Genomic DNA, 106670 nt, shown 5'->3' on the forward strand with positions numbered 1-106670 from the left:
TAACCCATGTATAGTTCCTGTTTGTGCATGTGTGTGTATTTTGTGCTGAAAAGAATTGAATTTCACCTCAGGGATAAATAAAGTGTATCATCTTCTTCAGCTTGAGGCTACATTAGCCACTAGTAGTATAACACACCTACCATACATCACATACCAAATAGTCGGCAGCCAAAATGTATTGTGGGAGGAAAATGAAACTAGAATTACCACCTGGCAGCTGTATGCCTCTGCCAACCAGTCAAGCTGCAGTCTACATCCATGTCTGTCCAGACTCATATAACAGGCTACATGTAGTGAAGACTTTGAAGGAATTTAATAAAAGGTATTGAATGTATATTAAGTGCAGACACCGAAAATTAGTGTCACCACTTCAACATCTGACCAAATGTTTCCCCTTTTGTTCCCCAGTTATGATGTTGGGAAATTGTCAGAGGTGTTTCTGCAGATCATCATGATGTCACAGTGTAGCTGACCTTTGACCTTTTAGACATTTATGTGACCTTTTATCATAACTAGAGTATGAGTCCAAGTGGACGTTTGTGCCAAATTAGAAAATTCCTTCAAGGCGTTCCTGAGATATCACATTTACAAAATGGGGGATGGAAAACCCAAAGACATAATGCCTCTTGTGTGTGTGTGTGTGTGTGTGTGTGTGTGTGTGTGTGTGGTTGTATGTCAATAGTTAGCAAAGTTTCAACACCGGCTTTCAACATCTGCAAATTATAAATTAGTCAGACCAACCCCTGAAGTTTGTCACAAGGCCATTAATGCTTTACCGGTGACCTTTATACAAACTTGTCAACACTTCATCAATCAATCATTTTGCAACGTGTGAAGCAGGAAACATGAACACGTCTTCAGAGAATGAGAAGCACACCAGGTTTATTGAAGCTGTAGCCGATGACAAGACAATGTGCAAACGGTTACACGTGACCTATTGAGAGTACGTAAACAGAAATTACATATGAATTTTACTATGCAGGTGTAGTAGTGTAAACAATAATGTCTGTTACATATGAAACAATGACCGAGACAGTGTCAGTAATGTGTGTGAAGCAGTGGTTATTAAAAAGACAAAACAAGTACACATTGCAGTGCAGATTCTGTGTAGTGCTGCAAAGAAAATCACTTATATTTAATTTTTAACCGCACAGTTTAAAGGTATACCACGCAGCCCCCCCCTCACCTGCACTCTTTGCCCAGAAATGTCCCGCACACAGCAAAAAAAGCAGATAAACACATTGCCACACACTTCTCGTGGGGTCACAAGTGATGATTGAAAGGGATTACTTTTACATGAGTCTATACATTGCTTTTTTTCTGTGAAAACCCTGCATAGTGTACCTTTAAATAAAGACACAATAAACTCATTAAAAGCTGTTTAAAAGTGGGATTTGTAACCATAAAAATCATGAACAATTCCTAGTGGTTGAAAGGAAAAAAAAAAACAATTTTCTATTTGACAAAACATCTATCAGTAGTGTCACCAGCATGAAGCCATCCACACACTGATTTCTGCCGAATATCAGTGTATAATTCAAAATTACACATTCATGGTGACAAATTGGGATCGGGGGAAAGAAAACATTGCACATTGCTTCACACCATCATGGGGCAAGACATCGTACCACGCACCAGGCAAAACCCTTCCCTTTATTCTGCGACTGTTGAAGTAATACTATTTGGATGTAAATCCACATTATACTGTTTGCATATAATGTAGATTACTGGATTTCCACTGGAGGTTACAACAGAGTACATGGTTTTAAAAGGAAGATGAGCTCACTATAGATTTGACATAAAGAATAATCATGCCAGCAGTCGTTTCACGCAGCTTGACTTGGTTATTTACTTGGCTTATGCTTGGAAACGATACAAAAATGTGAAATATTGACTTTTTTCTTGCACTAAAACAGCTTTATAAACATTCTTCTTACTAATGCCTCAACAATCTCACCAGACCATGCTGAAAACTGATGACTGGGCCATTTTTTAAAAAACACACAGACAGTGTTATGGACACACACATACACACACACACATTCATACACTCACACACTCAAAAAAGCAGCGATTTCACACAAAAACATGGGCTATGCTCAAATAACGGCACGATACATTTTCACTTCAATTCCTGGAGGTCTGATTACTTCAGAGCTGACCTCCTCAAATCATATTTGGTGGGAGATTCAATTTATGTAGTTTCAATTCAAAATCCCATATTAAGAAAGTAAAAAAGAAAAATATTCAAGATTTCAGATTTAATTAAAAAAAATATGTCTTTCAGCATTATTAAAACTGACGTGTGCGTAAGACGATAGCCCCAGCCCTATAACAAACTCTTCACCTTTGATCCTAAAGCCATTAGATTTAAAATAAAAGCTGATTAAAAGGTGGGATTCTGGTTATTAATGGAAACTATTAACTTGAGGGTTAATGGTAAAAACTGCAGATCCATTGAACCCATGAAATGTGTAATTATACTGCAGATGGGCAGTCCTCCTTCTTTCTACATACTGTTCGGTGCTATGATGAGAGCAGGGGCTGTCGTTCAGCTGCAGTGCTCTGAAACAGAAAACCAGACACAAAAACATTACATTAGGTTACTGTTGAAAAACATGCCTATTAATTGACATAGTATGTACAAAAATATCTAAAAAATTGAATGTACAATACTACATATTTAACGTTGGCTTTATTAATTTGCCACTGTAAAGTTATCTCTGAATATTCCAATGTTTTGACAGAATATTAATAATCAATTGATAACGATTCTGAAAATCAGTTAATCATTACAGTAGTTTAGTCAGTATCTGGTCCAGTTTCTCTAACGTTTAGATGTTCTGTCTGTGTTTGATGTGATTTTACTTTGAATATTTTTGGGTTTTGGACTGTTATGTCAGACAAAACAATTAATTTTAATATTCCACAGGCTAAACCACAAACTGATTAAATAAAAACAGAACCAACTGTTTCAACTGATAATGAAAATAATCTTCAGTTGCAACCATAGAAACAGAAAAAGGGTAGAACAGACATACAGGTGGACGCACGGTAAGGTCCTTACAGAAATCCCCAAATGGGTGGATCAGCAGAGGGTCAAAGCAAACAACAACCCAGCATCACCATCCAAAGCTGTCACTTTCCTAAGTGAAGGCAATAAGAATCCTACGGCAAGAGCAATGGCCAAGAACCAGCCTCCCATTTTGCAGCGTGCTGCCAACTGGGCAATACAAGTGGATCTAAAGTGAAAACTTGTCTTCCCGCAGGACGTGGCAGTGACCTCCTTCCAGCCAGACATGCCTCTATTATCCAGGAGCACAAAAACCACGTAGTAGTCAAACTTACTGTGCCCTGGGAGGACAGGCTAGCCACTTCTTCACTCAAGAAAGCCAAGTACAAAGGATTTGATTGATAAAGCTCTCATCGGAGTCAGCCACTGTGGGTTCCCAGCAACATCAGTGCACTATTTCCTCCAGTTGGTCAGCCTGGAGCCCAAACATCTGAAGAGAGCCACCAAGGACACAGCCTTGGCAGCCAAGACCAGCTCAAGATGGCTGTAGCTGATAAGAGCCCACAGTTAGAACCTTTCTGCAGGTAAGGCTAATCAGTCTTTGCTGCCCCACTCAGGTGAGGCATACAGGCTACGCCTGGCTCCGTTCGCAGATTGTGCGCGCACCTCAACAGAGTGCAAAGGCATTTATACTTGCCGCATTCACCGTTGCAGTATTTGCTGCAAAGACAGGGGGCGGTAGAGAGAAAATACTATAGGAAGAAGTAGAAGCAGGCAAAAAAACAGTAGAAATAGAAGCAAGTGGAAAACAATGTAAACAGCAATGATGGCACAACGAAAAGTATGGATTGCAGAGGAGGAGGAATTGTTATGTTTATGGCTTTTGACCAGACAAAAGCATTGCAGAAGAAAATGGTCTGTCCACCCGTAGATGAAGAGATGCACTTCAGCTAGTCTTCTAGCTAATCCTGGTGGTGTGCGACCTTGCGAAGCGCCAGTGCGCTTGGCTGTCATCAGGTGCGCGATTACATCATTTGTGGCGCGCAACCCTCGCACACTCGTGACTGCATCGAGCATAAACCTGGCTTAAGGGGCGAAACGCCTGTGACCCTGAGATACCTGCTGATGATACAGAAAGGTTTCCAGTAATGTGGATGCTCCAAACACCAAAGAATACCACCGCAGAAGAAACTTGCATCACCATATCTTGTGTAGCTCCTGCAGGTCCTGCTTGTAGCAAAGCATCTTAGATGTTTAATTTACCCCCAATTAGATTAACATAGCAGGACGGTCAGAGTGGCAACCATTTTTATGTAAACCATTGCCACTGCAAAGAACTGTCAAGGTTTTAGCAGGGTAACTTCCATTAAAGTTCCATATAAACTGACTTGCAGCAAATCAAGGACTCTCTGAGGGTTTGCAGTAACAACCAGATAAGCAGTGGAGTCATACAAAGCCTGGAGAGGCGTCTCTCTCTGTTGCCTTACTGCCAGAGAGGAACTGAGGATTGCTGGATTTGATTGGTTTAAATTTCTTTATTGGTAAGTAATCAAATTCTTTTCATGAGTTTTCCAAACTTGTGCTGTCACTGCAACTAATCTCCATTTTCTTATGAACCAGTCAAATGACCACAGAAAACAGTTTAATGTCTGTTCTGCTCTCATTCTGTTGCCATGGTTGCAACTCTAATAATCACGCAAACTTATTTATGTTCATCTCATACACTCACCTCAGGGACCTTCTGTCGACACATCAGGAACATGAAGATTCCTCCCAGAATTATGCCTAGACCAATCAGCATGAAGGGAATGTTCACCACCACGTTCCGCTCAACCATGATCATGTGCAGCTTCGTGGCCGAGGCGTCGTCAATGACAACGCTCTGAGGAGATGGTGAGGGGGTGACATTAGAGGTTCAGTACAGCAAAAAGAAAAGAAATTGCCAGAGCTAGATTATCTGTTCAAGTAAACACACTTTGTTTTGTCTGCCATCTCATGTCTCATGACTAAATGAGGAAACAGTGTGTGTGCATGTGTGTGTTTGTACCTCATTGAGATAAACCACAGGAAAGACCACAGTCCTCACGTTTCCTGTTTGACTAAAGAAAAAAAATGTACTGTTCACATATAGAGTACATTTCGTCCATGTACATACAGTTTGACAACATGTACATCTGTCTAGACTTATATCAAGATTGTTCATTCCTGCGGGTGCCAGGCAGATGCACAACAAGTGTCCAAAAGTCCACTCCTAATGATGATGGTGGCATAATTGCTTTACAGATATCTTCCTGGCAGCCCTTCCTAGGCTTACATCTATTACAGCTTCATTAAAGCCAACATGGTGACAGCTGGATTTATGACAACACGTAGGCCGGGCAGTAATAAGAGACTAATGGAGGCAATGAACTGATTACCTGAAGGTGGCAATTTTCTCGACATACACGTTGACCTGCAACCGCTTTGCTGCCTGCAGGATGATTCCTGTGAGCTGTAAAACAGAATCACACATACATCTTTACTGTAAGTGGCCCAAATGAAAATTCTCCCTGAAGCTGGCAGCAGGGGGCGTTTGCCCTACCCATGAGAGGGCACCGCAACCCAGTATTTATGACAGAAGTCACAGGACTTTGACCACTCTCAGTAATCTCATGCAGTGGCACAGTGTAAGAAGGAGGATAAACAGCCGAAACAGTAGCTTGTTTACTGGGTTCAAAGACTGCTTTCATCTTATGTCACCACCACCTTACACGTTGGTGTTAATGAAGCATTAAGGATTTGGTGTGAAATGAAAGTGTGTGTGCCACAGTTAGATAAATGACTAAATTTCAATAGACTACATGTTCTTGTCTACATATTATTTACATTAACTTTTTCCTGAGATATTTCATCACAATCAAATGACATTTTCAATCATGTACCCCCTTCAAGACTACCCCATGACCAGGGCAGAATATTTCAAGTAGGAAAAATATATAATAGATAATAGCCTTAAAAGATGTACAATACATCGCTACACCATCAGTGTCGGATTTACTGAACAACCTTGCTACTGAAAAACTTTTAAAAGCTACATTTCAAATGTTTAGAATCCAACACTAAATTCTTGGACGGCATTGTAGTTGCATTGAACTGCGCCTTTTCGAAGTTGCACACAGTTTAGTGATATAATTACTCCAGGAATTATGCATGAGTGATATTTGTTAAATTATCGTTTTAAACACCTGTGGCTCTGGAGCCACATGTAGCTCTTAAAACCCTCTTCACAGGTTCCCTGTTGCTTTAAATAGAAATGAAGTACAGTTATTTTTTTAATATTCAGATGTTAATTTATCAATGTTGTAGATCTAAACTGATTATTGCATTCTACAACTGTAAAAATGTGTAGCCGATACATCCAATTAAAAAATGTTTAAGCGTTTCATCAACCACAATGTGCATTATACTGTACATCGACGACCTGGTGCCTTTTCCTCTAAATATTGTTGAACTTCAGTAGTGGTGGCATGGACTCTCTCTAGCAAGGCTAGCTATGGATTCTAAATCTAAAATCCTAACCTAAAATCTAAAAAAGGAAAAGTTTTGGAGGAAATGGAGGATTTAATAGTGTGTGTGGACAGATTAATTTGCTTTCACCACCAACACTGCAAAGTTAAAGAACTAATCATAAACAGCCCACTGCAGAGGAGCCACGTTTAAGTAAATCATATTAATGAATGCTCATTTAGACCTATTTGGAATATTGATGGGCTAATTCAGATTTAATAGGCTGTTAGCTTGTTTTGCGGCTCCAGACAGATTTTCTTTTCTGTTTTTGGCCCAATAAAGGCTCTTTTCATAGTAAAGGTTGCCGATCCCTGCCCTAGGGGCACATGTACCCCATTTTAGAAACACTGAGATAATACACAGCAATTATATCAATGTAGTTATCTACAAATAAACGGCAACACACAAAAAAAAGTTGAATAACACAATAATGCAAAATAAACACTGCGTGGCTGCCCAAGACAGATAATCTTTAGAAAGACTTATAATTACACCATTACTTATTCATCTCAACTGTTTGATTCTTTACAGTGTGTCTGCTTACTTGCAGTGATCCAATTAGTGTCATAACCAGGAAAAGGAAATATAAAGTTATACATTTTGTAATAAGGGTTAATCATAATGAGCAATTTATTAGCTCCTATTTTTATGACTGTCAGAAAACATCCTCTGATATGTGGACTATTGTATTACAGCATCATTTACAGGATATATTTCCTTGTCTGCATCTTTGATTGCATCTGTCAAATACTGTTAGCAATATCTCTTATGGATTTCAAGATTTTTTTTTAAGTAATTAGGTGCTAAATATCACCACTGATACAATATCTTGCACTAAGGTACAGTACGTGACGCATCACAGAACACAGCTCTTTATTTCTTCCTCAAATTTACTCCATTGTGACAGGCAGTTTATATCTGCAGGGTTTCTCCTTACATGGTAACCTCACTTCCACATATTCACAGAATTAAAATCTGACTAATTCTAAGTATCAGGATAAACAGCTGTCCCGCAACACATTGTGTTGCTCCTGGGTGTGTTTTTGTCACTTTGCTTCCCTTTATGACGGATTTACCACATTTACTCAACCAAGTTATGACAGTATTACACATGATAAGAGCAGACAGAGCTTATCTTTGGTGACAGCTCCGTCCCATGCACCTCTGCTTTAATCTTTAACTAATGTTTAAAAAAAAAACACAAGCTGTGCTTTGTGGTTAATTACAGGCTGTTACAAAGCTAAGAAAGTTCACCATCTAGTGGTAAACATGAATGTCACTGTCTTTGTGCACTTTTTATATCAGATTTCTATACTGCAAATTTTTTACATGGAGTCATATTAAAGGGACAGTTCACCTCAAAATCAAAAATACATATTATTTTCCTCTTACCTGTAGTGTTACTTATTAATCTAGATTGTTCGGTTTGAGTTGCCAAGTGTTGGAGATATCGGAACTAGATGGCACTTGTGGTGCTCAAAATACAAAAAAAAAAAAAAAATACATTTGCATAACTCAACAGCAATGTCTCTTTCCAGAAATCATGACCTGCTTACTAAAGATAACCCACGGGCCTTGTTGTGAGCAGTTTCATGTCGGGACTATTTTCTTTCTACCAAACTACACCCACCAAACAAATCACTGCGCAGAAGGAAGCGGGCATCTACTGCTAGCTCACCTAGCATCACTAAGCTATCTGGAGCTCAGTTCAGACCAATGATTCGTGATGAGACGAAACCATTTTAGAACGTTGCAGAGAAAAGTTGCAGCAGTGTGAACTTGCTGTCTGAGCTTGAGTCAAACCAGCTGATGCTGTCACCTGCAACTCTGCTGGTTTTAGGACGTAACACATGTCACCTGTTTGTACAGTCAGTCGGCTTGTCGTGAAGTCCGCTAGTCAAGTCAAAATGTTCTGTCTTCACTGAGCCCTCTGTTTCCGTCCTCACGGTGTGCCGGTTATTATTGTGGCATATATATTATGAATACAGTCCATCTGATGCTCGTTTTAATTCTTTTTTTTGACGTTTCATCACTACTACAAATGCAACTGTAGCCAGTATGTCACTACCACTATCCTCATTCATATTTTAAGAAGTTATAAAAGCTACTCAACCACACAATAAGCCTCAAATGGTGCAAATCAGAACAGAAGTACAGAGAGATGTTGCATAGAGATGATACACCGTCTCATTTAGTTACACTGATGTGAAGCAGCAGGTTTTTGGAATGTTGCAGAACAACCACTTGCAAAGTTGTTTGCTTCTTTGGTCTGAACTGGGCTTAACATTATAGCTCAGCCAAGGAGGACGCCATTAATGTTTACATCTTGTGCTGTCATGAGCACGAGCCTCTCATCCATGAGCAGGTGCACGCTTCCTTGTGCGCAATAACCTCTCAGCAAGGGGAAATTGACTGAGTGAACTGGTTATCAAACTGTCTTAAATCCTGTCTGGAGAGGATCTTTAAGAAACAGAGTTCAAGTTCCTACCGGATTAATATCAATTGCAGTCTGGTGCTGCTCCTTCTTGGGCTTCATGCCAAATATATCCTGAACAAATTTCTCATCTGCCTGGTAGAAGTGTGGTGAAGACATTATGATGGGAGCTCCTAAACACACAAAGGATTCAGTTAGTATGACACCATGAAAGATATCAGCTGAGCAGATTCAGGAAAACAACAGTTCATGATGGAACAGCTTTCTAGATGTGACACAAACAATCTTCTGGTTTTTCATACAGAACATTTGCTTAGTGCACCTCCTACCTTGTTTACATAGGCTGACATTCAGCACACCAGAGCCCAGGCAGTTTCCAGCAGGGACACAGAAGCCTGCGTTGGCTGGGTTCACGGTCTGATTGGCAAACACCTGGCTAGGGGGACTGAAGCGATACCCAGGGATCCCCTTCACTTGCACATCCTCCTCATACTGAGCGTACAGAGACCTTTGAAACAGAGACAAAAAGCTGGTTAATCTTTGCAGGCACAAATAATTTCTGCAAAGCTGTGAGTGCATGAGCTTTCATACGAGCTTTGTGATAAGCTGATTTACTGAAAACCTGCACTGCACAAGCAGGTTTTACCAAAAGTGTTTTAAAGGTTGTGCTGGTCGTTGACATGTTACTGCCTCATAAACCGTGGCTGTCTTTTCACAGCCTCAGTCAGCAGTTAGCTGACCTGTATATGCTGCACTCTCAGTTCTAATGTAAGAACAGCCAAAGTGGGCTGATATTAGTTGTTTTAAGCAGCGCTAAATAGGTGGTAATCTAATTGTAACCTCATTCAAGAGGCCAACACTGGCCAGGCAGGCTAAATTAGCATCCATAATCCCATATCAGACACAAATAACACAGAGGGAAAGGCTTAGGGAGACATTCTTAGGATGACTGAGGGCAGAGCTGTTTCACTTGCCTACTCAAGCCAGGCAGACAAGACCAGAGAAAGAATGACTCACCACTGAAACATGAAGAAGCCGCACTGGTCTGGTCGCCCTAACAATCGCTAAAAAGACAATTTTACTGAACTGGAAAACCAGAAACAACCTCTCCAGATCTCAATAGCAAAACAAATAGCTCTAACTACCCCTGTAACATACACATGCACACTCTTACTCCGGTGAATACCTTCTCTTTTTGCTGGTGACTCCGATGCACCCACCAACACACACCTACACACATTTCAACTATAAAGTAACCAGCCTTCAACATCTGCTTCTTCTCCATTGGTTACTAACTATAAACTTGCTTCTAAAGCTTGTCAAGTCATCCCATTGGACGATGAGAAAAAGGATGATGTGGGCCGCTTTTTCAACTCTAGGAATTCAGAGCGCTCTGGCAAAAACGGCAGGTGTCTAGAGCACAGAAACACAAGGAACCACGCGACGTAAAAACTGCAAGCAAAAAGCTTCATTCTCATTGAAAACAATTACAAAAAACCGCCTCTAGCTGCTAAAACGCTTTCTGTGTAACCAGGGCCTACTCTGCCTCTGATTGGCTTCTCCCAGAGCATGTGAGCGGAGTGGAGCTGGAGCGGAGCTGAGCGGGGAGCGGAAGGATTTTGTGTTGAGCGAGGAGTGGCTATTTTTTTTAAAAGGTGGAGCGGAGCCTTATTTCTCGCTCCAATTTCGCTCCGGTCACTCATGCCCCACCGAGAATGTATCTTTGCATCTGTGCACACCCACACTATTTTCTTTCAAAACTATGGAGTTTACTGTGTACTTCAGAAAAGAAACTGAGAAGAGAAGCAGTGGTACCTTGGAGAATGGTCCCTAACTGCGGGGAGAGGCGAGAGGGCTTCCCTGGAGGTCAGCCGCTTAACCCGGTCCATCTCCTCCACACTTTGACTTATTTCCACCCTGCTGACAGCGGTACCGTGGACAATGGTCCCTAACTGCGGGGAGAGGGGAGAGGGCTTCCCCGGAGAATCTACCAAGCTCATGTTTTATTTGTGAATAGAAGATTACAGGTTAGGGTAGTACGACGCAGTTTTTTTGAGCAGAGTGGTGAGCGAGTGGAGCGGGATAAAATTTATGATGGAGTGGACTGGAGCGGAGCGAAGAAGGCGCAGAACCAACCGGAGCGGACGAGCGGCGCAAAGTGACAGGTCTGCGAGCGAGGAGTGGAAATTTTCACCCAGTCCGCTCGACTCACATGCTCTGGCTCCCCCTGACATTCTTACCCTAACCCTAACCAATCCCACTTCTCTTGCCTAAACTTAGCCATACCAACCAATAAAGGCAATGAATGGGAGAGTAAGGCAGGTCATTCTTTCGCTATCTTAGGATTTGCAGACTGAAATTTACAGACTTGTTGGTAAATTTCTCAGACCGTATTTGGCATCTGAACTAACGTGTCCTACTTACACATGGTTATTTTCCCTTAAAACATTGAATAATATAATTTAAAGGGCGAGTGTGTAAAATGGGTTGAAAACAGTGACATCAGTGGCCAAATTCTAGATTGCAGGGCTCACTTGCTCACCCCTCCCGTCGGGTAAATGACGGCGGCCTCGTAGGGACAAAAAGCCTTGCGCACGAGTTTTTCAGGAGTAGGTCTATCTAGCGACGAGGTGAATATATATTTAGAAATCTAAACCATGTTACAATATTGTAATGAATCCCTCACAAGCAGGAGACCAGAGGAGCGTTCGGGAAAAAGGCCCGTTTATTTGAGCACTCCAAAAACTCCGGTAACACTCCAGGGGGTAAAAGACTCCGTCCCAAACTCTGACTCTTGTAGCGTAACAGACACACTTCATACACACATACTCGTTTACCATACCGAGTGGGGACCCCCCTCCACTCTCTGCTCCACCAATCTCCAGCCCGCATACTGACTGACAGCGTAGCCGGTAAACAGAGCTCAGCTGTTTATTTAGCCTAGCAATATCTCCGGACTATAGTAGCTGCAATGGACGACTTTGAACGCGATTTTGTTCTTGTAGCGAACACAGACCCAGAGCCATACCTGTTTGAGCCGGAGCATACAGATGAGGAACTCCATGTGTTTGATGCTGAGCGGGTGAGAAGAGAGGCTGAATGCACAGAATGGGATTTGGTGCTACTGCTACCACTGCTGGGGAGATATATCACCAGGAGGAAAAGCGCCGCAGAGAGTGCATCACAAGGAGTGAAGTTGCATCTTCTTTTCCTCGCAGATGATGGTTCGGGTTCATTCTCTCCTGTTGTGTGGTAAGTGTGATCCATTCGCAAACTTTATAACTAAAAAAACTTTTCACTACTCTCCATCGACAAACTACTAACACTCTCTGCTGTTTCCTCCTCCTTCCTCCTTCCTTCCGCTGTCTTCATTGGTTCATTTATACACGCGAAACGCGTTCTCTGGCTGGCTGGATTGTCTGCTCAGTCTGCCGTACATACATGGCGACCTCTCTAAAGCAAGGCCCTTGCTATATATATATATATATATATATATATATATATATATATATAAGCATAATTATAAGGCTACGAAAACCAAACAAATTTTATTTTATAGCGATTATACACTTATATAAACATATTAATGGGTAGAATATTCAGATTCAGATTCAGATCGACAATAAACCATGCCAAATATTACACACTGGCCCTTTAAGTGTTCCACCCATATTTTTTGTCTTGTTCATAAATAAGCAAACCACACATGATTTGAGAAAGGTTTAATAAATTAATTTTCATGGCGTGTGTGCAGCCTTGTTTAGTCACTGTGTCCATGGAAACGACTATGAATGCAGACATAAAGGTTCAATTAACCAGAATAGCAACTTTTCTGATAACTACATCACTGCATAACTCATAAATGTTCATACAAGCTTTATATTTTTTCATTTGTGATGGTATGTACATATGAAATTTAAGATATTGCTGCATTGTCTTTTAAACTAATTTGGTTGCAGATGTACAAATTTGGTTCTGTTAGAAGGCACTTCGGGCAAAGTTGCGCTGACTTTCAGGCCTAGAAGCAGCTCTACACAGGACTGTGCCTTCAGTAGCTCGCTACACTTGTTGTCTTGCTTTTGACCACATCAAACTCGCTCTGGCCTGCACTCTAAAAAAACACCCTGCTGATAGGGGCAAAACAGAAAACAGAATAGGGGCAATAATCTGGAAACACATTTTTTCTATACTCTCTTTTCTTGTTTCCATAGTTATCCAGACCTGGAAGTTACTAAAATCCAATCCCATACTTTTCCATACTGCGTAGGAACCTTGTAAAACACTTTGCAGTCGACTCACCTGCACAGGTCAGAGGAGAACATGTAGAGCGTCTCATCCTTGGTGACGACTGGATGGAAAGATGCTCCGTTGGTTCCATTGATCATATTGCATTCATCAGACGTCCACCAATTCAGCGTGCTGCACACATACACACATAGAAAATATATTAAGACAATTTTTGTGTTTTAACAGTTTGTCATGTCAAGTTTCTGGGTGTTTAGAATGACAAGCACCCAACCATCTTATCAGTTTTCTTTGTCAGCTTAATTGAAGGACTACTAACCAATTTGTCAGATTAAAATCAAGATCAGGATTTACTTTATTGTCCCAAACAGAGTGGGAAATTTGTCTTGGGCCCTACACTCATACTGCAGACACAGAAATACAACATAATAGTACATGGTCAAATCAATATTATACCCAATGTAGAAATAAGAAACACAAGAAGATAAATAAATAAATAACATCATACGCTAAAAATACCTCTACAAAAATGCTAATCAGCAAATCATCATAACCCAATGCCAGTTCTGGCTTTATCTGCCATTATTTCAAAGCTTTACAGACATAGGAATGAATGGATTCTTAAATCTGTTCAGTCCGCAACAAGGCACTCTAAATCTCCGGCCAGAGGGCAGCAGCTCCTATTCTGTATGCAGAACATGAGAGGAGTCATTGATGACCTCATTGGCTTGACTCACTGTAGCCTGTTCAAAAATAGTCTGCATGGAAATGTGCTCTTTGACACCAATTGTAACCCATGCAGTGTGAATCAATAAAAAAAGTTTAACTGCACAGAAAGGTTACTGAACCAAGCTGTGATACTGTATCTGATCAGGCTGATCAAGACTGCCTGATAAAACATTAGGCATTTTAAAAAGTGTGGGCTCGCAGCAGATCACATCAGGTCAGGTCAGAAAAAGCTTGGCTAAAGCTGCTGCTCCTTTTCCAGAACAGCAGTCCTTTGTGTGTTTCAGGAACAGTTTGACATTTCGGTCTTTGTGCTAACGGACAGTATGAGAGTGACATCAATCTTCATCCAACTCTCCGCAAAAAAGCATATTACTGTATTTTCCAAAACGTGAAACTACAACTACAATGCCAGCTAGCTAGCAAATCCAGTATGGAAGGTCAATATTATACCTTACTGACTGACACAACAAAAGAGTCCGAAACAACTGCTGTAGGTTTTTACAAGACAAAGATGAAATAAACTCTTCAAGTGCAACAAAGAGGATTAACATTGGTGTGGCTTTCTGACATGATTACAGACACACATTAACTGTAATGGCAGGGAAACTCATCAGGACACTCGCTTTGTGATCCCATAATGTTATCAAATGGGGTGAAACAAGCTTTAATCATCTATCTGCCTGATACAATCCCTTTTTACCTCTCATCCATTCAAACTGCACATATCAATGATTCTCACTGATTGGATGCAGATAGCAAAAGATAATTCTCATTCATTCATTGCCCTTTTTTCCTAGAGGTGAGTGACCGTTACCTTTCACCCTTCCATGTATCCACCCTGGCAAAGTCCTTATAGTTTTGCTGACCAGTGAAGAAGACATATTCACCATCATTGGAAGCATTGCTCTGTAAAAAGAAAGTTATATGTTCAACAAACTTTTCTGTGTTATTATCTTGTAGCTTTTTATGACTGAACACACTCAAGTCTGTACAAAGTGTACAGTAATGTATTCATATGCTTGGAGACCTTGTAGAAGAGCCCGAAAACATCATCCAGGTCAGGTTTCATAACACTGAGGGCTTTGAGCAGGGCGTCTTCATAACCCCACAGCAGCTCTCCCACTGTGCGCGTGATGAACAGGCCTTCACCACTGGACTTCATATAGGCGGAGATCAGATTGGCCATAATAGTCGAGTCCTTGAACTGCTCCATCACTGTCTACCAAGAGAAAGATGGGAAGACAAAATGTTGTGTAAAGCACTCAATTGCACAAGTTCCACAAAAAACTTAACAGAATGAATCATTTACTTTAATAACATTTTAAAATATCCTTTATGAGAGTTCAAATAGCTATTCACCACACACAAAAATATTAGGAAATACTGAAAACTCATAAAATATTAAAAAAACACAATTTCCTCATTTGTATGTTGCTGCCCAGCAAAATAAATAGATCTAAAAATAAAACGACTGCAACTCATTGATGTAATGCAACACTTGTAGGTCATGGGTTTCTATGGCTCACCATTGCAGGGATGTTAACCGTCCTGATGAGGTCACTCTCTGGACCTCGGGACATGTTACGCTGGAATATGTAGGTCTTTGTGTTGACAGCTGCGACTTTAGTGCCATTATCCTGGAAGTCCACTTGTTCCATGGGCCGGTACTCTCTGTGGAGGAAATATAACAGCTGGGTTAAGGTTGACAGAAGTTAAATGTTGGTAGCTCTTTGTTAAGGTGTTGCAGCCAAATATAATACCTGCATCTCAGACTGCAGAGAAAAGGGTATTCTTAAACAATTATAAAGATGTGTATTCATATAAAGTCATATATTTGGTTTAAAGATGGGGTTGGTAGTTTTCAGGAAAAGGCAAGACTGCTTCGCTGGGAGGGGAGTGGGCAGCAGCACCAGAGACGGACCGTCAGTCAGCGGCTGGAGTCTACGCTGCCTTAATGCCAGTTGCCACAGTTGCTGACTGAAGGTTTGTGCCTGTAAAGCACTTTTAAGCGGGATTTATACTTGTGCATCAGCTCTATGCAGAGCCTATGTTGTATCCTATGCATTTGGCCTATGCTGTTGTGAGCATTTTTACTTGTGCTGAGGTGTGTCTGTGTCACTCTGCAGTTACACCATCAAAACACTAGTCAGTGGCGGGGTTTCTGTAAAGTGCTGTAAAATGTAGTTGATTCAAAACATACCTAGAACACACATTAAACACACATTAAACATGGCTTAATAGCAACAATTTCAATTACAAATACCCTAATCAGCTTCACTATAACTCACAGCATTCACAGACAAAGCACTTGTCTTTATCTGGACACATTTTCCCCACAAATACAACATGCTAATATTATTAGCACAAGCCTATAGCATTTTACATTGTATAAGTTAGGCTAGTGGCTAGCAGACTTTTCCTTTACTCATATGAAGCCAGGGACAACAGCAACATTTAACAAAGGTAACGTTACAAAATTTGCTTCCATTACAACTCACAAGGTTCACTGACAAAACAACTGTCTTATACTAAACACTTTTTCCAAACTAATACAACATGCTAATGTTAATAGCACAAGCCTATGGCATTTTACATTGTATAAAGTAGCTTAGCAAGTGGAGATTTCCTCTGCTCATATGAAGCCAGGATAAATTACACACAAGACTTAAAATGCTATTTTGTGGAGGCTTTATTGTCTTCACAATTAATTGTTTCTTATCAGTGAAGTTCAAGTCAATAAAAGCTTTGTTTCCACTGAGGGAAATGGTTTCAGCTTACAACAACAGACAGGAGGTCTGCGTCGCAGCAACATGTAATTACATTACATACATGGTGTCGAATCGACACAGAAGTATAAATCCTGTTTAAGATGATACACTGATTCCAGGCTCTAGTTAGCTACATAAAAACCAAGCTGCAGCTGTAAGCCTATAGCTCCAGTTAAGTTAAGGCTTTACTATTAGCAGCATTTTCTCTCCATCTCTAAAATGCTTCACCATTATAGACATGTGTTTAATTTTCTTTATTGTCAGGCTCTCTTTGAGACTTTTTCAATAAGCCTGTTTTTCTGTTTTGGGTTGCTTTGCAGAGGAGGCAGTTGTTGCAAATGCTAGATAGCATCTTTCTCCGCAGGACTCTCTGCCATTGAATCAGGCTTTCACCATCTAAAAGGAACCTACATGTGCATCCACATCTGTAGAACAGGCAACCCTCTATCACAGGCTAGATCTTCTAAAGACTGAAAGCAGAGCCCGAGAGAGGGTGCAGAAGTTGAGCTTTCTCTCTGTCTACCTGCACTACATTATGCTGAAAAGTTACTGTGGGATTTTTGCCTAATGATACCAAAATAAAACTGCCTACCCCAGCTTTAATTATACCATCATGTGGGAAGAGGAGGTTTCCTTTAAAGTCATTTCCTTTCCTGACTCAATTCCATGTGACTGTCAAAAAACAAAACGCATGTTTGCAGTTGTTGGGCAAAGGTGAAAAGCTACTGTGAGGCACTTAGTGACTTCCCAGAAAAATGAAACTCGTCTCCACAGAAAGTGAATCTAAACTGCTCTGAATAAATTATCATCTCAGAGCATGAGGCACGTTGATGTGATCATTTCCGTCAGGAAGTGAGTAATAACTGCCTTTTCTCGGGTCCCTCAATCAGAGATTTAGCTGAACATCTTTACAGAAAGATCTGAACAATAAATGAAATTATAGAAGTGAATGGGTCAGACGGTTGTGTCAGATAATGGACCGGCAAATAAAACTGCTGCGGTACCATCAAAGTAAGGAACCGCCTTTTGGCACAGTAAAATGTTTTTGGCAGACAAGAAAGAAGGAAAATAAAAATATCTCAGCTAAACAAATAGGCTGCTGTGCAAAGCTACTGTGTCTGTCCTTGCTGAGAGGCAAACAAGCAGCCTCAAGCTCATCAGACACAGGACTGCACTACAGTAAGATCTCTGCTTCTGTCTCTGCAAGCCATCACTACTATTGCAAAAGATTAACATGTTTTATATGTTGTCCACATATCACTGGGTCTTTATTTCCCATTTGTGTTTCTGCTGATCTAATCATCAGCTCATTAGCACCTTCCTTTGTTTCCACTGCATGAGCTGTAATCAGTGTTGATTGCTTTTTACTGACTTGACAATTTGGCTTCATCAATTTATTTCTTTTCAATCCCTATTGCAATGGCTTCTCCGTCCCCCTGCTTTAGATCCATGTGGCCGTTTTTTTTACTCTAACATTTGCACTTCTGTTTTATAAAATAGAGAAATAAAACTTAAGTCTTTGTCCTCTTCCTCTCTCACCTGTAAGTATACGGTCCGATCTCCACCACAGCAGGCCTATCCCCCCCCAGCACCTCCTCCGGGTTGGTCAGGTTAAAGAAGTAAAACTGCATGTAGATTGGGGCCGGTGGATCCGCCCAGGCCTCGAATGCCTCCGTGCCATTCTTCAACACCACTTCCTATGGGGACAAAGGGCAGTGGGTTACTTAGGAAAAATACGTGACTTCAGACGAATTCTTTGCTGCTGACTAAGCTGTCCTCACATCATATGACAAACGCTGCTGCTGCTGCTGCATAAATCTGCTGTAAGATATGTCACAATATGCCATTTATTGCATGTTAAAGTAAGCCAATGAGGTGAGGGTATCACAAAGCAGAATAGATTACAATAACATAACCAGGTGACAATGATTTTCACATGTAAGCTATACAAAACAAGTGTATGATAATGCTGCTGACATAGAAAATGTCTCAGATATTTCATTTTTAAGGTCAAACTGAAAATCACATTCCCACATGTGCATTTTTGGTAACATGTTTAACTTTGTAAGTCAGCTAAAGACCTAAAGCAGTCCAGCAAACATGATCATCATGAAACTCAGCAGACGCTGAAACACAGCAGATTATGGCAGGCCTTCAAACATGTAATAACTAGCCTGGATATAAAGCCTGTTGCAGATATCTGTAATTCAATTCTTCCTAGTCAACAAGAACATTTCAGACACCAGCTATGACGTTCTTCCTGTCCATGATTATCATTTCAGATATCAACACCGTCCTTCTCCCTGGAGAAAATTGATGCCACTTTCATTTTCACATATGCACAATTGCATTTATCTACAACAGAATTTTTACAGGAAGGACTTGCAAATCAAATATCTACAAATATCTTAATTTTCATATCAGAAATCTAAAATGATCTAGATATCCATTATGTAATTTCAACAGATATCCACAAAAGCATTTCATCTTAGTCATTACTTTAATTGTAGATATCTTAAATTGCATATTTACTCGACATGATGCCAATTATTTGTACCTGTGATGACATTTTTACTAGTAAAAATACATTTCTGGATGTTCATAATGTAATTATGGATATCTTAAATGTTTTATTTCTATATGTTACATTAAAATCATTGTGTAAATATTATCTCAGATTAGTTTGGACTATATAATCGAAGTTTTAGACATCTTAAAACACTATTTCTGGTAAAATAAAATAAAAAATTGGAATGTGGAAATCTTAAATTGACGAGGATAAATGCTGTTATGTCTCTGATACCTATGGGAGTGTGTATCTACAAATGTCAACGGCTTTCCATAACACACTGTATTTGCTGTTCAGTCAAATTAAAGACATGAAGCTAACTGACATTAACTGTACCCACAGTGTCTACCGTTAGCTTATAACGTGATAACGACTACCTACCTGACGTTAACGCCTGTTATAGAACGTTAGCCTGAAAAAGATTTTTACCTTTTCAACCATGGACTGTAGAAAATGTGGAAACACGGAGGATAAGACCAGAGCAATGCCGCAGATCAACAGTAGTATAGACAAAACTCCGGTGCTGTAAATGCAGCATGATTTCAGTAGCATGGTGACACAGCAGTTTGCTATTTAACTAACGGCAGCAGCTATAACTGACATTAGCCTCCCTGTGTGAGGGGTGTTTGTGTTTTCATCGGCCAGGAACTTTCTCGGGCAGTCACAGGCAAACATCCGGAGCGAAATACTTCCCTATTACCACTTCCGCTTTCTTCGACAGCCGTCGGCTTCCTGGAGCACGGAGCCGTGACAGATATATTTCAAGGATTTTAAATTTAGAAAAGCACATTTTGTGGAAGTTGTGATTTATAACGCGGAAATGTGATAGTGCTCTAGTATTTATTAGATAGCAACAAATTACGTTTATACACACTGGATGGTTGTCGAAGGCCAAATGTAGGGAAAATATCTGTCTTGTAGATAAACACTCTTTGGGTTTAATCTCATGACAATAACGTCATTTATTAAACCTTAGTCTTTTTAAAGATATTTTTGAGGCCTTTTTTGCCTTTATTTGATAGGACAATGTTGTGTGAACCATTGTGTTTAAAACGCGCGCGCGCGCACACACACACACACACACACACACGTTTCTTGATGCAGTAAAGTGAACACATGGCAAGGCAAGTTTTACATTTAGGCATACACACACACACACACACACACACATATATATATATATATATACCTTTATCATTTTTTGTTTTACATTTCTTTGCATCAGATAATTATGTAGGTCACGCAGTATACATAAAGTAAAGCTGTATACATAAAGAGTGTAATGTCTAAATTTGGTTCTTGATGCACTAAAGTGAACACATGACAAGACAACTCCAAGTGCATTACAGGGGCATAGAAATACATAAGATATAATACATTAAGAAATGTTCAAATTGCATCAAAAGATGAATAAAAAAAGAACGCCAAACATAAAACACCATAAAAACGGCAAATGGAAGCAAATACATAGATGCAGATTAAAGACAAAGCCACAATAAACAAAATTTTTTAAACCCGGATTTTTAAAAAGTTTTAGCAGAGCTCAGGTAGGCCTTTATTAAGGGAGCTTATGCCACAGGTGGGGAGCACAGAAACTAAAGCAAAAGCAAAAGACGAACAGAAGTTAAACACACACAAAAATACGTAAAATACCTGCAGGTTTTACATCAATCAATTTCTACAATTGTGTTATTGGGAAGTCTGTTGAGTTACTTAATGTGAGGCAACAAACACTGGACATTAAGAATCAGGTAAAAGATGTATTTCAATAAAATTACATCAAATCTGAGCTTTCATACAGTCCAACAGCTGGAAAGTTAACATAACCATGCTGAAACTCAGGGTAAATCTGGGTGTCTGAGTGTTATCTGAGTGTAAACAAAACCACGAAATTCCATTGCATCATTGTTTCTGTCTTTACGTACATTTTAAAAGACCAGATTGTGAGGTGTAGGTTCAAGGCTGGATATGGTAACCATCAATACACTGATAAAAAACACTGGGCTTGAACTACTTAAAAGAAGTAAGGTAACTTTTTGCTTCAGGTTATTATGTAGATCAACCCAGACTGGTCTTTGTGAAAATTACTTAATGATTTTGTACAAAACAAATAATTTTCCAAGTAAAGTCAACTCATTTTGGCAAATAAAATCAACTTTTTTCATACAAAAAATTAAGCAATTTATACAAGGACTAACCTTGCTTGATCTACATAATTATCTGATGCAGAAAGTTGCCTTAAATTTCTTAAGTAGATTAAACACAATATATTTTTGTGCTTTTTTGTCTACTTAAACAAATTAAGCATATATTACCTGGTCAATCTGCCCAACACATTAAAATGTGACATTTGGGGCTTGTGACATTTGACCAGCTGTACACACAAGACATCACTAAATTAAGAGGGTTCATTTCCTGGGAATCATGAGTACACCCAGCAGATTGTATGAGGGTGGCACTAAAGATATAGGCCTATTCATTTTGTGACAGCTGGTAAGTAAAGAGTATATACTGAAAGGCCTTCCAGGTGGGTCCTGAATTATTATCTGGCTTGTTTATGTCTTGTGTAGGGACACACAACAGTGTTTAGAAATGACCACAAACAGAGGTTAATACTGGGTCAGAAGTATTTTTTAACCTGTAACAGATAAATCCAATAACAAGTGGGCCTGCTTTTTTCTTTACATAAATGTATCCTTGTTTTTCCCAGTTTTGTTCAACCTCTCTGTACCAACAATAAATCACATTTTCTTGAGCAAGGAACTTAACTGCCTTGAATCATTTCTTGACCTACTAAAAGACAGTTGGTATATATATATATATATACACACACACAAATATCACACATTTGGACTGGTTTATCCTTGTCTAAAATAGGTTTTTGTATGCTATGTAGTTGGTGATTACTATTATATACATGTACATGGGTTATTTTTGTGTTACAACGTTACATGGTAATAACAATGTTATATTTAGAAAAGTCTTAGGTGTAAGTTTATCTACATCTGTTTCACTTCACTCAATGGCTTGTAGAGGGGTGTGATTTAATAAGGTCATACTTCCTCCCATTCTTTTTCAAATGTGTAAATCAAAGTAACTATACACTGACAACTGCTTTTCATTATTTGCAAATACTACTTTCTTTCTGTCTGTCTGCTTTTTGTATGTGCATGTCTTTTTTTTACATGTTCAAAATAAATATCAAATACTATTAATAATAGTAGTAAAACTAATTTCTTGTTACCCACTGTATCATTCAGGTAATTCCAGTGTTACATGTATCCTTACCTGAAGGGTGCAGACTGGATCAGGATCTAGAAGAAAATGCAGACCCATCAGTTTTACTAAGGGTTCCTAATAACATAGAAACCACGCACCTAGAATTTTATGTTTTGTTCTGTCACTTGTATTATCATGGGTGGAAAGTCAAGTTGCTGATATGGGTCAGATATTTTCTCACATGTGGGAATAGGCCACATTTCAGCTACTTTTATTAAGACACTTACCAACTATGTACTCTTAAATACACTATTCATAACACAGAACAATGTAGTAAGTAGTTTCTCCACTAGGTGTCACTGTCTGGACATTTACTAAGACTTCATGCCACTGCCTACATTCTTTGTTGGCCATATAAACTGGAGTCATAATAGGTGTTGAGTCAAAGTTTCATATAAAAGGGGCCACACCTTGGCTAAGCAGAGTAAGCTATGAGCATGCATCTCTGTCTCTTTGTCACATGATCCCATTTTTTTCTCTAATTGTTTAGATTTCACAATTGCATAATTTCAAAGACACTGCTCATATTCATTCAGAAAATATGTCCAGATATGCCAAGACAATGTGGTTAAAGCACATTGTGTATGGTAATGGTATGTACTGGAACAGACACTGGCTGTAAATCATAACATTGGAACATTTACATTAATAGTTTTGGTTTATTATGACAGACACACAAACAAAGCCAAGTAGCTCAAGTTGCATTATCTCATCTTACCAAATAGCATCAACATGACAAGCTTACACCTCAGACACGTTCTTACCTGCTTTACAAAGTTTCATTGCAGAGGTGTTGCGACACAGGACCGTATCATCAACATGACTTGTTTGACTGGCAGAGTGTCTCAATCTCTCATGGAGATGATAAACACTGATTTCACACAAGACAAGCTGGTTTACACATTATGAGTGGGCTACTCCAGCCTCTGAAAACAGCTGTATTGAGTCTTTATGAAGTCTGAGATGCATTGTGGGAAATGTATAATGCAAATTTTTGGAGGCTGAATCACTGGGAGTGGAAGTTAAAATATCCTGGCCCCTGTTGCATTAATTTTGATTACACTTATTAAAGCTTGTCTCTTGTAAGTACTTGTTTTGGAGGTGCACAGTATGCTGGGATACCTGCTTAAGCAAATACACATAATTGGTCTTAACAGAAAATACATTGTGTAGTTATAGTGCAGCTCCATTTACACATAAGTTTTTTTGTATGAAACATGGCAGGTGGTCGTTTTTGGGGGGTCATGGGAGTTCAGGGGGTCCAGTCAAAAATCCCAAACATACTGTGTTTATTATATTATAATTTATTCTGCTGTGGCTGTGTGAGTGTGGTTTTGTGGAAAACACCCCTCTAACCAGAACATGAATGGGGCACAATAGAGAACAGAAGAGGGCTCGCTCGCCGCGGTCACGAGAGCACAGGGGGAGTGACGTCACTTTCCTAAACCGGGCAACAGCCGTTGAGTAGAGAGTCCCGAGCAGAGAGACACACAGGCAAAGAGTCCGTGAACAACTTTTAATGTATGCGGGCCAGTGTGTCGGGGCGCACTGTTTCCTCCCTCCTTTATGCATCCTCCTGCTCGACTTAGCTCAACCACGGTTCGCTGTTTCCTCACCGGCTCCGTAGCTCGTCCGTTTTTGGCTCAAAAAGCGGTTGTGTGTCAGTTTCTTTTATGTGTCCAGCCCTCTCCTGCGACTCCAGCACAGAACCGGGTAAGTGCGTCCGGTAATTTCATATCATGTTAGCTGTTGTCGGCTGAAATAATGGGTGGTTATTGTCACAAAAGCCTCACAACTAGGTATTTTTAAGTGTCAGTGTTAAGTTAAACGCGTTCAGCTCCTGTTACAAAGAGTCCAGGCTGACTGTTTGTGTATTATGATGCACGGCGCGCGCGTTTGATAGCCTACTTTGTGCTAAACGAGCTGCAGCCGTGTTTGAGCATGTATTCAACTTCCATTGTTTGAGGGGCAGTGTCCAAATACTCAGGTAGCTACTTTCTAAAATGTGAACTCAACTGCTTGTTGGCATCAATTCGTGCTACAATGGAAACTTTGACAATGGGTTCAGTGGTTAAGTTTGCTGCCCAACAGTGGGACCACAACTGTGTTTGATTGCTCACTTTCAAACTGGCGTCCAATACCTTTAGAGGTGTTCACAATCCATTACCACTTATTGTCGTTTTCAACACATTTGCCATTGATAAGCTGCTGATATATTACAGAAAAATTGCCTTATGGATTTAGGCAAATGAATGTTAATCTGGTTGGCTTGAAAGCTGCCAGAGGAGCCCAGACATGGCTTTCCTTGATGCACCCACCTACAGCACACCCCTCTAATACATCAGTATCCACCCACCTAAAGAGTCTTTGAACTTAAAATTACTTTGTGTGCTCACATTTAGATATCCATTTAGGACCTTGTTTGTGCATGTATTCATTCATAACTTCCACTGTTTAAGGGGCAGTTTGCAAATACCCAGATAGCTACTTTATAAAATGTGGTCTGAACTGATTGTTGGTAGCAGGTGATTTAATCCGTGCTCCTATAGAAACTTTGACAATGGGCTCACTGGTTAAGTTTGCTGCCCAACAGTGAGACCACAGCTGTGCTTGATTGCTCTGCTCATTTTTTTTTTAAATTAGCTTCGATAACTCTGTGTTCACAATCCACTACCACTTATTAATTGTTGCCATTCATGGGCTGCTGATATCTTACGGAAAAACTGCCAAATGAATGTGTCAGGCAAATGTATATTAATCTTGTTGGCTTACATGCTGCCAGAGGAGCCCAGACATGGCTGTCCTTGATGCACCCACCTACAGTACACCTCTAATACATCAGTATCCACCCACGTAAAGACTCTTTAAACTTAAAATGACTCCTTCTAACTTGTGCATTGTGTCTTCAAATCCTTATGAGCGCTTACATTTTAAATATTATCCCTTCATTGCAAAGAGGCTCAAATAGCTTACGTGGTTCTCTGTGTTGAAACACAAGCAGACACAGGGGAACCTGGGTATAATGATGATGAAGTCATACTAATTTCACTGGAATGCTCCCGGTGATACTTTGGGAGTAAATCACTGACGGTCATTTCAGGCATGAAAAACTGGAAATTGCCAGAGGTGGTTAAGGCACAAAAATGCTGTCACCAGACATCCCCCAAGGGCTCTGCGGTGATTTAAAACATCCTTACAGGAAACAATACAAAGCTAGATACTATTTCCAGCAACAGGTTTAAATTAGAATTGCATGTGGTAAAGTCCGTTCCTCAAAGTACCCATTGATTTGAGAGGATTCGTTGAATGTACAAGTGATTTGGGTTTGTTACAGCTGGAGTACAGAGTGCTGTGATCAAACTCATTATCATCATTACTCATTGTTTTTGTCGCCTACTGTAGTACTAGAAGTCGTGCTGCTGGTGAGGCTTTCATAAACGGTGTATTTTAGTCTTTATAAGGAAAATTAATTAAGGCTGTGGATTGTTCTTACCATAAATCGCTGCTTCTGCACAGCACAGTCTCATACCGACTGCAGCCTGGGTGGATAAAGTGTCACCAATCAGGAAGTTTGTCTTATAGAAACACTAAATCACATTTGAAATGGAGGCAAACATCACCGAGGCTGAGTTTAAACATCTGCGCCTTTTTTCCTTCACAGCCTTGACTGAGTGATTGAGTGAGTGACTGCATGGACCGGACTGAACATGAAGAGCCTCAAAGCGAAGTTTAGGAAAACCGATGTAAGTACTGTAGCATGTGTTCATGGCTGTGTGAAGCTTGTGTACATACAACCATGTGTGCACATGTGTATGTCTGCATGGCTGAGTCAGCGTCTGTGTATGCATGGCTTGAGCAGTTGCGGATAATTAATGGTGGAGTTTCTCAGTCCTGGGGTCCCTAGCAGCCCACTGCTTGTTGATATTTTGCTATTTCAGAAAAAATAAATAAGACTAGAAAAATAACTAAATAGATTTTAATCATGTCTGGGTAATCCATTTAGAGCTTCCTCCAGGCTCTTATAAACAGAAAAAGTATGCCATGCTCAATTTCACATGACAACTTGTCAGCTGTAATTGTAGGTGTCATGAGACTCTAAGGACCTAAAAACAGGGTCATGAGCTTGAGAAACCATGATTTATGGAGTTAGCGATACGACGCAGACTATTAAACAGACATGTTGAGTCACTGTGAGAGGAGTCTGTGAATGTGATGCAAGTTTTTTTGAGTAATCCTACAAACACCACAAACATCCACAGATACTCTGCACTGCTCCAGATAAGGATTTGATCCCGCTGACTATGAATCAGTCTTTAGGGAGTAATTTCTACGTGTTGGTTCAGTCATTCATTCGATCACAGTCTGAGATACACTCACAGGAAGTGAGGCGTCTCCACAGCGTCTGACTCATCTGTTGTCACGGTGACCGTAATGACACAGAGCCAAACGCCAGACAGGAAAAAGCTGGAGGGTTGCTGGATGAATAGGATAAGTTTTAGGGGATGGAGGGAGTGTCAGAAGTAGGCGACTGGAGAAAAGAATGCCTACCAAATGAGATACATAGTTTATGTAGAGTTTCCATGAGATTAGGAGTGTGTGGCAGGGCAGGAGGGTGAGCTCTGGTTAAATGGCATGTTCTGGTGAGAGACAGACTGTCCTACAGAGGAGGAATTAGGTGGAGTACATCCCTGCTTTTACTCAATTATAGACACAGTCACTACATGGCATGACTAGCGCATGGATTTGTGGAGAGCAAGATCTCTGTTGAGTTAAACGTCTGTAAAAGGAGCACAGATACAAACATATGTAAACAGAAAATGGGGAAAAACAATTTAACCCGAGGGTCTGATTTAAATCTTTAACAGCCTGCAATTTTACATGCCTAATATTTGTAAATTATTGCAAATTCAGTCAGCTATGTGGGGGAGTACAATAGTGTCCATTGTTCTCGCAAATGTTGAGCCCAGCATTGGGGAGCAAGGTCACAGTAGTTCCTCCTTAGTGTGTAAAACGGATAGTGGCTGTCTCACCTTTACTGGGTGTTTTCCAGTCAAAACCCGTATCGTTACAGTAAGAGTTGTTCACTGTTTGAGATGGATGCTTTTGGAGTGGAATGCTTGTCCTCACTGAAATAGCCAGTCGTAGGCGGCATGAGAGAAGAAAGGGAAGAGCAGTGGATGTGAATGTTGCTTAGAAACACGACTGAAGCCATTTGCAGTCATGCATGCCTTTGCAGACCTCACACCCACCCACATTGTTGCACTTTGATGGCTGATGATTTTTAGGTTTTTCTGTCTTTAATTGTAATGCATCTTGGTTTTTGTACCTGTGCATGGATATGATACTGGAAACAGGTGAACTGTTGGTACACAAACACTTTTGATTGATGATTGAAGTGTCAGTAATGAGGCATTATTATTTTGCCGAAGACAATTGCATTATTTAATAACTGATCTGACTACAAAAACATGTTTATTTCTCTTTTAAAGCACATCTAACCAACTATATTCTAAGTTTGGAATATTTTTCTCTGGAGCAGTTTTGTGTTTGTGTCTTTTACTTAAAAAAAATCCATTGATATACTTAAAAAAACAAGCAACTTTCAGTACATTTATTTTTTATGCAAAGGAATTCTGGGTAAAGCAGTGCCAGCACTGTAGTGCATTGGTGATTAAAATTAATGGTCATGGTTAAGATATGCAGAGAAATGTTTCACAAGCCAGCATGTTTATCCTCAGAGCCAATAGTCATTCCTTTACTTTTTATAGAAACCCTGAACACCCTTAATAGAAAGAAAATATCTCCTTGGTGCTATTTTGGGCCGTGTGTGTCAGTGACAGATTTCTCAGGAATGTTCCCCCCCCCAAAATCCAAAACCAGACCCTCATCTTTTTTTTTTTTTTTTTCAACAAAATAACAGAAACATAATGCCTTCATAAATAGCTTTACTATGAAGTAAAGACATTTCCAGATAGTGTGTAATGGAATCTGTGTTTCAGTGTCAAATCTGTACTAACTGCTCCACTTTGGGGATCTACCCCCAGCCCGGAGACGTGAGTGCATCAGGCAGCCAAACCTTTACTCACACACCTCTCCGGCATGAGGCCTAAATAAGGTAGAAAGATTGAAAGCGGGACTGAAAGAGAGAATAAGATGTGTTATCACTGTAATGTGATACAGGCAGTATAAGGGCTAAATGTTAAGCTGCATGATATGACCTGATGATAAACCTTGATTGTGGATAATTCAAATTCATGGATGGTTCACAGTTTCAATAGATTTTTATGCCTCTGCGCCTGCAACAGCTGTAGCCAGAGGTGCTGTGTTTTCAGCTTGTTCATCCATCTGTCTGTACCATTCTGGTAAATGTTTTATCTCAGGAACTCTTGGCATTAACGTCCACTTGTACTCAAGGATGAACTGATAGGATTTTTGCGGTCAAAGGTCAAGGTCATTAATGACCTCATATAACATGTTTTTGGCCAGAACTCATGAATTCATATGCTTATAATGACAGAATTCCGTCCAACTGTCAAATAGGATAAATAGGTGACACTTAATATCCAAAAGGACAAAGGTCAACTTGATGTTTTCTGGCCATTATTTAACGCCATAACTCACAGAAGGGGAGACATTTGGTCAAATACTAAACTGTAGACGCTAATCCTGGGTGCTTACCTTGAAACTTTGGTGATTGTATAGATCTTCTGTACTGCCAGGGTTGAAGGTGTGTGTGAATCATCCACGTTTGCCCAAAAAATGCACTTAGGCTTCTAACTTTTTATTCAATTCCTTCAAAGTCTTCACTATATTAACATATATGAGTCTGGACAGATGTCTGTGTAAATTGCTGTTTCAGAGAAGTTTGCTTAGAGGGCTTTCTGCCATAAAAGAATTTCTTTGTTAAAGTCAGCAAAAAAATCGTGGTTTGGGTTAAAATGTATACATTTTTTGCCAGAAAGCGCTTTCTCAAACTTTTCCCATGTGCAAGTAAACTGCAGCTTGACTAGTTGACGGAGGCATACAACAGCGAGGCGGTAAATTCTAGTTTTGAAACACCACGATATAATTAAAACACATGCATAAAATAGACTCTATTATTCATCAACCACACCTACCATTTTAATTCACACCTTGCATTTGAATATAAAGTTTAAAATCCACTTCACACTTACTTTGCACTTTCCCTCACATATGGGGCTTAAAGGTATAGTGTGTACGGTTTAGTGGCATCTGCTGTTGTGGTTGCATACCTGAAACTTCTCCCATCTGCCAAGTATGTAGGAGAAAAACAGTGATCAACACGAAAACGCCAGTGGTATGTATCTAGAGCCGGTGTTTGCTTTGTCCGATCGGGGCTACTGTAGAACACTATGGCGGACTCCTTGGAAAAGGTCCCACCCCATATGTGATGTAAATGGCTCATTTTAAGGTAGACTCAGGTGATTGTAAACTAATGAAAACATAGCTTTGAATATTATATACCATTTCTGCCAAGAGATGCCTCTAAATCCTACACACTGGACCTTTAGTCCCTCATTTTTCAAGAATTCAGATGGTGGGAGTTTTGTCTGTCAGTTTCACTTTGGTTCTCTTTGTTCCATCTATATGTTAATATTTATGACTGTTTGATAGGTTACTGTTATATATCTTCTTTATTATTGTATGTGAGTAAGCTTTTGTGCCTTATTTCCTCCAGGATAAAAGTGGAAAGTTTATGTATGTGACATAATGGTATGCTGTGTAAAAATCTAACTTTATAGGTACTTAGAGAATATTGAGTGTAAGGTAAATTTATCACCTTGCCCAGTGCTACACTTTGTCGTGGGGTGCTGTATTATTGATTAGGCTGCTGTACCAGATTGTGTAAGCCACAGAACGAAAGGCGATTATTAGCGATAGGAGTACGTGCAGGTCAGGTTGTGTGAAGATTATCAGTGTGGATTTCTAAGACTATACACACACTCATACAGAGAAAAAGCACCCATTGTACTGTCCTGGTGGGGGTAGTTTTTGTACTGGGATAATTGAGGCAGTGGGCTGCAGAGTGCAAACTTCATTGTCAGACTGTCTTTGATATGCATTGAAATGAAACTGGTATTTAAAATAGTGCATGGATAACTTTAACTTCCTTACATTTGTTGCTCTTTGAGAAGCTTAAAATGCATCATCTTCTTTTAGATATGGCATAAACAGACTTTTCTTACCACACTTGAGGTATGCTTGTAATTATTTTTCAATCTTCCTGCATATTTTATTGTCATGTGAAACCATGTTCGGCTTCAGAAATACCATGCAAACTATCTTAAAACTGTACAGACAGCAGACTCAGCAGAATGTGTCACCAGGTTAAGTAGATCGGCTTTCTCAAATACTGCCCTGTGAATGCACTGTAAGGCTAAGTAGTGTGAAAACTGCGCCTACGCTTAAGGTGCTCGTGCATTTCTAACCTTGATATGAAACAGCTTTATTGCTGCACAAAAAAGATTAGTAGAGAACTGAATGTGTGATTTTTCTCACAGACTGTACTGTGGAGGTAATAAGTGTTTTTTCTGCACTGGGACCATCATGGCTGTGTTGGTTCCTGATTTTTTTTTTTTTCCACATTCAACTTGTCCATCAAAATTCTGTGCATGCCAGTACCTAACAGGGAGTCACACCAGTGTTGGTTTATCAGCAGGTGTGTAGTTATGCAAAGTCAAAGTGAATCAGAGGAATTCTTTCAAGTGTGTATATATGTGTGTGTGTGTGTGTGTGTGTGTGTGTGTGTGTGTCTCCATGTATGTGGGTGTTCTGAAATGTTTGAATGTCTGTCTACCAGACTTGGTGTCTACATTTGAGTGTTGTCTCTGTTTGTCTGTGTCTGCCTGAGTGTGTCCCTTGAATATATCATTGATTCGTTTGTGGATCATCTCAGCTAAGCCTATTTTGGCCAAACATTCAGTATAATGAGGGAGGTTCTGTGTGTGTGTGTGTGTGTGTGTGTGTGTGTGTGTGTGTGTGAGCAGTGTTCAAGACAAGCAGACGCTGTAATCTGGTTTCTGGGAATAGGGCTGGCAATCAGCCACAGGGAGACTTAAAGGCATTTTGCTCCAGCCATGTCTGAACAATCGGCTGTCAGAGATGGTTTTGTTGTGACCTGTGATGATAATGTCAGTAAGAATGTTTATCTTTGTTGTGTTAAGTGTAACAACCCTTATGTATTTAATGTTATATCAGAATACAAGAAGATCTAGCTTGGTTAAGTATTACTAGGGCTGAATGTTAGGCTTGAGCCATAACTATCTTTTTTATACATTTCGCTAGGGTATACAATATAAGATTGTTTTTCTGTTTATAAAAAAAAAAAGTAAAAGCTGAGCTACTGTTGATTGAAGTCATTGTAGCATGTGTGTCACTGTCAAAGCTACAATGCTGTGTTTCCAAGCAATTACCCTACAGATAGAAATGTATGTCCTTCCTGCTGGAGGGCCCAAAGACACTAGTTGCCACGGCAGATACTGACATATCAGTGGGCTAAATGATGTGATGATGTGTTGGATAAAATCATGTGGCTAAAAAACTGCTTTTGAAGTTGAATAAGTCATTTCAAATAAAAATAAAGTTATATGTGGCAATACTCCCAGACAGGGGCAGAGGCATTTTTCGCTTTTACTAGTCCTGTAACGTTATCCCCACTACTCACCGTCACCATCTTTCTTAGCTCAACTGCTTGTTCCACCAGTAGACACTGACCTCTGGTGGCTCATCCTGTGTACTACAGTACAATACATCTCTTCAATACAGCATTTCTGTATTAGTTTAGTAGAAGCATTTTTTAAGATATTGAAAATCATACCTTTCTAAATAATCTGGCATACCATAATACCTTGATACTGCCCAAGCCCTACTGGGTATTGCTTGAAACTTTTCAATACTATTGCAAATAGCATGTCTGAGTTTCAGTACTAATGCCAAAATGTTTACTTTACTTTACTTTGTGAAATATAAACTTCTCAAATAATCAGGTGTACAAGAACGTTGCTGGTCTAAAGCTGACAAAATTTTGACTTTGAAGATACAGTTGGTAACTTTTCTGAAATAACTTTTTGTCATATTTGCTGAAACTGTCACTACGGTCTGAAAAAAAGTACATGAGCCTGTGGAAAAAAATCACGTCCCTCCTCCCTCCTACCTTCTGAAGGCATTGGCTTGAATCAGCTGCGACGCATAGAAAACAACCGATCAGAGCCGAGGACTTTCTGACGCAGCCGTCAGTTACTACTGGTGAACTGCGGTCAAACTGTCAAACTAGGCAGCACTGATCAGACATGAATCGAGATTTTGTAACTGCATTGCCTATTTCTTGTTTTCAGAAGAACATTTTAGTGTACTGTTTAGCTGTAAAATTAGAAAGTTTGTGACTCAGCCGCCATGTGTGAAACAGTCGAGAAACGCGTTAAGCACTGCCCACCGGTCGGAGCAAATTTCTCATTTTACATCTAAACAGTACATTACGATATGCTTCTTACAAAAATTAAGGTAAGTTATAGGCAATGCAGTAAGAGAATGTTGATTCATATTTAATCAGTGCTGCCTGGTTCGACAGTTTGACCACAGATCACGGCCGTGATTGACATGATTGATAGCTGCGTTAGAGACTCCTTGGCTATGATTGGTTGTTTTTGTTCACATATGACAAGGCCATTAGAAGTGCTACAAGGCAATAGAGTAGGCAGAGGAGTATGATTTTTTTTTTTTATATATTTAGTGCTGTGTTCGTGACACTTTCAGCAAATATAAAAAAGGTATTTTTAGCGAATGTAACTTATGATCACAAACTGTCTGATCAAAGAATAACTTAACAAGACCACAGATCTAACAAACTCTTGGCTCAAGCTTTTGGTATTTGGTTGAGAACAAGACTTTGAAGTTTGATAACTGGCCCTAAATAGTACTCTGTAATATTGTACATAGACTAAAACAATGCAACCCATTCTATAACATAGAAAATCAATCTACAAACACAAGTTTTTTTCTTGAAACAACCTTAATTGTAGAAAAACAGTCATGCGTAATTAGTGTGAGGAATCTTAATTAAATCTTGCGGTGTGCGTCGACCTTTGAGACATCATTAACGGCTCCAACCCTGCTGTTTGAGCATAGCTGCTCTAAATTAGTTAATTTGCTTACACTGTTATCTTACCCTTACCCCCTTACTACCATCCCCCCCAAGCACATTACTCACTGGCTGTGCTGTTGTGAGCACACATGCATGCACATACTACACACATACACAGTCTGTGCTGGTTATTATGTGTGTACTCTATTGTTGACAGTGGTTCTAGTATAAAACCCTCACCCAGCCCTTCATACTGTCACACTACTTAAACCTGCTCCCCCAGCTGCTAGACTATAAGCAGGATTACTCGAGGCTTTAACACACACTTTCCCATCCATGTGCATAGACTGGTATCTACAGCATATGCGCAGACACACACACACCCTCCCCTTATCAGCCAGTCTCTCTGAGTCTAATTGATGTGTGGATTATACTGTCTCCTCTCACTCCACACAGCTGTTTCATGGCTCCAATTCATCTCAGCTACAAGACATTGCAGACTAGACTGTACATTTACTGTTTGCTGTAATTTTTGGCACTTATTAAAATGTATAGAATCTGAATTTAGCCCTGTAAATACTGGAGGAATGTCGTCCCTCTTATCAGGAGTTATAAAAGTGTCTGCTGTGTTAACTGGAGCGGCACAGCGAAGACGGTCACATGCTGATCATCTGAAGATTTCTAAAAAATGTGCACTGTGTGGTTACAAACATTAGACCATAATATTTCCCCTCTCTCTTAGTACGTTGACGAAAAAATGTTACACCCTACTTTTTCCATGAGAGTTGAAACATACTGCAGTCACAATATATAAAATCATTATAGAGTTGCAATAATGCAGCAGCCCTTCAATTAGAGAAGCTTTCTTTTAACTGAAGCACAGCCACTTGGCTCTGTTTGATTTGGCCCAGTCGGACTCGGTTTGGCATGGAATGGTTTGTTCTGGCTGGGTGTAGTGAAAGGGTATTAGTGCTGGTAGTGACAGTAAAACCTCAGGGACGGCCCAGCATTAATCTGGCAGAGGAGGCGGAGGAAGGGTGGATGTGCGTGTTTGTCAGTTGTCAGCAGGAGATAGTGAAGCAGTCCAAAGGATAACTACAGTATGGGCCTGTTTACACTGAATGTTATATTCAAATATGCAGTGTCTCCAGATTCTGTCTGCATCCAGCATAGTGTCAACATTGATGTAAAAATACATATGTTGCGAATGCAGAGAAGGTGACATGGGTTCACAGCACTTACGAGTTGGATTAAATCATGATTGTCAGGATGAGCAACCCACCAGCCTGTCACACACATGTTATGCTGTGGCTTGGATTTAGAGCTGACATGATGAGTGGATTAATCAGCGAGTCAATCGACATGAAATTAATCTGTAATAATATTTGATAATTGATAGTTTTAGCCTTTTAAGCACCAAGCTCCCACCTTGTCCAATATATTGATTTGTTGCTTTCTCTGTCTGGTTTTGGACTGTTGTTTTGAGAAAACTGAACATATGACGATGTGATTTGAAGACGAGGATAGAAATTTTTCACTGTTTTCTGACAACCAAATGATAAATAAGAAAAATAGCCAGCAGATTAAATGGTAGTGAAAATAATCATTAGGTGCAGCCATACTCAAGGTTCCCCCGACCCACGGTATGAACAGAAGTAGAGCTGAAACGATTAGTCAGTTTACTGATTGTTGATTGACAGACTAGTTTGATGACTGATTCATAATTTTAGTCATTTTTCAAGCAGAAATTACAAATATTGTCTGGATCCAGCCTCTGGAAAGTGGCAGTTTGGTGTGCTTTTCTGTTTAATATTATAAACTGAATGTCTTGGAGTTTTGGACCACTGGTCGGAGACTATAAGATATTTGAAAACATTGTCTTGGGCCTTAAGAAATTGTGTTGAATGTTATATTCTCTAGACCAGACAATTGATTGACAGTAATAACAGTTGGTTACAGTCCTTAACAGAAAAAAAACTGCCTGACTTTTCAAATATCTATTTTCTTTTTTTTTGGTTAAAGATGCATGGGGCGCTGGCACTATCCACTATGCTACCAACGCCCCCAAATATCTATTTTCAATTAGAAAAAAATGGAAAATTAAACTAATATAATGTTATACAGACTATTATGGTCTCATCAGGTGCGCTTAGCCTTTGGCAGTAACCTGTAATCATCTCAGCACAGTGTGACATTACATTATTACTGGATAAAAATACATGACTCTTAAGCTACTCAACTGCTTCATGGGGTACATTCAGAAGTAGAGCAGTCCTTGTCATGAGTTCAGTAGGTCAATCTTGACATGAGGCATAAGCACAAATGTTATACATGTCTCCTTTTATCTCAATGATTTTCCTAGTGTCACTTACAGTAGCTTCCTGTATGCAGTACGCTGATGATTAGGCCACATACTGGAATGCTGGCCACGGTTAGTTGTTGATTGCACTAGCCTCTGTGGTCATTATCCTAAAGCTGTATTTTTGACCCCAAGGGTCTCTAAATGAATGTTAAAAAACACAGTCTTGAACTAGTTTAGATTAATCCAAGGACAGGCCGAGGAAAATGGCTTAGAGTCTGTTTAAACATGGATCCAATTAAAGCAGGAACTGCCCATGGGATCTCTTTATTCCTTATCGCCTGTGTACATGGACTACAGATGTATGGCCAGAAAACCTGCTCGTCAGCAAATAAAGCACCGTGCAGGGTAAAAGCAGGCGGGTGTAATCCTTGTGTCTGTGCATGTGTTTGCATGCTCATTTATGTGTGGGTGTTTGTGTATGGGCTTGGTTGTTGTCTGGTGTGGGTGTGAGGACATGATGCAAGGTGCTTTATGTTTATGTTTGTGTATTTTTTGTTTAGGAGAATTAGTTTGTGAAAGTATACTTATCAGTGTGAATTTAAAGTGTGGCTCTACATGCAGTATAGCATGACTCACTAGGCTATCCTTTGACATGGTTCAGAATTACATGTAGATGAAGTAATGGTGCAAGACATCACTAATCACTGATAATGATGACGGGACCAGAGAGATAGACAAAAGAAAATAAGGTGGATAAGTGGAGCTGAGTTGAAAGGTTGTGGAAAGAGGGAGGAGTTGTAAAGAATAATACAAGAAAGACAAAGATGAAGGAATAATGAGGAGCAAGAATCGGATTAAGGAGGAGAGACTGAAGATGATGGGGAAGAAAGTGAGCAGGAGCGAAACCCTAAATGTGAACGAGAAGGACAGCCTGACTCCCCGCCCGCAGTCGGGTTGAGACTGGTTGTTTAGTTTGGCCCGCGCCGAACAACTGGAACAATATTCATGCGAGGAGATGGATGGAGGGAGGGTTAGACTCAGTTCACCTGAATCAACTCTGAGAACTTTGCCTCATGAAGGACTTGGCATTGCACCGCTTGATTTGCAGTGTACTTCCGAGAGCTGTTATTGCTCACAAACGTGTTTTGAGTTCTGTCTAATGATTTAAGTGATGTCAGTGACGGACAGTTTTATGGCTACAGCTTTAAAGTAGACTCGCCAGACAAACACTGTTTCTTGTTTCAGACATTTCCGCCCCAAAATTTGTCCTTGGAGTTCAACAGAATGATAAATGAGACTGTGTAACTTGTATATTTTTTGTTTGACTCTACTCTGACTCTTTGTACGCTAATGTCTTGTGCATGAACCCTATCCTGACCGAAGTAAGGGATACAGTATATTTTTGCCCTACTCCACTGATTTTATGAACAACCCTCAAGCGTAATGAGGCTGGTTGCTTTCCAAGTCCAGCAGTGTTTATTTATAGGGCAGGAAAGGCTATTTGTGTAAGGAGGAAGTGTTGTACGAGGGTTATTTTTTACTGGCGGTTTTCTCGCATCTATAAATGTCTCATGCTGGAGTTCTGCATCAATCTTTCAGCTTTAAAATAAGTACATTTGATGAAGATAGTTGTGTAATTAGTTGTATGTAAAGAGTTTTAGTTGTAAGATCATGTACATGTAGTGGGCTTGTTTTTTTTGTTTTTGTTTTGTGCCAGCCATAAACTATTTAGATAAATGGATAACCACCATGACGTACCCCATTTTTTGTGGACTGCCATTTTGAAGCTTTAAGTTTGGCATTTTGGCTGTCAGCATCTTGGATTTCTGGAGCCAGATGTGAACACCTTTGGATGAGAGGGTGGAGCAGTGGAGGAACAAGGGGTGGATCTGGCTCAGAGCCTGAGGACACTACTTGCAGACAGCCTGTCACTCAGAGTGGCCACTCCCTTAATTATGATTTGATTTAAGCCTTGATAAAATGTAATCATGTGAGTAATTAAAAACCTCTACAATTGTCAGTATGGAGCCAGCCTCAAGTCGCCGTTTGAGGAACTGCAGTTTTTAGCACTTGCGGGTTGGCTCCATTTTTCAGCCCTGGTGGTTGCTGCTTGGTGGCAGCCTGTGATGCAATTAGCAAAACACAGCATATACTTTCGATTGTCGCAATTCAATTACTAGAATCATGGTGGCCTCACAGTATTCCTGTAACTGCACAAAATGTTTATGAGAGAAATACAAGAAAAGCAGTAAAATAAGAGGTAATGCCAGCAGTCAGAGGGAAATGACCACTAATGGGTTTTTTAATCTTTGACAGTGAAGTGAAGTGAAGAGAAGGTTAGGGGGGGCTGATGGGTGACTTGATGACAAGTTTGTTTTCCTCTCTGTTTAGTCTTAATGTACATACCCTGTCATCAGTGGAAGGACTGAGAAAGAGAGTGTGACTTTTAAAACAATAACAAGATCATAAATACAATGGTATTTATATGCAGTTTTACCACGTTAGGACAGTATAGTCTTGTTCTTTGAAATAGTGTGAAGCATAAACATAGTGCTTATTTGTCATAGTGCTCCCATCTGAGAGTCTCCGCTACACTGAATTTAGCATTTACTCTGAGTATTAACAAACACAAATGGCGGACCAAGAAGAACCAAAATGATGTGCATTCATAACATTTCGTTTTTTGCATTTGGCATCCACGTCTTACGAATTACAACCAACCACATAATGGCAGACCTATCATTGAAGATAAATTTATATCGTAACTGCTACTTGATTCCTGTGAATCAATACACTGATTTATCATCAGTGTATGTTGGGCACCGATATTCTCCTTGGCAGTCTCGGATGTTGGCAAAATTGGTGCACAGAAACGCTCTTGGCAGACGTTGAGTGTTGATAGGGGTGCCATTCAACTTGGCCATCACTGGCGTCTCTAAAGGGGAACTCCACTGATTTTACACATCAAAGTCTGTTCACAAATCTAATGGAGTACTACTTTATATGTAAAAAAAAAAAAAAGTCCTATTAATGAACATTAGCCATGACTAAACTGTTGGTTTTTGGGTTGCATTGTGAGTAATGTTGGCGTCGGGCTTTGACAAAGAAGAATAAATAAATGAGTAAAAATATCATAGATTCTGCCACAGAATTCGATCCTTTTTTCCCCAAACTTTCCACCACGAGTGCAACAATTTACAGACAAGGTACCAACGTTTACTAGTTTTGCAGGAAAGAGAGTGGTTCAAGTAAATTTGCAGTTAATCTAAACCAAAGTTGCCAAATGAGAAAAATGTTCTCATGATGTAAACTTATTTCATTATCTAAACGTGCGGTTCAGATTGGGCAGTGTTGTGAAATACACGTCTGCATCTCTCATAATGAAAGCAACCATCTGGTCTTTGTTTAACAGTTCTGTCTACTAACTCTCTGATTCTGGGTTTGAGTTTCAGAGTCTAGTAAACTATTGTGTGTGTGTGTGTGTGTGTGTGTGTGTGTGTGTGTGTGTGATTGTACTACAGAGGGCAGTAAGCGGTTTCAGCTGTGGCCCAACAGAAAGGATGTATTGTTTGAGGACATTTGAGCATCTGCGTTGTTGTAGATAAGGGGTTTGAAGTTAACAGCCACCTCTGATCAAAGGGCAGAGATATTGTAGATGTGTCACTATGTCTTTCCTTCACTGTTTCTTTTTCTTTTTGTTAAGTGCATTGTTCGCTTTTCCATCCTCTCCTCTGCTTCCTGTCTGTGCTGCCCTCCTCTGTCTCTTAGCCACTCTCCCAAACAAAGAATATTCTTGTAACCTGTATAGATGTAATTCCCCCCTGGAGTTAAGTCTGTGTTGCTTGTGTGTGTTACCTCCCGTCTAACCTACTTTCCTCTCTGTATTTATTTAGCTCTGCATGTAATCCCACAGTCAACATAATTCTCATTTGCACAAATCTGGTTTAGCGTGTGAATTGGAGCAGTGGATGGTGTTTTGTGTTCATTTTCAGATACAGTTGTGTCTGTATTTTCATCCTAATGATCTTGTCTGGCTTGGGTTGTTTTTTCCTCTTCCACTTTCCATTTCCTTTCCATATTTCCCCTCCATGATTTAGCCTTTTAAGTTTATTTTATTTTATTTTATTTTTTATATCAACTACAGACAATGTCCGGAGAATCAGGTGTGGGCATTGTCTGGGGTTTCTCTTTCACACATGTGGCACATAACAGGAGATTGTCTGTGTCAGAGATTTCTCACCCACTGGAAATACTCTGATATAGTTGAGGAGTGGTGCCTGGTTAGAGCATGGAGGAGGCAGGACCTGACGTGGATTACACTGTAGTAATGTAGCCAGTTCGTAATTTGGTCATGAAAAGCAAAGACTCTTGCCATTCCTTTAACTTATTTGACAATTTCGGCTTCAGTCCTTATGGGCAGATGTTCCTGAATCTCTTCAGTTTGTGTCAATGATCCTTCTTCCTCACTCTGGGATGTTTGTTTTTCCAGTTTTGCACAAACCCCATGGTAAAAACATCATCAACAAACCAACTCCCTTGCTGTGAATTCCTCGACAATTACCAGCTCTATTCACAGAGGGACTCAATCAGACATTATGCAGACTTTGTACTAAGGAGCTGGCAGGATAAAGTCCGTTTAATGTCCCGTCCAACTGATTCAGGCATTTGTGTTCTCACATACTGCTCCTGCAGGTAATGTCTAGATAATTTCAGGTTTGCAGTGCATGTGTGACAGGGGGTTTAGCAATTCACTCTCCGTGTGCATTATCTTTAAAAATAATCCTGTAACCACTCTGTTCTGTGTTTGTCCCATCTCTTTCACTTTTCTTCTCTTTATGTTAAACTTTTTTGTTTTTCTTGCCCAGCTAACAGCAGGGCACAGTTAGCTGGTCTGTCTTTCCAACACTTCAGTCCAGAGCAAAGTTTCCTGACAATTACTGTCCAGATCACCATGAAATTTGTTAGGGTTTTTTTTTTCATCCCCAGGGTATGACTAGGAATGATGCTGGTGCCACCATCAGGTCAGATTTCCCTTTCGCAACATCACAAGGCATCTGGAAAAGTAATTCTGGGATTTCTGTGAAATTTGCTGTGGATATACTGTACATAGTCCTGGTTTTACCTTTTACATTTTTTCCTTTGAAAGGATTTGCCTTGTTTTCTTTTTCAATGTCAGAGTTCACACAGTGCACAGATGCAGTACATTGACGAACAATAGAGTCAGAAGGGCTCTTTGCTTGTCAGGTCAAGTGTAACTTAATTTTAAATTAGTTTTTTAAGCTTTTAAGCAAATCAGCTGTATTGAAATAACCTGTAATCCCCACATAGTGAAGGCAAATAGGACTACCCAGAAAATTTAAGAACAACAAACACCTTTTTATCCTTAGGTAAGCAAACATGTTATTCAGTCTGTTTTTGAAGAGGAATACTAAAGGTTTTCTAATTTAGAGGTTTTTCGGTTAAACTCCACCTGCTCTCAATGACTGAACTCTACAAACATACTGAATGTGATGTAGGAATTACTGTTTCCTGACCTTAGTTTGTTTTTCCTTCAGAGAACTGAGGAAGTTCAGAGAAGCAGAAAAAACACTCTGAGCAGAAATGTTTATGCACAAAACATTAGTTTAACAAACAGTCACACACACTTGATGGGCATCTGTTTTCTTTGCAATTTATTCTCAATCTGTAGCAATGACGGGATGTTTGAAGTTGTGAGTCCATAATTTGTTTTCAAGACTCCATAAATAGAGAGAAATTAACACCTTTTGAGACACGTGAGGAGAGGGAGCAAGAGAACAATGATTCATTGAAATATAACTGTAAAGCAGGACACAGAGCACAAATATGTAGTCAAAATTCTGGTTCATACCAGTCCATTGCCTCTCTGTTTCTTTTTGTCTCTCAGCATACCCTGACTAATTAATTAAATGCTTTCTGTTTTCCTCACCTCTGTAGCTCTCTTTGCTCCTTGATCTCTTGTCCTTGTCCTTGCAGCCAGGTTCAGGCCTGAACAAACAGGAAACACTTAGTGTTATCAGCCGACTCTTTGTGTGTCTTAATGAGTGTCAGGCCAAAGACAGAGAGAGAACACACACTACCGTCCACACCCTGATCCCACTGTAAACACACTTATCGCAGCTCAAGAAACAGAGAGAGGCAAAACCTGGAAGAGAGGCGGGCAGTCAGACAGCCAGAGAGGACAGAGGGAGAGGACAGGGGGCAGTCAGGGAAACAGAACTGAAAACAAGAGAGGAAGTGAGATCCCTCTACACTTCCTGGTAATACACACAGAGCAATGATGGTCTTACTGGTTTATAAACACAGGATTAGTGACCCATGACTTATTGCTGGTGCAAAGGCTAAACCTATGCTGACCAGTGTAAGCCAATATAGGCTAAACCAACAGTATTCAGTACAAGCAGATATGGTCCAAAGTCATTAAGAGTTCATGTCTAGTACACTGGCTTTGAATGTGTGGTATTTGTCGACATGCTCTTTGCTAAGTTGTGTTCAGATTATACATCATGAGGGGCAGGGCTGCAACAAGTGATTGCTCCAAAAACTGATATTTTTTGATAAAGGCCTTTGTACACGGGGGGCTTTTTTTTTAAACAAGCAATTAACTTGGGTTAATATATTTTTTTTTCAAACTGTCACTTTTGTCATGAGTACATTGCACAGCAAAAGAGTGACGTCATTTTTTTAAACTTTGTTTTATTTTTATGTGAAGGCATCAGCCAATGCTGTTAGGCCTATACTTATGAGGAATATAAAACAACAACATGGAGGCTCCATAGTCTGAACTTAGACGGCAGACTTTATTACTCCGTTTAACCTTGACAAAGGCAGCACCTACCGGTTCCACTCCTTACATTCTGACCTTTCACAATAAAAGCCCAAGACATGTACACTGTGTAACTGTTTACCAGAGGGAACTCAAATTACTCAGAGCAGTTGCAAAAAGGAAAATCAGTTAAAAAAAAAAAGCTTACAGCATCTCAGGCTATACAACAGCTTACTTCAGACAGATTGCAAGGTGGTACTCTGGGTCAATAGGGTCTTGGTAGTTGTTGCAAATTCGCATCGCTGCTGGCAAATTGATAGGCATCACAATCTTTTATTGTAAAGTGTTTCAGCTGTTGCAAATTCCTGTTGCTTGTTTTGATGTGAAATATTTGCAGGTGAGTATGTAGCATTTTTGTGTCATTTATTCATCTTGCCCGGGTGTTTAAAGGTCTTAACTCTATAAAATATAACAGTGTAAATGGGGTGACTTGTTGTAATGAACCTATGGATATTATTGCCCACATCTGCAGGTCCTGTTGGCTTTACGGAGCTTTATAGTAAGTTTAGGCTGATTGTTTAGCTACTCTCACACCATCATTTTCAGCTGCAGCAGGCAGCTGCTTGCAGCAAAAGGCCCACTGTTCACTACCTGCTCAGCAGCAAACAGCAGACTGACAAAGCTGATGAACGTAGTGGACCATTTAGCAGTTACACAGACAGATATTCCCCCCAGGAGTTGGTAGAAATTAAAAACAGAGCTAAAAGAAAGTGAATATATGACTTAAATTTGTCAGGCAATCAGAATCACGACTTCAAATGAATGTTGATTCTGTTGATTCTTTTCTCTTTTATTTTAGGAATCATTTGTCCAGCCAACAACTCAAAACCCACAGATATTCAATTTACAATCACATAACTGTTACGTGACACAAAGGAAGGCAGCATATTTTCAGCACTGAGAAGCTGAAACAGATTATGAAAATATTTGCTGGGTAATTTTCTGTAGACTTATTGTTTCAGCTCTAATGAGGAGTTTAGAGGTAGTTATGATGACAGCAGCTATGGCTGACCTGGTGTTATTGTGTTTTTTGGCAATTATGTGAGGATATTAAAAAATAATCAAAGTTTTCTTCTAAATATAACCCTTATTCAACGTGTTTCATAAGTTTAGAGTTCAGAACGGGTTCTCAAAATCTAACCTCATAACAGCTACTTTCCCCCACACCTGTTTCCCAACACAGAAAAAAACCTTTCCCATGGGAACCACATATTTAGTTTCCTACAAGCTTTCAGTTGCTAGTCTACATCAGCCTACTTTCTTCTCTTGTTGTTGTTAATATGTATACAAGACAGCAGCACAAAGGACATGAAGATATTTTTTCTATTGGCACACTGCATGGGTATAGTGCACTGTTTGCTCTCTCTGAACAGGCAATTATTCCTACATCATGCCCCTTTTTCGGCTAAGAAAACTCGTAAATACACTTTGTTCAATCACTTTTTATCGGAGCCAAGGCCCGTGCTGATTTTGCACCATCTCTGCCAGCACATGATTATTTCATCAGCCTCCCTGCGATGACACTATTTGTGTATGCGGCCGAAACTGGAGCAGTGCCTTCCGCTCCACTTAAACCTGTCCATTGCAATGTACTGTAGTCTAATGCTATCAGTGTCATGCTGCTCTGTCGTGAGGGCGCTGCATTTTTTGATCAGCCTACAACCATTAGTGCTGGTCGGCAGGGGGTATTTGTGTTGGTACGAGTTCAAAGTCTATTTCAGTTTATCTTCCTCATGCAGCTCTTGTTAATGAGACCACGACAGGAACATCCTCTACAAATATCAAATAATACTTGTCAGTTTTTGGAAAGACTTGCTTCTTTTACAGTAATATAGTGTTCAAGAATTAAAATGAGAGCAACACACAAACCCAAAAGTTCACCCACTGAAATTTTAATTGCAGTATGAGCTGCAGCGAGCTTGTTAGTGGAGTTACAGCGAATTTGTTCAAGTGTGACCAGTGTGATGCTTCAGTGTACAAAGAGGAAGTCCTGCTCAATATGAAACAAGTGAAATTAATCATAAACACTGGAGAAATCCACTTTTGAGACATGGACGTGTGAAGCATATAAAGTACACAAACATGTGCAGATGTTGTAGTACTGGTTTCTTTGTCTTATAAATCCCCGTTGGGTATAATAAATGCCATGGTAATAATAAGTTCCAGTACATATTTGTGTTTGATAGAGAAGGGCAGTGTTGACTCTACTCTGTAGACGTAGCAGAGGTTCAGATGAGGTCAAACATTTTGTAGAGTTACATACTTTTCGAGTGAAACTTTTGGCTATGAGGCAGTTGTTAGAACACACAGGGCAGTGGGCCTTTGTGCCGCTTCCTTTGCCCTAAATGTTCCTGCAGTTTCTTGATTCAAAGCAACTGACAAGCAACCACAGCACGAACAAATCTTTACTGAAGCGAGGATACGGAGAACTGGCTGTCTTACTGTTACTGGTAATGTTCTTAATGACAGCAAGAAGTGAACCAAGAAAATATGCAGTACCCAGATCCCTGGACTTTAGTTTTAAGTGCTGCAATAGCTCATACCTCTTTTCTGGTTTTCCATCTCCGTAAAACCGCACTCTAACTCTGTATTTGCCAGGTTACTCCCCTTACTCTCCTCTAAGGTTGGACAGGTTTGTGTGGTTGACCATCTTTCATGGCAACTCTGCTCAGCCTCAGGGTTTTTCTGTAAATCGTAGGTGGGTACATCTTAAGGATAAACACTGGCAGTAGTTTCATTGCATAGTGCCTTTGAAAGCCTGTTGTTTCTCTGTGAGACATTTTCCCAGAAAACTTTTGTACCTAAAATGAATCCCCATCTTGGCATTGCATCAGTATTCTCTTCATGATATCATCCTGTGTTAGTTGTGACATGCTCCTCCGGTTAGGCAACTCTGAAAATCATTTCATACCAGGAGTTAAATATTTGCTGCATGAGTGGAAAGCAGGAACTGAAATGTCCAACATCATGGGGGAAGATCTAATTCCTGTACTGCTGTATGCCAGTGTGTGGAAAATGTCTTTAAGCGAAGTATATTCAGAAGATGCAGCTTGGAATAGACTAGGATGCAGGATTAAATTATCGAGAAAATATACTGAGTCTGGTTGGACAGTCAGTCCCAGGGCTTCAGATAAACAAGCACCTTTCCTTTCAGGGTTAGATATAAGGAATCAGAAGATTGAGATCAGTTGGCAGACTTTTCATGCAAATATTAACAAGTGTCAATTTCCAGTAAATTCCCACATAAAGTGACACCTCACCATCTGCAAGATGTGTCTGCTCCTCTTACTCAGTCTGTCATGTATAGGAGTGGGTTTGTTTTGCTGCTGTGTCCAGATCATAAAGGCACTCAATTACAGCAGCGAGTTCCACCCTTCCTGATGTCCACAAAACATGATAAGAAAAGTACTGGGTACCGTGTTGAATAATATAAACAAACCACTCTCCAAGTTCCTCTTAACCTCTCTTTGAAGATTTTGGCAAAACCCTGGCAACAAAAACACTGTATAACAATTATATGTACATGAATGTTTCTTTGCATTTTCTTCAGTTATGTATTTTCATCTTTTCCTTTTCAGTTCTTGCACTGTATCTATATTTAGTATGTGACTTCCTCAGTGCCCTGCACGCTGCCTGAACAACACATGACTTTCTGTATGAAAATCATGAGACTATGGGAGGCAAATCCAGGCCACCTCTGTGAACACAAGAGATCTTAACCACTACACCATATGGGATATGTCCTTCATAGCCTCAGTTATCTCCTGCTGTGTCATGTTTCACTTCACATCCATCACAGCCATGGACAGATGCATGTTCTCTGATTTCTCTGTTCCACTTTCACTCACCCCACACCACCTTTGTGCGTGTTTTTCTCCACACCAGGGGGTTTCCCCTGTGAAATAGTTCGGCGTAGGTGGTAAGCCGCCTGACCCAGGTCCTTATTCAGCTCAGTTACTTGATGATGTTTGCTGCACTCATTAGAAGTGTAGCATTTGCTGTGTGAAATAGCTTCTTTTTTCCCTGAAGGTTGAGGTTTTATTTTATAAAAGTGTATAGATTTTATGATTTCTACAAAGGTGGTCAATATTTCAGGAAAGGTGGCCAAAAACTGGAACTGTTGCTCATAATGAACCTTATTGATGCATGACCGCATTCGTGTGTTTTCAGAAATACCTGCATGCACAGTTTTCGTTTATTTACTTTAAGGATAAATGTACAGTGGATAAAAGTCATCAAGACACTGCAACCTAAAGGTGCCCCAGGGAGTCTTCTCAAAAACAGACAGAAGTTATGTTTACATTTCGTCTTTATCACCATATTGTATTGTAGGTATCCTTGAGGCCAAACGATCATATAGAGTGACAACATGTGTCCTTCCTTACAAAACATCTGTAAGCCCATTATTTGTTATTTAAAACTGTGTAACGTTTACCTCCATCTTTGCTGGTTTGCAACCTTCTTTCTTTGCCTCTGTTGGCATGAAACCAGCAACACAAATATGTATCAGGTTGCCCACATGTTCGGGCACGTGTATGTGCGTCCTTGTGAGTGCAAACAAAACCGAGACTCGCAAGTGAACACATTACTCCACAGCGCTACTAGTGGTGAAAAACTCCACAGGGTACCTTTAAGAAAACATAGCACATAGACAAAAACCTGAGCAAATACAGAAACACTTTAAGTCAACACAGCAGCAGTTTCTGCAGCACACTGATGAACATGCTAGTAATAAGTAAAGGGCTAATGCTAGGTGTACTGCCAATACAGCTCTGTGTGTTCATGGGTTTTCCGTGATGACTTTGCTGAAATTCATACCACTGTACATGTGTTATACCCTGAGCCTGCATTTATTTTGTAGTAACCATAAATCTGTCTTTGATATTTTTGGAAGTACTTGAAGTGTGCCCGTAACTGCTCATCACAGACACAGAATGACACCTGGTAGACACATATATCTCTTTCACATGCCTCTGTCAGTGCTCAGCTGAGTGTTTTTATACCCAATCCGTTATTTCCAGTCTGTCAGAGAACTTTCTCGTCTTACATTGCCTCCTAAATAGTATCTCACCTCTTGCTTTAGTGCGTTGAAGCCTGGGTCACAAAGAGTGTGTGTGGGTTTACAACAACTTTCCAGAGCTCCTTGCCACAACCGCAAGAATACTTCTCCACTCTCAGTCATCTTATACTTTTAGTTTACAAAACACCAACGATTTAGTATTTTTAATTTCCTTGCTGGTCCACATTAATGACTCTGTGGCTAAGTCTGCAGAGCCCAGTGGTCATCCTAGCTGTTTCAGTGACACAGAGGATTTTTATAGCCCTGCAGTTTTCCACCAGCTGTGCAAAATGTATTGCAGCGATTGCATTTGGGTGTTTGCCACAGGGGCTATTTACACCATGTATTGCTATGCTGGCTTATTGCTGTCTCAAAATAGGGTACAGTTTACCACCGCAAGTATTCCTGGAGTCAGAGGGTTCACCCCCTTATCACGTGTAGGTCAGTAGGCTATCGGGTCAAATCTAATACTGTGCCACATCCTAATATGCACAGATGGTTGCAGGGAGAGCTGACTAATGAAATTGCACTGCCAACATGGGGTTCACGGGTGCAGTTCTGCCCTCACCCTGCTATCAAGTTAAGGAGACAAATTCATTGTCAGCCTTTAACAAGAATTTCTTAAAACACATGTTCTCATCTGTCTATACTGAATCCTCCTTTTAAATGAGTGGCTACTTCTTTCCTAGTTTGATATTCCTAATTTTGGTTGCTTATATTTGTGAGTCCACCGTTCTTTTCATATAGATGTGTTAATAATGTGAGTTTTGTTTTTTGCCAGAGGTTATGGCTGTAGTTTACAGCTCTGAAAGCGTACTGTGCTGTATTTTGTGCCATCAGACTGCAGTGTTGCAAGGCTGTGTCTGTGTGAGATCATGCTTGAAACTTTGCAATAGCTGACTTCTCTCTGTCGGAACAGCCTTTCACTGATGCAAATGTGTGGCCATTTGGTTTGTGTATGTGTGTGTTGTGCCTGTTCTCATTGGATGTTGCTTATACGTGTGTGTGTGTTCTCACATATCGGAAACGAATGTTTTGTTTGGGCCAAAGCAAATCCAGAAAAACAATCTGTACCCCTGAGAAACATCACTCATATTATGGCCACGTTTACTGCAGTGTAAGATTTGCCTATGTGTGTTTTATTGTCTAATGATGCACGTCATTGTTGGAAAGGTGTACATTCTTACTATAGCAAAGGTAATTGACTGATATAAGATGCTTTCTTAGAGTAAAAACCAGGGATACATGCATCACAGTAGTAACAGTTGTTATCTTCCAGTGTAGTAAATATATTGATAATAATGATTTTATCTTTCTCTCATCCCCTTTAGACCAATGAGTGGAACAAAAATGATGAGCGCCTGCTTGCTGCAGTGGAGCATGGCGAGGTGGAGAAGGTGGCATCACTTCTTGCCAAGAAAGGCACCAGCGCTGTAAAGCTTGACAGCGAGGGCAAATCAGCGTAAGCATCCTTTGTATTATCTACAAAATTACTTCTGCAGAGTAACTCATTGACAGACAATAGCCTGCAGGGGGGTAATAAGATATTGATGTGGAACACTATATAGATTCAGTGATCAATAATCCAGTGTTATCGATGCAAAGTGAAGGGGCTGTGTCCTTGCTGCAGCAGCCAAGGGTTTGATTCCAATCCACAGCCCTTTGCTGCATATCATTCCCCTCTCTCTCCCCCTTTCACGCCATATCTGACCTATCAAATAAAGGCAAAAAGCAGATAATGGTAAGCAGCCAAGAAAAAGACAATGAAGATATTTGCTGATATCGTCTATCGCAGGCTCCTAGATTGAACTGAATCAAAATCATATTGTGGCAGACCTTGTGATATCAGCAAATATCATATTGTTGTGGAAAGAAACATGATGAAACTTGTGATTTACACTCCTTGCCTGCTGTAAGATGGGTAATATATGAGCTGGGGGAAGCAGCTTCAATCATAAAGGAAAGACACTTTGATTCAGATCTGCTACACTGACAGGCTGCAAACCAACAACCTGAGTAGAATATGAAGTGCAAATCCCCAGCTTGCAGCCTGGTTTAGTAATATCTGATAAGTAAATACAATACAAGTGCAGCTATTCAGGCGCTATCTGAGACGCAGCTCACACTTTCATGACAAAGGTGTGATAAGAAATAGTGTGATTGTGGTAAAATAAAAGTGGGGGTATTCAATTTCAGGGAACTATTATCTAGTCTTGGTTATTTTTGTGTTTTCCTTTCAGTTTTAGGATTACATACTGTGTTTATCTCTACAGCATATGCTCAAATTCTCAAGTCGAGGGGTTATGAAACTACTTTCACGCTCCACAGCACAATGTTAAAAATGAATGGCCAATCTAAAAATACAGCTGTTCCTCTTAGTTCCTGAAAGGTTGACATTTTCATCCATTCATTCAGCCTCCCTGACATTCAGTGTTTGAGAGCCGGCTCATTTCTGCAGAGGCGGTGAAGCTCGTTGCCTCGCCAGTCGAGATTGTTGATAACACAGAGGCTCAGTGTTAATATTTGACCTCCTTTCTTTTTCTGAAACACAACACCCACTGACCTCAATGTGTTGAGCAGCTCCCGCAGAGCCAGGAACATCAAAACACAGGAACAAATGCAACGAGAAACGAATGTGCAGACTCTCACATGCTGAAACAAACACACAGGCTATTTTGTTCCCTCAGTAGTTCACATCCTTGACCTTTTCTCTGTGTGCGACCAGAACACAGAAACACACACACACACTGATGCACGCTCACAGCCTTTGTAAATCACGATGAATGTGGTGGTTTGGGATCTCAATGCTCCAATCTTTTCAGGATGCACAAAGACGAAGTCTACAGTATCTCTATGGTGATAAAACCTGATTGAAAGGCATGTGGGCATAGTTGTGTGAGTGTGTAAGAGAGTGTGAGTGTGTATCCTACTTACACACCAAGGGAATGCTGGGCATGTGTAGTGGTTTTTTCTTTCTGCTCACTGAGCTGGAAAGGGGTTGTATTGATTGCCTGCCTCACACATACAGACAAACAGACAATACAGCCTAAGAATTACAAATTATGGTTTTTCAGAGGGTTGTGGCTGTATGAGCACATAGCAGCAATATTTTGCAAAGTTGCAGTTTTTAAGGATGTTCAAGCTCTCACATCATGATATCTTAATTAATGTGAAAACTAGAAAATGGTAGTTCACTTACAAACATCTCTGCTGTTGTGATTTAATAACCTCTGACAATTACTGCTTTTCTTATTCTTTGCTTTGGGTTTTTCACACAGGCTTCATGTGGCAGCTGCACGTGGACAGACAGACTGCCTAGCTGCAATCCTGGCCCATGGAGCTGACCTGTCAATCGCTGATGCTGCAGGTATGTGGTTATATACAGCAGTGATAATTCATGTGGTGATTATTTAAATCAGGGAACTCATTTCATTTCAGGGGCCACATACAGCCCAATTTGATCTCAAGTGTGCCGGAACAGTAAAATCACTGCACAGTAACCTATAAATATCAACACCTTTAACTTTTTCTTTCATTCTGAAAATGTTCATCCATTTACCAAACAAAGAAAGAAAAATGACATGCAAATTCAACAGTGTGTCTTAGTATTTCCATATTCAGTTCAACATCAACATTAAGTGTGCAAAGTCATGTAGAGGCCCGGATTGGACCCTTTGGCGGGCTAGTTTTGGTCCCTGGGCCATTTGTTTGACACCCCTAGTTTAGATTCTGTAATTATCAGGGGTGGGAATCACCAGAGGATCCAGGATACGATGATATCACGATCGACGATGATGCAGTATTGCGATTGTGATTTATTAGCTTTTTTAAACTGTTAATTATATCCCCAAATGAAAACTTTGTCAACATCTGCTTTATCTAATAAGATAAAAAAAAATCAGTCTGTTCATCCCATTGTTTTTATAGCAGCAAAATGTATCTAGAAGACTGACAATGCATTTGATTAAATTATTATAGTATGATAATATGAATCTTTATTTATAAAGCGCTTTTCAAAACATAGTTAGAAAGTGCAAACGTTTAAAGAAAAAACCACATATATTGTGGCTACGTACCGCACACAAGACAGGACTAAGAAAGAGGATCGAGAATTTAATAGAGCAACGCGTTTCGCTTACAGCTTCATCAGGCTCACCAGCTGTAAGCGAAACGCATTGCTCTATTAAATTCTCAATCCTCTTTCTTAGTCCTGTCTTGTGTGCGGTACGTAGCCACAATATATGTGGTTTTTTCTTTATACGTTTGTACTTTTGCCACAGTACCAGCACCTTGACTTCAGCTGTGCATGGGCATTTTTCTATTTTTGATAGTTACAAAGTGCTTTACATGTCAGCAATTAACAGACAGACATGGAAACAACAACAAGAACTAATAAAAACACTTAGGTATATAAAAACTGAGGAAATAAATGACAGTTTAAATGACTTTAAAACTCAAGTAAAATCGATGGAGTCTCTCTTAAATGAGATCACTGACTCGGCTGACCTGATTTCCTAGTAGGCTACCTAATGTTGAATTTGTATTTGTAATACTAATAATTTATAAAATTAAAAAAAATAAAATTTTGCATTGTTTGATGATACAGTATTGCCGCACAAAAACATTGCGATACGATGCTGAATTGATTTTTATTCCCATCCCTAGCATTTATGCATTAATGCAATCATTTGTTTCAGTAAATACTATAAATAGAAAAGTTTAATGTCCACATACTTTCTAGTGCCACTTCTAAGACCTGTCTTGTAGTTAGGGGTTGTAACGGTATGATATTTTTGCAGTTTCATGGTATCAGTTTTACAGAATTTAAATGATCGGTCAGAATGACCTTTAAAGGAATGACAATAGAAGGCTTATTGTTGGTGAAACAAACATTTAATTAGTATAAGTGAAACTTGAAACAATTTTGTTACTGACAGTATGTGTAAAAAGTCTCATCTTGGAAAGTAACTAAAATAAAGGGGAGATTAAACGGCAGATTTCTTTAATATCATAGATTAGCAAATGCACATGGTATGATAACCGCCAACTTTTATATCACAGTATACCTTGAAACCAGTATAATGCTGAAACCTTACTTGTAGTTGTCCTCTTTATTATTTCATCTCATTGTCATAAAAAGTCTTTGGCCTGATAAAGATCTTAACTAAGGACTCTCTTGATTTATGTTCAGGTTATAATCCGTTGCACCTGGCTGCCAAAAACAATCACATCGAATGCTGCAAAAAGCTCATTCAGGTAAGGTGGATAAGGTGTGATTTGTATCTCTATATTTGCTTCTTCAGATCTTACAAGTTGCTGCAATCTATCAAACCATGTATTTTAAACACAGTATGGTCCCTCAGTGATAAGATTCTTCATGGTTTTGATTTAATATGATAGCTGTGCAGTATTTTAGGGTCACTGAAACCTCTTCAAGATGTGTTGTACAAAAATAAGAGCTAGAAATATGGAGCTAAGAATGTTTAAATGGCAGAGCATCAGGCCACCCAGCAGGACTTCTCCTTGGACGCATTACTTCATGCAGCAAATAAGGAATGTGTGAAAGCAGGAGCATGAACCATATGAGGCATACACTCTAAATAGTCTCGCTATCTGTTCAGACGTCTAAAACAGTTTCACCGCCTCATTTCTTCTGTCTGCTGATTGTGTGTGTGCAGATCAGCAGATCTCAGCAGGAGGAGACACACAAAGACTTTTCTTGCTCTGATCTGCTGACCCAACTGTCCCATGACAATCTGCAGCATCTGGGCAACACACACCTGCCTGTTAACACCAATCTCAAGTCTGCTGGTACAAACAGCAGAAACATCTTTTTGCCATTTTGGTGCCAGCTCCTTAGAAAATAGACTCCATTACTATTATACTCTGATACTCGCCATGAGCATAAATGCAGCCACAATTCAATTTGAGTTTTGATAATTATCTGGACACATTTTGGGGCACGGTCAGACACATTATCTGAAAACTTTTTTAAGTCAGTCAAGGAAATATAAGAATTCACCTAATAGGCAGTAACTGGTAGTAATAGTAGTAGTAGTAGTGACATGGTGGATAAGTGGAGTAACGTAGCAAAGCGTAACAAGCATTGCAATGTACTGCATTTCAAGGACACACGAAAAGTGTATTTAACAGTAGTTAACAGTCAGACTCTCCTTTCATAATCATTCATAATCCATGTATAACATTGATTTGCAGGTCTAACATGTTTCTGTTTCCCTTCCAGAGTAAATGTCCTGTCGATGCTGTAGACAGCTCAGGAAAGGCTGCTCTGCATCACGCTGGTAAGTGTCTCGGTGTCCTGAAAGTTAATTAAACAAACGTGCTTTTATCAGAGATTAGTCTGCTTAGACAAGAACGTGGGAAAATATCTTGTGTGATTAAATTTAAGCTCGGATTTTGTTTGGATGAAATCCTATACCATATCCAGAATGAAGTGATTAAAGGTGATTTCAGCCCAGTTTGTTTCAATCAAAAGTTCCCATAATACTCTTAACAGGTTTATATTCAAACCAAATACTGAGTGATGAGAAGGTTCTCATGGAGTCCATCATTTTTTCATTGCCCTAAAAATGTTTATTCAACATCATCAGCCTCCACTGAGTATGACAAATCTCTGTTGAGCTTCTTCTCAGTTCATGTTACAATGCTGATGCTAGCTGACAATAGACTTATCATTGTTTTTATTAGAGTTTTTATTTGTTTATTTGTCAGTGTTGCACATTTAAAGTAGAGGTAATGGCTTACAAGTGTCATGTACTACAACATCACAGCCACCATGATCCTGGCTTTTTTTTTTCTTTTTTTTTTAGACAGCCCAGTCATGTTTAACTCATTTTAATTTTAATTAAGTTGGTCTTTTGGAAATCAGAAAGGGAGATATTAAATTAAATCCTCAACACCTTCGCGCTTTACTCATGATTGACTTTGTTTTATTTTATCCGCAGCTGCCAGTGGGAGCATCCAGACCGTCCAACTGCTGTGTGAACTCAAAAGTCCCATCAACCTGAAAGATGCAGTATGTACTTTCATTATTACTTCTACTCTCTGTCTTTCCCAGACTTATTTTTCCTGGCAGGATAGTGAGGGGCTCTGAAACAGGATGAAGACCACAGAAATGCTCCATTCAGTCTCATTCATAATGCTTATTCCCAGAGAGGAATGTGTTCGAGGAAGGATGATCACTGTTTGTACGCTTTGGATTTTCTTTAAGATTTACCCGTGTAGTGGTACTTTGTTTGCAACAGGATGCTCTCTGTATTTCTCTGCTGTCAAATATTTTATTTCCCGACTATAGTTTTGTCTGCGTCCCCGTAAGTGCTTTTTAAGTTTGTAATTTAACTGCAGTCATCTCTCACAGCTGTAAATCTACAATCTGAAGGATCCCCATTAACTGACATTTCCTCCCATTTGTCGTCCTCCGTTTAAAGATTGATTGTACATTGTGTGTGTGCATGTGCATGAAGGTATGAATGCGTGTGAGGTAGGGGGTCAGTGTACTGTGGGAACTCTGCTCTCAAGCCGCAGACATGTGGTCTCCATTGCAGTGACGCTCCATGCCTGTGGTTTTTACCCAACTGGGCTGTATGAGCATGATATTTTGTGTGTGTGTGAGTGTGTAAGTAATAGAAAAAGAGAGCAAGTGAGAGAAAAGAAAAAGAGAAGAGAATGTGTTGCCCATTTATTTCCCTTTTATTATCACGCCACAGCTGGCCTGTTGGAGATAAACACACACACACACACACACACACACACACACACACACACACACACACACACACACACACAGAAACACAGTGGTCTCTTAGCCTACACCAAAGACATTATATTTATTTCTAATTAAAATTTATTGCTGCCTCACACTTGTTTAAGCCTTTGACAAGTTGTATGTTGTGGCTTTGGAAACTGGTTCATGCTACCACTTTGTACCACTGGCTGTAAGGACTTTAAAGCTTAAGTATAGTTTTTCTGAAATCATGTTGCACTTGGAGCAGCCCCAACCAGCCTTTTTTTGTGACATTTACATGTGGTTTTCAAGCATGTCTTCCTTGTCAATCCAACAATTGTTAAGCATGTTTTTGTAGTTGAGAGACAGTGTTTTAGTGCTGTTTGCTGTTGACAGGAAAACAAAATGTGATGTCACTCTTGTCAAACAGTGTTCATTTTTTCCAGCCATAACTATCTGCAAATGTGTGTGTGTGAGATGTGAGCAGGTCTGTCTGCTGTTAGCGGACATAAAGACTGAAAACCACAAAGTCGTCTGGAAAATATTCCTGTTTCAGTGCTGAGCAGAACATGCCAGCTTGTTAGTCTCGGGCATCCATCATGGCTGTAACAAATACCTATACGATGCAGAATGAAACCGTGGAACATCTGCCAGGTCTCACATACGCAGACAAAAAATGTTTAGAGAAAATCAAGTGAATGTAAACTTAAATTCTGCTCAGAGACAGTGGTACTATGTAGCGTAAACGCTTCCTTATGTTCCTTATGCAGTTGGAAAGAAATATATTTCTCAGTTACTTAGAGAAACTCAGCCTTGACACAATTCAGACATGGCCTGGTTATTCTTTGGCATCCATGCATTTTGTTCAAGTGGGTTAAAGAGTCTTAGAAGACGACAAAAGAGACAATTTTGAATAAACATGATCCCATTTTCTTTACCCCAGAAGAGAGTCATGTCACTGATGATATACAGACAACAATATGCAGAGTAGAGCCCCACTGATACTTGTTTTTTGAGGCTGATGCTGGTTTTGCTATATTTTTTAAAATCCCATAACAACATATTTGCACATAGAAATTTGTTCAGTGGCACGGTGGTGCAGTAGTTAACATTGTCACCTCACAACAGGGTTCCTGGTTCGAACCCCAGGGTGGGGGAGCCCTTCAATGCAGAGTTTGCATGTTCTCCCTGTGTCAGCGTGGGTTTTCTCTGGGTACTTAAGCTTCCTCCCACAGTCTAAAGACATGCAGGTTAATTGATAACTCTAAATTGGCCGTAGGTGTGAATGTGAGTGTGAATGGTTGTCTGTCTCTATGTGTCATCCCTGTGATAGTCCTGTGACCTGTCCAGGGTGTACCCTGTCTCGCCCAATGTCAGCTGGGATAGGCTCCAGCCCCTATCGATCTATCATTCAAAATGTTACCAGTCATCTTAACTCAGCAGGGCTCAGGAGGAACGTCTTAACAAAAGTTTAACTCGGTACAGTTGCAGTGTGCTGTGGTCTGATTTGGAATCAAAGCCATGAGAGTCTTACAAGACAAAATGACAGTATGCGTGTGTGTTCTAGGCAGTATGGTAAAAGTTAAATTGGCATGAGTCAGTTCCAGGCTGGTCCAGTGGACATCCACAGGGCCGCCCCTCCCTAAACGCAGAACACGCGCTGTGCGTAGGGCCTCATCTTCCATGGGGGGCCACATTTTGCACGAGGGGACGCATTTGCGCATATGCGCAATGGATGCGCACATGCGCTACCGTGAGGCACGCGTAGAATCAGCTCGAGGAAGGAGAGAAGAGACCTGACTGCCCATGCGTCGCTGCAATGATTGACAGCACTCGACATCTGAACAATAAGAGGGGTGCGCTGGCAGGCACTTGCAGAGCTGCAGCAGGTGAAGAGTTGTCGACATGTCGTCCAAAAGAGCCTCAGGAGTGTGTGCGGGGACGGGAGGGCGGGCTCCACGGAGGGTGAGACCCGAGTCTCGGGGGTATATGCGGGGCCGGGATGCTCCCAGAGAGGGGAGAGGGAGAAATATAGCTAAATAAGATGAAAATAGAAAAGAATGTCTCTGTATTTTATTTCTGTTTTCAGTGTTTAATTAAGGTGGGAGAGGCGGAGGGCTGAGGGAGATCGGACGCCTCCAGAGAGGGGAGAGGGAGAAATATAACAAAATGAGATTAAATAGGAAAAACCTGTCTCCCTCTTGTTATTTTATTTTCAGTGTTTAATCAAGGGTGGGGGATTGAGGTGGTGGAAGTTACTTTCTTTTGATGAGTATTTGATGGCTATTTGTGACTCAGATTTGTTTATTTATTTATTTCAGTTTGAAGTTATTTTTATTTAATATTTATTGATTTATTTCAGGTTGAATTTTTTATTTTATTTGACTCATACAGCCAAACTATTGTATCTACAGTACATTTGTTATTGCCAGTAAAGGTTGTCAAGTTAAATGGCAAGTTGTTGTATGGTCATTTTGTACCTATGATACATTTGGGATGGGGGCCTCCAAATAAAATTTCGCTTAGGGCCCCAATTTGGTCAGGGGCAGCCCTGGACATCCACATACCAAAAGTAGCTTGATGAGTGATTTTATTACTTTCCTCAGAAATGAAATACAAGTTGAGTGGTTTTCAGATGGAATTTTTGGCAATGATTTCCAACCTGGGAGTGAGGACCTCGTACAGAGTGGTGAGACACAATAGGAAAGAAGAAAAAGACATTTCTCTCACACAACAATTTTTCTTTCTATTTTGCGCTTACTTTACCTCTTAGGGCTTCTTAGTGAAATGAAACAATCTGATCACTCTTTGTTTCAACAGTTCACAGCTCCTTGACATTTGCAACATGTGAAGAGGGATCACAAATAGACATTGCTGCTTTTTATAAGGTCACGTGCTAAAAAGGTTGGGTATATAGCAGCCTATTTCTCATTCAGCAGCACATGAAGTGATAGAGCGAGCACAACAACCACTTTCATTTCCCCTCTCCCGTCAGTTTTTATGAGTAAGAGGTGGTATGAAAAAAAAATGCCTTTCTAAAATAGCCTGTCACATGTTGTACTTATTAAATATACATTCACCAGGCTGTTATACATAGAAACACAAATTATGTACAGTATTTGTGTCTATATTAGTAACCACAGAGAGAAGTTACAGTTTTAAAGCCAATTTCAGCTCCTCTAATGTGTGTTTTGGAGCCAGTTTTGACAATTGTTGTTCCATTAGGAGTGTATTCCGCTTTAAACAGGGGCATGTTTGTGTGTGTGTGTTTTTGGTGATTGACAGGCCTCTGAAATGATCACACTTAGCTGTGTTGCTTGCTGCTCCACGTCAGCTCTGCCCAGTCTTTACCTTGCTGCCCAAATTTGGTATTCTGGCTTTAAACTGACAAGATGACAGCAAGTTGTGAACGGAACTCAAATAACAAGTGTAGACAAACATTTATACACCTGCGCTCTTATATTCACCCCCACAGACACTGAATCTATTACCCTGAGAAGAAAAACTATAATTCTGTCTTTTAGATTGCAGAGTAGGAGCAGTTCAGCAGAGACACAGACTGAGCAGAGCAGACACGGGGCTGTTAAAGTCTTCAGCAAAGCTCAGAGGAACCCACAACATAGTTTTGTTCTCTGTGGTGTGTGAAAGCTGGAGCCTTGTAATCTAAAACACAAAGCTATGCTGACAGGCTTTACTTGTTTCTTGACATTCTTTCTTCTAGTTGTACGTGACTTCAGATTTATTTTTCCCTTGTTTAATCATTAATACATCATTCAATCAATCAGTCATTAATGAAAGATAAATCCAAAGTTAGGCTAATTAAACTTTGTATTATAGTTATTTTACTGTTCAACAAACATTGAAATGATAATAAGTAATGCTTACTAATTATAGGTAATAATATAATTTATGTAACAGTTGCTTTACAAAGTATTTAACAAGGTATTATATCAATCAGTTGCAACTTTATAATAGCGATCCAAATGATGTTAATAGATGGCTAACAAACCAACTACTTAACCATTAAAAGTGTAATAAATATCTGGTCCAGTAATGTTAATAGATGTTTTACAAACAATTTTGTAAAGGTTTACAGATCATTTGTTGATCATTAACAAATACTAACTATACTAACTAAGCCTATTGTCATTCACAGAGTGTCAAATACTGCCTCTTTAGTCCTGTTTCCACCAAACACTTTCAGTATGGTACCTTTTGAATGAAAAGTAACACTTCAGACATGGTACCTAGACCCTAGTGTTTCCACTGCAAACAGTACCCTTAAATGTGGGTGGGGTTGTTGTCACTAACCGCTCCTTCCAGCACTCACTGTATTTCCTCATTACTGGTGACACAGATGGAAGTCTGTACCTCGTTTATCGTTTAGACCTCTACATGTGATATTGATGCCAAACGCACCCATTAGCATCTTTATGAGAGGCATCGGACCTTCTGCTAACTGAACTGTAAACTCACCTGAAGCAGTACCTGAAGCTAAGAGCAACTGATGTAGCATAAAGAGCAAGAAAGTCTGCATAGTTTGGGAGTTAGGTGTGTGTAGTCTGTGATTTTAGACAGCATGCTGGCATCATGGAAGCAAAAGAGGCGTGACACGCGTGGCATTTAGTGCAACAGCACGTGCCCCTCATGTAACATGTAACACGTGAGCAGAGCTTTATGAACAAAAACAACGGCATAACGTGGCAAGAACATTCATTTACCTTCTCTGTTATACGGCAGCTGATCTCGTCCTCTGGAGTTCCTGGACCTCGTTGTTTTTCTAATTTGCGGACATTTTTGGCCGTTGTTCGTATTTGAGTTAGCTGCAAACTGGTATCAGCTCCTTTTAAAGTCTCCCACAGGAGGTAGCAGCTAAAACATGTTGTAATCTGTGCTGCCCATGATCCTGTTCTGCAGGGCGTTCCGTTTATACAGGCATTGTATAATTCCGCATTTTACCTTTTATACAGAATGGCGAGGCAGCATAATGGCGTGAAATCCCCGCCTTGAAGAGGCAGTGTAAAAGGGGCTATAGACACGATAAAGGGTGTCCTGTCCATTCCTATGAGACACTGAGGGTTGTGACAAAGTGCCTGTATTGGATGACCAGGGAATGAAATGGGTGGAAGTGTTATAATGTGTGCAAGAATAAACTATAAATAGTTAACTAATTTAGTCAGAATCATTGTTATTGTTACTAATAATTAGTTAAGATGATAAATTATAATTTTATTGTTTGTCATCTGCAAAATAACTTAATTAAAGTTGAATTGACTAATAATGTACCATTTACTAATGATGGATATTATAAAATGTTAACATCTATTCATACAGTTTTGATATTGAGTATTGAGTTTTCTAATGTCATCTTAGTGGAGAGGATGTTTGGGCAGCGGCTCCCATCTGTACACCGCCCTCCACAAGCCCATCCAGTCAAATGTTTAGTTTAGATCGAGGTCAAAGATGGTTAAGTTTAGGTTAAATGTCATGCTTGGGGTTAGGATCTGTCAACCTGGGTGAAAAATGTGGGATTACGTTGCATATAATACTGCCTCAGTTGCCCAACTCAGGGCAACTCTACTGAGTCAGCCCATTCATTTAGAACAGCAAATATATCATTTCAGGGATTTTCCCCAAATCTACGCCTCTCCAGAAACTGGAACAGCTTTGACTTTCCTGTTTCTGTGCTGGGAAATTCATTTAGGAGACATTTCTCTCCTTTTTCACACGGATCTGAGATTTCTCTCACCACACAGACACTTACGATACTTCATGTCCAGGCCCACGTCCTAATGTCACATGTGATAAGTTATGTGTGTTGTGTTGGTTTGTGGTCCCTCCATAGGATGATTTCAGTCTTATCTAATGTTTATAATGTTTGTTTGTCCAAAAGGACGGGCTCACCCCTTTGCTGCTGTCAGCCAAACACGGTCATGCTGAGGTGTGCAGCGCTTTGCTCAACTGCGGTGCTGAAATCAACACTTCCGACAACAGTGGCAGGTACAAAAACGGTCAAGGCACACACTTGGAATTAACACAAAAGAAATTAAAGAATGAGCAGTGATGACTGAATAAAGTAGGGCTGTATTGAATGTCTTTTTTTGTGTGTTGCCTGATCTTAACTGCAACTGTACAGAAATACCAGGTTTAAAGAGAATGAATAGACATTAGACTTAGTCCCAGATAAGACACTTGTGTTTCTGGATGATGGATAGATGTTGCGTTGGTGATCATTATTTGTTCTGTTTGTGTTGCAGGACAGCCTTGATGCTGGTCAGCGAGTCCAACGCTGTTTCAGTTGTTGAAGTCTTGGTTCAGCGAGGAGCAGATCTGTCGGCTGTAGATTCACAAGGCCATGATGTCTTACACTACGCCAAGCTGTCAGGCAACACTGAGGTCAAAACTGCCCTCACTGCTGCCCTGAACAGACAACAGGTCCCAGGTAAGAGTTATGCAAAGTCACATAAAGACACTCACTGTGTTCATGGAGGCAGCAGAGGGTGAGTGTTAGTGTGTATCTTCACTATTTGGACAGTATTATTTATGATCAAAAGCCCACACACTTGTTTTATGACTTCAGGACATTGCATTGACTCATATTATTTCTCTGGAGACTTAGTCAGAGCTTCACCACCCTAAGCCTGATCTCAGAGCCTAACTCAAACATTCACCAAAAAATGTGTGAATGTGAATGTGTTAATGGTTGATCTTGTGAGGACCAGTTCTCTGCCCCCGATGAGAGTCGAGTCCCCATAATACCTCTTTTTAGATCTTTGTCCCCCCAACATGATCACCAGTAAATGCATACACATGTATCGCCACTGTGTGGTGGAGAGTTGTACTGCTCTGGTTTCAACAGAAAGTCAACACTGACATCTGGAGGAGGTCTCCTGCTGGTGTGTTTTTTTTTTTCTTCTTCTTCTTCTTCCAATTTTTGGTGTAAGCTCTTCTGGTTGTGTGATAGGGTTCCCATGGCACATGGAAAGAGCTTGTGAATTTACATGAAAAAATAAATCAAGGCCTCTTTTTTTTTTGAAACACCTGTCTTTATTATATGAGACTCAAGAAAAAAAAAACACAGGTGCTCTTGAAGAAAAGGGTCAGCACATAGGAAGAAAAAATGAACTTCAGGCATTCATGCACAGAGCAGGAACAAATGCACTTGAATTAAAGTAAAAAACCTTCATTCAAAAAACATGGCTGCTTACATTAAGACACTGACCAGTTATCAACCCTAAGGTCTTCATCAGGGCGCAAGAGGGTGGACCAGAGTCAAGCAATAAATGAATGCAGGTGGGTCCTGCATTCAAATATTAATCAGGATTAGTGACACCCCCTTGGAGTGACTCCTGTCCACTCTCTTGCACCCTTATGAAGACCTTAGGGTCGAAACCAGTTGGTGCTTTAATCTAAGCAGGCATATTTTTTTAATAAAGGCTTTTAACTTAATTCAAGTGCCTTGAAGTGATTCAAGCCTTTCTCTCTCTTTTTGATTGTTGTCTGTGAGCTTCTGAGTCTCAGTTTGTAATAGTAATCAAAGTTTGGTGTGTTTGGGCCTTGAATTTGAGGGCTTTGGGCCTGGAAAGTCCTTGAATTTGATGTTTAAGTAGGTGTGGAAACCCTGCTATGAATGTGATGTCACCTGTAGTAGAAAGCGTAAAACCTCTAAAGAGAAAGCTGTAATCATCATTTCATTTTGTGTCCATTTTTTTTTTGATGTTCTTTCCATGTCCTTTGACAGATGCAAAGTCTCCTAGAAGTCCCCAGGTAACACACCAGCCTTGTTTTTCATACATTTCTTTGGAGGTCTTCACAAACAGTCAATCAAAGTTACTATAACACTTGAACTTATACCAGCAAATTAACCATTGATAGTAAGTTTAAATTTGTTTTTAGGACTTCAGTGATTCATAGTGAGAAAAGAAAATTAAGCCAAAACTTTTTACTGTGTATCTACAACTCATGGATTGTAGTTTAGTATCAGCTTTTCTTATGTGTCAAAAATCTTTTGGTTTCTGTTTTTGGAAAACAAAATTGAAGTCCTAGTGTAGCGCTCATTGATTGACCCTCCTCTTACTAACCAGCACTGAATCCCTCCTTTCTTTTTCTCTCTTTCCATTGCCTTTCTTCTGTCTCCTTGCTGGCTCCTCAGCATGATCAAGTAGCTAAACTAAGTGATGAACGGATCACAACTCCCAAAAAACGAAAAGCACCTCCACCTCCTATTAGCCCACTGCAGGTAAATGCATGTCTCTCTTTGTATCTGTCTGCTTGTACCAGTATGCCACCCTTTATATTAATGCATGTCTGCAGTGTATTCATACAATGAGAAGTCAGACCTGTATGTGTCTGTTCTGCTGACACTTTATCTGTTATATTATTGTTCTGTCAGTCTGCCTTTTATTATTTTGTGGCCCGCCGAGTATAACAAAGTATTTTACTCATTTAGTATGTTCATTTAATGTATGTACTAATCTGCCTTTTGTTTTCCAGAGTTTGGGATTTAAAAAATGTTCTTCAAACATCTAGGGCACTTGTTATACTGTATGGGACACTAACATTTTGAATCTTCATTTCTGGGGGGTTTTGTATCAACAGATTATAAACACACTGCACTCATATATTTTAAAAGATGCTTCAGAACAAATGCTTAATTTTCTCAAACCAAATCATTACAAGGGTTTAAGAGGGAAAGAAATTGAAAAAAATAATCAACTTCATCCTTCTTCAGAGCTCTGGACCCTCCTCTCCTTCAGTCCTCACCTCCGCTGGGACCCCTGTATCCAACAAAAGTGATACTCCCAAAAGATTCAACTACAAGGTAATAAAGTAACAACAGTCAACATGTGAAGGGTAATGTAGAGCAAGCAGGTCAGTATTGTGATATGAACCCTGACAGGGTGATGCAGGACTTTGCATCAGGGTCTCGAATCATTCCAAAGGAGTTCATTATGTAATAATGACCCACTCATTGTACAATATCCCGCTTATTAGCTACATGGCTAGTTGCCAAGGAAATCAAGGAATGGAGGATTTGACACAAAATATTGATTTAAAAATGATTTTATTGCTAAGTGTCTATGATCAGAACTGCTATCATTGCATTGTTTTTCATTCACAGCAATGGGTGTGTTCTTCAGACAGAATGCTGTAATTGACCAGTCAGAATAGAGCTTTTAAGAAAGCAGTGTAATATAACATGTAATAACATGAGTTAGAAGCATAGGAGATTTGCAAAACAGTCTTTATTACAGCTTGTTAACAACTTGTCATCTCTTACTTATAACTTATTTATTGATGCAGCGATGCCAAGGTTTATAAAATTATTAGAAGGGAAGTAAGAAGTTTGACAAATATAGTTTTTTTTCATTACATAATTATTAAAATTAAATAAATATTCAGTAAGCTCCAAACTTGCAGCAAATATCTTTGACTGCATATCAGTGATAATACAATAGGAACAAGGAGACTCACAGATCCATAGAAAAACAGTATATTAAGATACAATAATCCTTTATTCGTCCCACAGCTTGAAAATTTGCAAGATTACAACAGCAAAGAGTGTGCAAACAGGAAACATAAGTAGAAAAAATAAAATACAAAGCAATATAAATACATAAAGTAAGTAAACTGTACAAAAACAAAGCAGTGTAAGCAAACTGTATAAAAACACAGACCGATATAATAAGGAAGCATCAAAAAGAAGCAGAGTATAATAAAGAGACACTGATTTCCAGTATTGACTGATGGAAGTATAGATATTGCACCTGAATCATTTAATGTAAGCAGTAAAAAATAAAAGCTAAATATAACAATAAATAGACAGAGTGGCAGAATTTACATTACTCTACCTATCAAGAGTAGATAGTTCAGTTGTTATATACAGATATTGCACGAGTGATGACATTATGTAAAAACTTTAACTTACATATGAAATGATACACATGAGAAATGAAAAGGTGTAAATACACAATTAAGTATAAATTATATTTATAAGTAGGTTACATCTTAATTTACAGTTAGACATGAAAATCAGACAACAAAAATTTTTAAGAAAACAGATATAAAAAGTACACTACATTGTGAGGTTAACTGCTCCTTAAAAATAATAAATATAAGTATTTGTAAAATAAAAACAGGTGGAAAGCAGCATAAACATCACTGATAGAAACAGCACTGGACATTTTCCTGTATTATTTAAGTGTTAACTTAGTCTTCAGGTGTGAGATGGTGGTTGAAAACATGCGACATGCCTAATTTCCACTCCAGAGGGAGACATTTTGTACATGATTAACTTAATATTCATGATATAGTAGCATCTTGTGTGCTGATGATGTGCTAAATTCTTGCCTCCAACGTTTCATTCCCTTTCCCCTCTCACCTTTACTCTTTGTCCCCGCCCACTCCCTTTTCCCACCACTCCTCCTTTTTCTCATTTTGAAGGAGGATGAGGTTAGAGGAACGGCGCTGAGAGAGGAGGTTGAGAAGCTCCATGAGGAGAGAAACATGTTGCTGGAGACAATCGAAGACCTGAAGCAGTCGGTGGAGCAGACGGTGACTGGTCCTGAACTAGATACAAAGGTGACTAATGACTGTATTTATGTTACAGATGAGCACATTTATAAACAGATGTGGTGACTAACTGTATCAGTGAGCGACGTCAGAGCTTTAGTTTATAGAGTAGAGCACAACACATGCATTGAATATACTTAATGTGTAAAATTATTGTAAATAAATCACCAAGTAAAATGTCTTTGTATTTGGATGAAGAGAATTTAAAAGGTTTTTGGCTGGATATAGAGATATTTTTACTTTTCTTAATTTAGTTTTTTCTATGTATCGTCAAAGTCTTTCTGGTTGTTAAAATTTGTAAACAATACGCCTTTGTCAATGTAATTCTACACTCTGACAACAGCTGCATACTGCTGAACCTTTTCACCTTGGGCATTCTTGGAGGAAGTCTAACCTAAGCTTTAGACGTGTCACAACTCGTTTTGTTTTTCAGGAGGTAGCAAGTGATCTTAAACATTACTTTTCTGTCTGTGTGCTTCTGCCTGCGAATGTATGTGTTGACAGGTCGAGCAGACTTTTACAGCATCTGCAGCTCTTGTTTCTGTTCTGCAAGCCAAGATTAATGCTCTTACTTTGGAGAATCAGCAACTTGCAAGCAAACTCAAGGTATGTAAGCCATTCATTCACGCTCATGAGTTAACCATAAACCAATGAATGAATGCACTCAAGGTGAGGGCAGCATACTATATACATAAGCTAAGCAAATGCTGCACAAATGCTTAATGTGACTAACAGAGAACCTAAACTATAACAAAAATTCATTTAAGACTTTCTGATGTTCTGTTTCTATGTTCATGTAACAAGGCAATGTACAAATAATGTAGTTACTATATATCAGAATTGCAAAAAAATACATAAAAGTACCATTATAAGGAAAATATAATATAAAATACAAGGTAGGTACTAGGCTTGGGCTGTACGCTTCATTCAGACATGACAAACAAAATAAAAACTGTCTTGGTTAGTCACTGTATGTTAGATGTGAAAATATACTGGCTCCAAGTGCTGCTTTTCCCTGCTGGCTTTTTACTAGTCATGTAACTAGGGATGTCAGTGGTTATCTGTGAAGAATATTTGAGTGGGAACGAATGCCAGACTACAGGTTACTTTGCTACTCTTTAGTTTACTACAGTGCACACTATCCGGGTCTGGTCCAAGCTAGCTAGCAGTGCTGCTCATTCTGCACTTACCTCTAGTAATGCTGTCCCAACCAAACAGAGTTGTGAAAACATTGTGCCCACCCTCCAGTCTCCCCCAGGTCCCCCCTTGTAAGTAAACGGGTCAATTTTGAGCCACAAACTCCCTTTAACATTGTTAACCACCAGTTTCTCTGTCAGCACTGCTAGTGGTGCTAACATAGCTAACAATGCTAAAGGGTTGTTTACTCACTGGGGCTACCTGGGAGGGGACCAGAGGGTGGCCACCATGTTTCCGCAGCAATGCCATCCAGCATTATCATGAGTAAGCAGCACCGCTAGCTCCCACCCAACCCGGTGGTGCGCAGTGTAGAGCAGGCAAGGTCAGCGGGCACTGTGTTTCCGCATGTTAACGCAGCTAGTTGCCTGTCTGTCAGTCTGTCTGTCAGCAGAGCAAACAGAAAATAAAATATCACCATGTCAAATGGATAGCTCTTTGAAAAGCATTGCTAAAGCTCACTAAATCAGTGGAACACTAACATAAGGCCTTGTTTTCAATGTCGTTTTTGTGTTTTTTCTTTAAAATGAACCAGTAAGTTACCAATTAATGGGTGTTGCACTTTAAAAGCAAAATGAACTGAAACTGACCTCCCTGTAACGTTATCTACACCACTTGCAGTAGCTGTCTTCCTCAGCTCAGCTGCCTGTTCCATCACTAAAGACTGACCTCTGGTGGCACGGGCTGTGCACTGCATCACCTCAGCATCTCTGTATCAGTTTAATAGAAAGAGAAGCATCTATACTTTTGACAGCAGTGAAAATCATACCATTGACATTTCTTTATACCCCGATATACCAAAATACCGCTCAAGCCTAATAGGTACAAATTAACTTTGTCTTAATTAAAGCAGTACTCACATGCCCACATGTACATTTAAAGACTTATTGGTCACTGTAATCATCTCTCATGTCCATACTGGCTTTGAAGAGATCCCCTTCTAATGCGATTCAAGTGTAAGTGATGGGGGGGAACAAATCCAGTCCTTGTACTTGTTGTTTTCTTGATTAATCGCTTATTAAATGTCAGAACATAGTGAAGAAAAAGTTAAAATTTCGATAACTTGTTTTCTATTCAACTGACAAGAAACATACATTTCTGCTTGACGGAACAATAGTTGCCAACTGATTTTCTGTCACTTAGTTGATTGTCACAGCTCTACAAGTGTCTGTAATGAAAAAGTAAAAAACAATCACATAAAAAATGATAGCCATGAAGGTGTAATCCATGATCCAATATTTAAGCAAATTAAACCTAACCCATCATAAAAATAGCAGAAATTTAATAATAATAAAATTTATTTCTGTAGTGTTTTTCTGAACCAGAGTTACAAAGTGCTTCACAATACAATAGCCTGCAATTTAAGACAAAGAAATAAAGGAGCATAATTCACAGAAAAGCAATTAGTTGAAACTATCAAACTAGTTGATTTACAGAAAATTGGTTGGCAACTATTTTAAAAATCAATTAATCACTTGAGTAATTTCTGTAAGTGAAAATGATAAACGGAATGTGAGAATTTGCTGCTTTTCTTGTTCCTCTATGTAATGAGACACTTTAAACACAAAAGTTTAACCCGTACAAGTGGTCGGTGCTTTGTTAGTGAGATTTCTATTTTTGAATCCCTCACCTTGCAGAAACATCCGTCCGTCCAAGGAAGTGAGGACACCAGTCGTCCAAACAGCATGGCCTCCAACTCCTCCTTCCACTCCACCCAGGATGAGTTTGAGTCACTGCCACAAGTGGAAAAGGAAGATGGTCCAGGTGGTGTTTCTGTCAGACGAGAGGAAGAAGAGAGTGAAGGAGGAAGCAAAGATGAGATCAGACTGTTGAGACAAGCGCTAGAGAGCGTTCAGGTGAAACTGCTAGAAACCAGGAAGGAAAACCGCTCACTTCAGGCCCAGCTGAAACCTGAACTAGGCAGAGAAAGGGAGGAGGATGGAAGCGTGAGGGAGAAAGGAAGAGAGGAAGAGTTGATGGAGAGTCTTGCAGAGCTTCAGGCGAAGCTGACAGACACTCAGGAGAGATACCACCAAGCTGTGGAGGAGGTAGAGGATCTGAGGGTGCGGATTGGAAAGGGAGAAGGTGAGCTGACAGAAAAACAGGAGGTCCAGAGACTTACATCATCTGCACTTGAAAACGAAGTAAAACAGTTGAGGGCCCTGCTCGCCCAATCTGGATCTGAGCAAGAGAACGCAGCTCAACGCATCAGACAACTGGAGGAGGCACTGAGGAGGGTGGAGGAGGAAAGACGGAGTGTCAAGGAGAAAGAACAGAGGACTGCACAGATTGAGGAGCTGTACAAGGAGGCACAAGAGGAGATTAGGATGCTCCAGGTGAGTATGGGCCTCTTTTTTCTCTCTCTTGGACTGAAATGGGACTTCACTGATTTTACACACCAAAGTCTGAACAACTGCAAATTAAGGCTGGGCCAAAAATTATTTTGTGATATTTTTAGGCTCTATCACGATACACTTTATAGATCTAGACACTACCAAGATACTACATTACTAAATAAAGTACTGTTACAATAAAGTTTAATAAAGTACTGTAATAAAGTTAAAATATATCCTGTTACACTATAGTTTAATAAAGTATTGTTATAATGAAATAAATCAAAGTGGAACCACTGGTGCTCTTATTCTGAAGCACCGAGCTTGCCTTGGGCCGAAAGGTGCTGATGTTTTGCTGTGAGCTTCAAGCTTCCACTCTACAGTTGGGTTGCACTGCAGGTAATTTAGGCACCGTGTTTTGACAAGGAAGAAGTATGTGTGGAATAAAAACGACATATCTCTGTTTCTGCTGCATTGCCTTTGATACCTATTTTTTCTATTCATTATTATTTTGTCTTACTGTACTTCACTTACTTCTTGAGTTAAATTAAGTATTACATTTTGTCTCAATAATTTGTCCCTTCCTGTTGTTTAGGAGGCTCTGAGAGGCACAGTGCCAGTAGAAGCTGCAGCCAAAGACTTTGAGGAGATGAAGGCTGAGCTAAACGAGGTAATTGCGGGGCTGCAGCGCCGCTTGCTGGAACTCTCACACTCCTACAGTGAAACCAAGAGTCAGCTAAGTGCTGCACAGAAGCAGCTGGCTGAGAGCAGTGCAACCTCATCTCCCTCCTCAGAGCAGCAGCAGCTAAACAGTAAGCTGGAGGAGCTGCAGACATCGCTAGCTGAGACAGAGAAGAAGCTCGCAGCTGCTCAAGAGGAGATTTCACTCCTGAAGCAGGAGGCAGAAGCTCAGGCACAGAGCTCCGTGTCCCTCGCTGACCACACTCAGGTGATGTCATCTCTGGGAAATGCCATCAAAGAGTTGGAGAGCCAAACAGAGGCCCTGAAAGAGCAGCTACACCAGAAAGTCTTGCAGGTGGAGGCTCTTCAGAGCAGGTGAGGAGGAAAACTGTGATGTCACTTGCAGTTTATTGATGCATCTTAGACTATAACTAGAGGCCTTTATGCTAGTTTGTACTCGTACTCCACTACGTTAACGAGGAAAATACTGCACATAACTTGTTTACATTCCAGTGTGTGGAGGCTAAAAGGCTAGATTAATATGAAAACAATTTCTCCTACTGAAGCGAAGGGTTTATCAAGGTTACCATGGGATTCTTGTGTCTATTCCACCAAAAGGCTGACAGCAGAGAAAGATGTTACCTCAGATGATTCAGTCTCCCGTGTGGAACTCGAGACAGCGCGAGAGCAGCTGGAGGGTGAGGTAAACCACCTGACGCAGCTCCTCCAGGAGGCCCTCAGGAAGCAGGACGAGATGGCTCTGGAAGCTGCTGATGCATGGCAGAAGGTGAGAGGGAGGAGGAGCCCCAGAAGAGGATAAAAACCAACCTTTAAATGTTGACTGTTAGTCTTTCCATACAGTGCATTTCTTAAAACTTACCTGTCTTCTAGGCACGGGATAATCGAGCAGAGCGGGAGGCCCTGCAGGAGCTGGTGATGTCCAGGGAGAAGGAGAACCAAACTCTCACCACAAGGCTGGCTGAGGCCCAGGATGCTGTGTCTCAGCTGAAACAGCTGGTGGAGAACCACACTGCCTCAGAGAGAGAGAAGAACAAGAGGGTCAGTAATCATCTGGTTGACACTTCAGAACCACATCACACTACACAACATTTTTGTCCTGCAGTCACTGTGTCAGATTACGTGATGGGGGAGTCATAAAATTGTGCTGTGACTTGGCCGACAGACAGGACACACTACACGATAGTCCACACCAATCATCCCAACATGTGTGATGTCATCAGGTTATTCTTATCCTATTTTTATTATTACTATTATTTCAGTCACTGTGTCTGTTCATGTGCCAGCCGAAACGTTATTGTAGTAACGTAAAAAGCACCACCAGATGGCAGGAGCTACATTTGAACTTAAATTAAAACCCCGTTCTAACTTCGGTTGAGAGAATCCCTTCATTTTATAAAACAGGCTTTTATTGTGAAACATTTGTAATAACTTGTTGTGGAGGATTCAGTGACTTGCATGTTTGCATGTGGTACTTCAAATGTAGCTCCTGCCATCTGGTGGTGCTTTTTATGTTACTACAATAACATTTGGGCTTGTGAACATCCACAATTAGGGCTGGGCGGTATTTGCAGTGACGGTAACTTACCGCAGTAAACTTGAGCCATGGTACTGTTTTTGTGGTTACTGTCATACCGCAGTACTCCGCTACAGCAGCAGAACGGGGCCCGGCCTGTCTCACGGATCTCCCTCACTACATGATGGAGGTGGCCTGGCCGACCACACCAAAGCTGGGCCCGGGAGCCGCCGTCCCTCCCTGTTCCCTCTAATGTTTATACATACTATATAATGTTTAATACACAATAATAGATGGAATAGCAACCCTTTTACTTCTGACGATAAATAGTTTCCATCCTAGACTTGTATGGCTTTTTAAATTGTTTTAATTAAGGTGTGTAAAAAAAAAAAAAAAAAGAGAGAGAGAAGACGATAACATGATATCATACCGTCACCGCATCCCCCCAAAATAATACCGTGATATTGATTTTAGGCCATACGGCCCAGCCCTATCCACAATCTCCTAATGTGACATAGTGACTGTCAGAACAGACAAAAATGTCGTGTAGTCTGAACCAGGCATTAAGTTTATTTACTTTATTAATCCCCCTGAGGGGAAATTCAATGTTTTCACTCTTGCTTGTCAATTACACACAGGTCCGAAAGACACACACATGCACAAACAGGACCTATACATGCACAAATTGGAGAGATGACAGAGTGAGGGGGCTGCCCTTGGTGAGGGTGAGAGGTGAACTGGCACCTCTCTAGACACCAATTCATGCTCCATATTTTGGTCCGGACGGGGACTCGAACAGGCGACCCTCCGGTTCCCAACCCAAGTCCCTATGGACTGAGCCACTGCTGCTCCCAATTAGAAATTGGTTGTGATGTATTTTTAGACACTGGTCAAATTAACCTTGAGACAGTCCAATCAGGGCTCTGTTATCAAGCTGTAAATGAATTGTTTCATTACCTGCATGTTTTATGTTTTCCCCCTTCAGATAGATGACCTGTCCCGGGAGGTTGGGAAGCTGAGGGACGCCTTAAACAGCCTATCACAGCTCTCCTACAGCTCTGGCTCTCCCTCCAAGAGACAGCAGCAAAGCCAGCAGCTGGAGACATTGCAGCAACAAATCAAACAACTACAGTACCAGCTAGCTGTAAGATTGGATCAATATATATTTTTATTTTTATAGATAGAACACTCAATAATTCCCATTTGAAGGTGAAAAAATTTGCATTTACCTCATGTTTTCTGTGCAGGAGTCAAAGAAGCAGCACCATGAGATCGTGTCAGTCTACAGGATGCACCTCCTTTATGCTGTCCAGGTAAATCCATCCACGTGATTGCCTAAAGAGTGAAAGTTAAAGGTTAAGTTTTGAAACCTGGACCCTATTTTAACATGTTTTAGTGTCTAAGGAACAACAGTTTTTGAAAATGGTCCAATATTGAACAAGACACGGTGTCTGCAGGTCCTTAAAAGTCTTTATTTAATGGCTTATTGTTGTAACATTGAATTTAAGACATTTAGTCTTAAAGGAGCTATATGTAAGAAATCTAAAGCAAATAGTCATAAAATCCTCCCAATATGTCACAGAGACTAAGGAATAATGTTCATATAACATACTGATCTCACCGACAACAATAGTACAGCCAGAATATTTGCATCTAAAAAAAAAAAAAAAAAGTTACGGTCCGCAAATCATGTTTGTGTTTTGGCCTGTTGCGCCACCCACCGCCGTCTACCAGTCACACAGTCAGTAGAGTCTCAGCATCAGTTACAGTTACGACTGAGCTACAGCAGCACGGCAAGCTGCATTAGCAGTGTCCCGGTACATAGCATTAGCAGTCTCCTCAGCTGTATCCCGGCAGCAGCGTTAGCAGCAGAGAAGCCGGACTTGCTCGAACGGTCTGCTGAAAAACCGAAGATCAAGGACACGGCGACACAGCCCTGCCACGGCAGCCGCCCGTGGGCAAACAAATCAGTCTCCAGCGTGCTGCTGTCCAGCAACCTCGAATCTGTAGGGGAGGGGGGGCGGCAGTATTTTGAATTTGAGTGCAGTAACTGTTTTGGCCACATTCTTACATACAGCGCCTTTAAATTTGAATTTGTGAAGTCTTTACTACTACATTACAAATCATTCAAAAACTATAATACTGTCAATTTACTTCATACTTGCACTCATCTGTTGTCTAAATATAGATTGATGTAACTCACTCTAATAACCATATTCCTACATAACACTCACCTCTGTACAAGACCACATATATACTACTTGCCTGCAATACTTAAAGTAAAACATGATTTGTCCAAAAATCTGTCCTAAATTTGGTGAAAAGGTGTCTTGAACGGGTCTTAAAAAGCATTAAATTTAACTGTCTGATACCTGTAAAAACCTTGCAAGAGCACTGCAGAGGCCTGTAAGTTTTTCACTTCAAATTTTAAAGGAGTGGTTGTGGTATCTAACCATGCAGACAGTATTGGGTTCAATTTTTGTCCTCCATCCCAATACAATGCAATGTGAGTGGCAATGTATTTGAGGAGCTCACAAGACAGAAAATGTCTTTTTAAAATATTCTACAGCATATGGGATAATCCCTTTGGTAGAAATTAGTTCCGGTGGAAGGGGTTTACAGTGAGATCTTTTAATGTTCACTACAAACAATTACATCCACCTTCATTTTACTGGTGTGGCAGCAGAAGACATCTTAAAGCCTGGACAAACCAACTGAAAAGTGTTTTATTTTTTGTGTGCCCTCAGGGTCAGATGGACGAGGATGTTCAGAAAGCCTTAAAGCAGATCCTGATGATGTGCAAGGTGCCAAGCCAAGCCAAGGAGGCCTGCTAAGACACGCTGGGCCTGGTTTCCCAAAAGCATGTTGTGAATGAAACTGAAGTGAACAGCTGCTGTCACTACACGTTCTGTCGTCACAGTTCACACGTTGCTTGTGCTGATTACAAGTAAGGCCAACTTATGGTGCCTCTGGATGAACCTTAAGTATTTGTTGATGAGGAGTAGGTTTACAATCATATGTTCATTGCCTTTGCTAATGTCAGGACCAAGTAAGATCCAAAGGTCATCAATGTTACGATGGAAGATGTTTTTGGGAAACCTCAGCCAGCTGACCGTTCACATGAATAAATGAACCAAGTGGTTCCAGCCAAACTTATAATCTCAGTATGTGCATGTTAACACTACACTGTCAATGTGCAGTAACCTTAAATCACATGCAGTTGGACAAGCGTGAAACATACATGTATGTGCGCACTAATCGGTCCACTGAAAACAGTGCGTTTGATGTGGTTTGTTTCTGTTACAATGTGCGCTTAGAGAAATAAAAGACTTGCTGCTGTTGGTAGTATCTATTTTATGATACAACAGTGTTAGTATTATTTTACTTGTTGTCTAAAGGTTTCATAGTGGTCGACATTTTCTCGATGCAATCTAAATTATTTGTGCCCTCTCAACAATGCATGCTCAACGGCAGCCCAAATATTGCATAGAAATGTTTTTCTGGCCGCACTTCTATGAAGAAAATGCATGATACTGTTTGTACTGCTATTTTCCTATCAGCACAAAAATTTATAAAAATGTATTTTACAGAATTGTATTACCATGCCATGTTTTCTAAGATACTGTACTTTAATGAAGAGGTTTGATAGCTGTATTTTTGATGGTCTTGTTTTGTGTTACGTGTGAATGAAATTCCTTTTCCCCTGATTATAACAACACACTAATTGGTCTAGTGACACCTGAATTAGCTTCCTGTTATTCTGTATTAAAAAAATATCAGCTGTAACAAATGCCCAGCAGTATGGGCTCAATATTCTTGTCTTTGACTCAGTGGATAGTAAGTTAGGAGGGAAGATTTTTACATTTCTCTCCTCTTGTCTAATCTTACATTTTGGTCTTTTGTTTAGAAATTCCTTACTTGAAAAGCATGCAAAATGTGTTGGCTGAAAGCAAATCTGGTTGAGTGTGCTGTCACACGTCTGTCTGCAGTACTTTTACCTGAGAATTACCATCAAATATCACAGTTGTTGTAGATGCCAATTTCAGCAGGCTTCCTTATTAATTTATTTACATTTACCAGGAATGTTTTTTTCTGTCTCTCTAGTTGTGATCCTCCCATCTCTCTTTCAGTGTTTCTTTGTAGGTACGGATTTACACTGTACAGAATACATTTTAAATGCATTTCTCTGTCCTCTAGAGGCATCTGAACTGTTGTCACATCACACTCCTTTGCCTTAGTACTGTACTCAGAGCCATACGCACTTAGATAATCACCCTTCTGTACAAAGTCTGAGATTATTGACAACACACACCCAACACTAACGCTGATAAACTTGACTGACTGAAGCTACCACCCTCGTCTCTCACTCAGGAACTTTTGTACTGAACATGATTCACACCTGACTGAGCTTTGTTAGACCCCGAGTAGAGCTTTGGCTTTATATCATAGGTTGTAGAACATCATCAATGTCTCTCCCTTTCTCTCTAGGCCTTGACTGAAATGTTTTGTAACAAGAAAGGGAAAAGACAGAAACAGCTCTTCTGTTGGTTGTTTCCTCTCAAACAGTTTTGTAGTGACATGAAAAAAATGCTCGTTTGCCAACTGCTTTTTGCCCACATTAATAAATTTTCAAGATACTGTACCAGCGTGTACCAGTTTTATTTTTCCTCTTATCAAAATATGAAAATGGCCTCATTATTGTAAGAAACATAACATTAATTAATTTGAAACTGTAATGGGACGGTTCACCCAAAATCAAAAAATGTTTTTTTCCATTTCCCTGTAGTGCTGTTTATCAGTCTAGATTGTTTTGGTGTGAGTTACAGAGTGTTGGAGATATCGGCTGTAGAGATGGCTGTCTCCTCTTGAATATAATGGAATTAGATGGCACTCAGCTTGCGGTGCTCAATGCGCCCTAAAAAATACATTTGAAAAACTCAACAGCAATGTCTGTTTCCAAAAATCATGACCCGATTACTCAAGATAATCCACAGACCTTGTTGTGAGCAGTTTCACCCACCAACTGTATCAGCGTGTAGAAGGAAGTATGCATCTACTGCTAGCCGAGGAGTATGCCATTAATGTTTACTAGTGCTGTCCCGAATACCAGTTTTGGGACATCGAAGCTTTGTTGAGAAACATTTGCAATTAATCAATGGACATAAGTTACCATGGCAATGATCAAAGCTTCAAAGCATTCAGGTCAGCCTTAATGTTAACATCTTGTGCTGTCAGTAGCATGAGCCTCTATCCATGAACTATACCCGCCAACTTTATCACCATGCAGAAGGAAGCATGCATCTACTCATGGATGAGTCTTGTGCTCGTGATAGCACAAGAGGTAAACATTAATGGCGTCCACCTCAGCAGAGTTGTAATCTCAGCGAGTTCAGTGGTGATAGGTGAGCTAGTGGTAGATGCACATTACCTTTTATGTGGTGATGTGGTAGTTTGGAAGACAAAATAGCTCCTACATAAAACTGCTCATGACAAGGTCAGTGTTTGATTTCTGGAAAGAGACATTACTTTTTTTGGTGCTTTGAGCACAAAAAGCCAAGTGCAATCTAGTTCCATTATACTGGAGAGAAGGCAGACATGTACAGCTGACATCTCCAGCACTCAGCAACTCACACCAAAACAATCTAGATTAATAAACAGCACTACAGGTAAGAGGGAAAATATGTAATTTTGATTTTGGACTTAACGGTCCCTTTTACAGCATTTAGCATAAAATAGGAAGTGACTAAATGAATTAAGTTTTTGTTATTGTGTCATAAATACAACTACAGTCCACTGAGGGACACCTTAAACAGCCAATCACAGCTCTCCTACAGCTCTGGTTCTGCCTCCAAGAGACAGCAGCAAAACCACAATGCCACACAAACATTTTCAAACAACATTGCTCTTCTTTGAGACAAAGTTCAGCTACAGCCAACTCAAACCCATCAAAACATGGCAACTGGTCCACAACATACCATAGTGCAAACACTTTAAATCGCCACAGTATGTCCAACACAAAAGAAAATGGGACAAACCTCTCCTAGATCACACAGCTCACATGATCTATTTTCCTCCTGAATATTTTTATAATCTGCCAATCTCAATGGTCACAGGAACAACACCAGGATCTAAACTGCGCAACAAGATACAACAAATGATTCAGGGCTTTACATCACATGGAGATTTTCAGCAAAGGTTTTATAGTGCAGAATAGCTACCACTCCACCTGGCTCAGTCTTGGCAAGGTGCTGAAAACATCAATGAGTCCAGATTAGTAGAAAAAAAAATTCCGCACACTTCCATCTATGCAGTGTCTCACTTTACTGCTGAGCTTTCTGTCTATTCGACCTTCATCAGAGCATACATGAGGCAACAATGGACAGGCTGGTAAGAGTACCTAATCTCAGTCTAATCAATGGCTGTATGCAATACACCTGTGTGCAACCCTGGTGGTAGGAGCTCCACCTTCTGGGAGTTGTAGTTTTTTAAATACTGGACGGCAAACTGAAAGGCATACAAATGGAAGCCATATTTGTCTTGTCATACAGTACCACAATATAAAACAAGGATGGAACACAATGATAACAGAAAAACCATTCATAGTGTAGTATGTCGTCCAAAACCATGAAAAAAAGTCATAGTATAGTATGTCGTCCAAAACCACGAGAAAAAGTCATAGTATAGTATGTCATCCAAAACCACGAAAAAAAGGTCACAGTATAGTATGTCGTCCAAATCGTCAAAAAAAAGTCACAGTATAGTAGGCCCTCTTAAAGAACAGGAAAGAAGTCATAGTATAGTATGTCATCCAAAACCACAAAAAAAAAAAAGGCATAGTATGTCTAAAACCACAAAAAAAGGCACAGTATATAGTATGTCGTCCAAAACCATGAAAAAAAGTCATAGTATAGTATGTCGTCCAAAACCATGAAAAAAAGTCATAGTATAGTATGTCGTCCAAAATCATGAAAAAAGTCATAGTATAGTATGTCGTCCAAATCGTGAAAAAAAAGTCACAGTATAGTAGGCCCTCTTAAAGAACAGGAAAAAAGTCATAGTATAGTATGTCATCTCAAAACCATGAAAAAAAAAATTATTTTGATAAACATCTTAGATTTCAGCATCATATCAAAATCCTAATGAAGGCCTGTAGGCTGAAGTGCATCTAAAGTATCAATCCAGAAAAGCTCCCTTTGGCATATTCTTCTGCCTTAATGTTGGCCCTCACAAGCTTATTGCTTAAATTGGGACCTCTTTTATAGATAAAGAGGGGAGAAATCCTGGGCTAATCCTTGATCAGAGGCTAAAACAGGCCAGTATTTTAAAGTAACCTTCTTCAGGATATAGGTCTGAGGAGTGTAAGTGGTGATACAGGAGACAGAGTAGCTTTTATCTTTTTTGACACTTTTGTAAAAGATTGGAGCAGGATTTAGAGAGTGTAACTTTCAGAATTTGGGATCTATGATTTATGATGGTTCTCACCTCAGCAATAAAGTGGAACATTTCATAGACGTAAGTGTGCAAAGATCTTTTTCTACCAGCAAAGGTTTTATGAAGCTGAATGTCTAATGTAACAAAGACAAACACCTCTATTTGCCCCAAATGGGCTGAAAGGTTTCTTTGTTCATCTGAGAGACTTTGTTAAATTAATTATCAGAACAAGAGCAGAATGAGACTGAACAGGCGATAAATGACCACTAGATGGCAGCCTCTGCCAGAATTGGATCTTGTAACTCTCCCATAGGGCTGACCTGCTCACACACTAGACAGAGGGGGGACAAACTGTAGGCAAAAACTGAATCATGACATGAAATGGTTTGATGAGTATGAAAATTCTGTAATGGGGTCATCACAGTCACTAAATCTTTGCCTAATTGAACACTTTAGGGATGTTTAGGACTGACATGTTAGGCAGACTCTCCCCCGTCATCATCAGAGCACCTAATAAGGAAATACCTTTATACAAACAGTGATTTAGTCCTCCAGTAGCTTTACATAGATTTTTATCTGGTGGCTTGTGGTGGTCCAACCTCCTCCAATGTTCATTTTATCCATTTTTCTTTAATTTGTCCTCATATACGTGATATATATTGTTCAGTTTCTGTTTTCATTCTCTAAGCGCATGCATCTACTCTAACCTCCTCCAGAACTGGAGTGAGAAATATAAACTCTGAGTCTGAAATACTGGGTGAATTAAAAAAAATCAGATGTATTGTTTATCTTCCTGTTGGGTTAGGCACACCATCCTCCATGTCAACACTCTGTCCTCCCTCAATGTCCACTCAGCTTTGGCTCTCAGAAGTCCTGCCAGCCCAACTTTGGGTAATTTATCTGCCGTTCTGTTTCCTCTAACCGGTGGCACAACCACTTCGTTTCCTGCCCTGGCCCTGTGTTCTGCCCGCTGGGCAAACACACACACATACACATATGCACGCAAGAAAAGACACACACACACAGACAAACACATACACATACACCTCTGCCTTTACACGACAACTTCCTGTCAATCTTGCTTTCCCACACGTTCTGCCCTCAGGCCTCGGGGGTTAGTGAAGAGAGATCTAGCGCTGTGATCCTAATCCAGCCAGGGCCCATATTTGACAAGTATCCCAATCTGTGAGTGGCAGGATGAACTCTGCTTGGCTGAACTGAAATATGTAATTTGACAGTATTTGACGAGGATGTTCAAACACTGGACTGTTTTATATTCATTTCTGTTTTTCTGTTGCTTATTTAACTAAGATGAAACTGACCTTTCAGTGTTTTCCTTCAATGTCTAACATCTTCAAGATGACTTTAAAGTTAGCTACAAGTTTTTTCCCCACACAGTGTCACATATATGTTCTTTATCCGTTTGTTCCAATAGAGGCAGAGCTATAACAATAACCCATTTAAATGATTACTAATAGAAAAAAAAGCAACTGGCAAAAACTTTGACAATCAAGTCATCTTTTATATCATTTCTGAAGCAAAAATGCAAACTTGCTGCTTTTCTTTATCCAGTATGACTGCAAATTATATTAATATTAATGAAATATTTTTGGATTTTGGACCATTGGTCAGACAAAACAAGAAATTTGACTAAGTTACCTTTGGATTTGGGTAAATGTCAGAAAACTTAACGATAAAAATATTTTACAAATACAACGAAAAAAAATGAAAAAAAATTCTGATGGATGGATCTGTGATGGAAACAATCTATTTTAATATTTTCATTAATTAAATATTCCAAAACCATATGTTGTGATTAGTAGAAACGCACCATAACATCCAATCGAGAACTGTTAATGTCTTCTATGTGATTTATTTCCCTCTGTAGTCTAGCACGATGTTTCCTATGTTTGGATACTTGCTGATGTGAACTACAATTTAAAAAAGAGCCTTTGTAATGACGACTTGCCATTGAAGCAATGAAGTTCAAGGGCTTAATGGATTTAGCACACAGAGCGTCAGAAGACGCCTAATGATTAGTGGACTCAGAGATGAGCCCTGTGGAACACCATAGCACAGATAAGGTATTTTGTGACTGACATGCTTTCCACAACAAAGGACAAAGAAAGACTACCTTATAAAAAATAAATGCAAAAACAGTAATTGAATTGATTCTGGATAATTCTGTGTGGAGAAACCAGTTCAGAAATAAAGAGCGGAGAGTTTAAGAAGTCATAACAGAAGGTCAAAGCCCAGGAGAGGAAGACTGCGGCTGAAGGAACCCATTCGGGGAGGAAATGAGAAGAGGTTGTGGCCAAAAGAAAAAACATGAAGAAGCAAGAGTAGCAGATCAGGAGAGAGGGACAAGTGTATACGCTGAATCACTGGAAGGATGACTAATCTGCCACTAAGAGACTTCTCTGAAGTGGCATACAAACCTGTACAAGCTGCCAGATGCACGAGAGGAACAGGCTGAGAGGGGAGAGGAAGTTGCTGATGAAGAGGTGACTTTTCTAGTTCGTTTTCTTGACAACCATGACTCACATGTGATTAAGCACGGCAGCAGTAAAGTAGTGCAGTTTTAGCTTCCAAGCTGCCACTTATAGAACATATTTTAAATTTGCTATCCATGCCTTGGCTAACTATTTGTTTATACTGTGTATTTCCTACTAATCAAGGATTGTGGGCTTAGTAAATATTGTTGAATGGATTCTCATAAATGTGCGTCATGGGCTGTATGCTTGATTTCAGTAAGCAGGCCTGTGTTATCTGTTCAAGTGCTGGTACTTGTATCTGCCAGTATGTGTTGTCTCTGCTGTTGCCTTAATGAAGCATTTCCTAATATTTTGGCTGCAGTTGTAGACATCTGGACTGGAAATCTTTTAGGTAACTATGACACATTTACAGAAATAGCTATTAACGTACATTGTTGTCTTACAAACTGGAGACAAAGCTGACTAATTACCAGCTGCTGCAACCTACATGTAAAGCCTTCAAAGCTGAGAGGTTCCTCTGCCTGGTGACAACCTTCAACTTATCTGGGTTGCAGCTGAACTCTGCCCTGTGACTGATCAAACTGTGGTTAGTTGAACCCACAATAAAATGTTGTATCAAAAAGACTGTTAGAGAGCATCACCCCACTGTGGTTTGCATTTTCCACCCACTGTGGGAAATATACAGATGTGCACACGCACTAACATGTGTGTCGCAGCGCTCATATCTCTATGTGATTGAATATGTGATTTTGTAGACGTTTTCCTCTGGTAGGTAGGTATTAATCTAATATTATGTGTATATCTGCAAATCATATCACTCTACATGTTTGCTTCACGACATAAACAGAGGCCCATATTCAAATTCCAAAATAGTGAGCATGCTCAGGAAATTAAAAATACAAAGCCAGACCTATTAGCCCAAAAGTACACAGACACCCCTTTCTTCAATTTCTGTACTTGTGATCTGGCACTGCTTTTCTCAAGAACTGGACTGTACAGTGACTGACCTCAACTGCATCAAACACTGTACATTGACTGTAAACTCTGTTTTACCTCCTGAATTCAGCTCATCAGTTTGTTTCATCATAACACAACTTTGTAAAGAGGGACCAGAAAAAGTGAAATTCTGAAAAAGAAAGGAGGCAAAGAGAGAGTCGGAGACCATCTGTGACATGCTACAGTAGTTTCTCCATTGCTACTCAATAGTCAGTGCTTTTAGCCAGAGTAACTACCCTGGGGCCAAGCCTTATAAAAAAGTTACCCCTATTTCTACATCTGCCCGCGCTCAGTCAACGCTTGGGTCCTATCTACCATTCCTATCAGACAGCTGGTAATATTAGCATTATTTTAAAGTTTTGTAGTAGGCAATTGAAAGTAAAAATTGACTTGTAAACACCACACCTCTGCATCTGGCCTCATTTATAACTAATTCCATAGCCCCGCCCATAAAAACCCCCAGCAGGAAAAAAAAAATCTGTGTCGCCGCTTAAGGAGCCTCGCTGCCCAACATCAGTGCCTAACCTCAGTATCTGGTGGTAAGCCTTCCCAGAAAAAGTGGAGCTTGTTACAGCAGCATATTATCATTTCAAAATACAAGATATTCAACAATCACTTACTTTTGGTACTTGTACTGTAGCTCATGGTGCGCTCTCTTTAAAATTATTTTTATTTCTCATGCGATTATTTCGCATTCACGCAATAAAAATGCCTTTGAAACAATCAGGTACATTTCCTAAAAATTATTTTCCTGAAGAATATTGTTTTCAGTAAATGATATTGTTAGCTTTTATTCAGTGAGCTGTTGTCTTGATGTTTTTATGATAATGTGCAGTGGTTATAATGCACAGTGCTATATATTTCAGCGGCTTGTAATATACAATTTGGTTATTGAAAAATGTGATTAACAATTTGTAATGGCTCTTACAATACATATATAGGTAAAAAAAAAATTGCGGACAACATTTAACCTTAAAGATTACACTGGGCACAATTACGGCTGCTTTCTGATTGTTTTCTTGCGTTTAGACCAGTTGACTATGCTGTTTAAACTTATCCAAATCAAATTCAAATTTATTTATAAAGCACATTAAAAGTTGACTGAAGTGTGGTATGATCAGAAAATAGCAAAAAAACAACAACGTAAAAACAACACAGAAAACACAAAAAACCCAAACAGGGAAAACACAGAAACAGAGGGCAGTTTAACAGACAAAAAGAACAGTAATATACAAAGCCATCGCTCATTGTTAGTTAAAAGCCAGAGAATAAAAGTGTGTTTTAAACCAGGACTTAAAAACAGTCAGTGTAGAGGCCAGCCTTACATGAAAACGTAACTCGTACCAAAGTTTGGGGACTACAACTAAGAGGCTGTTTAAGCTGTTTAGTGTCAGGGAAATGAGTCACTCGGAACATCACTACTCATCAGTTACCAAAGGATATCAAGTATAAAATGTGCTTCAAATTAATGACACATTAGCAGTTTATCATACACTGAGAATATATCATAACTGAATCTCTTACAACCATCTTCATTGTATAACTATCCTTATTTCCACTACACAGCCACACTGAGCCAGCCCAGGCCTTTTCAGTGCACTCATTGTCTACATAAATAATACTTATGTGAGTCTACATCCACAAGGGATTATTTGTTTGTTGCCGATCTGTTGAACTGCAGTTGAAAATAATTATGTTGTGACATTTAGCTGTGCTAAGTGCCTCTTAGCAATGCTGGGGACAATTGGCTTTTGGCATCCAGGCTCCTATAAACAAGGGGAGGCTTTGGTATGTCAGTAATCTCTGCCATGATAACTGCTTGCGTGGTTACAGTTGTGCTGTCATTGGGGAAATTTTCAGTATCACTGATCCGCGGCTCTCCTTGGCAGAACATCGTGTGTTTACATATGTATTTTTTATGGGAGGTCTGACGGTAATGAACGCTGTGGAAGTGAGGGAAGTGAGGGAATGAAACTGACAAATAAAACCAGTTTGACACTTCTCCAAATGAAAATTTTCATTCCTGGCCACTATGTTTCAGCAACTGTCATCACATTACAGTCTTCACCTAATCTCTCACTTCACCTATCTCTCTGTGCTTTCCTACCTCCTCCTCCTTCTACTCCTCTTCTCCCTCTCCTTTTCATCTCTCCCTTCTGCTGCACATCTCTATGGTTTGTCAACATTGTTAACATGCTTATGTTCCAATCTAATACGACCACATTTTATTGTCAAGTAATTAACTTATGTGTGCAACATGTTGTTGCTGTGTTCACCCATCTAGCCACCAGCCACCAAGCCGTCAAATGTTCTCAGTTTGTATAACGCAGGCTGGCCTTGAAACAAGACCCCGCGGTAGACGAATGGAGGGGCGTAAGAGACGCATGCAGCTTAATTGCTGCAAGATGTAACCTCGCCTGCAGCCTACTGTGGCCCACAAACACACTCACACACACATTCATGCACATGAAAGCATGCGCATACACACACATTTAAAAAAAAGCATGCAAACACACAATCAGACATGGGTACACATTGTAGATGCGGCAAAGAAAACACAAACTGCTTTAAGTGTTTTACTAAATTACAGCATGGCTGGATTTGTTGCTCAGCATCGCGGCACGGGTCCAAACTTCATAGACACATTTTTTGTTTGTTTGCTGGTGAAAAACGAGGTTTTAATTCTACTACAAGGCTGTCCTTTGATGGAGAACATTCAAACGTCCCTCTCTCTGAAGCAAACCAAATGGAATCAAACCAAATCGAAATGATTCAAAATCTACGGCTTTCGTTTCCTCGAGGCATCTTAAGATGGTCTTTGAACCAAAGTCTAATGGATAAAAGATGATATTAATGCAAAGATGCTTTTGAGTAATCTACATTTGGCTCTAAGTAGAATCCAATGAAGCATTAGTGAAATGACAAGAGGGATCAGGAGAGAGGATCTGGCCTGATTTGATCTTACATACGATGAACTGCAGCTACATGGAGCTCCTCTTAATTACACCATTACAATATAATATTTCTAGGATTTGTGGATTCATAAACTGTATGCGAAAATTTAATGCGGTCCCTCGCAGTCAGAAACGATAAAGAGTCTGTGACCAGCACACGGGTGCATAGAGAATCAATTGGAAAAGTTGGAACAGGTGACTGTAACAGTACGCTGGAACATTTCCTCTGGGAAAACGTGCATTTTATGACTCAACATCACTGAAAGATCACAAAAAAAAAAATCACATAATTCAGTCTCATCTTGATTGTCGCTCCGGGCGGCGCACCAGGTTGACATCATAGATTATAGCCTCGGCTCTCCGGTTTCTTGCTAAATTCAGTACCCCTTAAAAAGAGATTTGACGGTGCTACGCCGTGATGATAGCAGATGTGATTTCTTAAATTGACTGGTATTCCCCCTACAACCGCACCGCTACACCATCCCTGGGCAATGCTGGTGCATTCCCTGACATCACTGAGCTGACTGCAGATCTGCTGGCGGCTGTAACCCAGGTCACTGAGATACGGTTACACTTGCGACTGTGGAAGACCACAACACAACAGACCACAGAGAGGTTCACCAGCAAAGTCCTGCACAGAAACACTGCAAGTGATGCACTGTAAATGGCAGTAAGAGCCACGGTTATGCTCATATTATTGCAAATAGTTATACTGGGAATGTGTCTGAGTGGGAGAAGTGATTTTAGGTTACATTATTCCTCGTTCCTATTACAACAGTTTTATGATCCGCTGTCGTCTTTCTTTACCATCTACAAACATCCAATCATTGCATGTGTATTGACATTCAGTAATACAGTATCATGTGCTGCATCCCAGATCTCAAGTGCTCTCCCTCTGTCTAGAAGTGGGATAGTTGGACTGGATCCCTGATCTGAGAGAGTTTTGGCTACAGCTCCAAACCCCAGAGATGTTTATTTCTGCATCTGATTTAGCACAGAATGATTGCAGCAATACTGTCTGGAGGTGGGGTAATAGCAGTGGGCAGAACAAGGCCTTTGATCAGGCTATTTTCTTGTTTGTGTTTTACATTATGGCATCTTACAAATATGTTAATAGTGATGTCGACTAGCTTGTGTCCCAGGGCACCTACGCTTTGTAAACCAATCATATAGGACAATATAATTCCATGATCGCTTGTACATTGTGAAAAAAATACGTGCATGTAAACATTTGGCAGGGAGCCATGAAACTAAAGAATCTGGGAGGGAAAATGTTTTGCACAGCATGTGTTGATAGATCACGTGAATGAGGTCAGGAAAAACATCTTCATTTGACTATGTATTGTTGGAGCTACAGCTAATTCTATCTTTCCCACGAGTCCGTCTTATTCCAAACAGCCTTTGTGAGTTTTTATATATCACTGAAGTGTATACCTGCGCTCTGAAATAGTGGAGACCCCGTGATTTAATTACCCTGCCCTGCACCGCCGTTCCCACTCCAGGCCAGGCTTCCCAGTTTTGGTCCCTCACGTTCACTCCGGCCTCCCCACATCAGGTTCTGATGAGCCTAACTGGAAACACGTGCTCCACGCTGGCTCCCCCGACAGATGGGACAATATCATATTATTAATGACAGAAAGAGAGAGACAGAGAGAGGGAGGGAGAGAAGTGGGGAAGGAAAATCCTCCCTCCTCAAAGGCTTGCTGGTCTTAAATAGCTCAACACTGAGCTGCCGTCGCTTCTGAGGAAGTTATTATAGGAAGGCAGCGCGTCTGTGTTTGCATATGGAATATCCTCTCAATCTAACTCAATACTCAGCAGGCTTAGCCCCGTGTCACTTCTCTTAGAGCCACTGAACTCTGGACCCTCATGAACACTCATGAAAAGATGTGTAGTGCATGCCCAAAAGTATGTGGACACCCCTTTGGTGCACTTTTAGGGCTGTTTTTCAGTTTAGTTTAGTTGTAATTAATAAATTACAGCACCCAATGATATTTAAACAACAATATAATAACTACTTGTGTTTCTCTGAATTTCTAGAACTGTACGCTTACAAACAGGCCTCATATCGAGAGTAGACAAAAAAAGATATTTGCTCGATGAGACATCAGGATGCAGATGCAGCAACCAGTTGATTTTTTTATTACAAAAATGCTGCTTGGGTCTGTGAAACATAGTGATTTACTGCATGCTCTTACTTGGAGACAGCCATGTTTAGTATGAAGTTTTGATTTACCCAGAATTCATAGCAAATTAATGTAGTCTTGCAAAGATTAGGCTATTGGACGAATATAACTGCTATCAGCGTTTGGCAAGACTACATCAGTGGTTGTTTTTGTGCTAGTTTTATGGTCTACCACCAAACAATGAGTGAGAGCAGCTGGCACAGCGCTAAAATGTTAACAGTAATGGCAGAGAGAGACAGCAGGGAAAAACAGCATGTAGAGCCAGCATATTTACTCATGTAACTCAAATTAAGGGTTTATTTCAAACAAACCAGAGTTGGTGATCGTTGTAACATACACCTGCATGAATATTAGGGCTGCCCCCTAATAGTTGACCAGAAAGGTTATTAGTTGGCAAGATGTCATTGGTTGCTTAGTCACAGAAAAAAAACAAAAAAAACAAATCTAAAACTCTATTAGGAGCTGCATCTTCTTAAAATAAATCAAAACCTATATGACTGGACCATGTGGGAATTTAATTTGAAAGGACAGACACAGGAAGTGGCCACGCTCAGCAGTCAGACAGGAGTCACGTTAATCTCCAGGGCTGGTACCTGTGGTTATTCCACAGGCTAGTTAATAACATGTCGGGCAGGAAATCCAAAGTGCGGGATCATTTTGAGAAGGTGAAGGACAAACCCAAGGTGATATGTAAACTCATCTTCATTGGTCGACTACAAACATGATGTATCATCTGAAACATGGAAGTAGCTACATGCCCATTAGCCACTTAGCACAATCATTACTGCTTTGGCGACAGCGTCATTAACAGGCGGCTCGCTCAGTGTGACGTGCACTTGTAGATAAAATATAGGCCTATATTAATGAAGGTTCATTAGTACGGTTTGTATTTCTCTGTAATGTAGCACAGTGTTAACAATGTTACTGATACTATTCTTTCTCACACCTTGAACTCAAACCATTGTGTTGCCCCGCCCAAAATATATCATTTAATAATTAAATTAATATTGTAAACATCTGGGAGACTAGCCGACTAATGACCCTAAATGACGACTATTGGTCGGCTAGGATAATTCTCAGTTGGGGGCAGCCCTTGTGAATATATCAGCAATTGCCGGTTGCTTGGCTAACAGAGGTCGGTTGGAAAATGTTAACATGTTGCCCAACCTTAAGTCACACTTCTAGATTAATTTAGGCATCTGTCTGTCTGACTATTGGTTTGATCTTTTTAAAAGCAGCTCTTCTCACCAGTGCTCGACATGTGGCTGAATGCGAGCATAAGTTCTGACTTTAATGCTGCAGGTTATGAGCTTCAGAGACAATCATTTCGGTTTTTGCACACATCATCATCTACGACACTTTTATCTCCCGCCAAGACAAGAGCGAGATAAGAAAGAGGAGAAGCTTTGTCATTATTACTTTATTACGTCTACTGCTATCAGGCAATATTCACCATCACCCTGACCCGGATTTCGAGGAAAACATCTTTGTGCTACAGACTGAGTCACAAAGGCCGGATTCCCCTGCACCGAATTACTGTGTGAGCCTAAGGCCATGTATCCCGCCAGCGCAGGAAACATGGAGCATTTACAGATTGTAGAGGTATGGGGGCAAATTGCAGCAGAATGGACGTATCCTCTGTCTTTAAGATGCCAAGTTGAGCTCTTATGGCTGAATGGCAGCAAAAATCTTGCTAGCAGTATAAAGATGACGATGGTTTTGGATTAAGGCTTGGGTGTCCACATACCTTTGTGTATGTTGGTGCAATAAACAGACAAATAATCCCTTTCGAACTGAACTGCACAGGTATTGTGCACAAAAGAGCACATGCTGAGAGGCAATTAGGTGGTCTGCTGCTTTAATGGGTTCTTTCACCCCCAGTCACCACTGATTCACTTTGTATCAAAGCACCGGAAACAACATTAACACTGAGTCAAACCGCCAGAAAACACCTCTGTCCCTCCCTCTCTCTCTGACACACACACACACACACACACACACACACACACACGTACAGTGCCATGGCATATACACAGGAAGGGGTCTCCGAGTTTGCAGCCAAGTGACAAAGAATTTACAGGCGTGTTGTAAGGACCTGTAGATCTAAGTGTGCATGAGAGTGTGTGACAGGGAGTGTGTGTGAGAGGGAGAGAAAAAAGGTCTGACACTTGTCTATGAGTGCCTTATTAAAAAGGTGAGAAGTGAGTGCAGTGTCTGGAGGAGGGGGTTAATTGTGCTCTTAAAGAGGACTTCAAAGGGAGGCTGGTGTCAGGGCTGAGGGGCATGGGAGCGAGAGGAGATGAAGAGGAAGAGGAGGAGGAGGCAGAAAAGATACTGTAACTGATGTTGGGGATTCGGGGGAATCACTGGGAAAGGGCAGAACTCTAGGGAAGGTAGTGCTGGGGTTATACCAATGATATTGAGATGTTAAGGAAAATAAAACGGGCAGCCCAGTAAGATAAGATGTTTTCGTCGAAGCAAGGCTCAACAACTTTTAGAAGTAGTTGCCAGGCTGGTAACCAGGCATCAGCTTTTGGTTGCCGGAACTGAAAATATGTTTGCCATTTGTAGTCACCTTATATTTTGAGTAAATTAGGTAGTATGCAATTATATGTCAGCGTAACAATAAAGATCATAACATAAACGTTTCTGTTTTATATGATATTTCAAAAAAACTTTCTTTGCAACTGTTAGAATGATGAAAAATGCAACTATTAACAATTTAGGCTAATTACTTTGGAGTGTATATTTTGCTGTTTGTCCCTATGTTTTGTTTAAGATTATTTTAGGGTTTTTTGCTTTTATTTGACAGGACAGTTTAAGCATGAACAGGTTAGATAGAGAGGATGACATGCAGCAAAGGGCAGTGGGGTGGAATCGAGCCAACAGGCACTACGGCAAGGACATGGCCTTTGTACATGGGACGCATGCTCTACCTAGTGATCTACTGGGCACCCTATTTTGTAATGTTAAAAAGTGGTTGCTACTGATGGTAACCAAGGCCAAGAATTGGTTGCCATTTTTCAAAATGGTAGCAAATGGCAACCTGGCGACCCTTACTGTTGAGGCCTGCGAGGGATAAGGCCAGAACCATGAGAAGTAAAGTCGATGCATTGTTAAGAGATGGTTGGTCAGTCATCCGAGTCATGGTAATCCAAAGTGCTATATTGTAGGCAACTGGACTTACTTGACTTTCTTGAAGATGTTGGATGAGAGGTGAAATGTCTTGCCTAAGATATAGCATTTAAGATTGGTGAGAGATGGTTTTGTTCAAGAGGACATGCAGAAATGTACTCAGACAAAAGAAGTTGTGTGAGTTATAGAAATGATGAAAAATGAAAGTGTCTCCAACATCTTTTGGCTTTTAGTTATTTTTGAGAACTACCATTATTATTATTATCTATACAATTGTGTGATACTATGCTAACACAGTCCAACAGTGGCAAAGATACTGTTTTCATAGGTTGTATATTTTTGTTTTAAGCCTTGCTAGTGTAGCGGTGATGGTAATGGTGGTTGGTTTGTCAGTCTGCCACTTAGGTCCAGACACAAATATCTCTACAAGTAATTGAAGGATGGCCATGAAATTTGGTTCAAGGATTCATGGTTCCCAGAGGTTGGTGCTGATTAGCCAACGTTAGCATGCTAACATGGAAAACTATGATGGCGAACAAGGTAGACATTATACCTGCTAAACATCAACATGTTAGCATTGTCATTGTCAGCACATTAGCATACAAACTTTAGCATTTATCTCAAAGCACAGTGTGGCTGTCCGTAGACTCTTAGATTTGTTACTAAAAAAATGACAACAAATTATTAGAATTGATGTCAATTACGTGCCGGTCCATAAACTTACTGATTAAACAACAATTATTCTCAGCACTGGTTTAGACTTTGACTTGCAAGATACTTGAATAGAAGCGTCATGTGTGCAAAGCACACATTAAACTGACTGACTGAAACGTCTTCTGATCATTGGATCAATATTTGTTAAATACTGTTCTCTATAAGTACAAACAAAACTTTTCTTTTTTTTGGAGGTCAATATTAGTAACCAAAATGTTATAAACCTTCACTGATGATTTATTTAACTCTTTGACAGCAATGGTTTGTCCCATGAGCTTTGAGCCCTCGTGCTCTCTGACCTCCTGATTGGTTGTGTTAGATGTTAGCTTAATGTAGCATAGATGATTGGACATTATCATTGTTCTAATTAGCCCCTCTAACAGGCAGCTGTAACGCAGATGGCGGAGTGCCGCTCGCAGACTAAACACTGCAGAGCCAGAGGAGACCAATTCACATTCTCTAATATCTCTGCTGTCGAGTAAAAAACCTCACATCTCCAAAACCTAAACTTTTTAGTAAACAGGAAAGGCAGCTGTTATGGCGTGATGACCATTTGAGCAAAACATAATAAAAATCGGAAGCACAGGGTTTTACACAGAGTTGAGAATAATCATTTTATATGTCACGACTGCAGACTGAAAACTTACTACAGTACATCTTGTTATTCCATCCACTAGTTTGTTCTTTCCAAGAATGCATTTGTTTAAGCTTTCAGAATTTCTTGGCAAACTTCCTTAAAATATTAAGTTTTCTTTAAAAAAAAAAAAGGATGTTTGAAAAATGTGACATGGCCTCTTAGAAAAAACAGTGGCAAATAATAAAGAGAAAAGCAGATGCACACATGCTGCCTCAATGAAACTTTCTAAAATAACTTTCTAGTCATTACTATGTGACATTCCCTTAGGTTTTGTGATAAATAATTCATGAGTGCATAGTTACTTTTGCAGATTGCAGTTTTGCATTCAGAATGTAAAATTAGCCGACACAATATGATGCACCATAATGGATTTAACTTCCTATTACTGTAGAAGGCAGTTAAATGAGCTCTACCTCTACATTTATATCATCTGTGGCGAGTGGCCTTGCAGCATAATGAGCATTACTCATGATACTTAAACGTGCAATTACTGATTTATTTGCCACTTGGTGGCCTCAGAAACAATCTGTAAACAGACATATTATCACCTTATTAAGTGATATGACACTTGTTAGCCACAGTTGTCTGTCTTTTTGGTCTTCACTGACTAGAGTTGGGTACCAAACTCAGTACTTTTAAGGGTAGCAACTGAATTATGTTGGTACTACTGAGTACATATTCATGTTTAATCAATCGGAGCCAAGTTTCGGTACCTGGTACCAAAAAACATTCAACAATCTCTATAATCAGGCTTCCATCTCACCATCTGCGTCACGAATTTCCCATCTCCAAAATGTTCGTAAGCATGGGTCAAAGTTTCTTCCATTAAGTCTATTTTTTATAGATCACAACTTTTGCTAAGTGGCGTACGCCTCTTTCAGGCCTTGTTATGTGCGCATGCAACATTCAGAAATGATATCCCAGATAAGCAGAATCCCTTGTTGACCAGCACAGGGAGAGTGAGAAAGAGCGAGACTATGTCACCCCTGCAGCTTGAGAAAAGTACCGGGAAAAAGGTATCATTGGGTATCATTACTATTTTATTATGATTATTCGTTCTGTATACACATGTATTGCACAGCTGTCTGTGCTGGGAGAGGGATCCCTTCTCAGTTGCTCTTCCTGAGGTTTCTTCCAGTTTTTCCCCTGTTAGAGGGTCCGCTGTGAGGTTTCAAGGTCAGATGGATGTTGTATGTTGGGGAGCCCACTGAGGAAAATTGTGATTTGTGATACTGGACTTTATAAATAAAATTGAATTCAATTCGATTCAGAATTTCAGGTACCAGTTCAAATGTGAATGGTACCCAACACTAACACCAACTCCTGAGGGAAATATCTGTTTCGCTTTGCTCCACTATGTTCAACAGCTATTATCTCTTTTTGTATGTGTACTTTTGTTGAGTTCTTCCCTGCGTACCGAGGGATTACAGTGACAGTTATTACATTGGATTGTAATGACAACGTTGGGACAAAAGACTAGCTGTGTGTTGTCTTTCTGTGGACCAGTGAGGAAAATTTGCTTCGCTCAGCTCTCTCTCATTTGTAATGGAATTTAAACTCCACAGTGAACAAATTGTGTCTCCACAAATCATTCAAATCAGGACCATTTGAACTCACACAAGCGATACATACGAATACACACACTTAAGAATTTATGGTTGGAAAATAAAATATATATCACGTCCATTAACAAAATGTGAAACACTTTTAGGCTTATGTGGACCACCTTGTGCTCTCTGAGAGGGAGAAAACAGTGACTCAAATAACTCCAGGTGTTGGACCTTTAAGCTGTTACACTCGATAGGAATCGGCACACAGTGGCAGGTCACATCAGCAACAACAGACATGTTCAAATCCTGAAAAACAACACTTTCTAGGCGGCGACTTCAAGGCTCTCTAAAGAGCTGTCCAAAGCATTGCTTAAGATTTCCAATACAGATTTTTAATCAGCATTAGAACTTTTCCAGTGATTCATGGTCCATCCATGTTATTTCACCTGACACTGATTACTCTCCTCTCGGACAGATGGTTTTGCAGCAGTTGCGTTGAGGGATTTTACCCAACCGCAGCACCAAAAAATGAAAATGAAAATATCATTTGTAGCTGAATCAACTTGGCCTGCAGCGTTTAAGTGTCTTTTTCCATCTTTGAAAAAGTATTTCAGCACTGTTTAAACCATTTGTCTTGTGTAATGATATGTTAGCAGGTATGCCGTCAAATATCTGGAGACCTTCTTGGAGCACATAACATATTATGAGGATAAATACTGCTCAGATGAGTTCAGAATATTCTAAATTTGCCATTTCCTTGTCACCTGTATCTAGAACTTCACTGCTTTAATTGCTTTTCTTTATAATGCATAACCTATGGGTGGATAATGAGACAATTAGGCCCCTGGGCTCAGGCCAGAAGGCCCCACCACCTCTACATAGTTCTCGTGCTAGTTTTGCTTTTTTTTTTTTTCCGACTGTGTTTTGTGTGTATCTGTAGTTTTTTTTTGTCTTTAAATGTAATTTTGTGTTGTTATTTTCAAGGTCATTTTATCTCTCTTAGGTCATTTTGTGTCTTTTTATAGTCATTTTGTATGTTATTTAGTTAATTTCGTATCTCTTTTGGTCATTTTGTGTCTGTAGTCATTTGATGTCTCTGAGATCATTTTGTGTGCTTTCAGATAGTTTTGTTTCTCTTTTGGTAGTTTTGTGTCTTTTAGGTCTTTTTATGTCTCTTTTAGTGTCTAGTCATTTGGTATCCCTTTGAGGTTGTTTTGTGTCTTTTTTGTGTTTTTTTAAGGTACTTTTGTGTTGTTTTTTTGTCATTTGTCTCATTGAGGCTGTCTTGCGTCTTTCTTTTTCTTTTTAGAAGGTTTTGTGTGTTTTTAGGTCTTTTTGTGTCTCTTTTAGTTCGTTTTGTGTCTTCATAGGTTGTTTTGTGTCTCTGTACTAATTTTGTGGGTTTTTATTTTCAGGTAATCTTGTGTGGTTGTTTTTTGTGTCTCTTTAAGATGATTTTGTGTCTTTTTAAGCAATTTTGTGTCTCTTCGCAGGCATTTTATCAGGGTTTTTTTTTCTATCGTTTTGGTCATTTTGTGCCCTTGCAGATAGTTTTCTGTCTCTTTTAGATGGTTTTATGTTGTTTTTAGGTCATTTAGTGTCTCTTTGAGGTTGTTTTGTGTCTTAAGTTGTTTTGTGTCTCTCTGTAGTCATTTTGTGTTTTGTTTGTAGGTAATCCTGTGTTGTTGTTTTTGTCATTTTGTGTCCCTTTGAGGTTGTTTTGTGTCTTAAGTTGTTTTGTGTCTCTCTGTAGTCGTTTTGTGTTTTGTTTGTAGGTAATCCTGTGTTGTTGTTTTTGTCATTTTGTGTCCCTTTGAGGTTGTTTTGCATCTTTTTAAACCATTTTGTGTCTCTGAGATAATTTTGTGTCTGTGTAAGCATTTAGTAGCTTTTTTTGCATTTTGTGATTTTGTATCTCTTAAGTATAGTTCTGTATCTTTTTTGGTCCTTTCTGTCTCTTTGTAGTCATTTTGTGTCTCTTTGTAGACTCTTTGTGCCTGAGGTAATAGTAGTTGTAATTTTGTATCTTTTCTGGTTATTTTATGTCTCTCTGCAGTTCTCTTTCACGTCTTTGAAGTCTTTATGTGTGTCTCCCTGGTGGATACATGTTAATTTGAGTGACATTTTGCAGGTGAAGGCCAGAGGGGCCCCTGAAACTTTGGGCCCCTGAGCTTGTGCCCTCTAGGCCCGTTCAGTAATCTATCCATGCCATAACCACATACACAAACTCAGCTTTAAAACCAAAGCGATGCCCTTGCTTACGTGACACTGTAATGCTGGCCTGAGGTATTCCCTCCCAGCACCCGTCTGACAATAATTACAATGATTCATTTAGTTTTATTACAGAACAGACATCTCTCTTTGTGTGTGTCTTGGCCTGGGGAGACCTAAGTGTCTCTAAGTGACCGGTCTTTAATTACAAGCACAAACAAACGACACCACGTACATATGTTCTGGTTTACTGTTATGAGTGAGACACCAGCATGAAAATAATGTTGTCATCGCACAAAGGATTACTGAGAGAGAGATATCAAATTTTCTTTTTTTTTTTTTAAATCTCCCCCTGCCTCTTTCTCTCTGCCTCGCTGTAAAAAGCAATCATCGTGACTGTAAGTTCAGTAATCCAATCTGCTGATATTGCTTTGATCCATCGCTGTTGCTGCGGCAATGAATCTACATGTACTTACAGTAATGAATTAGATCTAGAGTATCTGGCCCTTGGATTCACTTCTCATCAGGGCCTCGCAGCAGTTTAACCATGTGTTTCTGATCAGTTAAATTAATCACTGTTTATCTGGGTATGGTTAATTTCTCACTGGGTAAAAAAAAAAACCCAAAACAAAACACCAGCTTTCTGTCCGTGTCATGCTCTCTGTCTCTGTCACCTGCTGGAGCTTTGCTTGTCAAATGCTCAGAGGAGAGAGGGGTTGAATTACAAACCAAACTTGGTCTGCGAGCTGCAGTCAGGTAACAGGCCAAAGGAGCCTGAGAGTGGTATGCACACATGTACAAGCTCTAAGTGGTGTTTTTGTGCACGAGGGAGGGTATGCATGTTTTTCTGTATGTGTGTGCACGTCTGCGAGTGTGTGTGTGTGTGTGTGTGTGTGTCAGCGTGTGACCAGAAACACCAGGCGGTGTGAGTAATGCCTTAGCCTTTGGATGTCTCTCATATGAAGCGACGTCAGAGCCTGTTAGTAAATGATTAATCAACAACGTTATTTGGGCTAATGCTGTCTGATAGCATTTTTCCTGGAAGCTCTGGAATTCGTCTTCACAGCTGGACTTTTACAAGACCTCTCTGCTCTTCAAGGGAGTGACAAAGGAAGAAATGCAAGAGCGCTGCAGTGTTGCAACAGTCGAGAAACTTCTTGGCCAAATTAACTGATACATAATACATCAAAGACTGAGGACGTTTAATCTCAACACTGGACGGCAACTATCGTTAATAATAATGATAAAAATAATATCAATAATATGAGTAACAAACTAGTTATTTTTTTAAGATGCATTATGAGCACACAGTGTTTCTTTCTCAGCTGAAATAGTGCAAATCCTGACTTGAGGTTATCTTATCATGTATCTCTGTGATAAATTTTGTTGCATTTAACCTCTCCGTCTGTCTCTCTCTCCATCTTTCTTAGATAACAACTTCACCAACTGTCTTTATCTCTGAGACAAATTGTTCTTGTGACATCATTGCTTGTTACATATATCACAGCCCACCCACTCTTCTCAATACTCCCCCTCCTAACATACAACATCCCTGAGAGTTTTAGCTTTAGTTTATCACTAGCTATTGTCTCTCTTTGGGATGGTTGAGATGAGTTTATGAGAACTGAAAATATTTCAAAATATAAATACCCCGACTTCTGCAAAAATAATGTTTAATCTGAGTTCCTGGATGTGTGAAAAATGGGGAAATTTATTTGAGTAATAAGTTTTCAAGCTACTGTGGGGACAAGTTGAGGCACCTTTTTCAACCTCCCAACATCAAGAAGACTCCTCTTAATTTCACGCTGGTGGCTGGATATGCTAGATGTGAGGGACAGACGTATATAACGTCAGACACACTGACAGATTTACCACCGCAAGGATCACTGCATCTGCTGGGTTAACAGTGGAACAGATCAGCACGCTGGGAACTGGAGTTTTGAACTGAGTTAAGTTTATAATTTGACAGCACCAACTATTTACTTTGTCAGGAACCTGACAAAAATGGTTGTGTGTACGGACGTGTGTGTGTGTTTGTGTGTGTATGAATGACAAAAATGGGGAAAAAAAGACAGGGAGGCGGGCTGATACAGATATACTGTAGGCAAAAAAAAAAAACAGGCATTCAAGCCATGAGAGAGACAGACAGATAAATATGGGTCACCCTCTCCTACTGAGCTCACCAGGCTGGCATGACCCACTGCTGGAGGTCCCCACAGGCTGAACAGACACTAACTGTTAGATGGCTTTAATCGGCTCCATGCAGGCCTAACAAAACTGTAAATAATAGAAAACTGTACTATCGGACATTCATTTGGCAGCTGCTTTGAAATGTTTGCTTTCCTACCTAGCAGCACATTTTGTAACATTAAAATATATCCGTATATCTATCCTCAAAATGTGCTTCAAGAGTATTGGAGCAGTGATGATTTTTCCCCGTAAACAATTCACAGATTCCCATGAAAACAACAAACACAAACAAAGTGCAGTTGGAGAAATCAGACATGATCACTGCTCCATTATGCAACTCTGACCATAAACTATGGGATCAGACGGATCAACCTTTACAAGGATCTAAAACAGCTGGGTTCAGATCTGGTAGAAATTGTCTACCCATTGTGCACAAAAGAGGCTCAAAAATCAAAACCAAGCACATGTTGCAATGTAACTGCATGCAAGAGTTTTAGTCCAGGACTGGCACCAATGACTGACAGTCACTGCAGTTGCTAAAAGACAAATTTCCCCCCAATTTTTCAACACAGAACAAGACCAAACACCTAAATCCAACCAACTGACACTTCCAAAGCTCAGCGATTAACTGACAAAATGACTTGCAACTGCCCTTAAAGAACGACACAAGCATATGTGTTTGACACAGGACTGTGTCATTTGTCTCTGCCTTCCAAAACCATTACAAACCAGCACTGCAACAATTTGGGTTACAATAACAACTTTGTTAAGGTAAGGGGACCTTCATCGTCGTGGTTACAATTAGGGTGAGGTGCCATTCACACTGGAATCGACACCTGCCAGTTCTCAGCTGTACCTTTTTTCAGTACTTAACACTTTTCGTAATGACAAAAATGTAATTTTTGAACAGGCTGCAGGAGTGACGGGAGTCTTGCTCTCTTTCTTTCTTTCTCTCTATACTGGACGCCAGTCAACAAGTGATTGTGCTCCTCTGCTCTTTTCTATAAACACATACAGCTCTGTTTGTGCGTCTGCTTGCTTGTGTGTGTGCGTGTGACTGCTTATCTGTCGCTCTCTGTTCAGATACGACAAATCTGTGGAATAAGTACATAATTTAAAAAGCAACCACAAACAGCAGTGATACTAGGCCAGTGGCTCCCAGCTGGTGGGTCGCGGTCCAAAAATGGGTTGCAGGACAATTCTGAATGGACCGCAAGTGACACGCGAACACGTGCAGTTTGTAAAAAACACACTTTATTTTAAGGTACATCGAATTTCGAGCACAAAGCTTTTATTTTGAAGCGCTGTTTCCTGCTGTAGAATGAGTGACTAGCGGACAGCTACTTAACCGAGACAGCAAACCAGCTTGATGACATGGCCAAATGCAAATATGATGCTGACAGTATCAAACTGTGTGGACCTTGAACTAATGACGAAGGAGAAATCTGGACCCCATGGCTGGACCAGTTGGGAACCACTGTACTAAGCTATTTATAAAATAACATGAAAAGGAAAACAGATCGGACATAAAAACTATTGGCGCTGTAGTGACAGTCTTGGCTTGTTGAGAAGCCTTCCCGCTGCTTCCTCCTCTTGTCTGAACACACTATTCTCGCCCAGATGTGCTCTTAAGCACCAAAATTTGGCACCAGTTCATTTAAAATGACTCGGTACTCAGTAGTACAGTCGATACCCTTTAAAGTACCGTAATGTTATGGAATAGCTTGTGCACAAATTAGAGGTTGGCTGTAATTTGTGCTATAATGGGGCAAACTCTTGTGCAATAGTGGTGCTGGAGGAAAAGTCCAGAACGATCTGTCCTCAGCCAGCCTCCTCCACTGTCTCCACTTTTCTGCTTTAACCTCCCTTAATGAATGCCTGATTTACCAATGTTACACTTGGGTTCACTGCAAACCTTTCAGGCATCCGTCTCTGGGCTGAATTTATAGTTACATAGTGTTTGATTTAAACATGGTAAAACATGACTGTTTTAAAGAATTTCTTGTGTTCTTGCAGAAAAACCGTTATGCTAATTAATCAGATCAGTAGCATGGCTGTCTATCACATTGATGGATAAAAGACGCCTGAAGTCGAGAGCGAAGTTTCAGTGGACCATGATCCAGGTCCCTCCCGTTGAGTGAGCGGATGTCTTGTCTCGGTCCAGTGGACCAGTCCATGTCAGGTTTAGGATTAAATCCATAATCAGACACGTTATAATGAGGTTTCAAACCAGCAACCCACTGGGACAAAATACTGTAATCCCCACCAGTGAAAGGTTGAGTAGTCATTGAATCATGTGTGTTTGTTTTAGGCTCAGCGGGAAATGGCTGAGGGTTCCATTAATGTTATTTCTCGGATTAGTTTGTTGCCTCTCGACAAGCAAATGTTAACTGTCAAGTTTATTATAAATCAGGAATCGAAGAATTAGTGTCTAATAAGGTACAAGTGTGTTTTGTGTGGTCTTTGGATGGATGAAACTGATTCATCAGCGAGAGGAACTCAGGTCATGGACTTTATAAATAAAGGGAAGTGGAGCGAGTTGGAAAGATAAAGAAAAAAGAGAAAAGGAGGGAGGGAATCTGTGGGTATATTTTTCTTTGTCTGCACATTTAGTCCTAGTTGATGAAAAGAAGAAAGAACAAGAGACATGAGAATAAATACAAAAGGTTCAACAGACAGAGCTCCATGCAGGTAGAATGGGATCTAATGTGTAATGCAATTGTTGCCAGTGCCATGCACAAAAAGTCATCTGAGTTTGTGTTAAAATTCCCCTCCTGCCCTCTGAAAGTGGTAAATATCTCACAAATCCACAGCTTGCTTTCACATTTGCAGGGAACAGTGCCTTCACTCGAGGCCTACTCTAGGTGTGAAAATGCAAAGTCTCCAGGCAGCAGGATTACAAGTGTCCGTGTTGAGTCAGCTGAGCTGCTGGAAAATTACAGAACCAACAGTCATGGAGAGAAGGAAACCACTTCAGCAGAGTTTGTTGTTGAAGAAAAGATCTGTCCGCGACAGCAGCAGGTGGTTAATGTGTCTCTGATGACACGGTTTCATTTATTTAGTCTGGCTCAGCTGTCTCGGTCTGTCATTCCACACGGCCGACAGAGATGCTAAGCTAATGCTAGCTTGTTAGTCTGCCCATAATATGCCTCACTTATACCAGATGCTTGACAGATCACATCAAAGATACGCTGCAGACTGCATCCAATCTCTGAGTTATTTTATTGTGACCCTGCCACATACTAACTGAATGTGTTGAGCTGATGTAAAAGACTGAGGCAACAGTATGGTACTTCTCCATTATCTGCTTTTGTCAGGTCCTAGAGGATACTTGTGTATCCTGTGTGTACTTGACCTCTTTCTTCTGACCACCAAAGTATATGCAAAGAGAAGCGCCACACAAACAGGTCTAATAGAATATACTAAGGAAAGAGAGGGGAGGATAGCGATGATGTAAACCAAAGTATTATTGAAATTACCAGCTCTAAATATCACATTCACTTCTCCAATCAGTTGTCTTGTACAGATGTTGATCCAAACATGTCAACTGAACTAACCTCAATATAAAATGTCAAAAGGCTCTGTGCTATTTCAAAAGTATTCCTGCCCAACTGTAGGTGCAAATGTTGCCGTCAGTGAAAAAATATAACATGAAATCTGCATAAATCATAACTTTAATCAAAGACCTTCAAATTAGACTCAACAGAAATTCAGACTGCAGTGTTATTTAAGGTAGTGGTTCCCAACTGGTGGGTCACGGTCCAAAAGTGGGTCACAGGTCCTTTCTGACTGGACCACAAGTGACTCACAAATGTGTCAAGTTTGTAAAAACACAACTTGTTTTAAAGTACAGTGAATTTCCAGCATTGAGCATTGAGTGAGTGACTAAGGGATAGCTGCTTGACAGAGACAACAAACTAACTCGATGATGTGGCCAAACACAAGTATGACGCTAAATATATTAAACTGTGTGGACCTTGGGCTAATGACTTAGGGGCCATACACATGCCACATTTTTGTGCCTTCAAATTCATTATTTTCAATGCACAAGTATTCCCCGAGTGCCCATTTTTCAGGGACAGCTGGGAGATGTGATGGGGAACAACCTATCACAGCTGACAGATATCTTTCCCTTCTTCCGTAAATATCAGCCTGTGGTAAATGAGGAGGAGAAGTTGATCATTTTGGTGCAGGGCTGCCAGAGCTTTATATCTGTCCCACCGATGACATCCACTTATAAACAGCACCTGGAAGAAGATCTGCTCTGCACTCAGGATTACATTTAAACGGGTTATGGTACTGTGCTTGTTGAGGTTGCTTAACAACCTCAGGCGCAACCTACTGCCACGCTCTTGAAAGCTGGCACAAAAAGGCACAAAAGAAGAGCCGCCTGATCTCGCGTTATCCAGGCGGTTGAAGACACAGCATGTGTACAGCCCCTAAGGAGGAATCTGGACCCTGTGGATGAACCAGTGGTTTAAGGTACTGGTGAGACAATGAAATTACAATACAGGAAGTCCAGCTAGAGTTCAAACACTGGCTGCAACTAGTTTATCATTCTCCATGACGATTGCAAGGTAAACAATAATCACATTGCATTCACCTTTCAGAGTAATTTTGTACTTGCATGAATTTGATTGGTCAAAGCAGAGCCTTGCCAGATGACATAGCACTATGTCCCAGCAACAGGTGAGACTGATTTTACTTATTTAGCCAGATGACCCTGTGTTTTTATTTTTTAAACTCCTTGCATTGGCACCTTGGCTACACTGATAGGAGGCTCCACTGAAATGAATGAGGGCTGTTTTTTCACACATGGCTCAAGGTGGCCTGAACATTACAATCACTCAGTACGTTGAGTGAACTTGAGAAAATCAAATTATTGGCTTAGTCCGACTGAAACCGGACTTTTAAATGCATGTGAACAGCTTAGTCCGATTGAAATTGGCCTATCCGTAGCTTGACTAACACACCTAAGTAATTCGATTGAAAATCGAACTATCGCTGCATGCACCCACTTAGTCCAACTGGAGTCGGACTTCTGCGCATGCACCTCTTTTTCTTCCGTGGGCTTTCACCTGGAAGAAGAAGGAGATGACGTAGCAGTGGTGCAATAACTCCCGGAAAAACAAACAAACAAACACCATGGCAATCGAGAAGCAGAAAACGCACTTCTGAACGGACGGGGAAACTACATTCATGCTCCGGCAGCTAAAGTAGCTAAACATTTTGAAGTTTATGGATGATAGAAAAACGCGTAATGAGGATTTATTTTAAAAAGTTTCTGAATAAGAACCGGAATCAGTTCAATACGCACTATATTAAAAAGGACACCGCGTCGCCTATCAACACGGAGTCAGGCGTACTTTGTCAGAATTTTGATTTTCTCTTCTCTGTATGTATACTCAGACAAGATGAGAAGTCCGACTTGACTGATTAGCTGAGCTATGAGCTTAGCTCGACTACTGCGTGCATGTAAACGTACTGACTGCCAGCTGAAGTGAATAACATTGATCATCTTGTTACAATGCAATGTTCCGCATGTTCTTCTGGGGAATTTGAAGGCCACACTTTGAGCTTCTTGTCACATTCTTCAGGCCCTTCCTTAACAGGTTTTGTGAATATGGCATGGCACTTTGTCCTGCTATGGGGCCACTACCATCAGGGAGTGCCCTTGCCATTATGGGGTGTTTTTGGTCTGCAACAGTGTTTGGATGTGTGATGCGAGTTGAGTGGCAGTTACATAAAAGCCAGGACCAAAGGTTTCCCAGCAGAACATAGCAACCGCTTCACCTGACAGTGGTTTTAATGTTGTGGCTTATTGGTGCATATATCAATAATAAAAAGTACTAATTCCCTTAACTACACTGCTGTGTGTCTGTAGTGCAATTTGAGAACAAACAAAGTAGAAAAAGGCAGGAATGATAACCTGGATATTCTCGGTTTGTGGGAGGATTAACAAGGATTGCAAGGGCATTAATGAAAGATTATATAATAATTGATGTAGCCAATTAGTCCTAAAAAGGATTTCAGTAACTTATGTAATTTTGGTGCCTTAAAATGAGTTACAGGTGGAAGGTGATGTATTACTAGTTTGAGTAAGTAGGCCATAACCCCAGCGGTGATGTTAGTGACCTCACTTCACAGATATAACACACATATGAAGCTCCACTAAAGAAACACCGCGGTTTTCCGCTCTGGAAGCTCCTCTGTTGCCTCATCATTCATCAGCATCTCAGACAAGACCAACAATCAAAACCACTGTACAAACAAATGTTACATGTCATGTTTGTTTGTTGCGTATAAAGTTCATGACCTGTACTGTGGCACTGCCTGTTAATTCTTTTCTGTTCTATTAGCCATTAATCGTCTCTTTGGGAAACATGTGGACTCAGTTGGGTCTGCATCCAAAACATCAAAGATACTTGTGTGTTGTTGCCTCCATATGAGGGAGTTGGCCTCAGCAGACACTTTCACTTATTTCATGACAAAAGGGTACTGTAGACTCAGTATGTGTATAAGTATGTGTGCGTGTCTGTGTATTGATCCAGGACAGAGACAATGTCGTTTAAAGTTTTGTTGCCTCCATATGAGGGAGTTGGCCTGTGTGTGTGTGTCTGTGTATATTGATATATTGATCCAGAAGGTTGAGAGAGAGAGAGAGAGAGAGAGAGAGGCAGTCGAGGACTGTTGCCTCCATATGAGTGACTTGGCCAAAGTTGACACACACTGATAGCGACGACAGTGAAGTAAACATGCCAGTTGCTGGCCACCATATGAAAAAGACCCTTTGAAATTCACAAAGATATGTCAGAGCTCCAAACACTGTATGTCACTGTCATATCTGTAAGAGAATGTGCACATCTGAATTTAAATGCATTGTTTAGTGCTGTGAATCCGAGCTGACTACAGCTGCTGTCCTCTATGAAAGAGCGAGCCACAGACTTTTCACAGCCATCCTTAAACCCCACTGGAGTGTTGACATATGCACTCAAAAGAAAGACCATCCCTAAAGAGTTACTTTGTACGTTAAACCTGGTGATATTAAATATTTTTGTTATTGTCAACAAATCTCACAAACAGACAAAAACTAACAATACCTTAGTTCGACGCTCAAAGCTTTCTGAGTTTCCTACTCTCTGTGGCGCTCAACCTCAAGCCTGTTTGTAAATCAGGCCACAGATGTACAGAGTAAACAATTTATAGCTGTGCTCGCAGCACGGCTTTATTGGGATTGCAAAGTCAGTCTGTTGGTTGGTCTCTGAACAACTTTAGTCCAGACTGAAATTTCTTTACAGCTACTGCATGGATTCAAATTTTGTATAGACATAGGGTCCTCAGAAAAAGAATTTTACTGACTTTGGTGATCCCCTGACTTTCTCTTGGTAACTATTGGATGGATTAAGATTAAAAGCAAAAATCATGATTTGATTCTTTGAAAAAGCATAATTGTCTAGATCAGTAGTTCCCAAGTGGTCCAGCCACAGGGTCCAGATTCCGTAGTCATTGGTTCAAGGTCCACCCAGTTTAATATATTCAATGCTATACTACTGTTTGGGCATGTCTTTGAACTAGTTTGCTGTGGTTGTAGTAACTGTCCATTATTCACTCACTCTACAGCAGGGAACAACACCTCTAAATAAAAGCTCTGTGCCAGAAATTCACTACACTTCAAAATAAAATGTGATTTTTACAAACTTGACACGTTTGCAAGTCACTTGTGGTCTATTCAGAATGGACCCGCCACCCACTTTTGGACTGCAACAAATGTTTAAAATGACTTTTAACTTTGAGAGCAGTGCCCAACATTTTTTTAGGCTCAAATGATCAATTGAAACAAAGCAATGTTTACCTGAGCACCTCACAACCCGTTGCATAAAGTATGAGCCTGTTAAGATCTGGACAGCGCTAAATACAAGTGTAAACGACCACCAAGACACACTGTGACCTGATCAATCAAACCACTTGTCGAGGTGGTGTGGGATGCATTTGAATACATAGCGCTTTTGTAGCGCAAACACTTATGTGTCCTAGAGCGTCCCTGATAAGGAATATGACATCAGTGCAGGAGGCGGTGGTTGTTTTGGTGGCAGTGTGCACACAGAGCAACTTGCCCATTTTATGTCGAGTTGGATAAAGTGTCGTGTGACCATCCATCCTTTTGCCCAATGGAAGGAGACATTTTGAGGTGGCTGTGGCTAAGAGGTAGAGCGCAATTGCTCAA

At 40.1% G+C, this 106670-nt stretch overlaps 2 protein-coding genes across 3 annotated transcripts; one reads left to right on the top strand and one right to left on the bottom strand.

The window, feature by feature from the left end:
- Positions 1 to 856: 856 nt before the first annotated feature.
- On the bottom strand, positions 857 to 19988 carry scarb2c (scavenger receptor class B, member 2c). Its single transcript, XM_049604211.1, has 12 exons — positions 19734 to 19988; positions 18275 to 18432; positions 15494 to 15638; positions 14995 to 15186; positions 14782 to 14873; positions 13293 to 13412; positions 9323 to 9501; positions 9048 to 9166; positions 5431 to 5504; positions 5061 to 5112; positions 4743 to 4895; positions 857 to 2565 (listed from the first exon to the last, which is right to left on the bottom strand). The coding sequence occupies exons 1-12, from the start codon at positions 19854 to 19856 to the stop codon at positions 2527 to 2529; spliced, it is 1446 nt and encodes a 481-aa protein (XP_049460168.1). The 5' UTR covers positions 19857 to 19988; the 3' UTR covers positions 857 to 2526.
- A 4030-nt stretch (positions 19989 to 24018) lies between these two features.
- rai14 (retinoic acid induced 14) lies at positions 24019 to 76589 on the top strand. 2 transcript variants are annotated; one of them, XM_049603779.1, is made up of 21 exons: positions 24019 to 24296; positions 26245 to 26326; positions 49221 to 49351; positions 51168 to 51256; positions 53081 to 53145; positions 54134 to 54191; positions 54855 to 54925; positions 61527 to 61633; positions 61891 to 62075; positions 63375 to 63400; positions 63786 to 63872; positions 64365 to 64454; positions 66077 to 66214; positions 66710 to 66811; positions 69037 to 69735; positions 70328 to 70788; positions 71032 to 71200; positions 71305 to 71472; positions 72933 to 73091; positions 73195 to 73260; positions 74695 to 76589. In XM_049603779.1, the coding sequence occupies exons 2-21, from the start codon at positions 26291 to 26293 to the stop codon at positions 74779 to 74781; spliced, it is 2994 nt and encodes a 997-aa protein (XP_049459736.1). In that variant the 5' UTR covers positions 24019 to 24296; positions 26245 to 26290; the 3' UTR covers positions 74782 to 76589. The 2 variants fall into 2 exon arrangements, with proteins under 2 accessions (XP_049459736.1, XP_049459737.1); XM_049603780.1 differs by lacking the exon at positions 63786 to 63872.
- The last annotated feature ends 30081 nt before the right edge of the window (positions 76590 to 106670 follow it).

This window comes from Epinephelus fuscoguttatus, linkage group LG18 (genome assembly GCF_011397635.1).
Source record: "Epinephelus fuscoguttatus linkage group LG18, E.fuscoguttatus.final_Chr_v1".
Classification (NCBI taxonomy): Eukaryota; Metazoa; Chordata; class Actinopteri; order Perciformes; family Serranidae; genus Epinephelus; species Epinephelus fuscoguttatus.

Coding starts and splice junctions, on each gene's coding strand:
- scarb2c (XM_049604211.1), bottom strand. CDS start 19,856: ATGCTACTGAAATCATGCTGCATTTACAGCACCGGAGTTTTGTCTATA. Junction 14,874..14,994: donor TTTTCGGGCTCTTCTACAAG/GTCTCCAAGCAT, acceptor TTCTTTTTACAG/AGCAATGCTTCCAATGATGG. Junction 4,896..5,060: donor CTGTGGTTTATCTCAATGAG/GTACAAACACAC, acceptor CCATCTCCTCAG/AGCGTTGTCATTGACGACGC.
- rai14 (XM_049603779.1), top strand. CDS start 26,291: ATGAAGAGCCTCAAAGCGAAGTTTAGGAAAACCGAT. Junction 69,736..70,327: donor AGGAGATTAGGATGCTCCAG/GTGAGTATGGGC, acceptor CCTGTTGTTTAG/GAGGCTCTGAGAGGCACAGT. Junction 71,201..71,304: donor CTGCTGATGCATGGCAGAAG/GTGAGAGGGAGG, acceptor CCTGTCTTCTAG/GCACGGGATAATCGAGCAGA.